Source organism: Micropterus salmoides, unplaced genomic scaffold (genome assembly GCF_014851395.1).
Source record: "Micropterus salmoides isolate LMB-PRFRI ecotype aquatic unplaced genomic scaffold, ASM1485139v1 Ms_hic_scaffold_19, whole genome shotgun sequence".
Lineage (NCBI taxonomy): Eukaryota > Metazoa > Chordata > Actinopteri > Centrarchiformes > Centrarchidae > Micropterus > Micropterus salmoides.
Genome location: NW_024041039.1, coordinates 19,301,427 through 19,408,578, shown reverse-complemented (window position 1 = coordinate 19,408,578; position 107,152 = coordinate 19,301,427). Strand labels below are relative to the sequence as shown.

Below are 107,152 nucleotides of genomic sequence, written 5' to 3'. Positions count from 1 at the left end.
ATGTCAAATGTGATAGTTGGACATACATGAAATGATCCGGTTGGGGGATGTTAAAAATAATTGTAATTAAATTGAAGGAGGGGAATTCTTCAGAAAACACAGCTCCGGAGGTTCGGATTGAGACTGGACAGGAAACATGTTGAAACAAATGTCCTTCAGTTTGGAGACACAAAACTCAAGGCTGCTCTGACATACACTAAATGTATTAAATGGTTTAAATAAAGGTACAGCCACTGACTGATGTTCATTATCACGTTGCGTTTTGAATTCTTAAAGGAAAAAGTCTTCACACTACATGTGCACAACAGTTGTATGTAATATTTTATATGTTATTATAATAAAAAAATTTTCAGAAGGGCCAGCGCAATATTGCTTCCCAGAATTTATACCTATACACAGTTCCTTAGGACAGAGATCCAACAAGAAAGCTTTACAGAATCAGCGGGTGGACCGGCTTGAGCCTGGGGGCTTGCAGAGCACTGGGAGGCCTGTGATGTTGCACGCAAGCCGGAAACCAGTGGACTGTGATGTGGTGGACTCGGAGTCAGACCCAAAGAGTAGCTTTAGCAACGTCCCACTGCTGTGATGGTGAGCTCCCTTACCAGGCTTAAACATCTTCTCCTACTGCAGCAGATCCTGTGAAGTAACCTCAAGATGCTGCTTTTCTTTGTCCAAATCAAACCTACCCTTTTCCCTTACACTGTCTCCCCCTCCTCCACTCCAGCAAGAGCTGTGTGTTTGGCGTGTGTGTTGAGTGGTCATTAGTCTCTGTTTACAGTGAAGAGACCCTTGGCCAGCTGGCGTGTGACGTGTGATGTGCCGCGCTGTGGTCTACCACTGTGAGACCCCCGTGGCAGAGTCGTGGAGGCCCAGCAACCCCCTTCCCCAGGCGGGCTGCGTAGACCGCAGCAAGCCCTCGGCAGATGGAGCCTCCAGCGTTTCCAGCCTCTCCTCTACAAGCAAAGGAGAGGTGGAGCGAGCGCTGGAGGTGGGACTGGCCCTGGCTCCCCATCACAGATGCCAGGAGAAGGCTGAGACTCTGGCGAGGCCCTGCTGGGAGGGTGCTGGGCCGGAACAGGTGCAATCTCAGCCCCTCGATCCCCTCTGTCAGCACCTCAGTGGTGGAGCCCACGCTCTCTTCCTGTCCTCGCTCCTTCTCATTCACACACTCGAGAGGTGTTGTGGGGCTACATCCACCCCCTCCTTCCACCCAGCAACAAATCCAGACACCCAAAAGTCTGACCAGACACAGTTCTCTTGCTGCCCCGAGTCTTCCCCCCGAAAGGAACAAACATTAAAAGTACCAAGTTCAAATTACAGTAGCAGAAGTGAGTGTTTGTGACCCTCAGAGGGCAAACAGTGGAGTTGTGTTGACTCAGGCGTTTTCCTCCGCTGGACATGTTCAGCTCCTCGGCTGACCTCGCCACTGCCGGGGGGGCCACCACAACCACTCTCTATCAGTCCTTGCTTTATCGCCAGTGGCTACAAGACAAAGGGGTTCTGCCATATACCTGGCTGCAGACGGCATCCTGCATGATGGAAAGAGTTTATGACAGAGGGGGGAGGGGGGAGAGGCTCAACAGGCCACCTTGACCTGCCCCTGCTCAGAGGACCTTGGTGAACCCTGTCCCATTGCCCGCAGCCCCACACAAGGGACCTGGCCACTCCAACCACTACTGAGTTATTATCATAATTTCCCGGAGAGGCATTGCAGGGCCTCCACGACCAGAGAGGCGTCCGTGTTTTACAGAATGTTTTGTGTTTTATTGCCTTTAAGTCACTCATAGGGCAGCGGAGAGGGCCCACAATGATAAGAAAACCAGTCATGTGAAAAATGAAGGACCTTGCGTACAGGACTGAGAGGTGAAGAAGGGAAATAATAAAATACATGACAAATGTGGAGCTTGACTGTATTTCATGTTCAAACCCCTGTCTCGCCTTCCAAACCTCTGCTGCACTTAAAACATATGAGGGGAAAGCGGGAAATAATAATAATGAATTCAGCCAATCTCACTTACAAAAAGAACAGAAGCTTTCCCCCCCCTACATCTCATGGTTTATACTCGGGGAAAAAAACTCTCGGCCCTCTCACTCCCCCTCCTGGGTACTTTGACAACATGACGGCCGCAAGATGCCCAGGGGCATTCTAAGCTGCCACGGTCCCAGCCATTTTATGTCCGAGCCCACCTGGGGTAAACAAAAAAGGACTTGGAGCGATAGAATATTAAATAAAGAAGAGAGGGGAAAATAACACTGACAAAACTGAAAATACTTTTCAACCTGTCAAACTTTGGGTCTTAAAAAATACCTCTTTCATTGTCTCTTTTGTGGAATAATTCCCCCTCCTCTCCCACAACCCCCTGTGGGTGTTTAAAGGTGCAGTATGTCTAATGAAAAAGAAAACATCTGTTTAATCTAGCTATTTCAAAAGAAAATCCCCTTTTGATCAAAAAAATGATATTGATCTGACTGCCTTAGTTGTGTGGTGAGGATTTCTCCTTTAAACTTGAAATATCATGGAGTCTTTGTGGCAAATCAATACTGCGGCTGCTTTTTGAGGCTTGTTTCAAAGGGCACAAGGGCCATTTGAATGTGGTTGATACAGTTAGGATAGTTATGTTATAAATTAATGTGTAAAACATGATATCGTCCCGATTTAAAAGGGGGGGTGTCTTTATATTCTTGCCTTTTTAAACTGCTAATAATCCTCTGTTCACGGCACCTGACTGATGCAGTGACGGCCGGGTCAGCGACAGGGAACCTGTGACAGGCACGTGGCCCCTGGTGGAATTAACTGGTCCTAATATTCCTTAAGCTTTATCGTGTCTTTCCTCACCCCTCACTCTGTGTCTGCCGGGGCCAGGCATAGGGCCCCAGCTATCTCCACATCTCCCCATTTTCTTTAATTACACCTCAGCATATTGCTTTTGGGCCATATGGAAGGCAGATATTGAGACCAGATAAGATGTATAAACTTCTGTCAACACCACAGCATATTAGGTAGAGCTGGAAGCATATTATCTCTATTCTATCCTTTCAATTAGCGCCCAATATCAAAATACATTAAGACCAGCCTGTCGACGAGGAGCAGGAAAAAACACTACATTAATGGGGCCTTCATCCGTTTTTTAAAAATTAAAATTGTATTACTTCCTGGTGTTTGTTTTCTTTGCCACAAAAGGAAAAGTATTTCCACCAAGGGACCCAGTAAAAATACAGATAAACAACCCATTTAAACGCAGTGGCCCGAGAACTCCCTGTGTTCAGCAGGTCCATACTGGCTTCAAGGTTTTACAGTGGGTCTTCACTAGCAAACTGCTTTAAAAATAAATAGCGTTAGATTCACATGAGAGAAGTTCTTTTCCTACATAAACTCGGAGATGTGGTGCGCCATGGTGTTCCATGTGTCCCCTCAAATCAAAGAATTCAAAACACTGTGTCATGGAACATTTTGAGTGAAATATCGGTTTACAGAAGCATGCATTAGGGGAAGCTTGTGGACTTTCACAGCAGTAATGGCTCCATTATTTTAATAGAAAAATGTCAAGGAAAAACAAATGACACCCTAAACCCACGTGAGGCCTGTATCGTCTGATCTGATATACACAGCGTCAATGTGGCCTCAGACTCAGCTCACCTCCCAGTGACACTACGTTCATCTGAAAGCAGCTGCCATAACGAAAAAGCTCCCTGAGAAGTGTCTTTTTCACTATCTATATATTGTGGCTGTTTTGACGTGATTGAATTCACTGCACCTGGAAAGTGAGAGGTCATTCTGAGCCTCGCTGCCGCATCAGGACATACTGTATACACTGAGAGACATGGAGAGAATAAAGCAGAAGAGAGCGGCAGGATGAGGCAGTAGAGAGAGGTCACTTTGAGAAGCTGGATGCAAGCACATGCCAAACAGCATCTCTGGATCTCTCTCTCTTTCTCTAATCCCCTCTCTGATCCACCGATGCTCGGGCCAATCATTTGAGGCAGGCCACAACCCGTGATCACTGGGCCCTAATCTGAGTCCTCGGCCCATACGCAGTCCACCTCAGACAGCACCGGCCGGCTGCCAGCAGAGGAGTGGCAGGCTTAGCCTTCTCCAGAGAGACAGCTAGAGGTTGTCTCTACATGGATGGGCACTTCGCAGCTCTGCGGGGGCGGGAGGAAGGGGCAACATAGCAGCTGCTCAGGGCATATGGGCAGAATTCATTAAGTCTGGCTAAATAAGCCAATTGTGGAGGCGGTAAAAAAAAAAAGTGTGTGCTTGTATGTCTGATAAGAGAAACAAACAGAGATCACTCACTACGTTTGAGCACTGAGCTCAAATATTCTGTCACACACAATTATTCTGAGCACAAATATCCCGTGATAGCTTCGTCCAGAGGTATTACACTTGATGAAGTTGATTCAAGGCCCACCAAATGAAAAAAGCTGGACCTATTTGTGATGGGCAGTGATTGAGCTGTTAGATGCATAGATTATGTGTCCTTGAGGACTTTGCTGTGCATCCCCAAATGTCATGAGACTGCTCTCGGCCTCAGAAATAAACCTAATCACAATCTGTAAATGTTACAGCTGTTTCCCTAATAGACCTGGCCTGACTTTGGAGGCCTGCATTTATATTCACACACATGAACCAAAGACAAAACTGAATGCTGATACATGCGACCAGCGCGTGTTGAAGCCACAGTATTCAACGCATTCCTCTTTATCCAGTAAAAGGTATAATGTATGCTAATCCCCCAGGTGTCAATAGGAACTCTGTTCAATGCATTTGAGATAATAGTGAAGAAGGGGTTGCTCCTATCGAAGACCTGGAAGATAAAGTCAATGGCACAGTCAATAACAATAAGGTTGTGGGCTTTAATGAGGAATGTTAATTTGAACACAATCAACTGGATTTCAGCTTAGCTGATTATCAACCTTGGACTTGTATGAGGGTGTTGATAATGCTGGCAGTACAGGGAGGGCATTTTTATCTGTGACAGCTTTTTTTCAGGGGAGCTTTTCAAACAAAATCAGTTTGCCTTTTGGCTGTTAAAAACTAACAAACAAAAAAGGGGTGAAATTCCAAAAACCTAAACAAAGAAAGGGTAGGACAACACTGCTCTGTTTACTGTTCACAGTGAACTTTATTTCAAAACTACAAAAAAACACTGTATATACACTTTACAAAATATAAATTCTGGATAACAAACAGTAATTAAAGTTACTATAACCAAAGTCACTGGCCCTTCTGTGTAGTGGACATTCACCCAGTTCCCACTGGAGCTATTTAAAGTCCCATTCCAAACCTCCTCCTCATGTTACAGGCAACACGGCCTGCTCCTCACTCTCTCCTTGATCCCATTCCATCAGCAGCTCTGAGGACACCTCTGTAAACAGATGATCCCAGTCCCAGCTCACATCATCCTGCAGAACAAAAGAGAGACATAACAGGTAGAAAAGAAGAATTAGAGAGTTAGAGGGAGACATAACCAAGAAAGGGAGCGTGGGGAACAGAGGGAGCAAAGAGAGGAGAATGAGGAAGGAGAGCAGAGGGTGTTAATGTACACATCATAAATCTTGATTACCTGGGAGACAGAGCGGCAACCTCCCCTGGTGCTCTAGAAACAGCTGGACGGGCCTTCGCTGGGAGCTCACAAGCTATATTTACTAAAAACTCACTCACCTCTTTCACCTCCTGCTCTGGCGCTAAAACCTTGGTGAGGAGCTTCAAGTCAATCTCTCCATCCTGAAGAAAGAACATGGTAAAATTCACGTAGCTTGCACGAACAGAGGTGATGTTGGCTGCAAAATTAAATGGACCACCTTGGCGAGAAGAGAGGTAGGAATATCAAAGAGATATAAAATATATATATATATATATATATATATATATATAAATAATGTCCTTGACTTACTAGTGTCTGGAACGCAGAATAATGCTTAAGATCATTGTCCAGATCTCTGTAGGTGATCACACGGTTCACCTGGATGCTAACAGGGTGACAGAAAATGAGAATAAGCATTGGATACACAAACAGACCTGTAGTTCAATAAGGACAACATGTCAAAGAAACATAGTAGCCAGCCTGACTGCAGTGCTTTCACACTGCCTGCAAACCAAGACTGAGAAGTGGCTTTGTAGAAGTTTAAAGTTTGTGCACAATAAAGCTCCAAGACTTCAAGCAAAGACCACAGAGAGCAAGAGATGGTTGCCAAGTGGTAAACGCTTCAAATTGAAACCCAGCTGCTTATCTGTGGGTTGGAATTAAGTGGGGGGGCTCTGAAAGTGGCCGGGGCCTAGCAGTGCATGCCAGTCCTACTTACTGCACATTACACGCTACATTGCCCTCGCAATGAGTTCAATGTGGATATTATCTCGCACAGAGAGCAAGCCCCAGCCTAATAACCTCCACCGCTGTCATAGCCTTGCTACATATTCGACACATGTCGGCGTGTCTCTCACTGCCCTGTAAATCAAAGGGCCCGGTTAGTCGGGACCCTGGTAACAGAGTTGCATAAATCACACCCAACTGTTATTTCTCCATTTCAGCCCGATAAAGTAAGACACTTAGCAATGGCACGTGTGGAGGACAGGTAACCATCAAAGTCACCAGAGCAGGCTACTGATGTACTGTCCTGTGCACGGGCAGAGGTTAACTGTCAGACATGGGTCTGGGGAAACACTCTGTGCACGTGTGTGTGTGTGTGTGTGTGTGTGTGTGTGTGTGTGTGTGTGAAAATCCTGAGTGATACTGAGTTTCAGTTTAAGGCATTCGCTACTGTACCTTGGTGGAGCTGCAATTTGCATGGTGAGATCTTCTTCCTGTACTTCATCAAGGTCTGGAATCACTGGAATATCTGAAAATCGAAAAACAGAGAACACAGCATTTTACAGACCGATTTTTAATAATTTCAGGAAATCAGATTGGCAGCCAAATAAATCACTTATGAAGAATACAGTAAATCCCGTGTATGGCTGCTAGAAGTGCACATTTTTGTGTAATTATGTGTATGTGTGACCATGTCTGTGTGGCACTTCCTCCCCTCCCTCTCTCGCTACATCCTCATAAGAGCTGCCCTGTCACAATAGCCATGCGGCCATGAATATTCAGGAGGCGAGGCGGCAGCTCTTCCTGCTGTGAGAGGGGCGCTGGCCAGGGGCTCCCCAGAAAGCACCCCCTGCTACCTTAGCATTTGGGCCCTGTCAGCGCCGCCCACCCCCAGGACCCGCAGTGGCCGGTAGGCCGACCTCCATGTCCACTCTGCCACTCCGACTGGGGCGGCATCCAGCCATGTGCAAGAGTATTTGCTTGCGGGCCCATCTGTGTGGGGTCGGAAGTCACAGTGCGGCCTGGCAGGGGCTGCAGTGCCAGGAGCCGCCAACCCGCTGCTCAAACAGTGGGAACCCACTTTAATTGGCAAAACGCAACAGGACAGAGGATGGCTCCACTCCCAAGAAGGACAGGGCAAACTTTCACAGCATTTTTCAGATGGACATTTGTTGGAGCATGATAATAAGAGGCATAAAAAGGAATATATAACGATGGCATGAAAATAAGACAAATAGTTTATAATGAATAAAGAGACTGATTGAAATGAGTACCCTATTAATTGATGACATTTATCATCAAAAGGTTACCAGATAAAGAAGAACATCGAGGAAAATGGTCTCAGTTTTATCATGTAAACAGTAAACACTTGATACGGGTGATACGTGATATGGCTTTCCTGAACATTATTTTGTATTTTGTATTTTGTTTGTTTGTGTGTGTGTGTGGGGGGGGGGGGGGGGCAGACTGCACATCCTTATTAGCCGAGTGTTGACAGTGAGAGAGATAGAGAGAGAGGAACAGACAGCTACTGAGAGAAAAACAGAGAACTGGACTGCACGAAGAGGGGTGTCAGTAATCTCTAACCACAGTACTCCACCCTGAGGGGAAAGTCAATAGAGGAGCTAAATGGAGGCGAGATGGAAGTCTGCATCTGATGTGAGGAAATGTCTTGGCATCTGTGTCACCATTCCTTCAAAATAACTCCTGAAAATAAAGTGGAGATGAGGAAACATCGATCCTTGACGGTACACAAAATTCCATTTCTACATAAAAGTTATGGGCTGTTGAGATGAAGAGAAATTATTTTGATTTAGAAAACATTACTCAGATGGATGAAAAATTCTGAAGACAACTTGTTCAAAACCTAAACCATCAACTTTCAGTATATAACAAAAGCTCACCCTCTGTTGGTAAGATACTTCTTTCTCTTTTTTAATTAAACCAAATTAAAAATGCCACACTCGTTTAGCCGCTGACAAGATTCATCTGTGTTTCTGATATCCAAATAAATGCAGGCGCAGGTATTTCATATTCATGAGGCCCTGGTGACACTTTGTCCTCTCATTTACAAAGCACAGCGTTCAGCAGAATTCGTCCCCCCTGGACCCCCAATCAAATTTAATGGTCTTAGTGCAATGACATCAAAAAGCCTTGTCGTCCGGCTCTTTGCAAACAGCTTCCTGGGTTGTCTATCTGTCCACATCACACTCTTTTTCATTTCAGCCAGTAACGGACTATTAACACAAACTCCATGAGAGTTCAGTGTGAAGCACAGAGGCATATGTTGTCTATATGCAAAGTCTATTATGAAGAGAAAAAAGGAACAACAGTTTTAAATAAGCTTTAAATTCAATCCATTACTGGAGGTCAAGCAGGGCATCAAAGCAGCTGAAAACAGACCAGTGTTTTCTTCTGGTGCAAAGGGCAGCTCCATCAGGAGGAGCTGTCTCCTCAGCGCAGCACACACTACCCACGCTGACTTCCTTCCCTCAGCTGGACATGTGTCAAGGTGGCTTTTGTCTGGCAGCGGGCAGGCCACGCATATCCTTATTACACGGTCGCGTCCGGCTTCCTCGCTGAAGCATGTAAATATCAAAAGGGGATAATTTGCTGTGAATGTAGACATACTCCCGGCAGGCACACGCCAGTTAGTGACTTTGGAGAGGAGGACGTCTCCCCACATTACTTGGGCTCCTATAATCTACACAGGGGTCCAGTCAAATGATTACCTTGGCACAGAATCTATTTATGGGACAATATTCAACACATCTCCGGCTAAGACAGTGAGACATGAAACAGATGAGCGTGTTTGCGATATTGGTGCTATTTTAAGTGACCAGTGGAGGCTGTGGGGGCATCTGATGGGGAGATGGGAGCAGGGGACTGGGCTAGCTTTCTCTCTCTCTCTCTTTCCCTCTCTGTGCTTGTAGCCAGTGGACATAAAGGATAAGGGTAGGGGACATAATCAAGATCGCAGGGGCTATCTCACTAACCCTCAGCACTGTAATTTCCAATGCCCCTGCCTCCGGCTCTGTATTAAGAGGTCTCCCTCCACAGAGTAATAATCTTTCCGGCGGCATTAACTGCAAGAGAACCAAACCTCTGGACTCTTCATACAACTGGCCATATGAGCCAGTGCACACTCGACAGTGACAGACAATGTGTGTACATAATAGATAGAAACGTACAGTGTTGTAAGAATTTCAGAAAAGAACAGTATCTGAACTTCATGTGTATATGCATACATTTTAATTTTAATCTCTATCATAGTTCAGTTCTCATGAGAAAATTGACAATAAAAAGTTTAATATTTGAATAAAACACACAAGAAAACATTTGACACAAAGGGATAAAAATGATCCTCCCTAATATTTGGTAATTTATCACATATTCATAGCCTCGTTTTGACTTGTATAAATTATTTTTTATTCTTCTTCCTATTCTAATTATTATTAATAGTCATAGTGATGGACATTTTTTAAACAGAGGTAAGCTTACTGTAGCTAAAAGGGTTTGATCAATATGTCATTTGTTTATTTGTTCATGAATGGCACCTACCTGAGGTGCTGATGTGTCTAAGTCTTTCAGTGTTGTCAACTGAGCATTTCATGCTTTTAACCTACCTTTATTAAGGCAATTTGACCCTATTTCCCCAGCTGCCTAGTGCCGCATAATAGAACAATTTTTCTAGGCAGGGTTTAGCTGAATTTCCCCCCCTCAGTCCTGACATTGTTTGAGGTGCGCAGAGTTGGGCCCTCAGGTGACTCAGTTACCGCTTGATCTGTATTCAACAGCACTTGCCTGACGCTGTGTGTGTACATGTGTGTGTTTGTGACTAACTGAGTCGCTCTGGGTGGTGAGGGGAACACTTAAATCCTGCCACTACATTCTCCATCGATTATAGATCCAACCTTATTTAATGAGCATATTCACTTGTCATTTTCATCAAAAGGGCATTGCTCAGATGGTGTCACACGCTGGTCAAAAAAAGGAACACTGGTCAAAGGCAGAGTTCGAACACATGAATCCATGCTGCATTCAAGGAGAAATATGGTGTGAGCATCAGTGAAAAGCGATGATCTGACTGGCTGCTTATCTGCTCTACTTCCCGAGGATGAATGTGCTGCAGAGGGGCTGGAGGGCTTCTCTTTGCCCGTGAGGAGAGACACAGAGTAGGGGATAGTGAGGGTGCTCTTACCTCCTTCATCATCTGAGCCCTGGGGAGTTTGTGGTCGCAGACGGCGGCTGCGGAAACAGGAAGTGTGAGAGTATGAATAATTTAATTCTTTCAAAACGCAGCCCGACGGTGAGGTCATCATAGGAAGTGAGTGAGTCGGCTCCTGGGCTACTTTGCTTTGATGACAGGCCTGTTTTTTGTCTCGTCTTCCTCTCATGGTAGTTAGGACACTGAACAGTAGCCTCTGCCAAAAGGCACTGACGGTGCTATGAGACGCTGTTGTGCTGTCTGGGTGACAGCAGCCTTAGACAAGATCACCTCTAGGATTTTTTTTTAAAAACAAACCCAGCCGGAGCAGCAGTCTGCGTAAGTATCACTAAGACAAGACAGTTGTGACAGGAGCATAACATATGGGATTTTCTGCAGGGTAACAACTTTACACACAAAGCCTCTGTCTTGCTACAGCCATTCAGGCACCAGGCTCCAACTGCGATGATGAGTAAAACATGGACGACTGCATCCTCTACCTGGCTCTCCTTGTGATGTCTATTCTATTCACAGAATGATATGAGGGGGGTGAGAGGGAAAAAACTAGAATAACAAGAAAACTTGGCTCCTAACAGCAATAAAAGTGATGACAACTCAGTCACGCTGTTTTTTAATCATGTTAAGTGATTGTTCTTAGAAGGCAAGGATTAGTTGCAACCAAGGACAATGTGAAAGTACAGCACTATTTCCACTTTACTGCAAAGGGAACATACATTTTACCTGACCTATTTTTATTCATGCACACAAAAATGTAACTGGCATTGACTACAAGAGTACAATAAAATGTGGATGTGGTGGGAACTTACTCTTCCAGGTCTTCAGCTGCAGGTCTTCTTGAAGGTCTGTAAAGCAGCAGAAACAACAAGTTAGACAAATGAAATAAAATATATATATATATGCCCTGCGATGGACTGGCGACGTGTCCAGGGTGTACCCCGCCTTTCGCCCAATGTTGGCTGGGATTGGCTCAGCCCCCCGCGACCCTGTACACAGGATAAGCGGTTGACTATATCTATATCTATATCTATATATATATATACATACACACATATATATATACACACACACACGTGAGAGAGATATATATAGAGATAGATATAGTTATATAGTTATATATTTCTCTCTCTCTCTCTCTAGACACACACACACAGTATATAGATATAGATATACAGTGTATAGATATAGATTTAGATATACACATGCCAATTTCTGCCACAGTCCTTGGAGGAATCTTGTTGGCTACATCCTCTTCATCTGTATCTAATGATAGTAACTGTGCTACATCAGACACAGTTGTCTTCTTCTCTCCTCTCTGTTTTCTCAGCCTCGTCTCCTGCTTCATCATGCTGCTATTTTCAGACTTCTTTCCATTTACACAGCTCAGCTTGAACAGAGCATGCCAGACCCCAAAACACTGTGTTTTGACACTTCCCTGACTCAACACAGTATTTTTAGCATTCAATATGTGTTTTAAGAAAGCAGCAATCACAGAAAAACAAATATGAACTCATTATTATTACCCAAGATGTATTTGACTATACAATAGAAGAAAGGAATCAAAGCAGAGTATGTTTCAGTATGTTTTCATTAGTTGCCTAAAAATGTGAAGAATTTTCTTGAAGCAAAATGCTTTTGCTAGTACTCCTGGTTGATTAGTGCCCCCTTCTGGATTTACAAGTAGTACATCTAGTATTGAAACAGTATTTTCCTTGCTGTCATTTATATCCTTTCATACTAAAAAAAGGGATTTCAGAAGTGCAGTATTAATTGATTGCTGAACAGTTTGCTGTAGGGACAGCATTTAACACAAATTTGATTTGGGACTTTGGGCTATAAAGATTACTCTAACTTGACAACTTGACAAACTGAGCAGTTCAGGCAAACAAACTCATCAACTCAAAAAAATAAAGCTTGTACAAAAATCAAGATATCAAGAGTTTACAGGAGAATCTGAATACTTCATACATCACCTGCCATAAATCTGAATATATATGGACAATTAAATTATGATATGTTTGCTGTGTATTGGAAAAGATGGAACCATATTAGGCTAATTAATGTGTTTTTTGTTCATGGTATGGAAAGATTCACATAAAATCATCAATGATTTTGAACCTTCCCTAGCTAAAAATGTTGACTCCTGTTTTGTCTGTCTTATCCATGTTGTCTGAGTATAGACCAACATCTTTGAAGGTACTGGAGTCCAACCAGGCAGTGCAGAGAGGAGCTGAGGGAGCCTACCTGCCTGCCCTTGGACTGTGTCCTGTCTGGAGGGCGGGGGTGGAGACACTTAAGACACATTACAGGCCCCTTGATTAAGACTCATGTAAGGCAAAGCGATAGACATGGTAAAACTGTCTGGAAAAAGTTGTTAGGGATAAAATATATTGTGACAACCTGGTTTCAAAGGTTCATCAATAAACTGACAGATCATTTAGTGTCAATTAGAAGTGATAGATCGACAAATCCCGGGATTTCTGCGCTGGGATTAGTGGGAGGAGGGCGGCGGTGATTGAGCATGAGGGGTGACATTGAAGGGAAAAGTCCTTGCCAGTTCCAGGGGGGACCATTACTTACTTTGTTTCAGAGAGGATCAATGCGCGTGCAAACCCCTTTTACACCTCCTGTATTTCAATCGCTTTGAGACTGGGAATCAAGCTGGGTTACGCAAAAGCAGAGAAGCGACACGCTGACCTTCTGTGAGAAAGGAAAGATCTATTGAGTTTGCTGTTTTCCCTGCTTGCACTAACGGTGCAGTAAACTACACAAATAAGCACAATTGACTCAGCCTGTTCACTTCAATGCATCTCCTATTCTCTCAACTCTACTGAGACTGAAAAAAAGGAAGCACAGAGGCAGGTGGAAGAGAAAACTAGAGACGTAGTTTCACAGTACAATAAAAAAGTCTCATGTTGACTCAGTCATGTACAGTATTTAGATTTAGATTTGTTAGTTGTAGACAAAAGCCTGTGGCAAACACCTTCCATCTGTTCCAAATATTTCATGAATTCTCCATGTTGTGCTCCCCGTGTAAAGAGCAGACTGCAATGGTAAGGGGTGATTAAGTGGCTTGAACCCTGTGATGAAGTGGCTAGCTGACTAACAGTGCCCTCCTGTGGCTGATGCATTAACCATGTCAATTACCGCCTTGCTCACAGATGAAGACGAATGGAGAGTCGCCTGCTCAGACAGGCTCCCTCTAACCTTGTTGATTCACAGCCTGAGTCCCAAATATGCACTGATAAATAAGCTCATTCAACAGCATGAGAGTTCATTAATAACACATAACCCAACACCACAGCGTAGCCGCGGGAGATGGAGGAAAGGGTGAAAATACATACTTGGCAGAACCAGACCCAGAGCTTTCTTCTGCCCAGCCGCCCTGCCGCCGGGCCGGTTTAGGAGGGGGCCCCTGGAAGACAAGAGAACATTAATAGCAAACAGCTTCACTGAATGTTTACTAACTCAGCAACTTAGAAGATAAATAAACCATAGTTGGAAGCATTTCAACTGTTGTTAGGCTTTAATTTTGGGCAAGAAAAGCAAATAAAAAAATCATGTTTTTATATAGCTTTAGGTTTTGTAACAATTACAGGGCATATGTGTTACATCAATACCTATTTGACATAGTGGTGAATAGGTTATATATTGTGCTTTATACAAGTGCAAAATCCATGAACAACAGACCTATAAAAAACATGCCACCAAAAGTTTTTAATGTGGAAATGTGCCAGTAGTTGGCCCTCTTGTCCAAAAATACAGACCCCTAAACTTAGTATAAATATAAAGGATTTGTTTTAAAGTAAGTTTAATTGTCTTGTAAAAGTATGGGGACAATTTAAACCAAAGTTCACCTCTAATCCTGAAAGCTGCAAACTACCAAACAGCACAATGTGCTTGGTATGTGCGGTACAGAATAATCTATATGTACTGCATTGATTTGTATAGTTTTCAGTACTGTCCATTTCCAGCACCAGAACATATAGAGCAGAGTGTGGGAACTGCCAGGGCCTGTAAATCTGACTCGAAAATAGATTCGGGGGGGGGGGAGTGACCCTCTCCCTCTCATTCTTTGCTTCTGAAAATAGTAAACAGAGTATGCATCTCGATCCTGAGACCGGGACCCTGAGACCAGCACTTGAATGAATGAATACCTCAGAGCGCACGAGGGTGGGCACTAGAGAAATGAATTAGAGGGAAAACAGGCACAACATTTCTCATTACTAAATTGGGTCTGCAGAGGACAAAGTGCTTGTGAAGAATTTCTTTCGTTTATGATGAAAGAGGAAATAATCTTTCATGGCTGGTTCCTTCACTAAAGCCATGTATAAATCTGAATGTCACCATTAAGCAGGGCAGAGGGAGGGGGAGCCACTCGGCTCTGCTGTATATTACCATTAAACAAGAGAGCTGAGGCTGAACAAGCTCCCTCAACTTTGTGTAATTAGTAAATGTCTCTTTATTAAGAACAAAACGTATTACAATAATGACAACTGAGTCATTTTAAGCAACATTACAAAAAACCTTTCGAGTGATGTGAAATCCCTCTGATGTTTAATGTTTGGTGTTTTTGACAATCAACAATTTTCAGACAGAGACAAGATAACACGGTCTTTGAGTGTAATAAATTCCTCCTCTGACAGTTATTTCACACTACAAAAATGGAGAGGACCGCAAGTGTCCTGAGAAACAAAACAAATATGTGCTTCCAATTCCTCATGACCAAATATGAACCTCACAGTTGTAGTAAAATAGTTATGGCTGCTAAGGCAATTAGCTTAGCCCTCATGGTTTCTAATTTAGGATTCTCTGATGGTCTCTGGGGCAAGGCAGTTTTGGTGGCCAAACCTTATGAGCCCATAAAAGCAAATGAATCTTTGTTTAAAAGGATGTCAGGAATGTGACCAATCAGTTGGGTATTTTAGGCAGAAGAGGCCAGGGTTGATAAACGAAGACTGCAAATAAAACCACCCAGTCGCACGGCACTCTGGAAAAATGTATTGCATGTGCACAGCAGGTCAGAGAGGGCGCGAGAATACTGGTTCATACATTAGGGAAGTTGGCCTAATTTGGGAAGATTAGCCTAAAGCAAAAGCATTGCTGGAATTTTTTTGCTTTGGGAATGTTGGCTGGTTTACAGTTCACCAGGAGATGTGACTTATTCCATAAATGTCAACAACGGTGAAGTGAAATTATTTGTTATATTTCAACTTTTCATTTATTTTTGCCCTATAATCAGTCTTAATTTTGCAACATTAACGCCAATATGTTTGAAGAGGCAGAGAACACGGAGAAAATGTTACAGCGATTCTGCTTTGAGACTTGAAGTGATTCATGTAACACTAGGCAGTATAAGGAGAGCATTTATGAAAATTGTAGCTAGAGTAAAGGGGACTTCAGTGATGTAATCTGCTTGTTTTTCAGTTAGACAATTTACAAGAGGACAATTACAATGTTTTCTTCTAACTAAAGTTTAAAAAGGGGTTTAGAGCTTCTATGAAGTAACACTTCAGAACATTTCATGCAAGCACACCAGATCCAATACACACAGGACATTAAATGAAGAGCAGCTACAGTTTGGGAACAGTGATTTAAAACCTGCTCAAGTACAAAAATGGCAATTCAAACGTCTCTACATAAACACTGTACTCCATTAAAACGTTACACCATATGTGTGTCAAGATGGTGTTATTGTGTGAGCTGTAGTGTGAGAGGTGGTGAAACTCAACAGGCCTGGATATCCAATCCAACCGGCGGAACGGAAGAAAACAATTATAGCAACTCTTGACTAGACCAATGTTTATGAAGTTTTATGTCTGGAGCACTTGAAGCAGAAGCCATGCAAAGTCACAGCTTTTTTCATGCCACCTACCTCATCGTCATCCTGTGATTCGTGTATGAGACAAAAGCAAAATGCATATTTATGACTGTGAAGCTTTTTGTGAGGTGAAATTATAACATGCAACTAACTGTCCATTGGCACATGATTACATACTTCTCCCAATAAAGCAGAGGTGGAGGACTTCCTTACGTAACGAGAATCTTCAAATGATGATTGGTCTGCTGCAAGACGGGCTCTTCGTCCAGACTTTGCAACCTTTGAAATGGACATCATTTTAAAATGGAAAACAGATTTTGATGTTAGAAAAAAATAGATAGAGTGGTCTTAAGCAGACATTCTGGTGTTAGTGTTCTCTCAAGTACTGTAAACTTAAACTGTCATACCCCATAAGGTCTAGGAATCATGATTTATCTTATACCTGAATGACAGATCTGAATTTACCTTTAAGATAAGTGAAGATGTTCCTTTGCGGTAAGTGGAATTAAGTTTAATTCAAATATTTTTAAAGTTATGGTTTTGTTGTCATTGCAAATACTTCAACACAATAAAACTGAACTTTAACAAGGAGCTCCCCCCACCCCCAAACACCAAAAATCAGCGGTAAACGCACCCCTCCATGGATCCTATCTAGCTGCAGTAAACGAATGTCCAGGCCAGGTGAGGGCTATGTCACCCAGTTCAAAGATAAGAAAGTGTCGGTTATGGAAAAAGGATGTCACAGAAACTGAGTTACAGAATATGTGCACCAGAATATCGTCGTTTCGTGTACGCTTTTCGACAGAGTAATTATAGACTTCCAGTCAGGTCAGAGTGGGGAAAGAAAACAAAGCACTAAGCTGTGCATGTCGGGAAATTTCGGCTAGCCGGGCTAACCACTTTGAACCACTTGGTAGCCATTAAGCTAACGTTAGTTAGATTATATACTTAGAGTTTAGTCTTCCTGCTGGCGTCAGTACAAGTAACGTTAAACGCTAATGTCTCTTTGTAAGAGGTTAAATAGCTGTCTGGCTAATACTGACGTTTACATTAAGTTAGCTTAATAGCTAAGTAGCTAGCAATAGCCTCGCTACACCATTACAATATTACACTAAATAAATGTTACCTCTGCTCCTATTCCCTCACTTCATTATCTGCGTTGCAAACCAGTCACTCACGTTTTTTGCCCCTCCAGCATCTCCGTGCTGAAAGTTTTCGTCCATTTCTCTCCTCTTTGCGTCTTCCTGAATGTCAACAAGCGTCACGTAGCAACGCCAATCAGATGAAATGTGGGCGTCCCAATCCATCACCGTGAAGCCGAGTGACAAATTGATGTTAATGTTGCTGCTGCTGTTACTGAATATGATGATAATCATTATAAATGCCTCTTAAAAATCTTGCATCCCTTGTCTGACAGTAGCTCCCTGTGTTTCCCTACTGCAGGGTCAAAAGCCCAGGAAGGTTTTGGGACACCGATCTGTTTGTGGTTCATCACAGGGCCTTAGTGGCTCATCATGTCACCAAAATCCAATGTCGAGTGTCACCATAAAACAAACTGAAGGATGACCTGCGCACTTTAGAAAGCTTAGCACACTGAAGAATGCAGTTGCAGTGAAAGGTCAAGGATAAATCATTGACTCAGTGTCGGGTCATTAAAATATAAGGGCCAGCCTTAAGGGACAGTTAAACATTATGTCATTTAAACAATCAGAGTTTGCCTTCCACAATCTCAGAAAGGAAGTAGAGAAATGGGACCTGAGGTTCTGCCTGATGTCCGCTAGATGTCGCTGTTGCGCATGTTTTATGTTAGAGAAACTGAACGGTAGCCACATCTAGCCAGTAGGCTGGGGCCCCGTGGGCACCTTCAAGATCACTTTTGTTAACTTTGGCTGCATTTTATTTTCCTCTAAAACTTTATTTTAGATGTGGTCAATATTGTCCAAAGACTATTGTCCAAGATCCACCATAAAATTCCACTCACCCCAGTCAGGCTTAGGGTCCTTAATTGATGGATTTATGAGCACACAGTAAAACATTCACTTCGGTCTTATTCATTAAGTACAAATTGTTTTTTGTCCTCTCCCTCCGTAGAAAGGACAGAAAACAAAAAATTTGGCTTGACAAATCAGTGCAATCAGTGGGGCTTCCGTATTTTTTCGAGAACAAGTTCTTGCGAAACCCCTCATTGCCCAATATTATGCACGTGTTGTAAAGTTTGACAACACAACATTTTAAGCCTTAAATCAATGCATTTCAGATGAGGACAGATCTCATTGTGTTACAACTGGCTGCCCCTCCCTCGGAAACGTCACAGCTTGTGGCTATAAAGTATGAGTGAGAGTGGAAAGCGCTCGTGTGTGTTAGAGGCTGGACTGCAGGGAGACAGCAGAGAGGCTCACTGACTCCACAAGCACAAGTGGATGGAAAGAGCTCAATGCAATGGAGAAAGTGACCCGCGGTGCAGAGATCGGTGCCCGGTAAACTCGGGAAGAAGAGAAGAGATGCTTGCATGAGACAAGGGGGGATGAAGAGTAGGATAAAGAGTTATAAGGAAGAGTTGAGATTATTTTCCAAAATGGCACGGATTTGCTCCCATGCAAATGCGCATTTTGCAAAGATGACATAGCACTTGAGAAAATGGGATTCCTCCAGGAACAGAACTCACTCACGACCTGAATGAAAAGAGAAAAGGGATTCTTTTCCTAATCGGAATTTAGTTGTGTTTTGTCTTTTTTTTACTTGACAAGCCGCGGTTGTGAGTGAAAGGAGAGTAAAATATGAATCTAGGGAAAGCACTTCTGTTTTTCCTCCTCTCAAATTGTGTGACAATGACTTTGTCGCTATCCACTTGCACTACGGTGGACATCGACCACATAAAGAAAAAGAGAGTAGAGGCGGTCCGGGGACAGATTCTAAGTAAACTCCGGCTGACCAGTCCGCCTCAAACAACAGGTCCAAGTCAAGTACCGTTTCAGGTTCTGGCCCTTTATAACAGCACCAAGGAGCTCATTGAGGAGCTGGGAAGAGACAGGCATCAGAGTTGTGGACAGGATAACACGGAGACTGAGTACTATGCCAAAGAGATATACAAGTTCAACATGATCAATGGTCCGCCAGAAAACAGTAAGTGTATTGTCTTTTGATTATTTTTTTTGCAACTTCCCACACTCACCTAATAAACTACAAACATATTATGTATAATATGTGGGTGATTAAAAGTATATAGGGTGGAGTTATTATTTATGATTGGCAGCCAACACTTTCAGAAGTAGGCTAGATGCTCAAACGTGATCCAAATGCCTTTGGAAACTCACTTGTGCAAATCTATTTATGCTCATAAAACTAAAAACTTTATGGCCTCGATACAACATTTTTATAGGTGAGGTAACGATGTCAAAAACAGGCACCTCATTTTTCCAGCTGGCGTTAAGTCCACTCGTGTCTGTGCAGCTTTTACGCTCAGACGCGCCTGTGCGCAGTGGAGCGGTGCGCAAAGGAGAGGGCAAAGTAAGCAGTCTAATTGGAATGAGCACCATTCCTCATACATACCTCACACCAAAGCTATGGGAACTCCAGCCTAACTCTGACACATTCCTAAGCGAGGAAAATTCTCAGGCAGTTAGTCTAGTAAATTTTGCCAACTCCAATACCTCATTTCCATTTTCTGGCCGTCAGATTCCCAATATTTTTCATCCACTGTTACGACTCTCACTTCTATTCCCCCCACTATTTCTCTTTAGTAGCGAAGAGCTGAGTAGCTCCGTGTAATTCCCTTGTTCATCCATATTGGTATTTCCTGTATAAACTATGGTTCATTGATTGTTCCAGAAATCAGAAACAGAAGCTCACTGAGCAGCAGATTCTCCAGAGAAAGTCGGTTTTTAAGTAGAAGAGTTTGATTTGTGCCTGTTCATGGTCAGAGGCCGGTTAGTGTATGGTGTAGCCATTTTGAAATCAACAGGTGTTTATGCTGTGCTGTGACACTAAGCAGAGCCTCTGCCGGTTCCAGCATTAGCCCTGAATCAAATCCATTTCACAGGTCCCACAAAGTGCTTCTGACATTCAAAATACACAGCTCGGGGTTTATCCACTGGTCAGAGGTAGCCAGAGCTCCCAAAACAAACAGAGGTCTAAGGAGTGGAATCAGTGATGGCCAGGTGCCCAGGACACATCACGCTGGTCTCATGCTGTAGGCCATACATTAGGCGATAATACAAGACATGAACTTGACTTATTACTGGCAAGACGTTAACTTTTATTAACAGAAGGTGCCAACATACATTAATTAGCACTTTTCTCACCCTTTCCATTATGTAATCGTAAAGAGAGCAGGGCATGTTGCACTATGCAGGAACATAACGTCTGTCACCTTGATCATTTTGCAGTGTAGTTCATTTTCATTCCTACTGGATATAATGAGTTTTACATTCACTGTTTTTTGGAAGGTGGGAGTGTTTGGGAATGTTGTCAAGTTTTGCTTTTTTCCTGCCCAGTTAAAAAGTTAAACAGAAACTTTTCTCTCATACTTGAATGCGCCACTTGCTCCAGACTACTTTGCTAGACACTACTAGTAATTCAAATCAAGTTATTTCCCATTTATGACTAAATGAAACATAATGAAGACTGGGCAGCAATAGATCTTCATTTTGTAATGCATCAGAAGACCAGTGCAGCTCATTATATCATCATAAATCAAATACTGTTGAAGAAATTAGATTAAGACATTATTGAACTGAAGGATGACCTTTGGCACAATACCATTTTAAGAAACCATTGAAGATCATGTCTTGCACACTGAAGCATGTAGCTTCAGTGAAATTTCAAGCCAATCATTGACTCAGTGTTGGGTCAGTAAAAAATGAGGACTAGCGCTGAGGACAGCAGGGTATCTGATATATGGGATAGTAGAAAGATGATGTCATCTGAACAAACAGAGACAGAGGTCTCTGGCCTGTTCCCAAAGAAACAGCATCTACCCCCACCACCAAACTCCCACGCCTTTGCCATTTTTGCTTCCTCATCCTTAATCAACTGGAATTTTCTTTTGTTTTTCTTCAGAACAGAGCTGCATAACATCATCTCATGTCTTGCCCCAGTAGGGAGTAGAGAAATGACACTCTTTTCTGATACAAAAGCAGCATTTTAAATCTGTTTTAATAAAATTAAATGTCCATTTCTGGGTAATGGGTAAGTGAAAATCAGACCATAGCATAATTCAAACAAATATTAATTTCAGATACTGCTATTTAACACGATAATAGAGCACTCAAACTACTATATTGTCAAAGGAGTATCTGTTGTTGAGATCTAGACACCTCAGGAGCTGGCTAACACCTGCCGCCTAATGCTTCCTATTCCCTTTGTTTACCTCCACAAAGCTCTGGAGAGACTGATATCACAGACAATCCTCCGGGAAAGGGGAAATGAGAGTTGATTCCTGAGAGTTTTTACCAGTGAGCCTCTGTGTCAGGAGAGGATCCCAGACACAGGAGGGTGAGCGTGTGTCAGGGTGCGAGGTTTGGTCAATAGCGTCTGTATGAGGCACTTTATGTTAAGCTTTGCAACTGGGCCATTCAAATGTCAGTCCCCGGGCCTTCCTGCCTTACCTATAAATCCCTCATTTAAAGCCAATCTATGTTCAAATGTATTGAGTGTTACTATCAGAATGAGATCAGCTGGGCATCATTTTGTTATCTAGGCTTTTATATGTGACTATAAATACACCTTTGCAAATGTGTTAATGTCCTGGATTAAAACTAAATTCTGTAATCAGATTCTTAACTAGGAACAGTGTGTAATTTATCTAAATCAGCAGATCTAATTTGTTTATTTCCATGTTTAAAATACAGAATATCAGAGTATGTTTTTTGATTATATATAACACTGGAAAAAAAAAAAAATTAGGCGAACCTTGTATCAGCATCCTGACAATCGGTCTTAAGCGCTATCATCTAAAATGGTGGTGTCAGTAAATTGGTGAATGTATTTCATTTTAATTATACAAGCAAACCCCTCCACTTACCAACATGGAACAAATTACCTTTCAGACCCTTGGCAAAAATAAGCCATAATGTGAAATCCACCTAAAACCATTGCAATGGGGAAAATGAGGTCATCCAAAAGGAAACCAAAGACTTGATTAGAATTTCAAATCTCCTCTAGAAGTGGGGCTTTCCACCTTCTGTGGGGGAGGCAGAGGGGGTGAGACAGAGCAGTGAGTGAGGGGAGGAAAAGGCTACTGAGGTTTCCTCCTTATAGATTGTGTGGAAACACTGGACAGATATCTGGCTTGGGATGAATGCTGAAAAGGTCACCTATAAATAGGAAAAGTTGAAAAAAAACTTTGTGGAAATATCAGATAATGACTGGGAGGACGCTCAAATAGGATTATGGGTCAAATGAAGTACAGATACTCGGAGATGTGCGAGTTCCTTTTGCATGACACAGGAACAACTGAACTTCTGAGTTTCCATTTGTTCCGAAACAGCTCGAGGTGCAAATCAGCTAAAGGTGCAGTGCCCTTTTCAACCACCAACAAATCTGAGGCTTTGTAATAAAGTGTAAGCTTAGAGTAATAAATTAGCCATGGTTTGGCTGTAAATGACTGTTTCCACTTGGCCCATAAAAAGTTTGCTATGTGCTTGTTTTGCCCAACACTGCATGTGCTTGGCCTGTTAAATTAATAAACTGTTCAATGATATTATGGTATAAAAAGGACAAAAGCTTCAGTAAAACAGGAAGCTTTTCAGATAGAATCACAATGTGGCCATTTCTTTAGCAGAATCTGCTAAAGGTCAGTGTATTATCACATACAGCAAAGTTATTGCTGCTCAAGCATGCACTTAGCTGGGTTATTGTCAGGATGGAGTTGCCCTCCTCGATGGTTTCTCAGGTATTGTTCTGCTCCAGCTTCTGAGCCTACATGTTCCCAGCTAAACCTCATGGTTCCAGGGAATACTTGGCTGCTGTCCGAGCCCTCGGAACACCTGTTGGGCTCCAGAGCTGGTGGGAGGAGGAGCACACTGCCGTCCCACTGCAAGCCTGCTCCTCCGCCACACATGGGACATTTGGTTTTCATTTCATGACTTCAACTTGTTGCTAACTCGGACCGCACAAAGCACAAGCAGATGGTTCGCGGTAATGGCCCACGTCTCTCTGGAATGGACAAGAAATAGTAAAAACAAAAAGAGCGAAACTTGTAGAGGGAAATCCTCTGCAAAAAAACGTATCAATAATCAGAAGGTAAACATGTCCACCCCTGTGAGGATGTCAGTGGAAAATAGGCTTTGATAACATGTACACAATGAGGTAACAGATGGATAAGAGCTTAGAGGGATTCTGACAAAAGAAACAATAAGTTCCAATATGATCTTTTTTTGTAAGGAGATATTTAATAACATCTTTAAAGCCACTGTTGAGTCATCATTTCCACTTTACCCGCAGATGACCTCCCCTACTGCCCTAAGGGTATCACCTCCAAGGTATTCCGCTTCAACGTCTCGGCCATGGAGAAGAACTCCACCAACTTGTTCCGGGCCGAGTTTCGAGCCCTGCGGATCCCCAACCCCGGCGCCAAAAAAAACGAGCAGAGGATTGAGCTCTACCAGGTGTGTGAACTGACCGTTCGTTTCCACTGTTAGCAGAGCGCAGGGGGGGTAATGTGCTCTATTTCTCTCAGAAGGCCTGTGTAGGTCAGTGAGAAAGATGAAAACATTTATATTAGGGTGTCCAACTCCCTCTCTCCTCTTTTCATGCGCTGATCATTATTCCATGTGCGTACAGTCAAATGGATTCTACATTAGGGCAAATTTAAGAGCTTGCACAGCCGTCTTTAAGAAACCCTAGATTACCATTCTTCTTTCTTAGCTGTCAATCTCAAAGCAGTTGTCCATCCTTGTTAGATCAAGTAAGGTGTTATTTTTTCATCAGGGGGTTTATAGATCTGCACCTGCATTTATGTGTTTATGAGTATTTTTTTGTGAACTGTGTTAAAGCATACATACAGACATCTGTTCGATGTCTGTATGTATGTGTGGGGTTGGGGGGTGGGGGTGGTGGTGTCAGGAATGGATTTTATTTTGTTCGGTTTCCTCATTAATCTCCCGTGAGAGACTAGGAGTAATGATCAGGTTCCAACATTTCCTGCCAGGGAGACAAGCGTCTCCGGACTGCATACCACCTCTGAGGCAAGGCTCTGGCCAGCGCTGAATACAGACTGTCAGGCCCTCAGATTGTTTCCAGGGGCCTAGGAGGAGATAGAGGCAGGGTCACCCACCGAGGGAGTAAATGGAGCTGCTCGCTCGCCCCCACACTTTTCAGACTGGAGCTGATTGGCAGACGGCTGACACTGGCAGTCCTCTGGCCCCCCGTTCCCACAGGAAGACAGATTAGATGCTGACAATGTTCAGGAACCCGGTTATCCACAGCACTGCTGTGGGGCTAAAGGCTCATACACACCACCCAAACACATACATTTCTCACTACTAAACACATTTGTTCAGGGAGGTGCTGATGCAGATAGGAATGTCTGAACCACATTGTTGCGTTTTCCCCCATTGTCAGTTTTGTACACTTTGGGTTTTGGAGACTCGATAACACAGTTTGGACCTGAATGCCCGCACTTCTTTTTTTTTTCTGAACTGCATGACACTGCATCTGGGAGCCCAGCTAAAGTCAAAGTTTGAACCGCTGATGTGAAGGACAGCCAGGTTCTCATTGGCTGAGGGGTAACGCACAGGCATTAACTTGCAAAATGGGGATATCAACACAGGGAGTCACTTTTTCCATGAGGAGTAGACATTTGGCCCAAGGCATCCTGGAGAATCTGGCTCAGACAGACAGCTCTAGTTCTGTGTGTGTGTAAAAGAAAGAGAGTTTATGCAGCTGGGTCGCATTTTCATCTTTCCTCACAGATCCTCCAGAAAGACGACCCCAAAGCCAAACAGCGCTACGTTGGGGGCAAGAACGTCCTGACCAAGGGAACGCCTGAGTGGGTCTCCTTTGATGTTACAGAGACCGTGAGGGAGTGGCTGATGTACCGACGTGAGTGGGACACCTCACATTTTCTTTGCATCTCACCTTATTACATATCCCGCCAAAGAGCACCGGTTCATTTAACATGCAGGATAATGGCCTCAGGGAAAAATGTCACCTCCTTACATCCTTACCGTCTGCTCTTGTTTCCCCCTCAGAGACCAATCTTGGCCTGGAGATCAATGTGCATTGTCCCTGCCATACTTTCAGGCCTAATGGTGACATTATTGAGAATGCCAATGAGGTGCTGGAAGTCAAGTTCAAAGGTGAGACTACATTTATTACATCAGTGATGTGACAGAAATTAAGATGGTCTGGATTTGTATCAGCCGTTGTTTTCCTAAAGCTTGTTATGTATTTGCCTTACTCAGTTAAAATTCCATTTTAACAAGGTTAACAAATATTGCCATGCTTTCACACTGACAGACACATTTATATAATGCCAATATGATGAATATTATAATTGGGTGAGAGAAAAAATGGTCGGTTAATGGTTAGTGTTGGTTAGATAGTGATAGGTGAGTCAAGATTCTTAGCTGTCAAATTCAGTGGGATGTTATCACTGTCTGCTCCTCAGTTTATGGCACGCAACTACATAATATGAAGTTATAAAATTTGCTTATGGGAAATACACTTATTAGTTTTCTTGCCGATAGCTGCTTCAGATTTAGCGTACAGTGGTATCAATCTTCTGATCTCACTTGCAGTAAGAAAAAAAAATAAACATATTTCTAAAACTGTCTAATTATTCCTTTGATTCTTGCACATCTCTCTCCTAGATTAATCAAATGTTTTCTGCTTTGAATAAGTTTTGTAAAAATTGGGAATTAATAGCTCCTGTCGTTTTCAAGTATTGTACTCAATTTGCTATGTTTTGAGAGCAAATCTCAGTCTCAGTCTGGCCTGTTGTCCACGTTTCCCGATTTTTTGTCCTGTCTCTATGGCCAAACTGTGGTCGCTAAGTCTGTATTTTGTCTGGATTTCTATGCTTTTGAACCCACACCGTGAAAAAATGTTCAGCCAGTTTGTATTCATGATCAAAAGCCAGATAACATATACATCTGTTTGATTTGTGTTTGATTTGTCTAATGTTCCAGATAGGCATCTCATGTTTGTTGAAACATTTGGCTTATTCTGATTAGTGCTATTGAGGGAGTGCTGTTTTTAGGATGATCTGCATTAGTGGGTCTTAAGACAAATTTATGCTAGGAGTTTGTTTTGTTTTTTTTTGGGGGGGGGGGGGGGTCTAGTTTATAGGGACTGTTTCAGATGTTTCTAAAATTTCATGAATACTTTTGGATTGTTAGTTATATTAATAGTGGATACTGCTTAGTGTTCTTCTCTTTATTTTAAATATGGCCCAAAAAAACTCTATACAGGCCCTTTATAGGACACCCCATCTGGTATTTGCATCTTGGCAGAGTGAACTCTATCATTTACTTCTACAAATGTCAGAGGAATCGATGAAAGCCCAAATAGTTGTCTGTCTTTTTCTTAATTTGCATGAAAGGCTCAGCAGGCAGTTTGTTTCTGTGTATTCACTGCCAAATTGAAGATGCCTTGATTTTGTCTCTTTGTGCTGGGCATGTTCTAGTGCAAGCATGAATGACAATCCGGTTATAAAACACTCACAATACTCTCGTTATTAGAAGACTGGTTTAATCCAGTCATCAACATGTTCCTGCAGCAGCAATAATACCTACTGAGGCCTTTTTGGTAAGATAATGGGTTTCCTCTCTAAGAGGAAGAGAGAGACACAGAGCATGGGAATACAATTGATCTGGTATCTCACTTAGCACTGGGGCCCCCGGGCCCTCAGTCCTGGGAACACTCCCGACTGGCTTGGCCACAAGGAATGTGCTGCCACGGTGCTCAGACGCTTGGCCCTGAATTAAAGACAGGCGTACATATCCACCAGCAGCATCTCTCCTGAGATATCCACTGCTTTAACTATCAGGGGTAGATTGGATGAGCAGACACAGGCCCAGGGGGGAGAACAGAGGAAAGAAGGAAGTTAGGGACCAGAGTTGAATAAGAAGAAGGATGAAAATTGTGCCCGGGTATTACAGGATCCTCCTGCAAATGTTACAGTTGACTACACTGATTAGAGTGAAGCTGTGGTTCCATTGAAGTCGGCTCTTGAACTTGATCTTTACAATTCTCAACAAATCTTCTGTATTTTTGGGCAGTTATTTTTGGTATCCTCCAGACTAACTGAGTCACTCCTGCAGGTATGGATCCGGACTATGACGTGAAAAAACCCAAGGAGCAGCTCTACCCTCACCTCATCCTCATGATGCTCCCACCCCACAGGCTGGATGCCCAATCCTCCTCCCGCAGGCGCAAGCGGGCACTTGACACCAATTACTGCTTCAAGTAAGACACATTTCATCATCCTGGGAAATGTAATGCACTGCTTGAACTATTGTTCAGTGTCTTTTGTAAAATAATTTCTCTCGCTACACCTGCACTCAGTTTTGGAGAGATTTGAACACTGGGTATTGCAAAGGAAAAAACGCCACTATTACACTTGTACAGACAGGGGGTATGTTTGCAAGTAGTACTTCAGCCAAGGCAACATGAAATGGAAATATCAGCTGTCACGTCTCAAAAAGATGGCAGGGAAGAGGAATACGTGGGCACAGAATACATACAATGAGCTTGTTAATCACCTAGATGAGCATGACAGAGGTATTAGCTGATACAAGTCTGGATCTGTCCCGGTACTAGCAAACACTACCTCCTCTTACACGACGTCTCCTTAGTTCTGAATTCAGGCTGACAGGCAGCACTAAAGACACCTGGGCTGACTCCAAGGGGGAAAATAAGGGCACACCTAAGAGTGGAATTTCTCAACGTCTCTCTCACCTCTGGCTGTGGGGCCATAGGGAGGAAAATGTATACAACTCTGAAATGTAATCCTCTCCGTCCTCTATTGTCTCTTCAGCAATTACGAGGAGAACTGCTGTGTGCGACCACTATATATTAATTTCCGTCAGGATTTAGGCTGGAGGTGGATCCATCAGCCTGAGGGGTACTATGCTAACTTCTGCTCTGGACCCTGTCCTTACCTACGCAGCGCTGACACCACCCACAGCTCGGTGAGACAAAGTGCCACAGCACACTGAAATCATGAATCTGTTTGTGGTAAAGTGTTTGCTGATTTCTATCTCCTCCTACTCTTCTTTCCTTAGCTGCTGAGCCTGTACAACACCCTGAACCCCGAAGCATCCGCCTCACCCTGCTGTGTTCCTCAGGACTTGGAGCCACTCACCATCCTCTACTATGTGGGTCGCTCCCCTAAAGTCGAGCAGCTCTCCAACATGGTCGTCAAGTCCTGCAAGTGCAGCTAGACTTCAGGGCTTCAGGGCCCGGCGAGAGACATGGGATGTGATTGCTCCCAGCACTACTCAGGAGCGGGTATAAGGGGTCAGAGGGGGCGCGGTACAATTTGTCCTCCACGAGTGCCTCCAACCCCTGTGTCGGCCTTGCCCGAGCTCTCTCACGAAAAAACAAAGATGCAGTCCACCACTCTGCTCACAACCATTGGCAGCATTTACCTAGAAGACTTGTCAAACACCACTTTACTAACGGCGCTCTCAGACCCATCAGACCTCTTCCACAATCGCCTTGTTTCTCATGTTTGTTTTTTCGCATATCCCAGCATTTTGAGTAGCCTGTACCTCAGTGTTACATAACGTTGGTATTCGAAGCCCATTTTCAATGAAAGAGGAACAGAACAATAATATTAAAATGACCACTGCTTTCTTAAGGACATACAATAATTGCAGTCAAAAAATGACTGAGAGTGCAGACTGAACTCAGTATGATAGGAATACGTCAAAGAGGGGGGAAACAAAATGATGTTTCCCTCGGCCCTGACACACAGGACACCTTCGAATGTCCGAGCTGGAAACTGACGCAGTGCACGCCACAGCTCCCTACACTGTTTAGGATTAAATGCTGTTGATTAAAAATGACCTTAGGAAAAAAGAAAACATGCTGGAAACCAACCTTTATTTCAAAGTAGTATTTCCATGGTTATGTTTACCTCTGTAATACAACAGGATGGTGATTCCAGGGATCGTTCTGTTTTAAAGTGAAGCCTTTCTGTTGTATGAGACGATGTATGTCACTAAGTGAACACTTAACTAGATCACAAACTGTAAATGTCTTTCTTATTACTCTTGGAAACACCGTTTTTTTAATTAAAAAATGGACAGTTTGATAGAATTGTTCTATTTTCATTATTGTTAGTTTGTCTGTTTGCATTAAATATTTTAGAGCACTTTATTTTAAAGGGTAATCGGGTAAATTTAGATGACCCAAAGTGAAGAAATCAAAGTCCAGTGATTGACAACTTCCAGTGTACGGTGAACAAATACATTTACTGACATAAGCAGCATGTTTTAATGTTTTCTAGGTATTCATTTCAATGTTGTTTGACACAGACTGCCTGGATGATTCTAAAAACATTACATTTCCATGCATGTGTGTTGTAAACAAACAGCAAAACAGATTAAATGATAAGACTGTAAACAACTTTGTATCACCACAGGAGAATATACACATTGAATTGGAGCCTACAGTTGGATTCTTGTAATATAGCATGTGCTTGTTTAACAGCAGTAAATCCACAACATGAAGTTTAACATCGATTACTACACAAAAACACAATCAAGTGTATTAAAATCATTTCTGTTGTACTGCATCAAAAACTATGATCTGTGCAAAATCACTCTGATGATAATCAGTTGACGTGACAAAGACATGCATGAAATTCAAGTATTTCTGACAAAGTCATCATAAACATAGGCTCAATCTATTGATATATAACAGAGATGCTTTATTGTATGAACACGCCCTGAGAGAACTCACTAAATGGTCCCAAGCAACAGAATATCCCTAAGGATATTGGTCTGCTGGTGCAGCATTAACCTTCATTGTAGGAATGTTCATGCATAACCATTATTCCTCTTTATGTTATGCTTTGAGCTACATAAATGGCCAAAAAGGCCAATAGTGGACAATGTACAGTAAATAAAAACTACTGATGCAATAACAATAATTTACTTCATAATAATATTAAATTTGGTCCATCCAAGAAACTCAACATCAACAAGTCAACAGTTTATAGGAATAATCAGAAGCTTACTAAATTCTTGATATAAAACCCGGCAACAGTGTTACATTGTCCTTGTAAACAGGGAACAAGGCAGCAACCAATCATATTTAAGCTCACACCTACAAGCAAAGAATTCTATACTTTAACACATCCTTAGGCGATGACCATAGAGTCTGTTTTGGCAGCAAGTTGTCTTGCCATAAGGGCCGGGGGTTGGACTGTCTTAATGCTCGAAGCTACACATGAAAGGAACGTCTCTGCATGCTCACCATTCATTGCAGCAAGATATGAAGCTGCTCATACAACCTATACAATACTGTTCAAACAATCAAATTAAATCAAACAAATTTTTTTTCTAAAGTCCCATCACCTCACCTCACCTCGCCTGTTTGTATAACTTTTTAGGAAGAAAAAATGTACATGAATGGTTAGCAGTGCACATGCCACTGCATGAACAAAACGTTGAATCCTGTAGTTAAAATGCCACTGGGGCTTGAAGAACCATCTGCTGAAAGCTATCTGTCAGTGAAATCTTTCTGTGGCATCAGTACCATGGCAAGAATGAGGGCGGACAACTGTTGGGATATAGACTGAATGTAGCCAAGGGGGATAAAGGGGAGGTGGGGGGAGCTGAAAAGGCCAACTGATGTTGAGCTGCGCAACAAAATCCCAACCTGCGTCAAAGCTGGGCATTCCTGGACTCACAGACTATCCTCTTGCATGTCTGTGGCTGTATCACAGAGAAGTTAATAGGGCCCTGTTCGATGTCTGGCATGCTTTCATCTGTTGCCGTTGTCCCTTCCCAGAATACACCTCTGTGAGGATGTAGTTACATGCAGAGACACCTGTCAGGCTGACAGAGGGGCAGGATGTGCCTCTGGGTGCCTTCATGTCATCTGTGACCGGGCTCCTGACCCTGGAACAGCTTGTGGTATACAGAAAGACCTGGGAAGAAACAGATGAAAGACTAATTAATAAAAAGAGGGCGGCACAAGGTGTTTATGCTTGTTTAGGTCAAGCATATGCATCAAAAACTTATACTAAAACCCTCCTGGTCAATGTTTTGTTGATCTTAATTTATAGTCATGGTGGTTACTAGCGAATCTGCTCATTCATCTCGGTGAACAGCCTTTTGTCTGGCTGTCCCCTCGTTCTAAGCCCCCTTGCTCCCCATCCTTTCGGCTGGCACACGGCCAGGCAACCAGTAGAAAAGGCATTCCCAGTTCAGTTAGAGCTGCCGTGTTTGTGCTCCCAAACAGTATTCCCTTTCATTCCCTCTCTGCACACTCTGTTTATTTTGGTGCTCTTTTACACCGTGGGGCCTGACTGAGCTGGAGAACGAAAACATCTCCCCTACTTCCAATCTGATGACATGACCGCTGGAAGCAGCTTCCTCTAGCTCAGCAAAAGAAAGTTAATGGGACAATATCCCGCTCCACATGACACTTAGAACAAAAAATGATAGGAGAAATAAAGTCAATAGCTTGATCAATGGCAAACTAACCCCAAAGGTCAGACAGAATAACAGAATAATCAGTTATCAACCATAATTATTTTAAGTTTGGGTCTTTTTATACTCCAATACAAAGGAATCTAAACTTATGTACTGTTGTTAGTATATACATCTGACATTATCTACAAGTACCAAGATACCAAATAAAATACATTATTTAAGAAAAGTAATCTAGCATGAAAAAGGTGTATTATTGACTGCCTAAAATTAAACATCCAATAACTTATGTAATACATCTGAAAACACTATGACAGCCAATAACTACCTTCCTTTCCCAACAAGGCATCAAACTGTTTTATTTTGATAGAAAGGCCTAAGCTACCCGTCCCAACATGATCGGACTCCCATTAAAATGGCACAAGTGCAGCATTCATTGCCTTCTCAAACTGAAAGCAATAAATCTTCTCACAGTCACCAGCTGTGGAGACCCAAGAATCTCAAGAAAGCTTCAAGGGAAGCATTGTAAAACACATGTGGTCGATATAATCTAGGTTTGTAAGCTTTGATCGGCCCTCATCAGAACCCCTCCCCTCCTCTCATGTCAAACACTAACACACAAGAAGTAGGGAAGGAAAGGGGGAAATGGGGTGAGTGAGCAGGAAAAGTTATCCAGAGGATAAAGGGGGAGTTGTATGAGCAAAGGGAGGAAGAGATTAAGAGAGTGCACAAGAGAGAGATAAAGGGAGAGTGTGATTAATGGTGGTTGACAGCTGATCATAGAGAATGCTCTCCATTTGGACCCACTCTAACTCCCTGTCAGAGTCGATCAGGGGAACTCAGTCATCTCGCTACAAAGGTACACTGGGCAGGCAGAAAGACCTGATGCACTCCTAAGCTCCACAAAGACTGTGCCCCTTCTAATAACACCCCCCTCCCTCCAAAACACCACAGTGAGTCTCTGTTCAGCTCCCAGTCCCACTCTCAATACATGGTTAACTGGTTTTGGTACTGGGATTTATTTTATCTTTGATTCAGACATTTTTTTAAAGTCAAGAGCGAAGCATCTCCCCCACCCTTTGCGCCCTGAACGATGGAAAAAATGCATTCATGAAATTCAGAAGCTTCTCCCAACGGATCCAGTTACAGTAATTGATGAGTTTATAAGATGTTTGTTAACCTATGCCAGCCTTCATAGTTTTGGGGGGGAAGAGGGAGAATGAAATGAAATGTTCTGGTCACAGACACACATACCCTTTTTTTTCTTGGGGGAGGGGGGGGGGGGTGTTTTTCCAACAAGCTGATCTCTGGGTCGGCTCGACTGTGACACCCACGTGATGTGATGAATAGTGTGATTTGCTAATGCTAATGTATAGTGGGTCTATGGAAAAAAAGGCCTTGATTGGGCAAACAGATGTGTGCATCAGCGTCAACTGCTTAATATCACTGTTACTGCAATAAGCTCAACACTTCGCTCAGGATGGAAAGAGTTGTGGAAATAGGGCAGGATGACAGGGCACACGTGAGTGCGTGCACCCACAATTGCAGTGCATTACCCATAATAAACTTTGCAAAGACTGAGCTACACATTTCGTTCTCTTAAGTGTAATTTCTGGGGTACAACTGGACAGCCTTTTTGGCGGAAGGAAAGTAATTACGACTACTTACGAATGACCGACAGATGGGAATGCCCAAACTGTTCCCATCACTGGATCTCATTACAAAATGTCATCACTGTTATGCTTCTTTACCCTTCAGCAGTAATCTGACCTCTAGTCTTGGATACATACAGACTGTATGATCAAACAGAAAATTACCGCACTGGAAAGTTTGTTTATTTTATAATAATATACCCATTAAGATCTGGCTGCTTTAACTTCACTTGGCATTAACTCTAAAGAGGGTCGTGGCACAAGTCATTGTAATATAATAACCAATAAAACCTCACTTGTACTACTTTAACAAGGTTGTAATTAAAGTGTGTACACTCTTTATTATTATGACAATGTAGTTATCTTTTACAGTGTGTAAAATACATTTACACATCCTGCACACCACCGAGCATGCTGGAGCTGGCTAAAAATATCCAGCGGTGTTTATCAGTCCTCCATGGGGAATGTCCACTATGCCTGGCTGTAATCACTGACACTGGCATAGAGAGGGTATAACGTCCCCCCTGCACAAGGACTACAGCACCAACAGGCCAAGTTATAGCACGGTACTAAGCGTGTGTAGAATTGCAGCATCAGACCCACCTGTTGGCCGGATGGCTTCATGGACCGTATGCTGGCCGCTGGATACACTCCCACTGGCTGAACTCTCTGTGGACGCCTGCCTGTTAATCAGACACAAGATAACTGTCACTTAAGACCAAAAATATAATTCCCAGAGGGGTTATACAGTGACAAAAGTGTATCTGAAAAGCAATACATCGGGTCCAAGCTGTTTGAACACCTCGCTATGGATTTGCCCCAGTGTACTGTTCTACTCAGAGCTAAATTAATATGCGAACATAACGGTTTTTACAACTTGTGATTATTTGAGCATATGTGTGTGTGTGTGTGTGTGTGTGTGTGTGCATGGTGTCTGATGAGTCATCTTCTGACCGGAGAAAAGTTCAAATATTTCAAATAGCGTCTCTGTGTGTGCAGTCAGTGCAGGCTAGTGGGGGTTAAGTGTTTACTGAGAGCCTCTCACGCGCTATTGTGACAAGAAGGGGGCAAATTCCTGATCCTTGTCCTGGGTGATGTGATTTTCTCATTGGCAAGATTATTGTGGTGATTACTATATGGACCTGTGGGCAATGACTACAGACAATTTAAGTCACATACATAGTCTTTCTTATGTGGTGCATAATCAGAACAGCAGTATTTACTTTGTATATTTATCTGAAGGGTTTCATACCGAAGTCTGGAGATCATAGACAAGGAATCACAAAGTCCTTTTCACATAATCATACAACAAATACAGTGCTTTCACAGAGTAAACCATTATAAGAACTGGTGAGGCGTAGAGCAGGAGCAGACACGTCTGTAACCTTATACATTAAATCTGTTAAGCATTTTTTAGGGGGAACAATAAATAAAGCTTAGCTGGCATTAACCTCTCGCCCCATAACAGCAGCTTGCCAAAGGAGCATTAACAAGGTAATGAGGGTACACACTACCTCCTTGTAAGGGGCTGCACAGTTGTTCTTTCATACCATTACACAACCACAAATAGAACTGGCCCACTTTAAGCGTGGCATACCTCGACAGGAAGCAACCCCTTTCATATTGAAAGGGAAAAAAACTTGACCTCTTGGTTCTTCACATCACTTTCTTTGTCAACAGTCTCTCACTCTGTCAAGAGTCAGGCAGCAGCCAGAAACACTGAAGGTGAGAACAAAATCTGAACTTGTAGTATGCCCAGATAAAAGCCTAAAGATGACAATTTTAGTCCTGACATAAATATAGCTGTTTTGATTTTTTTGTGTATTCAGGTAGCTAGTCTTAATGTTATTCAGGCTGACCAACAGTGATAAAGTTTAACCATAAACACACGTTTGGCACCTTCTGTGTGTATACAGTATCCTGTGAAAATAACTACTGTTGTGGCTGATTAATAGGGAGTGAAAGCAGCAGCGAGGCTGACATTAATGGTGCTGCTGTAATTGTCACCCTATTAGTAATGCCACACGACAGCCCGGGTTTCCGTAGTTACAGCTGCGTCTCGCCAAACCTTGCAAACAAAATACCAAACAGGCTCATTTATTTGTGTTACAAATTGCTCCTTTCAAAGCCTTCACTGAAGTCATACTACTCTGAGTCCTTGCAGCCCCTCGAGTTGGCAGCTGTGGTATGTTGATAGACCAGAGAGCCCTGCCCTGCTGAGTAGATACCAACATGAAGCACATTTGCTTCAAGCAAGTGTACCACATGTTAGTTGAGCTTAAAAGAAAGTTTGCCAAGGTCTTTTCTAGCTTCTTTTAACCTTTAATTACAACTGAATGCTGACTAGTCACTCAGTCCAATCACTGGACACAAGTCAGCAGTTTCAGATAAAGCTGATTGGCTAGCACTCTTGTGGGATTTTGTCATGCAGGCCTTCAAACAGAGGAAATCATATGCCTGTGTCAACAGAAATCGTCACTTCATTTTCTTTCTTAAAGAAGACCAAAAACCAAATGTCATACCAATAAACAGATTCAACTAACAACTGTCAATGATCACCAGTGGTGTACTACTCATGGGAGGACCAGGTGAGGCCAGTGCTGGTAAATCTGTATCAAACAACAGCTTACAGTTCAACAGCTGGCTAGAGGAAGGTGTTTGGAGAGCTGGATAACCTTGAACTGTTTGAGTACACCCAGCACAGTGATTCTATTATAAGCTGGAGGAGCTTAGGCCTACACTGGGATGCATTTCAGATGTGCCTCAATAACAGAGGTATTGAGTTGCCCCTAAAATGAGCGCTGGAAATAAAGGGAAGCAACCTATTATCCCACCATTCTCTGCAAACAATCATCTCCTTTCTCCTGGGCTTGGGTTTACTTTTCTCTGTCATTCTTTCTTTTCCCCTCTCTGTATTCTTTCTTTTCATTGTTTCCATCGGTGCATTTTTGGTCCTGAAGCTTCCGTTTTTCCCACACTCTCCCCTGTCACACTGGTCGACCACAAAAATGCAGGACAGAGGAGAGTGTGAGGGGGCTCTGGAATTCCACATGCAGAGGGTAAACACAGCCACTGCCAGGAAGACACACACACAGGAGCAAACACAGCACCTACCCGGCTGCCTAACCTAGTCTACAACCCCTGGGCTGCACCACTGCCCCTTTAACTCTTCTCTTGCCAGGTCCAGTTTGTCCAGTCAAGTAAGATGACTGAATGTTAACACGTCAGCAGAGCGAGGGCTTTGCTCAGTGCTACCTGAGTGCTACTGTTCAGAATGTCTGCAAATTAATGAATTAAGTCACACAGAGATGGACAGTCAGATAGTTGATACTGCATACAGTATGGGTTTCAGTCATATACAATATAAACTGTCTTTATTCCAATCTAGTCATGCCCTTCCCACTTATGCATTAGAGGGCTGTGAAGAGTCCTTCACCACTGCAACAGCATGCTTTAAACAAACAATCCGCCCTGATCACAAAGGTTTGCTGTTGTTGTGTAATTTGGCCAGATCTTGCAGTAATAAAGTCATAAAGTAATTGAAGGAAATAGCTGGCAGTTCAGCCCTGTTTCACTCCTTTCCTTTTATTTTCCCTTCTGTGCTCTTCAGCTTATCTCCAAACCAAACAGGATTTAAACGGCGCTCAGAGCCCGGGCCCTTCCACTGAACCACGTTCTGTTTACGGTTCAGGCAGAAATCAGGCCTGTGATGAGGTTGTTTACTGAACAGGCAGATACACCCTGAGGCCAAAAGACTGGGAGCACTCCACTACACACAAATTCTAACTCCATTAGCATTGGCCATGTCCTCTTGAACTCACCGATCCCATGCACTTTATCACGATCCACAAGCAGCGGCCGATCAATGCCACCCCACTGCAATCACTTAATGTTCTATGAATTTTCTTGTGACTGTGTTAAACTCTCAGCTATACTGGATTTAAGTAGCATCAGGCATCAAAAAGAAGTAAATCAGGAGTAAATGCATTCAGCAGCAAGGCTGGTCTTACTTGATGAAGCGCTTTGTTGCCGTTTTTCTGATCTGTCCTTCTCTGGCATTGCTGGGCGGCTTTGGGGCGAGAACAGGACTAACACAGGTTTGGATGTGGCTGTGGCCATGACTGTGGTTAGGCCGAACATGAAAGGGCAGTGGGCAGCTGGATGAGTTTGTGGGATCAGGAAATTGAGCCTAAGAAACAAGAAAGACAACTGTTATGTTATATGTTATATGCTAAGGTAAAAATCATTGAGGCAACCAAACTACTTTTGACACTTTTATCACCTTAGTTTGCAATGATAACTTTGATTGTAGTTAAACCTTTATGGACAGGCAGTATAGGTCAGTCCCATAAGAGACGCTACTAATGATGACTACTCACTGATCAACCATTCGTAATCAATTCTGATCCAAGAAAACATGTACTTACTGAACCCATGTGACATTCATTGTAATTGTAAATGTAAATGCTCTGTATTTGTATAGCGCCTTTCTACTCTTTGCGACCACTCAAAGCGCTTTTACACTGCATCACATTCACATTCATACACTGAGCCTAAGTGCTCAAATGAAAGCTGACATTCACACACATTCATACACTGGTTGAATAGCGACCAGGGGCAATTCGGGGTTCAGTATCTTGCCCAAGGACACTTTAACGTGCAGCCAATCTTCCGATTAACGGTCAACCTGCTCTACCTCCTGAACCACAGCGGCCAACTGTTGTCTACACTACTGCGACAAGACTGCAAAAGATCTACAATCAGGTATTCAAACAGCATATCAAGGAAGACGCCTTACCAAAGGAGTTGTTCACAATTTGTACACCGGTAAATTAAGCCTACCAAATAAGAAATTTCAATCACGATGGGACAAAGCATTGCGTAGATTAGTTAACTTTCCGCTTATGCATCTTTGCTCTCAGCTTCATTGAAATGTGATAAACAAACAATTTGGAGTATTATCAGATGTAGTATCAGATGTCAACATTGCAATAGTAGAAGATGGAAGATCCTTGGACCATACTCCTAATACATGGAAAAAATATGAAATCTGAGGTTCATTGTAAGCTGTGCTATAATCTGATGACAGGTTTGATACATACCTTGGAATCTACTTGGTCAAGAAATGTTGAAATTTAATACATGACTTGCTGACTTTCATTACATCTATGTAAGACTGAATCTACTGTTTGCCTCAAATAGTAAACCTGCTCACAACCAAACTTCTTAAAATCACCTGTAATAGGGTCTTGATTAAAGGGCAGGTGTCAGATGTAAGAAAAGATTATGATGAAACAAATAATGATTCAATCTATAATTAACACAGTTACGTATGTAGCAACAATACATCTTTTTAGAATTTTAAATGGTCAAGCAACAGAATACTTTTTATGAGTAAAATCATATGGTTGTTTTGAAAAAGGATATTCTTAGTGTATAGGTGCTGGGAGTTTGACCCTACTCTGCCCTTAAGCATATACAGTATATATATGTTTGTATGTGTGTGTGTGTGTGTGTGTGTGTGTGTGTGTGTGTGTGTGTGTGTGTGTGTGTGTGTGGCCTATGTATTTTCAGAAGTATGTAAAATTAATCTTAATTCCAAAAGAGGAATAAGGAAGTGCAATCGCATTTGGAATGGGTTAGTCATGAGAAGAAATTTTGGTCTCTGGTCATTAGGGTTAAATATCAAAGTGCTTGACATGAATTAGTGCAGATATTAATGAAATGCCATCCACTATCAAAACAAGCTCAACATTTTTTGCAGTTGGCTGCACTGAGAAGCAAATTCTTCACATTATTTATTTGTTTGTACAAGATCTCATCAAAGGCTTGGGATGGGGTAAAATACCGTTTTCTTTCTGACATAATATTTTAGAGCCACATTTCATTCTGTCCTTGCAGTGCTCGGGAATGCTTTTCATACATTCCTTCCACATGTCATGCCTACGCTATTTTCTCTGCAGCTTTATACGGCTATCTAACAACCTAATGGTTTTCCAGCTTCACAGTGCAGCCGTTCAAAGGGCCGGCAGTGTGACAGGGAATATCTGATGTAATTTGTGTGTTGATAAATGAGAAGCTGGGTTTCCAGGTTGCAAGGCCTATGGCCGCAATTCAGTTTGAGCGGGACCAGTAAGGGCACCTTTCTTTGGCTGCCAGGTGGCCCAGTGCCAAGACTGTGGAGGAGCCGAAGAGTCTGCACCCAGTAACTGGAACGTGGATTGGAGCGCCGGAACAGCCCTGTCTCTTTCTCTCTCACAGAAGTACACACTCATACACATATATGTACATGAGCACTCACGCTGAATGAAGCACTTCCTTTTGTGTTTTCAGTTAAACCAAAATGATCAATTAATTTTCCCATGAGGCAAGTTCAGGAATATGAAGTACAACTGCAAAGAAAGTGGGTAAAATAGCAAAACATATATCGTCTGAAGGATGGAAGACATCAGTTTCAATAAAGATACACATTGCTAGGACCGGCTACCAGAAAGCCCAATGTGGGTGGAACAAACTCGAAGGGATGACAAGGATTTTAGGGAGGGATCTCTGATTTGATGGTGAGACAACCGTATCCAAAGTCAGCCTTCCTATGACCTCAGTTTGTGAGGGCTGAACAACAAGATGGCTCTGTTGTAAACTCCATATGTAGTCCTTCATGCCACAAACCTTTTCAGATTGTTCAAGACATTCTTGCCTCCATATGCTTGGAGTATGTAAAGAAACTTGGTCAACTGTGCTCAGACTGTGAGACGAAATGAGAAGGGGAATGGAACAGAGGAAAGGCACGGGATCACTTTCATAAAGTGCCTTGCGTAAGGCTACCAGACCAAGCCAAGAGAAATATCACCTCAATTGCATTAATTAAGGCCCAACCAAGATGATGAGAAAACAATGACGTGAGAGTAACTGCATTACTCATGACAGATCGGAAAAAAGTGGGTGCATCCAATCATCCCACCCTGTAAGCTGTCCCATGGCATTCTCCTGTCTCCATTTCTATCCATCCATAGATGGACTCCACAAAATCCTCTGGAAAATGAACAAGCACACTCGCCCTGGTAAGATCCTCTTTCAAAGCAACCGTACAGAAAGACGGAGAGAAATCTTTTTTCTCTAAACATCAAAATGATGCTGTGCTAAATGACGAGACATCCTTACCTTTATAAATGTCCTCTAAAAACCAAAGTCAAATCACATCTGTCACGGCTAGTCAGGCATGACTAAAAGGTTTTCTGTCACTACATTATTACTGCTGAGAAAATCATATCCCAAAATTTTATTTGTGTTGCAATCATAGACTGTAGGTTGCAATGGGAACTCAAATGGAGCTCAAATCTGATATGAACTGTAATGGGAAGACTTCAAACTTATAATGGACTCTGTACTGGGGCCTCTCCATTATGGACAGCATTCCTTGATTACTCATCTTCCAATATAAGCCTAGCCGAGTCACTAAACAATGTAATCTTCGGGTAAGGAGTCATGTTTGGCTCTCCAGGAATGAGCTTCTGTTGAGAAGAATATTCCCACTGAACACCATTTTGTTAAGTGGTCTGGAAAGGAATTCTCAGAATAGCTTTGTAAATGCTAACATGAAAGATTTCCCCTTGATGTGGGTGTATTTTTGACTATTTTGGACAGTACTGTGCTTAGGTAAGCGAATATTCTGTGCACACAAATGAGGGTTTTCCTGAGTTATAGCTCAATAGTTCTCATACACAGTCTTCATCCATGTGGTGCTGGCATTAAAGTAAGAACAAAAAAACAAAAAAATAATTGAAAGACACATTTCTCTTAAATATTTTACCAAATCCCAATTAAACAAAACAAAAAAGGTCGTGTTTTAAAAGGAACATACCATGAGGAATTCAAATTGCATCAAAAATAAATCCCAGCAACATAATGCTGGAATTTGCTGAAACACAGCTTCTAAACACCCAGGGCAGTGAGCAGTGAGCAGGGAAACCAAAGGTTCAAGCCGATGTGTCTGAAATTAACTACCCAGCTATCATGTACTTGAGGATGAAAGTTGGTCTTTACCAGCTCCCTGTGCTCTGTGGATAGGATACATGTGGGGAGTTTGGCTAATAAATGTAGTCATTAAACAATCATATTCTTAATGTAATAACGCGGGGGAAACAAACAAAATTGTCTTCTATACCTGGTGTCGGCAATGGCTCTGGTCCAGAAATTGTCGAGACTGAAGTCTTTGCTGTTGCAGCTTCTGGATAGCAAACTGAAGTTGGTAGCTTCCTTGGGTGGGCTGGTAGCACTGCTGGGGGTTCACCCCTGTTACCAAGCTATAGGCACTCTGCATCTGCCCATTCCAAAGACCCTCCTCGTCCTTCAGCGTCCTGTGGCTTGGAGAGCAGAAATGAAGAGAAGAAAGTGAAAAGATAGAATTAAAAACAAAACACATACCAACTTTCTCTAATGAATAATACAAACTGCTTTGCAGTTAATACCATCTTTGTACATGTGTCCGCTCAGTATTTTCTTATCTGCACTCTAAGAGAATCTGAATATCTATGAATGTTTTACCCCATGTTGTAAAGCCCTCAATAACTCAGCCTGAAGAAATATGCTCATTTGCTTTCTAGCTTAGAGTTAGATGACAGGATAGACACCACTTTAAATTCGCTCTATTAAATGTGAAACAGCTAGCATGGCTCTTGAGGTGCTTTTAGGTGGATTTTTGTTATCTTTGGGCTGAGCCAAACTAGCTGCTACCCCCTGTTTCCAAAAAGCGAATAAGGGTATTTCCCAAAATTCAAGTTGTGTGAACATGAGATGTTCTATTATAACTCTGAAGGATTCTTTGTTTCTATTACTACTACTGGTAGTTTAATACATTTGGTTAGGATGAATCCTACTTTAGACATAGAGCATAGACAAACATAGCATAATGTTAAAATGGTACAAAAGTCCTTCTTTCTAATATTGTCAATGGGTAAGTGGGATTTGTGCTCTCCTTTGCTTAAATCTATGTACTCTCAAATGAAGCTACTACTGACTTACTACTATCTCAATAGCTTTTAATTAGCTGGAATATTGCATGATGGTGCAAGCTTCAGTGGATCAACAGTGAGCCATAATAGTATCTTTTCCATGTCAATTATTTTACAACCCAACCAAGGCAGAGATGTGGCAGTGGCTAATTAACTTCCCCCACACCACTGGCAAAACATAAAAAAGACAAGACAGCTCACAGCTTCCCAGTCGGGGCCCACAGAAGCCTCAAGTCAAAGTGTGCAAATCAGAGTCAAAGTAGAGGGCAAGCCTGTGGCAAGCATAGGCTGAACTAAAAACCTTTCCTCCTTGCTTCAGTGCTCCCCAAGCTTCACGTTCCATTCACATCACAAAGCCACAACCCGAAAAGCAAACCTTTTGACGAGCTCCACGAGTTTGTAACTGGATTATCTGTCATTAGAATTAAGCCCGTTTCAGCCTTTTTTTTTCCTTTTTGGCCCCTGCTAAAGCAATGAGGTGACCAGCCTCCCTTTCAGACACGCTTAAATTGAGTCTATGTAGAGTTTGGTGTGTAGCACTTCTGTATATGTGCCATCTCAGCCAAAAATAATGCCATAAAGAACACTATTGAGAACTGCGAGGAAAAATATAAAAGAGAAAAAAAAGGAGAGAGAGATACAAGTGCAGTAGAAGAAATGGGATCCCTGGGGGTCATAATGACAAAAAAAGTTCTTGGAAATTCCTCCCATTACAAGCAATAACATTTGTCCATTGGTCTAGGGTAAAAGAAAACACTGTGTCTTGAAATCACAATAGCTGCTATATTTTTAGAACCAAGCTATGATAAGCTCTAAAATTAGAATTCAATTAATCTTGAACAATACACACTGTGGGATAATAAAAAAAATCCTGCCCTGTGTGGCCTAACAAAGACACAAGGGATCTTAAACTCATGTGAACATGCTATCCACCCATGCATTTCTCAGTTCACATAATGGCACATATATTGTAAAAACAACTGGTGTGACCGCGGGTCAATTCAATCTTTTTAGCTTCTGGAAACAAAGGTTTGTCTGTGAACCTTGCAAGGCCAGAAATCCTACAACGCCAGGAGACAAAACAAGAACTCGTTCTTTGTTTACAGCAGTCATTTCCTTTAGCTTGGCTGCAGTTTGCACATTGGACCACAGGGACCTTCAGTGCTACTATTTTATTAGCATATGGTCTAAAACGGACTTCTTCTCCGGTCAAGAGCATATGCTTTCCGTGAGTACAATGTCGCAGTAGGACCCCAAGGAGAAGTCTTTTCAGACAGGGCTTGTCAGCACAAAACCACGCAAAAAATACTACAGATCCCCATGAATTTAAAACCTGTATGAGTTCTTAGTCCAACACAGTGACCAGTGAAATAGGAAAAACTGTTTTACATCTGAGTTTCTCATCACTAGTGCAGCACATGTGTGGAGCTCCAACTATCTGGGACTTCCCTTCCTGACGGACTTCTGCTCGTGGGTGTCAGCTTACTCCCCGCTGTGCTCGCCATCCTTTAATATGCTGATATGACTTACTGTAGAACAGCACAGCACGTGCGGCATCAATCTAACCTAGTGTGAATGTGGGAAAGTGGACCGTCTGAGATGACATCATGCAACAGTATCTTAAAGCCCTCCCTGGAGAGTGTAAACATCAGCCGCCTGAAAAGCGCAAGGGTATTTCTAGCCATTACTCAGTTGTTTGTTTACCCTGTTTTATTGCAACAACATGACACTCAATAGAGCTGTCCTTAAAATACAAAAAAAAAATTTGTTTGTAGGAGCAGTCTAGACAGGGATGCTGATGCTTTAGTTAGTGCAGTGATGAGCAACATCCTGATCCTGGTCTAAGAAACAGATTTACTGAGTTATCTGGATAACTTCTCTTGGCCCCTAAAAACTGTTATATTTGGAAATGATGTTACAGCTTGTGATGCTGCAGTGACTTCCTGTTGTTTACATAGCTGTTTGCTTTTGACTGGATGGCACTAGAGATGTATCCTCGCAACCAGTTTACACATTACTAATGTCTTTACTAGTTAAGACATTTATCAAGTTTAATGGTGCAACGTGTAGTAAATCACTAGTTTAAACTAGTTGGTAGCTACTAAGAAGTTATAGACAAGCTGATTCATAGGCGACTTGAGCGTCACACATTTGGCACACTAATACTGCTCACTGTGGGACGTGTGTAGCAGCAAAGGTGTGTGTATCCGCTTAAAAACTTAAATCCATTCTCTGGAATTTCCCTCATTCTTACCTTAAGGGTTCTCCTTCCTATTACCACATCTGGCTCCAATCAATGTGAATAAAAACTTCTCTCCTTTTAAATTCAAAGGAAGAGAGACATCAAACCAGTTTTGTGGGGACTTTGTCCCCCATGAAAGACGTTTTAAATTTTCACCAGAGATTTTTCTGATTAGTTGGGTTGTTGGTTCAGCAAATTGGCGGTCATAAAATCCTTTGGAATGGTATGTCCTTAAAAAATTCGACCAAGTCAAACAGCAATCTAACAAAGTATTGAACGGAACTAAAAATACCCTGCATAAACAGGGTTGTGATATTTCTCACTTCTAGTTGTGTTGGAGTGAACACTGTACTGCTGAGACAATAGTTTCCGGTCATTTGTGTGTACTGAGAGAAGAAAATGGGGAGCTAGTTTTGTGGCCAGGGTGCTAATGCAGCCTAAGACATATTAATGAGTGTTCACTTGACTAATACAAGACAAACTTAGAACTGTAGAAACAAAGAAAATTATTAAAAACTAAGAAAAAACCCTGCTTTGTAAAATTACAAAATTATTATAATGATAAGATCCTTTCTGTTTGATAATATATAGAAGTTACCAAACACAACAAACTGGTTGTTGTTTATGATGTTGGCTCCTTGACTGTATTCTAAATGTCTGACTGTCTTTTGTGATTTAAACGTCTCACACTATTTCACTAGTAATTTTAATGGAACTCAACTTAAATGCATCAGGAGGTCCGACGTCAGAAATTATCCCAAAGTTAACCGTGGGTGTACAAAGACATGCAGTGGAGTGAAGCAGAAGCTCTCAGAGTGCTGATGCAGCATACCTGGTAGATCCTGGCAGCGGCACTTCAAAGAGCCGTGCTACTCTTTGAAAACCATCATACTTCACCCCTGTGGTTGCTTAAAGAGCCAGTGTGCTTAACAGTTTCAGTATGTTTGGCACAAACCATCAGCCTCAGTGCGGGGGGGGACTCAGGAAATTCTGTGTTATAAGAAACAGAGCCGAGGTGAAATCAAGGCAATTTATCCTAATATCTTATTAAAGATATGTCACTGCAATAAGAGGTGAATGCCAAACCAAGGGCTGGGAGTAGTAGGGTACAAGAGAGCCTTTTGTACTGCAAGCCAGTGACAAATGGGAAGATAAAGGGAGCTATGTATTTTCTGGAGAGATTTAGAATATACTTTCTAACAAAAGCTACTGTATATCCCTTCTCTGAATTATTAACCTGAAATGTGAAGCTGTACTAAAAATTTATTTTCCATTGAATGAAGTGCCAAAACAATATATCGAAAGGCAGAAATATATAAAGGGAATGACTAAATTCAAAGCATAAATCCGTCAAAGCACTAGAGCTCTAAACTTAAATGGGAGATCAAAAGGTGACTTGTATTTCGTAAGTATATATTAAAGCTACGTGAGGCTATCTGTAAAATTATAAATTGTATTAAATCTCTCTTCTTGGTTTGTGGAAAAAAACATTTTTAAAAAGGGAAAAGGCCAGACATTCCTGTAATTCTCTGACAGCTTGATACTTAAGGAAAGGCTGAACTGGAAAAGCAGTCTAAGATCAAGGCCAAGCTGTCTGAGACATTGTCACTCACATACCAAGACAAAAATAAAAGCGGAGTGACCATAGATGCTTACCCCTCAATGAATTACACCTTCAATAGCCGATAGGTTTGTTATCACGGCCTGGTACCATAGAGCATAACCGTGTGATCATTTCTTGTCCTTCTGTTTCCTTCCTTCTCTCCTCAGAGCAACGTGAAAGGGGTGAGGAATGGGGTGAGCAAGGGGGGGATTTTAATGGCTGCAGAGGCGAGAGCCTGGAGCAGACAGACTATGTGGGTGTTGACACTGCCCCCACATCACCGCCTCCGCTCCTCCAACGCAATGTTTGAAGCTGCCAGCATGCTTCACACACTCTCAGCACTCAGCAGCCAATTCTACTCTTACTTACCTCCACAAAGCACAATTAAAAAGGGAACAAAATGCCCATTTCCAGACACGTATTGAACTAGCCTGCCCGGAGGAGTGTTGGCACTCCGCAATCCTTTTCCCAACACTAACAATCCTCAATCTAAAAATTTGGCAGAGACCATTAAAAAGCCTTTAGATTCTATTGAGTGTGACCAAACAGGCTACCACAATCCACAAGTATCTACAGTAAAGATTTGTGTTAAGTTGATTACACATAAAATCCTCAAGACATTAATTTGGCCAAAGCGAATAAAACATGATACATGAACAGCTTTTCTGAATCTTTCAAACACATCAATCTCAAGAATGAAAAAAGCAGCTTCCCTAAGTGCAGTATTCCTTCTCTGCTGCCTCAAGAGAGGGTGAATAAATGGTACACATGAGCACAATGGTGAAATTTGACCAAAAGGAGCAGTGGAGCACTTAGAAGGGGGCAGAGGTGTGCTGTGTGCTAATTGCAAAAGCGGAGTAATAGAGAAGGAACTGTAACAATATCCACAGAAAAAATATATATTACATATAGTCTAGCTGAAATCACAATTTGTCATCCCTTTTTGTAGTCAAACATGTCAAAGTAAGTGTTTTTTATTATTAAAAAGACGAAATGGAAATATCAAAAAAATATAAATTTCACTCTTTTCTCTTTTGCAGTTTTAATGATTTATACAAAAGAAATCCCAACTTTTCTTTAAAGAGCAAACTATTTAGAATTTTCAAATGTATTCTATAAACTCTTTTAAATCCCTTGTTAAAACATACTTTTATCATAGAGCATTCCCTGATTTTACCTGATTTTATTTGAAGTATATTTTGAAGTGACTTTTGTTTCTTATATTGTTTTATATATGTTTTTATGTCATAACTGCTTTATGTAAAGCACTTTGTAACGTTGGATTTAAAAGTGCTCTATAAATAAAGATTATTATTATTATTATTATTATTATTATTATTATTATTCTGTGTCTATGTATTCTGATTTTCAAATGTATTCTGTGTCCCAATGCTGTTTCATGCAGCAGAAAGACTTTTCAGTTTACTGTAAACAAGGTCCTCCAAATCTACAATGGCTGTAAGTAGAAACCATTCAAACATTTTTTCTCCTGATACCAATTCCAATACTTCAACTCGATACAAAGTACCAATCTGATACAAGTGCTCTCACTTTCCCGGCTCAAAGATCTGTGTACCACACTATGCAAAACCCATTGGAATAATACTTGACGATGAAACAAAAAATATATAATATAATATAATAATAATAATATAAACTGTATAAATATTATATAATAAGAAATCAATATCGGATTGGTGCAAATGCCATTTTCATCCAGAGTTAGGTATTACAGACTTGTCTAAATCAAAATATGCTACATCTCTTTGGACTCACCCAGTGCTGCTACATAGATCTGTTCCAGAGTGAACAGCTTTCACTGGCCCTTGGGTTGTAGCAGCAGTATGCCGCACTTTAGGGTTCAGTGTGAAGCTTTCTCTGCTCAGCATCCTGTTCGCCAGGTTCAGGTTGGTCAACTGTGGGCAGAGGAGAAAACTTCAACAGATGATTCAACTCAAATTCAAACATTAAGTCACTTAACCCAAACACTTCACTACTAGTCATCCCAGTGTCTAAAGCAATGGAAATGTTTGATGAATAAGCATTCATATTGTGTTCCTCCCTTCATCGACCACGTCATTCTCTTGTATCTGGGGGCCATGCGAAATGTACACACAGCACATGGCAGAGCTAGTCTCCGCTCAGCACTAAATCCAGGTGGTCCCCCCCCTCCTCCTCCGTCTCTAGCAGAATCACCTATCATGACTCGCCAGTTAAAATCTGTTTACAGCCACATCAGGAATAATGTAGCAACTGCACCTCAGCACTGCCCTGGGAATTATGTTAACTGAAATCTAATGGGAGAATTAATTATACTGCTGTGATGTTTTATTTACTTTATTTCCTCCTGTGCACTAAATGTCCAATGGGAAAATTGTAATGCTGCCAAGCCTTGTACCATGTGAAAAATGTGTCAGCATGGTGCTACACAGCTACAGCTCTAAGTAACTTATTAAGGTATACTGGACGTATTCATACAAACTGTTTGATTTATGGAGGAAATGAAAACACACATGTGGGTGCCAATATTGCTGGACATTCGTAATATAAAATATATATGTCAAACATATATCATATGTCATATCAAGAGATCAACATTTTACATAACTACCATAATGAATTGTTCTTTACCACATAAGGCTGTATCCATCCTCCAGTGTATATAATATATAAGGTAATGTACACTGGCTTATCTAATTGAGACAGAGTGCTGTAGGGATGTCTTATAATAAAGTATTGGACATAAACATATGCACATACACACATGCTGAAGGGATTCACCGTCATATCTATGCATCATAGCGCAGGAGTATATTCACTTTATTGAAGGTGGCCATGCCTGGCTTTGCTCAATTTAAGTTTCTGTTACATATACTGTTGTATACATGTGGCCTTGCATGAGAGTGAGTAATTACTTAAATCTTAGAGGTCAACTAGTGCAACAGGGTGTTGTTCGTGTTTAAAAAGTTCTCCATTTAGTCCAGCAAGTGATTTAATGACTTTCAAATCTGAGCCCTAAAAATAAAAAATAAAAAAACACAAAATGTGCTCTGAGCCTTTAAGTGCAAAACACTGGACTATTATACGCTGCAAAATAAACTGCTGCCAAGCCCAGGATGAACTATTCATACGAAATACAGCAACACATTTCAGATAGACAGAATAATGTACAGTCAAAAGGAAGCCATAAAATCTGCAGTCTGTGTGGTCTGGTGCCATCACAAAAAACTTTGACAGAAAAAATCCAGTGAGGCAGAGGAGGAGGGGGAGGAGAGAGGAAAGGTTGAGGGGCTCCCCACACCGAATGACAAACCTTTGGAGGAATATAGGAGAAGGTGGTGATGGAGCCAACAGAGCTGCCGCTCCCCTGCTCAGTGCCAATTTGCCACATTCCTCTATTTATAAGCATCAATTACCACAAAAAGTGGCTGCTTGTTAAGTATCAACAGAAATCACTCCCCCATGGTGCATCTGATAATGAGACCTCACACAGAGCTGAGGCTTGATGCGGCTCACCACTGTTTAGGCCATCCAGCTTCAAACCCCAGCTCCAGACCTACCCCCGCACCAACCCCAGCCCACAGACTGCAGGCGAGCTGAGGGCTGAAGGAGGAAGGTGCACGGTACGAGGCAGCAGACCCTCCGGCTCCAACAGGTCTGGTGAATGAATGAGCAGCTAGGTGCCGCCAATCAGCATGGGGTCAGAGCCAGGATTACGCATCAACAAAGAGAAATATCAGAGACCTCACAGCAAGAGACTGCAGAGGGGCCAGATTCTTCTTCCTTACACGAAACATCACACAGATCAGTTTACAGTTGCTTAATAACTCAGTGTAGCTTCTCATTCGAGCACAGGGAAACTTCCGGCTCCAGGTGGGAGTAGCTGTTGGCGCAGTGGGCTATAGAGGTTAAAAACATAATGAACTCACGTGTTGTGTCAGCAGGTTGATGTGACTGGAACTGGCATAGTGGCAAGCAACCTGCTTGTCAGCCAGCTTTTGCAGGGCTGAGATGAAGGCCTGCTGGTTAGACTGGGCTTGCGCAGACAGGGAGTTTAACTCCTTGAATGTCTCCACTGAGTTTGACTTCAGCTTACTGGAGCTGCTCCTCCTGGTCACTGACACACAGAATAACAAAACACATCCGTGAGAACATGGGAGTGAATTTGAACAACAGAATGCAGAATAGTGAGTATACCTTGGCCTGCAGAGGTGGGTCTAGAGAGCTTCTGGCTGTAGATGTGCGTGGCACTCGGGATGGAAGAGGGTGCTCCAGAGCTGGGCGTCGACAAGGTAAAGGACTGAATCCTCCTGAGCACCTGGGATGGTTGTCCAGTACAGACTGTGTTAGAGCCGGTGGACACAGCTGTCCACGTTGCTCTCAGGGGCTGTGTGACCACGACGGCAGAGGTGTATGCAGGAGGGTCAGAATGAGTCTCAGAATGGCCGAACTGAGACTTTGCCAGGGACTGTGCGTAGGACGGTGGCTGAGGAGGTGGCGGCGGTGGCGGACAATGGAGAGGCAGGGACGTCGGTCCGGTAGAGCAGTGCTGCAGATGAATGTGTGTGCAGTCTAAAGTTACAGGAAAGCTGGAGCAGTGCTGGGAGGCCTGGACCTCCGGCTGGGTTTTACCAGTTCTAACTGCTGCCTGTTGGTCTTCAGGCAAAGCACGGACAGAAGGCTGACTCTCAGTGGCCTCAATGTCTGGGTCACTGCTGACTTTCCCTGTGGAGAGTGAAGACTCTGAAGCGCTGGAATCGTTTTTGGCCACAGGCAGAGCTGTTCAAAGGAGGAAAGAAGCCAGAGCTCCTTTATCATCCGTTAGCCATTCCTCGGCTCTGACACACATTTGTTTTCTCCCAATGAGTGCTAATCATTTAAAGCTGACCTTTTCTTCACCCCAGATGACTCAATCTTTTTCCCTTTACTTTTTTGGGGTTTACAAATCTAAACAATTCATGTTTACTGTGCTTGAATGATAAAATATTAAACATAAACCAGACCTACAGTGACAAGAATATCGGGGGGGAAAACACAGGAGGAACTCACTTTTGGAATTATCACAGTTGCCTGAATCTCCTGAGGCATTTACTTCATGGACGTCTTTCTTAACACTCCTGACTTTTGTTCCCAGGAAGACGGTGGCTGATTTATTTTTCTGTGTGTAGAACGTCAGTACTTCTTCCAGATCGTTTTCACTGTTGAAAAGGGGGAAAAAAGACGGAAGATGAATGTGTATAGCAGATTGGGATCACTCTTCAGACAGTAGCATATATAACTGGAACAGTAAAGAGCCAAGCACTAAACAATGGTAAGTGGGCGAGCCAATTCACTAACCTCGCCGCAGTGATGTACTCCTGAAACACACTGGGGTTAACACAATGCTCGTCTTTGCTATTCTCCTGTTTTTTCACCATATGTTCGGTTTCCTGAGAAGATAAGAAAGAATAAGACCGCAGGTATACTCAGTATGCACAAAGTTTCCCATGTTTGCATCACATCTTAGAATTGTGATTCTGTGGTAAAGAGTCTGGGAGTCTGGGAATGGGTACCTTGTTGTAACAGCGGATAAACTCCCCTAGCTGCTGGGACAGGATGCGCCTGCGGTCTTGGAGTGGTAGCTGGCGACTGGGCAAGACCACCTTTATGTCTTGCTGAAGGTTACTGGCTGCTCTTCTCAGGAAGCGAATCACCAGCTCCTGTGCAGACAAAAAACATCTTTTATTATCTCTGCCCTGAATCACTGATTCATCCTGCTCCACATACTCAAGCTTCTCCTTTGAGGGTTCAACGCCATTGCAATGGCCTGGAGGTCGACTTCACATTGATTTTCCCTAAAGGTTTGAGGTCACTGATGATGATGATGATGATGATGTTTGCCATTACAATACAGACTTTCCAATCAGGGTAACTTTTACAGAGACCACGTTTTCCTTCTATGTGGCCACAAATGCCTCGTACACATTCCAGCTACAGCCAGGGTACATATGAGTAACAGAATGATAATAAGGGGAAACAATGCCCAGAGGTATTCCACCCATGTCAATTTATTAGGAAAAGGAGGTTAAAAATGGTTATCATTGTACCATTTGGTCGTCGTCCTTGTCTGGCCAAGCTGGGATGGTGTTAGTCCTGCTCTCTGCCACCAGTCTTTGCTGGACTCGCTGCAAGTATGAGGAAAAGGCCATCCTGGCCTGCACTTTACTGTAGAGGAAAGGAAGAGGCAGTAGAGAAATAGGAAAATCTTCAAGAACTGCAAAGGTAAAGCAGATGATAAACTTTATCCATTAGGTAAACTGCTATTTCACTCTAAACTGGCTGTAAAGGCTATTTAGTTGCACTGGATTCTGTGATACATCTGTTACAACAGAAGGAACAAGCAGTTACACTCATTCCATTTGCTGATATATCATCCAGAAAAAGAGAGAAAGCAAAAACAGGTATGTATCACTTTTCAGCCAAAAGTTGTTGAAACACAGTGTATCTTGTCTAACCCTAACCGCTATCAAAAAGATAAACTGTCTTTGTGGCCCAGGTGAACCTGGAAAGAGTACTGTCAGAACATTGTAGTTGGGTAAAAAAAAAGAAAGAAATGTTTTGGAAAAAGCTGTCAAACACAAACAATGATATGCTGTCCCATAATCTCCCTGCATCATGCACAGTCCTGGCAAGCACTGAGGAATTTCTACAAAGTCAGACTTGTTATTGTAATTCCTCCTCAAATTATAATTTCAGCCACACTTTGAAAAATCAACATCAAACCGCAGTCGTTGTTGCACATTGATATAGTATCTATATAGTACTTACATATGTCTGTCATATGTGTTGACAGTATATAGTATATTTATTAAAAGAATATTATGTGTAAGTGAAGATGTTTTTTTAATTCAGTCAATTGGGAGCATGTATGCTTATAACATCTTACCACAATTCCCTTCACTTAGCTACCACAGAATAATTTTCTTAAAAATGAAAGATCTAGCCTTCTTACAGACTACTCTGGCAGATCCCAGACGTCTAACCAAACTCTTAATTATGGTTTATTCATCTACACTTGCTCCAGACTTACTCCCTTTAGATGGAGGAACCAGCAGGTTTAAAGCTTTCAGTGAGATTAGTTAACATACAGTAGTGTTACTACAAAAAGTTAGAAATGGTCCCAAAAAAGTATTTTCTATACATGTAAGTTGTGGGCGACTTTTAGACTCTCTGATACAGAAAGTAAACAAAGAAATTACATATGTTGACCTCAGTAATTAGAAAGCAAATACCAGGCAGTGGATCAACCTGCGATGAGGCTTTAAACATGTAGAACTAGTATTCTGACTCCTGGTTTTCCATGTGGTGCTACACAAGGGTAATGTTCAAAAATTTATCAAAACATAGCCTATGTAAAGAGTGGCTCCATTTCTTCTCATCCTTTTTGGAAGGTGCATTAGTGCACTTCATATTTCTCTTTATAAAACAGGAAAGGAGGGGAAAAGAGTGAGTGAGAAGAAAATACAGTAAGGGAGGAAGACAGGAGCAGCAGCCAACCTGAGCAGCAGCCCAGAATACAAACTGACCTGAGGTCCCACCCCTGCTGAAGGATGTTCATGAGCAGGTTGACTCCGGGCCTGGCATCCTGCATGGCCGCCTCTGAACTGGACAGAGCCTCACTGTGGCAGCGCTCCAATGGTGTGGCCACTTGTTTTCTTTGCTCTACTACCAAAGCCTTGTGTGAGACTGGCTCAAGAACTTGTTTCGCCTCCTTGCTTTCCTCCTGAGCGCACTCCTCTCCCTCCTGATGGCTGTTTGCAGTCAAGGAGGACTTGGATTCCTTCCCTAAGGTATGCAACATTGCAAGGAAAGACAAATGTCAGTTGCATCACTGGCATTTTGGATAAAATACATACACTCGAAATAGGGTTTTTATTGTTGCTGCAATGAAATGAACTCATTCAGAGTCATATTTGGCCAACCTTACAGTGACACAGGGGAGTTATTTATTGGAAACAAAAGTGCATTAGTGTGTGATATTGTCCCATTTAGCTACACTCGCGTCAGTTTAAGAAAAAAAGCATGAATTGAGGCAGAACACATCGGGCCTACCCAGCTTCTTCTTCCCTGCAGCAGAGCGATGAGTCAGGTGGCGCTGTCTCCGCTTACGTGCCTCCAGAGACAGCAGCTTCCTCTCATACTGGACAATGTGACAGCTGTGGACGGCGTCCACCTGCAGCTGCACATTCCCGTTCGCATTCCTGAGAGACAGAACAAGACACGTCAACACAATGGTAATAACAACAACTATGATGATTTATGTGTGTATCATCAACAATTACAAAGCAGAGCAATAGTTATGAGTTTCAACTTTAACTGAAGCCAGTTCTGAGAAAGATTAGTGTGGTTGAGTAGCTTGTCCAGAAGTTGATGTGAGAGACAATGATGAAACCTGATTCAAATAATGTAAATGTTTTACAATAACAAAAAAGTGGTTCATCTATAACTGTCTTTCCTTTCCTGCCCCTAAATCAACGCTGCAATGCCACATAGACATTGGGCGCGCGCTGGAAAAAATGACTGTGCAACATCTCTTCAGCTGTTCCTCTCACCTATCCAATCAAAAGACAAACGCCACGTTAGAATGCAACCGTTTCCACAAACTGATGGAGAGATTTATTCCCCAATCCCAACCACAATGGAAATGCTTACCTTCCATGGAAAAGTCTGCTTGCCAGCATATAGTTCATTGATGTCTTGGACTCCAGATATCCACTGAGAGAAGAAGATAATAAGCAAATTACAATAATCATAAAGGCAGGAGCCCCAGTGAGCCTCGACCTCATTATTTGCGGCAAATGTGTTAAAATGGGGCTTCTGTGATATAGCCACTCTGGAGGCAGCCACTATTAAATGCACCAATCATTTCCCAGACCGCTCAATAATACGCTTTTAAAAATGCCACAAAAAGAGAGCCACAGATCTAATCAAGCAACAAATCCTCATTTAGGAATATGAATTGTAAGCATAAAAATGGATTTCCTCTCTAACAGGACCTCACTGCCATCTCAACATACAGCCTCCGTGGGATGTAAGCCTTTCTTGGAACCTAATACAAAGAGTTCAACAAATACCAACTCTGTAGCTACACCTACAGTCTGGTGGTTCAATTAGAGAGTCAAGAGGAGTCGTGTGGTCTGGCTTTAGGCACTGATTGCATTAAATTAGCCTAAATGCCCCTCTCATTTGCAGACAACAATAATAATAATAATAAGTAACATGATAGACAAACAACCCTTGGGGATTACAAGCTATATGTCTGTTCATGGCTCAGTTTACCCATAGAGCTCCCATGTTTCTGCGGTTGGGAAGATCCTAATGAAGCCTCCTCGTCTGTCATGCTCCTCCTTTATCCTCCTCAGCACTTTGATCTATATTAGTGGAAGAAAACAAAAGCCATGTTCTGAAATGGACACAGTTGTAAAGAGTTACTGTGCATTCAGGTTCCCATAATGTCTTCATTCAGCAAAATCACACACATTATGTCACATGCTACCATTATTAAGGCCTTACCTCCTCAGCAGTCAAGCTCAGGGTGCTGTCTCCTTGAGCTTGTTTAGATCCTAGCTTGTCTTTCGACGCCTCTGTTTCTGAGTTACTGGCTGATGCGGGTCTCTGGCGCTACAGGGTAGAAGAGTAGAGACAATATCACTCTAAACTTATACCAACCATGTACTGTCGTTCCTCTTTCCTACATAAATTCTTGCTGATGTTAGAGTTCCTCACATGTAGTATGCTCAAAGGTTGTAAGGATAGTTGCAATAAAAAAAAAATGATTAAGAAGTCAAAGAACATGCAGATCTGAAACATAATTCTCATTTATAAATATACAATGTGAAAACTACTACTAAAACACCCTCTCTTCTTTTCTCCCTGACACATAAATAGAACATTTTTATTGTGCATCGGCATTCCTGGCTGCCTCCCCGCTGCATGCACTACCAGGCTGTGATTGACAACTTTGGCATGCAGGTTGGAATTTGTCTCAGACAACGGGGCACAACCCCCCAGGATCACATACAGAATTTGTCATCTAAATAGGAGGGGATTACATTTAATTTGTCTGATGTGGCTGGGGGGATTCAAAGGCAGCCAAAAAGTGACAAGGCCTAATCCTTCAGAAAAAGACCCAACTGTTGCCCCTAATCAGAGTAAAGGATGAGGACAGGTTCTCTGAAGGCCCCTGGAGTTCTTCAACAGTCTCCGTGACAGCCCTGGTTTAGTGTTGGGCTTGTTTTAGGTACGTCACTGAGACTGTGTTCAACAAAGTTTCAAAGTTTTGGGTCAAGTGGTGCACTGCGGCATTTAAAGCACTTGCTTACTAAGGCCACTTTGCTAATGAGATTTGTATTAAATACAGCATTAGGAATCAATACACGCAATCTGTCTGTCACTATGAAAAATAGTAAAGTCACATAATCAAATAAGCAAGAAGCAGTAAGCAATTTCTTACCGGTAATGTAACAGCCATCAAAGCATTGCAAAAACGGGACAAAGCAGAAGAAGATTAATATGTCTGGGTCAGAGGAAAACTCACCACTCTGCTGTGTGCTGGGGCTGTCGGTACAGAAAGAGGTTTCTAAGAGGCAATGGGTGAAGACAGTGAGTTGTGAGTGAGCATCTGCATTACCGTTTAACCTTTAGCAAGCCGCATACAGACACAGCATGCATGCTATGTCTACATGCAACAATAAAACCTTGTTCCTATATGTCCAAACATGACTTTTACACAACATAAGGTGGAGCCGAAATCTGTCTGATTTAGTAATCTCGCTCCAGCAGATCCTGCGCCAAATCTGGGTGCAGTAGTTGAGTGGAGGGAGCCAAGTGCATTAGCTGTTGTGGCATCATTAGGCAACAAGGCCTAGAGATTAGTCATTAGAGCATTAGTCACTTGATTAGAAATGATAAAACAATAAGCCACAGAGAGTGTAGCACTTACAAACTGATGTCACTCAAACATTGTAATTACATTAGCAGTTGTTTTGCATTACACTGAATTTTCCATGAGGGTAAGAGAAGAGCTCAATGGCAGTGGCAGGAATGTACTGTAAGCACAAGAGAGATGAAGAAAAGAATGGGAATGTTTCACAAGGAAGGGTGAATGAGTGCAACACTTGGCTTGGCTCTTTGCTGTGTGTGTTTGTGTGCGTGTGAGCATCCAGTACCTGTGTTCTTTGGGCTGCTGGGGGCTTGAGGCTGGGGTCCAGGGTGACTCGGTCAGAGCGGGCCTGTCTCGCTAGGGGGTCCTGACATACAAAGCCTGCGGGGACACAGAGGAGCCATAAAGGGGTATATTAATGACATCACATCTTAAATATGTTCCTTGTTCCCATGACCTTCATACATTGCATCAGACCTTATGTTAGTGCAAGGAGCCAAAGTAGAGCGAGGGACACAGAGGCAATAAATTACATATAAATCAATGACATCTTTAACAATATCATGCTAATTCAAAGACATTATATATGTATATGTTATATATGTATATGATGTATATGTTTTCATAACTTTTTTGTCAGAAAAGGAAGGCATGTTTTGATATAGTGACACACTGGTGTAAAATACAACCACAGCCCCCTGATGTGATCCACAGACTTTGTTTAAAGGAATAGTTTAACATTATGGGAAATACGCTTATTTGCTTTCTTGACAAGCGTTAGATGATAAGATTGATATCACTCTTAACATCTGTCTGTTAAATATAAAGCTGCAGCCAGCAGCTGGTCAGCTTAGCTTAGCATCAAGACTGGAAACAGTGTGGAAACAGCTACCCGAACCTCACTGAAGCTCACTAATCAACATGTCTTGTTTGTTTGTTGAGTAAAAAAAACAATTATAAACCAAGTATAAAAACAACAATTCTCCTTTATAAGGGGTTATGCATCGGATGACTCTGAGCAGTAGCCAGACAACTAGCAGATACTCTAGGAAGTTACAGCTCATACAACTCATAAAACAGCAAATTATTATTTTTAAACATATATTTTTGTGCATATTTTAAAAAAATAAATAAATAAATAAAAGATAAAATGTGTTTATTTGGGAGCTTTAGATGTGGTGGTAGGTGGATTTTGTTACGGTCAGACAGAGCCAGGCTAGCTGTTTCCCCTTGTTTTCAATCTTTATGCTAACTGACTGCTGGATGTAGCCTCTTATATTAATGACAGACATGAAAGTGATATCCATCTTGTGATCAAAGCCAGAAAGTAAATACACATATTTCCCAAAATGTCAAACTGTTCCTTTAACTTTTAGTCAGGGAAAGAATGTTCTTATCCTCTACTTTGGTTTTGTACAGCTCCACACATTTACATTTTAGTACATCTCAGTGGTAGTTGATAACACACTCCCTCAAAGCTAGCTAGTGGCAAAAGTGAAATGTTAAAGAAATATGTTTATGTTGTATCTTGCTGTCACACTTGAGTCTATTGACAGCTTGGAGCTCGAGGCTATTTGTGCTACCTCCTCCAAGCCGTCAGGTAAGAACCAGGCCCTGCCATGCTCTTGCCTAAACACAGCAATTATTACAAACATGGGCGACACGGAGCAGACAGCTACAAACAGGCGGAAAATAAATGCTAATGGAATGCTATCATTATTTACAGGTCTGGGATGCAGCCCAAGTGTTATCAGCCAACAGCGACTTAGTTTGTTTGGTACATAATAGATGTGCTATGTTTTACATGCCACTGCTCATTTTCCCCAGACCCGCAATAACGTCTCAGTCCAAAGATAACTGGCAATTTATGATTCTACTCTTTCATTTAATGAGCCAGAGGGGAGGGTTTCAAGCCACAGCATGGCCTAGGCTGAGACACACATGCATATGTGCACTCAAACGTACACACACATATGCACACACACACAACAGCAATTCCTGTAATATCATTAGGCCACAGATAGACTTAATGGGTCAGTGCCAGTTTAGATGGACGCCTGCTAATCAGCAGGCTCCCTGTATAATGTGAATCGTAATAAGGATAAATTAGAGGATTAAGTGAAGTTAAGCAATCTACAAGGAGATGTACAAGGATAAAGACAAGCTCTCAGACTGCATGTGTGCACCTCTGTGGTAGTGGTCAGGGAATGAGAGTCTCCTTGGGTTACATATCACAAAATATTAATAGCTGCATGAGAATTCAGTAATTAAGAGGGAGGCGACATAGCAGAGACGCATCTCATGCTACAAACACTGTTGTGTAAACAGTGTTTATCTCTGCCTTGGGCCAGGCATTTTAAATGTCTTGACTCTAAAGGTTGCTTTAGTTTGACATGTCAGATCCAGTTTCTCAAGAACGCTTAATGACTACAAAACAACAAAGGCCTTTTGTCCGCAAGTCATTAACTGTTAATTAATGAAGGCTGCGGTTTATTCTCTCAACACTGGAGCCCCCATTATGAAGCCATACAGCTATTTTCGGCAGTTTGCACAACCTCTACGAGTGGAATGTAGGAAAACATTAAGCATTAAACAATAGATGGCTGTCTCCACCTGCTTGAAACCTGCTGGTTTCAAAGCACTACTAGCATCCATGCCTTTGGAGTGAGGCTAGCAAAGAAAAATACTGCATAATTACAGCACTTTTCATTTTATATTAGCTTCTCCAAAATGAACATCTTTATCCCAATTATATCATTTTGCAACAGATAATGTCTGAATGTACCTGAAGCAAAATATTATATATTTCACCTATTATTTATTTCTTTTTTTCATTCAAAAGTATGATTAATCCAAATTATCTAAGAACATCTTGATAGTCAGTATAGATTTGTTTTCAAGCTCTGAATATGACTGACCCTCTGTTACCAAAAAAGGACTGACTCCTGTTGAAAACCAGACATTCCAGCTAAATTCTGCATTTTTAATTGTTGTTGATGGAATATTTTAAATGTTCTTAGTAATCCTCAGTAATACAAATCTGTTATCCTAATATTTTTATATGACTTTTAATGTGCTGTATTTACGTTTTTCCTCCTCTGTTACTTATGTGTTGTTTAATAACATAACTTAAACTATGGAAGGCTTCTGTTCTTAGATCTTTAAGGTTTCTACTTATTTGGTGTACTTTATTTCACCAGCATTTAATATACGAGTATTATGGATTTAAATACCTAGCTGTAATTAGTGAATTTATACAAACTGAATGTCTATGAAGTGCAATCACTGGTGGAAAAGCTTTGGAATCAAATGGAAGTTGCATTTAATCATTGTTTCAGCATGCACTCACCCACAAGTGAAAACATGTCCGCAATCATGCTGGCCTTTATCTTCAGATCCAAGGGCGCATCACTGTAAATTAGTCGATTTGAGAAAAAAAAAGAACAAATAACAAAGATTACAAAATACACATGCACAGGGGCAGAGCTAAATAAGGCAGCTGTCATAAAAAGATACATAGTTTCAGTAAGAGATTCTCCTGAAACAACAAAATAAAGAATCAAACGATCAACACAGTGTCACTCACCAGGCCAGGGAGGGAGAAAGGTTCACCTCTAACAACCAGGGTTTGAGGTTGGAGTCAATGAGCACATCAAAACCATACAGTTCTACAGAGGGAAACACAACATAAATCAAGCGGTTTTCACCACAGACTGGGAAGTCAGCAGAGAGGAGCAGAATTAGAAACTTTGCTCACCAAAAATAAAGGATGAAGGCTATCAAAGTCACAAGAGTTTTATCATAGCCCCCATTTTGTGGCATTTGGCAACATGGCCTCTGCTTTTCTGCTACTGATTACACGCATGTTATATACCCAATCACTCAAGAGAGAAACATTCACCAAAGCCTGCTACTGAGGGATTGGCTCAATTGCATTAACTAAGTACATACACATTTCATCTGTCATGAAGTTGCTTACGTAAGACGGTAGATCAAAATCACGCTGTGGCTGTGAATATTTTCATAAATACAGTAGATAATTTTCTCATGACAGGAAATGTTAAGCAGTCTACATATTGTCACTACTTATTAGCAAGAAGAACGGCTTCTAATTGGTAGCAGAATAAGCTTCAGCCCCATTCTACAGTTAGTATCTTGTCCAACTCGGCAATAAAATATGAACAAGAAGTACAAAGCTGGAAATTTGACAGTGTGTCCCAAGTGGCAGAAACCGGGGAATTAGAGAGCTTTAAGCTATATACTGTATATATTTCATTCCAGTAACAGCTTAGCACTGAGTGACAGAATAAAAGCTTTTTACAAAATGGTCAGAAAGTTCCCCTGATCAAAAATTCATCTATTCTGGCCAAAGTTTCCCTCTTGTTTCACTGAGTGATATATTGCTCACTGCGACAGAGGTTGGCCTATGTGCCCCATGACAGCCCTCACTCTGCTCTGGGGAGTGTCACCCTATAAGCCAAGGACCCGCCGGCCCCAGCGGCAGCGTGCAGGGAAAACCACAGTATTTTACAGGGATAGGGCAAAGCCTAGCCATAGAGAAAGGGGAAAAATCCTTCTAATGGCACTTCAAAAGAAAAGACTGTGTTGAGAATAGGCCAGGGGGATGGGGGTTTCAAAGCTGCCATAACCAGCACTGTTTGTTCAGGCATCTTAGGTCAGTGCCAGTGTTAAGCATACAAAAGCCAGTGTGACAGCAAGCAATTGCTTGATATTGCACTTGGCTGAATAATGGTAGGCCGGGCAATTCTAGTTTAACATGATCAGTTACGTTTATTAGGCTGTGCATTATTTATTGTAGTTATCTGTAAAACTAATCTCCAGCTGGGACATACAGAATGTAGAGACAATGTCTGACAAAGACATCTGTTAGATCTTTGGTGGTGTGTACTTTTTGAGATGTATGCCTTTGAACTGTTTGACTTTTTTGACTAATTTCCTTGTTATCTCTGGCTAATGTATGCACATGTGTTCTTATGTACTGTGTTTTTATTTATTGTATAGTGTATTTATTATTTTTGATTTAATACAGCAATCCCCTTAATTCAAGACAATCTTAACTTAACCTTAAAACTTTGCAATCTTTAAATTAATTTATCATCAGTACAGAGTGTGGATCCAGCGTCTAACTAGTCCCAGGTTGTATGCATTTGGTCTTTCAATTAAAGGAGTCCTGATTTTACACAACAAGCTCAGGAGTACTACTCAGCTTATGAAAATGGCTAATTGGGGATTTTCTCAGCTTGGCCTTGGAGACTTACAGATAGCCTGTGTTACAAAATGGGAGCACGGAGTTTGAAATACATAGGCATTTACCAGACGTGGAGACGCTAACGAAATACGCTATCGAATTGCACTATAAGAAATGTAGGATCCAGGGTTTTTCCAGACTGCTTCCATTTTGACTTTTCTTTTTTTGATCTGTCTCTTGTGAGTCCCCCAGTTTCATGGAAGTGAAAACATTCATTGTATGTTTTTTTTCTCTACTTGTGTTTTCATTCCTGTATTAAGACAAGTTGGAGAAAATGCACACTGGATTTTGTTCACTGGGCTATATTACACGGGTCAGGAGCTCAACATATGCTAGCATCATGAGGTCCAAATTGGTGTAAGTGAAAACTGTACTTTCATGATGGAACTGAACAAAGTTTGCCATACATCTCTGAGCCAAGACCTGCAACTGAAGCTGCCACTGCCATATTTAACTTCTTTAACTTCTGAGGATGGACTGGACCCCCACTGCTAAGCAGTACTCGCTTAAGCAGAGCACGAAGATTTTATTTTCCACTCGCAGGCTTATCCCACTCTATCCACTTTTGTATAAAAACACACACATATGATTGAGCCTAAAAATGAGATGGAGAGAGTGAGTATGTCATAAAACATTATGCCTTAGTCTCAGGGAATAAATGGGTTTGGGCCGGCAGTGCCTCACCAGTGGCACCACAACAACAGGGGAAAATGGGGAGGTGTTACACCACCTCACCAACCCCCGACAAGCCGACTCCATGTGCCGTGCATTTTCCCCCAATTAGGAGCAGACGCCGCTGCTGCCCCATGAGCCTGCAGAGCCGCTCGCTGCTAGACACGTTTGTTGTATGGCTTGACTGCTGCCGGGTGCTGTTAAATGTGCCCGCAGAGAGCCCACAACAAGCATCACAGACAAGGAGAGGAGAGGCAGCGTACATCCACATCACACCCGTTAAAGAGGGAGGGGGAGAAAAATGTGACACAGAAAAGGGATGATGAAGAGCACTTTTTTTTATTACTGGATGGGCGCTGCTGGAAGCTTTACCACAAGAGACAAACGCCCAAAAACAATAATCTACCCACCCTGGCCATACAGCCTGTTGGCCCATAACAACAACAGCAACATAAAGTATTTCCTTTATGTGTGTTTTCTTCATAGGCGAGGACAATTGAATTACTCTTGCATCATTCTGAGACAAATTATTGCCGCTGAACTGTTCCACTGCTGTCACAGGGAGCACAGTGGAGCAGCTTGGAGCCACAACCATGAAAACATTCTGAGGACAACAAATTAAAGTTACAGTTAACACTCTATAGCCTTATTATGATAGCGGGGCCCAACCCATTAATCACTCTTAAAAAGATTTTGAATTATACAGCAGCCACACTGTCATCACAGGCATACCAACACTGTGCTGCAGTGTGGGAGTATCTGACAAATGTAAAACAGGGAGAGTGGTTCACAGACGGGGGATCCAACCACACTCAGCACTTAATGAGGGACGTTCAGTGGAACACAGGACCAGTAAGTGGAATGTTTTGTGTGTAATAAAATAGGCCTTTGGCTTGGCTAATCAGATCTTAGTCAAAACATCTCGTAATCAGCATCCCTCAGCAAAAAGCCTGTCCATTAATCACACAGCAGCGGTAAGGAGCTGCATGGGTGGCATTTTCTCCCCACAGACACACACACACACACACACACACACACACTTCTTACCAATGTACTGTAAAATGAAAAATCTGTTGTTTTTATTTCTTCCAACGTGAAATATTACGGAGCTATAAAAAGATTTTGTTACAGTGTGCCCATTAAGATACGGATGTGCAATTTGAGCAAAGAGAAGAAATCCCATTTGAAAACAATAAACATTGTATTAAAAGTCATTAATAGGCATTAAAATGGCAGGGAACAATTTGCAGTAAATTAAGATTATAATGTGCTTCATGATCTTGCATGGCTCCCTTCCAGACAAGCCAGAGACCGTATAAAAACTCTAAACAATGGCTGCTTTTATCAGCACATTCACTGCCCTAACACGCATGTATTCGCTGCCCTGCATTCTGATGCTGTACCTGTTTACTATTACAGGCAGCTGCCGAGGACCAGGATGAATGCATGGTGTAATGTAGGTTGCAGAAGGAGTGGGAAAGTAGTAAGTGCAAGAAGAGACGAAAGCCAACTGCTGACTGAATATGACTCCTTGGTGGTTTGGGTGGGTTTTATGTAAGAGACAAGAAATACTAGACAGGGCTCCCTGAAGCTTAGACAGACCTGTGTGTTTGTAAAACTCACACTTTACACTGGTTCCTACATGTCTCTGTACATACATACTCACACACGCACAGGGAGTTTGCATGCAACATGACCACACTGTGAGAGACAGATCAACAGAGAGAGGAGGAGGGTGGTCCTCTGGAATCATCAGTGTCTCTCTTCAGAAACTTAATCCTGTAGACAGACTATGAATGCTGCAATTTACTCGCTCGGGGCCATCTGAAGACAACAAAATTACACTAAATTCAATAGTAAACTGATACAGCTGAAGTAGGGTAATGGGCATGTTCACATCAGACCACAGTGTATTATGTATCTCAGTACAAGGTGTAGAACTTAATTGCTTTTGTACTACACAATGACATCGCTGTAGTATCTATGTCTATACAGGTCTCTATAGGCTTATGTATAATATTTCAATATACTATACCAAAAAAATATCAGGTGATCTTTTTATGCAGGAGCAGAGTTTTCTTTATATATGCAAAGGAATGTAAATAAAGTATAGTGCAATGTAGTATGTAAATTTGCATCACTTCCATAAAGCATTTATCATCATTGGGATATGGGGATGTATATAAACAAATATTCCTGGCTCACCGACTGAATAAATGAATGAGAATAAGAGCAAACTTGTTTTTCCATTCCTGATTGTCCCTCTCACACCAAAGATATGTCATTTCTTCATGTCTATCAAGTGTGTATGAGAGCCAGGTTGAGTCTTGGTAAGCCACACTTCCCTGTAAATACCTGCATGGTCACCATTCACACCCTGGGCAAATGTGCTTTTTCAACCTAGCAGCGATGCTCAGGGAGCAGATAGCATCTTTATGCAGGCGACTATCTGTCCATGATGCTACACGCCCAATAACAGCCCAAACAACCACCAATCAGAGGGGCTATTATGTCTACAGAAGCCTGTCACAACTGCAAAGCCCTTTATTTTTCTAGCATCTGTGAGGTGAAAAAGAGTGTGAGCAGGAGAGGGGGAATAATAAACAAACAGAAACAGAGAGAGAAGAAGAAAAAGAGAGTGAAAAAGAGACAGCAGTGCTGAGGGAGGCTTGGCCAATGTGCTCGCTTTCAAACCCCAAATCTCAGAGAGACTGCCAGACAGAGGGAGAGTGCGCAGACAATTAGTGCCAACACTAACATGGGTAATGGCTCCAAAATGGAGTTCACACGAGCCCGCTGCTAGGCAGGAGCAGCCAAGAAAACAGTCAGCCTAAATCAGTTAGACCTGAATGGCAACAGAGAGGAGGAAGCAAATTCCTGCTTCAGTCAATAGGCCCTCCACGAACCGGCAGCCTGTCAGAGGGACAGCAATAGGCAGGAGGGGCTCAGTGGAGAAATATCATAGAGGAACTGCTGCACAATGAATATGAAACTGAAAGGAAATGTTAGGGGTGTGGTCGTAAGTGCGTGTGAATGCATCTGCACTGTGAGCAAAAAAGGGAATTTGTTCAGATTTCATTCTAAAGGAAATTCTTGTGACGCTGCAATATCCAAACTTTTGTTTTCCCTGGACAGCTTGTTTCACTGTTGATGTACTTCACCTTCAAACTAGCCACCAACATTAAGATCAGTGCAGGTGTAAAGCTGTTAAACTTTGGTGGACTAGATTGATTTACTTACAGTATGGTCAAAACCGTTTTTAAGAAGAATATGAAACGATTACCAAAGCAATTTGTCTTGTGCGGAACAAACATCTTGCAGGCGGTGGCTATCTGTAGTTCAGCACTCAGTACAGCTTTGATGATGAGGTCCTCCACCTGTCTCATCAGCACTGGAATAGACAAAATTAAGCAATTATTTTTCTGCAGCACTCAAGAGTTATTTTGTTTTGGTTACTTGATAAGACAGTTTTTGTTAGAATCCGATGGAAACAAATTGAACAGGGGTTCAGAAATGCAACTGCAAACCGGGCATATTTTACTCAAACAAAAAGGAAAAGATGAAAAGGAGGAGAAAGGGAAGAAAACAAAGGTTCAACTCACATGTGGTGTCCTTCCCCTCCTGCTTCAAATACCTCAACACTGCGCTCATACTCCACTTGTTCCCATAATCCTCAACTTCAGGGTCATCGCAACTGAAAAGGAAGAAATGCTCTTCAAACACTCAAGTTATAATAAATGGATGAGTACGTCGGGCTTCGCATAACAGCTCCCCATTCAATGTATGTTCATCGCTGATGAAAGTTACCTGACATAATCGCTGCTCTTTTTGTTCACGCTGTAGTTAGTGAGATGCATGAACGTGTTCTTTATGTTCTTTGAAGTCAGGTCGTACTTGACTGTGGCAAATCTGTAGACAGAGAGACGGCGTTTATTTGTACAAGGGAAAAAATAACACGACTTGTCATCCAACAGTTTCACTACCTATCTATCTGTGATAATGACCACATTCATAAGGCTGACACTTGACTGAATGATAGGGGCACTCTGGAGAGAGATTAGTTTCTGGCAGTGTTTGAGAGGATTGGATGCCGCATGTGCAATAATGAGAATTCCTTGGAACGCACTGTGTACCTGAATACCAGCACAACCCAAAGGAATGTCAAGAGGTAAAAGTGGGATTCAGAATTTGGCCATGATTTATTGCTCACGTTTGATAATCAAGCCAGCAAACAAGAGGGCGGTGGCACTCTCTTTTTCCAGCATGCAACCCTATAAGACCAGTGCGAAGAGCCAGTGGCTCCATAAATCATCTACTCTCTCCTGACCTACGTGTGCCTGACAATTGCCGCTTCTTGGGTTCATAAATTATCCGTGCTATATAAAATATAAGATAATATCAGCAACTTTTGATGATGCACATTCTTCAACTGGAACAATAGAGTGCTTTGTTTCAGAGTTGCCACCACAACACACACTACGCAGCAGTTAGTCTGAAAAGTTAAGGCTGCCCTCTTCTGGGCATTGAGTGAGTACCAGTGTGCCTCCAGAGCATGAACCTGGCGGTGTCTACACCACACCACTGAAAATCTACTGCAAGCCTTAAGGACGGACAGCATGTTTACTGATGATAAACAACAGTATATTTTATTAACTATTCATGTGTAAAAAAATAAATAAATAAACAAAAACATATGCAGTCAATTGGTGAATGCTTTTCTCAATAAGAGCTGAAAATTTTAGAAAAAATATCTATATTATAATATAATATAATATATATTTTTTGACTGAAATTGCAATTGCGATACAATTTGCAATATTAGAGGGAATGGTCCTGTTCACATAATTATTCTAATTTTTATTGAAAAACATATTTAAATGATTATAGTGTGATTTTGCAAGGATCTGTACCAAACAAAGATGATTTCTTAAGCCTGTAGATTATGATGTGTAGGCCAGAACATCTCTGCAGCACGGCAATATTTAATTTTAAATGGTATTTTGACAAACATTTCACTTTTAACAAATATTACACCTCCTGCGATTTGAAAATTGCAGTAGGCTGATTGCGATTTTGATTAATTGTTCAGCCCTATTCTAATACTGAACTTAATTACTCTTCACACTCTTCACATGTTATTTATATCTTATTTTGTCAGAAGTCGAACCTGATTAAACCATTATGGAGGCAACAGCTTTAAACATTGTAACACTCTGCAGTGGCAGAAGTACATACTATATTGAGTGCTAGTTTGTAGCGTGTAAAAGTTGTTAAGCCCCCAAGAAGATCGGTGATCGCTGTAGTGTCAGGTGCTCATTATCCCAACAATGTCACAAACAATGCAAAAGAAAAACCAAACACACACATGGCTCACCTGGCCAGGCCCTCCTCATACACATAGATGAGGAGTGGATCGTATGAAGTGACCAACACGTACAGCCGCACATCAAACTTGAACTCTGTAAACAAAAAAAAAAGAAATAAGGTAATTCACACAGATTACTCAGAGAGCCAAAGCAATGCTTACAAATGAAGCTGTGTCTGTAGCAATTAGGTGTCAAAAAGGAACTCACCATCAATCAGTAGTGGGTTATTAATATAACGTGACACCAAGATGTTTTCATCCATTGAAATCTGATTTGGCTGCAGATGACACACAAAAAAGGAAATATGTATGACTAGCATTTCAATGGCAAATGCATCATTTCTTTGTGTTTCGCAGCACTTCACCATATATTAATTCATGCGCAACAGCATTAGATACTGAATTCCAAATAGATGACGTGACACTGCTGTTAACCATTAACATCAAAGAATCATTGGAGCAAGAAATGTTGGAGGCTGCAATGACACCGGCCATAGCAGGTCAGCGTTAAATAACAGCCTATAAAAACCCAATCTGGTGGTGGGAGATGGGTCATTTATGAGGTTGAAATGTGTTGCAGGTGGCGAAGTTGAGAGGAGATGGGACGGGGGAGGGTGGGGGCAAGCAGGGGTAACCTCAGCGCTGGCTCCAGTTCAGAGAAAACCTGAACCAAAAAAGTGAACGTATTTCTTTCTTCTCTCCAAATATCGCTCCGACATTCTTTCCACTGTTTCATAAAAATGCCTGAGAAGAAGAAGGATGGTGCATATGTTTTCCAACAGTGAGAACCTTGTTGAGCTCCTCCAAACGCCCAAGCCTTTGGAAGAGTGTGATTTACTCCACAAAGCTTATTAATGTCTGAAACACTGGTTGATACTTACAGTATTTCAGAGACAGCTGTATCTGTACACACGCCCCCAGCCCACACCCCCACTGACATACAACATCAGGCCAAGTGACTGTTTCAGTTCACACACAGTTCTTTTTAAGTCAGTATGCTTACACTTATCTCCCACTAGGTTTGCTGTTAATGTGAATCTGTGTTAACGCGTAAATCAGGAGGAACTTAGAAAATGTTCACACAAACAGAAAAGGCTGATTGACGCTGTCGTTAATATTTGGTTAGATTAGCTTAGCATAAAGATTATGCTACAGAGTTAGCGGTGGTCCCGATCTTCTCACCTCTCAGCAAGAAAGCAAGTACTGCAAGCTATTCCTTTAACACAAAGCTTTGCTCATACAGATCCCATGCCTCTGTGCTGTTTTACCTGCTATAAACACAGTAAGAAACGAAAAGCATACAAGAAACACAATTTTTAAGTGAACCAATTTCCCTTTCTATTCAAACATATGTTGGCCTATTCACTTCCCCCTAGACAGAAAGGTGGTAATAGAGCAGTTGTTCCCAACGGCAAGATTTAAGGCATACGATTTAAGCGATAAGAAAAAAAAGTCAGGAATAAAATAACAAAATATCTCAGAATATCTTGTGTTTAGACTGTTCTGGAACATGAATATAATAAGGTGCAGCTCTCCTCTTCAGGTCACTAAAAATCCTCCAAATCAGGAGGTGAAACTGCTCACAACCCGTATCTACACCGAGGACATGAAGTGTGCCGAGGTGTCACGGGTGGACATTGCTTCAGTTTACGGAGTCACAAACCAAAAGGGTTGGGAACCACTGTATTAGAAAGTAAAAGCTCGCAGAGTGGGCGAACATCACTCACATTGCTGACCAAGTAGATGCCTCGGCCTCTTGAAGACGCTACTGGTTTAATAATCCATGGGCCCTTGTCCTTGGCAAAACAATCTGAGATTGAGGCAGACGGAAAGAAAAATGTATATTTACAAAGATTGTAAACAAACATCATAAAGAGAGGTATACTTTGACAAACAGGGCGAGGGGAGAGGTGTCTTACTGCAGAATTCCTGGAACTCAGACGGAAGCACAAAGGTCTGAGGAACGATATGGAAGTTTTTGAAGCCATGAGTCTGCTGCATTCGCTGGATGTTTTTATACAGGCGGTCTTTGCGCGTCAATTCATATGACCTGGAAATGAGCAGTACCTCCAGTTTTAAAACCCACTCCACAGCTTTCACACTGACAGAACCAAAATACATGCATGCATTACAGCAATAGATCGCCCTCTGCCTGACAGTATGATTCATTTCATGTTTCAGAGAGGTACCGGGCCAAACTAAATGCACTTTACAGTGGAAGCCAAGAACAAACACGTTGCCTGAACTGACGGGCTCTGTGGCGATATTTATAACACAGAAAAATACTTTCATGCATTTGAGCACTCTATTATACCTGGGAAAGTGGTTGACCTTCTGGAAGTCTTGAAGACTCCGCAGTACGTAAGGCTTGAGGTGAGATCCTGTCCACATGAGGTTAAAGTCAACACTATTTGGGTGAACCTGAAAAACAGACAGAAGGCCTGACTTCAACTGACAACCTGTTTCAAATATTTTAGATTCAGAACACACAGAGCAAACAACCTCTGTGACGGGATCATTGAAAAAAAAAGCGGTAAATCCAAGTACAGCCATTGCTGCTCATACTGAATATGCTCAGTCACCAACAGCAGTATTATATTCTGATGTCCATCACATATGACAGCTCGGTTAAATTGAATCTAAGAAGCAGATCGGACACTCTGTCACTAACCTGGAGAAACACAGCCTGCTCTTTAGAAATTATCTCAAAATGAAGGCCAGCAGATTTTCGTCACTCTCATATTATTTTATCTGTTTTGTTTTGTTTTACTCCAACAATTCGTTAGGAGGCAGGATTCACATGGCCGCTCAGTGTCTAGGGGAGAGCCAGATGTTTGCAATAAAGTCTTATTAAAGTCTGGCTCTGTCGCAGCTGTGGTAGACACTCGTCTGCCTTTGATGATGGGTTAGCGGGAGTCAAGAAGCATTGAAATGAAATAAAAAGGGAATTAATTGTAACTGCTTGGAGAGAGCAATAATGGGAATTGTGTGCCCTCATGAAACAGGATTAATGCTCTTGAGGTCATTTGTTTTGTGGGTTTTTTCCATCAGTGCATTCCCGGGCTTTGTCATTATCGGCATTATTAGTCAAAGGAAATAAAGACAGCCCTACTATCCCTTATCCTACACATCAGAGAGGTACATAAATAGCATGTGTGGCTTTAAAAAATATGCATATTTGCAAGATTTAGGCTAATCTTTTAAATTTGCACGATGCAGTGGAGAACATTACCTCATGGAATCCGTGATTGGTGAGTATTCCTCGTACCAGGCGGCTCTCTGTGCGCACAATCTTGAAGGCCAATTTATATCGTTCTGAGCAAATGAAACACACAGGACAAGAAAATATACTCAGTATCCAACTTATTGGGAGCTGCAAATTTGTAGTCATTTTGTAGCTTCAGCAAATTGTAGTGTACCTCCAATACAGCAGATATTCCCATCTTTTGAAACAGCAGCTTCGGGGAAAAACAAGAGAACTGGGATGGTCTTGCTAAGGCCGCTCCAGGCAATGCAGGGATGGTCTCTAGTGGAAAAACAATTAGATGACACACTGTCACAGTTAATATTTCACCCCAAGGAAAACTTTGTAACAATATCACAGAGATTCACAGCCCAAAATCTTTGGCGTTCACTCCCAGATGATATGGGTAGTTTACCTAATGCTGAGGGAATGTATCCTGACATGGTGTTTGTTTCAGTCAGGCAGATAGAGACAGAACCACACACAGTTTCAGGAGGTGCTGGGCAATAACAAACCCATGTATTATACTAACAAACACACTTGTAAAACTGCAGACTATCTGATAGTACCAGACACAGCCTGCTTATCATCTCAAAATAAGATAAGGCAGCATGATGATGGAGTACAACTCAATCAGGCATGGTTGGTCTAGATAAGGAGGAGAGGCATGTAAACAATTGGCTGCCCTTAGCTTAAGTATCCAGGTATGTCGGACAATACGGCAGATATCTTTCCCGCTGTGAAATGGCTTTGTTGCAAACCCTTATACAAGGTAGTGTCATAATATTTAAACCTGTTGTTTCTTTTGAAAATAAACCACCATCAAGACTACTGCGCTACCATACACACAAGGTGTGAAAGGTTTTCTTCCATCACAGTAATATTTTAGCAAAGTATAGCCATTTAAGTTGCAAATATTTGTTAGTTGTTGTTATTAGTTTATAAAGTACACAAAGGCTCTGGTACTCTCATGCTATCAGAATTCAGAAGAAAACTACATGTAGGCACTTCTGAACTGCTGACTGCATATTACCAAAAACTCTTTTAGCCAATCGTCCTTTTCTTTCAGAGCATCACGTGACTAGAATCTACTTCTGACTGATGTGAGAGACTTAACAACATACGGCGCTTTTGCTAGAAATTATGTTTAGTCATGTGTGCTACCTCCCCTTAGTCTCCATGCATGCTTTATACATACATAAGTGTACATACACTTACATGTGTATGTCTTTGTGTGCTATGCGATTCCTGTATTTACCTGTAATGCTATATTTTGTTTGTTTCCTTTGTATTATTTAGGGTTGTCTGTTGACATAAACTTCTACACCATGTAAATGTCAACTAATTCAAGTAAGACTAGAGCAAAAGGAATGTAATAGGCTGAAATCAAATGTGCAGGCGATGCTTGTTTGGAAATCAAAATGTTTTACTGTAGTAGTGCAAGTGTGTGAGTAGACAGGGTTTTTTGATACTCTTATGTCTTCACTGCTCTGGTATAATCTCAGTGTATAAAAGCCCCATTGGTAACAGCACGGGTCACCTGGAGGTTAAACCCTAACAGTAAGCAATCAAAACTAATTCAGGAGATGGAAATTAGCCTAAAAGCAAGCCAGTGGCTCTCAGTAAGGTATGACTAAGTTAAGTATAGCTTAAGAGGGAATTAGTTGGCAGAGACAAGATAGCATAGACCAACTGTTGCAGCTATGATCCAGAGCTAGATGCCCTTCTCTCTCATGCAGTTAAAATTTCATCAAGTATGCAAAATGAACCTGAAGGCTTAATTTTCTCTAAATGTTTCTTGGCATGAATGATTAAACAGGGCTCAGGACTTCTTCAGTAAACCTGCATAGATTGCTTTACACATTCAATAAACTATGGCAAGTTCCAAAGAGAAAGACTTTGTTGGAGCCGAAAAAAAATTAACAATGCTTTTCGTCAAATCGGTGTCACATTAATACTGTATTTAGAGGGCGATCTTGTGAGGTATTCCCAGAAGGACTAGTAAGCTTAGGACCTATCCGGCCCTAAAAGAGACCTGCTAAATTCAGACAGCCACAAGCTGCAGGGACTGTGAGAAATAGCTTCTGTCCAGTTTATAACTGTTTTGAAAGAGAAAATACTCTCACAAAACTGAATGTGAAAAAAATAAAACAAAACTGATAAAGTATAAAAAAATAGGCATAAATAAATAAATAGGTAATGTAAAGCACAAGAATGAACAAATCTGGTTAAGGATGTCATTTATGGGTTCGCGCTTTGCACAGGCATGTTATTAACATTGAGGTGATTTTGCATTTGGGTGAGTAAAGTGTTAAAGGTTATCAGAATTACTGGTCTATGGACAGACTCAGATTTGTGATTTCTGATATACTGGGCTAAATTAAACTGACTTGACTTGAACAAAGGCAACATAAACATCCCAACAACAAAAAGAAATGGAGATTAGAGATGGGGCTTTCCTTAGTTAACTTCAAGATTAGGGGACAATGATTATATTAATGGTAGTGAGTGTAGGATGATGTGTTTTATTCCTTTGTTTCTGATGCTGGCGGTAGTAGACCACAGTCACCATGATGTGATGTAGACAGAGCATTTTGAGCAATACTTACTCTTGCTCGTCATCTGAGGAGGATTCAGAGTCCTCCTTATCCCGGATGACAGCTGGCATCTTACAGTAAAAGGGGACGAGCTGCCCGGCGAAATCTTCCTGGGATCAGGTGTCTAGGTTTTACCATGGCACCTACCAAAAAAAAACAGATGAGTAGCTCAGCTCATCTCCAATCAACGCCAGTCCATTTAACGTTATATAGAATAGTATATTAATAACCACGTTACTAAGACTCGATAACAAATTATGTAACTTAACATTCGTACAGTCTTGAAGCAGTGCTTTACATTTAACGTTAGCCCACAGTTAGCCGAGAACAGCTGCTTTGTAGCTCTAAGTTCCCTGTAGTGGACGCTATATTTCTATTTACGTTAGACAGAAGACGTCAAGATCAAACTAAAGACAGACAGAACAACAAGCGTTAGCTAAATAAGGCTTACTGACATGTTACTTTAGGTATGGGAAGCTAGCCAGGTGAAATCTGAAATCTGAGACCCCTTAAGTTGACGTTTTTATAACGCCATACAAACACACACCAACATAAACTTGCCTTTATTTCTGAGAGCCTGCTAACGGCTAGCTGGTATCACCAGGGCCAGTTGATCATCGCGGTTAATCTTCCTGGTAACTACAACAACTGAGTAGCAACAGATTAAAGAGCATGCGCAATCGCGGACAATAGTTATTTGTTCCCGTGACCATATTTTTTCGCCTGCATCCACTGGTGGGTTTTTATACAGTCTAGACGACGGTGGCGGCGAGACGAGCGGCGGGTGTTACAGTCAAACGAGTTCTCAGTCTAAAATGGCAGTTGTTCCCAAATAGCACTGCAGTCGTAGAATAATGAAGATATGCAATCCATTCAATTAGGGCTAAAAGTAACGGAGCAGTCTAACGTTAATGCATAGCTCACAAAACATAACTGCATGTGTGTGTTTTTCGACTGCATAGGGTGTTTATACGACAACGTATGAGACATAGAAATGTTGCTAAAATAAAATTGCATTGACAACCTTCCTGAATTGTACCCGTGTAATAACTTAGAGCTCATTGTACGGATTGGACAAAATATTTTAGCCGAAAATGTTCCTTCGCGTCCACTCCTCCTACTGCAGCAGATTAAACAAAGACACAAGTCACCGCAGAGTGTTCTCTCGCTCTACATCTACTCTTTGTGTGAACGCAGCCTAGCCTACATCTACAGGTGACTGGATTTGTCAATGGCTATTGGCTCACGATGAAAGTAGGCAGAACCTTTACGCTCGTATGGACCAATCATATGAATGGTATGATTGGATGGAGCCATTTCTTAAACTCTGTTATTGGTCAACTCCACAGCCCAAGATTGACAGACTTGCCATTGTAAATATAACACCATACTAGGTTGACTTAAGTCTCACTTTATTGATTCATATGGAGTCCTCTCTTTTTTACTCTCAATAACATGTTCACACTGTAGTTTGACAGACGCTGACAGGTAAATATGTTTTTTTTTTTAAATCATAATAGGCTTATTAATTGTGTCAACCAGGTTACAGCAACGTTAGCCTGTTATGTCACGTTAGTTATTGCAGAATATCACTTGCTAGGTAATAGACTGCAGTCTCCCTGTAATGTGTTAGTCAGGAAAGATAGAGCATACATCTGTTATTCTGTATTTAACAGAATCAGCTAGCTGCACTTGCACTGGCCTTCAGTTTGAAGTTGTTTATCCTGCACAGAACAGACTTTCCCTCTCTTACAGGTGCGTCCAACAGCCGGAGAAGATGAGTCGCTTCCTGAACGTCCTGCGGAGCTGGCTGGTGATGGTGTCTGTCATCGCGATGGGAAACACCGTGCAGAGTTTCAGAGATCATAGTTTTTTGTCGGAGAAGCTCTACACGGGCACACCAGAGTTTGGTGAGCAAGCTAGGTCTGACTGACAAAGCGTAATGGCAATACAGTTTGACAACTCAAGTGAGCATGATGTTGGTGTTGCCAGGTGTTACATGTGTGATATGATTCCTATTTACATTTATGAAATGATTGAATAGAAAAATGTATCTGACATTTGTATCTACTATAATCACACACAGCAATCATACTATGAGGACAATTTAAACTCCAAACAAACGTAGACAGCTTGGCAAAAAGCAACCCCATGGTCTCGTTTTTATGTAAACAATCAATACCAACTGTTAACAGGCTTCAATATTAGAGCCACACTGATACTGGATTTTTTGGGTCAGTACTAGTATTTGTGACTAAACACTAAACTAGACTAATAAAGGTAATCAATAGTGGCTGATGAGCACAGATAAGAATACATTCAATATTGATTAAACAGGACATTCTACAGTTAAGAAAATAAACATGTCAGTGCTGGACAACATAGGTGACACTGTATCTAAATTACCCCAAACATAACATGTTTGAAATTTCAGCACTTACATTTCTTATTACTTATCAGCCGACATATAAACTGATATCTGTATAGTGTGTGAGTGTGATAAGCCTAGCCTATTTATCAGTCAGAGCTCTTATCGAAACTTTGTAAATAAACTGAGTTTAGGCAGATTTACACTGTTCTGGTTCTCTATTGATAACAGACATGGGTGATACAGATGGCTCTATCATATTTTTTTCCCCCTGTATTCCAGATTTTTCCATTTCTTCCTGTTTCCTTAGTGAACGGTCTCCAAGCTCGAACATTTGGTATTTGGACGCTACTATCTTCGATCATCCGCTGCGCCTGTGCCATTGATATCCAGAACAGAACGTAAGACAGCCTCTCACTTCCTGCGCCTTGTTTCTATGGGCAGTCTTCATATGTTCTTACTGTGTGTCATTATGGCTCCTGCAGGCTGTATCACATCACCTTGTGGACATTTGTGCTGGCGTTGGGCCACTTTCTTTCTGAAGCCTTCATCTACAAAACTGCACCTCTGACTATCGGGGTCATGGCACCTCTCATTGTGGCAAGTGAGTGTGGACTAAAGCTAAAGGAGTGGTGGGAAATATATTTACATTTCCCCTTAAGTGATTAAGGTATTAAAACTTTGTTTAAAACATCATGATAACATTTCCATGTGTGTTGCTAGGTTTTTCTATCATGGGAATGCTGATTGGATTCCAGTGTATTCCAGAGACACAAGAGGAAGTCGGAGCACGACAGAAGAAGCGTAACTGAATCCCGGCAGTTAAGATTTTCTTTCAGTCCACTGAACCCACCTCCTCAGTGACCACCAGACACACAAGAAACTGGTCCCAGTGTGCTTCTTCTTGCCTTGGAAGAACATGAGATCTAGATTTAAATTAATTTCCTACTGAAACACCTCATATGTGGTATATGTGGGCTGTATTTCATGTTTTTAAACTGAAATTTTACAGTTGAAAGTGCAATCAAAAAAAGGTTTGAACAGTGATCAACATGTGCTGGTTCATAGTTCATTTTCAAGTTAATAATGCATGGAGGTTTCATTTTGTTAATTTTGTAGTAACTGCTGTGATCCCAGTAAAAGGTGAAACTGCTGAATTCAAATGCTGAAAACATGAGCACATTGTTCTACGTGAGATTTGTTAAGGTACACAGAAAAATAAATTCTCTTGCTCCTTATTTTATCCAAACACACATACAGTAACACTGTTATTCAATTAGATAGCGAACAAAACATACTCCTTTGAGTCCACTCATGTTTTTAATTGATTAATTCTCGTATTTCTTAAGTGTCATAGAAAGCGCTACTTTTCACAGCACTGTTAAGTGTCCTGAAAGTTCCAACTGAAAGGAAAGAAATAGCAGCTCTCAAAATCACATAACAATCATACAATAGGAAAAGAAAACTAGTCACATCAAGCAAAACATGGTAATTACAGGCTGTATAAACACTGGTTACACAGCTTGTACTACATTTCTCAGTAACACATCTACAAGTTAAGAGTATTATACATAAAACATTGTCTTGTGCAAACTGCAGTAGATAGATTAGCCTCATCCTTCATGTTTCATGTGCTGACATTCTTAATGTTTCAGATGCTCTCACTGACCCAGATATTTATAAGTTATTAATGTCTTGCAGATATCATTTACAGTAAAACAAGGACATAACTGAACTTCAAGAGTGTACTCACCAATCAGCAGTATTCAGAATTAACACTTCCATGTGATCCTGAATGGCAGGCAGAGAGGATCTAACCTGACTGCCATGACAGGAAAACATGTCTCAGTTATTTGTCTGCATTTAACATGTATACTCTAAAAACAGAACATTAAAATGAATGTCTTCAGCTTGAGATGATTGAGACAGCTTTGGTCCAATTTTAGGAAACACATATTGCTCATTAGATGCATAGAACACTACATTAACACCTACCAGAGGGGGACCTAGGAAACTACTCAGTTAAAAGTTGAATTTAGTTAGAGATGTCACTAAAGTGGCAGTTGCATTGCAATAACGAGACATGGAAAATGCATACAATGGATAAAATGTATGTTTTCAAAAGACACTATAAAAACTATTGACTTTCCAGGTGTGTTCCCGTTGTGCATGACTGACTTGTGCTTGCTTTGGGATGAGCTAAGTTGCACTTGGGATATCAGTGTGAATCTCTGGTGTTCAAGCCAGAGTCCATACAGTACATAGTTTTGTACAGTGCAAAAATATACAGCAGGTCTGCTGGTTATTACTTCACCAATCATAAAGCCTCAAAGAGGGCTGCTCAGTACGATTCACTCTCCATGTGATCACTCTTCACTGCAGGTTCTCTTCCTCCATGGTCATGTGTGCTTGTTTATGCATGTTGACGAGTCTGTCCGAGTTTGTCTGTCCTCCTTAAAGCTTCCTCTCTTTAAGGATTTCAGGCAGAGCGGCGCCTTCAAGATCAGCGGTCACTTCCTGTAAAGGATGAGGACAGAGAACAATTGTCCAACAAATGAGTAAAAAGTTTTTTTTAATGAAAAGACACCTGTTCACGCACCTGTTCATTGCATTCAGAAAGAGAACAGAACAAACATAAACCAAAATTATTCCATACATTACGTTAGTATTAGACATAAAACTTATCTTCCATTGAAATCCAGTACTGTCGGTTAATCACGCATGTAATTAACTCTTTACATTTTCTTTAAAACATTGATTTGATTAAAGCAAAAAACAAGTGAATGCACAGTGAAAACAAAAAACACTATGGCTAGAAATGAGTTTTCCTTAATTTCATCTTCATAATGCCTTTTATATAAGGTTGAAATCCCAGTATACATCGTTTCCTTCCGCAGTACCAGACAGTGAACCTTTTTAATTTAAGAGCCGACTGTGAAGCAGTAGTAGTAGAATGCACTGCAGTTCTGGTGTTGAAACTTCAGAAAGTGTGTGTGTCCCTACCTTGGCAGGTGTGTGTTTTGGTTTTAGTGAGGTTGTGGGTTTATGTCAAGACAGCTGTTGCCAAGGGCTGCTGCACTCTGTGGTTCCGTAGTCCTGCATCGATGACACGGAGCCTGTAGGCTGGAACCATAGCTTGGGTGTCACACGTCTGAGGGGCGCCAATGGACCACCTCATCCTCCACTGTCTCCTCGATTCAACACCACCACCAGACTGCGCCCCACCAAACCCTGTACACCCAACTAATTCTACCTACTACCTACTACCTGCTACCTGCTACCTGGCTCCAGTAGCCATATATCCTTTAGTGAGAAGAATATGGTGAGCAGTTTAAAGTCATCTTGCAGTAAATCTTAATGATTAATACAAACATTGAACATACCACCACAGGATTACCGGAACTTTTGATTTTTGCTGCATTAGTTAGGATTGGCATATTATGAACAGAGAAAGGACAAGGAAAGTTAGCAAAAGCCGTCTAAAGCTTGTCTTAAACAAGGCAACAAGTGAGCAGTGATAGACATGCCACATGAAGTAAGATTTAGTTTCAAATGGAACATGTTTAAATGTGTTACATGTGAACTATTGACCAATAAAATGTAATCCTGTCAGATTAACTAAATCTGAAATTTTTTTTATTAACAGTGAATTTGTAAAACTGATCACTACAAGTTACTGGTCTGTTTGACAGATGTCAACTGCACCCAAATGAAAGCGTCACAAAGCACGGCTTTGACAAAGTTGGAACAAAATTTTGCTTTTACAGCAAAAAGTTTGAGAGCTGTCAGACAAAGCAGAATTGTGCTTTCTGCAAACATCATTTGAGAGTACAGGATTTTTTTAGTCAGTTTAGAGAGAAAGTTTCCACCAGTGCACCAGTACTGTGCGCTGCAGTGTGAGGACACTGCATTCAGCACAGAGCCAGGGGGCATCTAACACATCCCTCCTCCACAGGGATGTGAATATCCAAGCTCTGACTGCATGTAGCACACACACATGTACTTACATTCGCTATCCGCACCTCAGCCTGTAGGTTGGCCTTCTGTCTTCTGAGGTCAGACTTGATGAATGCTGTGATGAACACGGAGGAGGGGGGAAATTTAGCTTAAAGAAGTTAGGATCCATAACCATTTCAGTTTAAAACAAGACAAAATAAAAAATACAGGGGTTTTAAAAGCAGTGATTTGCATTTGTTTTATGTCAGAGAATATCAGAGAAATTAGCCATTGGTATATGTTTTTAATGCACACCCAATAGATGGCACTAGGTAACCTTTAAAAGGTACGGAGTTTTAACACAAAAGGAGCATAATTTTTAGGGGAATAATAAACAGGTGTTTGATATGAAGCATTAACAAAAATTATTATTGTTTTATGCCTTCAATAAATAGAGATTCTTCATTTAACCACTAGAGGGCGACCTTATCCTATGAAAGATATGGCTGTGTAACTCTAGGATTTTAAACACACAATTTAAACATACCCTACTTCTAAAACACACAATGTTCCCTTCACGTGCCTGCATGCTGCTGACATGGATTTGTTTGATGTTTTGACAGTTGCTCTGTCTTGTTACAGGAGAGGTATGCTGAGGCGACAGAGGAGAGGTTAATATCTTACCTGTCATTACTGCTCCTATTAGGAGAAAAATACTCAGGAAGATGTTTCCGGCCAAAGTGCCCCATTGATCGATGATCTTCCCCTGGGAGATGGTGAAAATGATTCCAAAGATCTGAAATGAGATTCAAAAAAATTTTTTGTTTTGTCTTATATGTTTTTGTCATCTTATATGTTTAGCCTTTGTCTACAGAGTTATCCGTGCTAAAGTAACTTACCTGGGCTGAACAGTTAAGCAGTCCAGATGAGGTTCCCTCTGATTCTGGGTAGGTGAGCTCTACTGCAAACTCAAAGCCCAGAGGTAGATATCCTGTCATGAAGAAGCTGCCCACAGACAGACAGACACCGAAGATCAAATAACAGAAAACATAAGCGAGGTGGATCTGCAGTAGTTTTCATCCCAATGAAGAAATACAAAAACTGCTCCACAAATTTAAAAGTAGGGCAAGTATATATTTCTGTATAATACATCCTGTCTGGGTTTTGGGATTGAAAAACCAGACAAAGGAATTGCTATGGAAACCAGCTATGTGCATAATCAGCTTACCACAAATAGCAATAATTGTAAGGACAAAGCATGTGGACCAGGGAATCGTTAATTTAGCTTTGACAAAGCAGCACTAATGCCAGATGAGATAAATGCAAATAAATATTACACTTACTACATACAATTCCACCATAACGTTTTAAGCGATTTAGCAAAACCTGACACATGTGGACATCAAACGTGACAGACATGAAGGTTAAAATTAGTCTAAAGACTGTGTCATCAGCGGACGTGTCACAATAAAATTCTCTTTTGCCACCATTTTTTAAAGCAGTCTTACTGAACCCCTAAAGATACCAATGACGAGATATTATTAGGTTTATAGCTTAAATGTCTAGGTCGGGGTTCCCAGTCTTACTTGAGATTTAATTTAATGACCTTAATGACTTCACAATTAGATTTGGAGATATTTATGGATTTGAGATTGGCATTGTTCAAACTGAAACATTTTTAGCTTTGATCATCTTGTCAATTCAAAATATTCCTGGTATGAATGGAGAATTATATCATAGGGTTTTCTGGTCTGGAGGTCTGTTGCATAGTTATGAATTGGCAAAACAAATATAACAAAGACTTCAAGCCCTGCAGTGATAAGGTCTCTCTGTATTTTCTTAAATTAAACCAAATTGTGAGAAACTGCACATTTCCAAAAATTTGCAGAATTAAAAATGCACAGTGTTATCACATTTTGGCTGGTAACCTGACAATGTTACATGCCTCAGTTAATTTATACCCACATTTTTAATATTTCAGGCCCTGGCTCTGATGTTTATGACCTCTGCTGCCTTTACATTCTGTAATGGTTACCTACCCTAAAACTCCAGCTGTGACAAACACCACCCACAAGTAACCCAGGTTGAGGGTGAAGGCGTAGACCAGCATCCCCGTCAGAGAGAGGAGATAGACGACCAAGGTGGTTTGTCTGAGGAGACAGGAGATGAATATTAACAATATAATTTAGAAAGTGAGGTGACACTACAATCAACCGCCCTATGCATTTACACACAGCACTGAGGACATTGTCAATGCAGGCTTGTCGGATGGTGTTCAAATAGGTGAGTAACTTTACAAGTGCTTTTTCAGTGGATTCGGTGTGGCTCCCGTGCCTCAGTTTTAAAGGCTGATATAATTTCGGGGACAGGTCGCTGCTGAGTAGGCCTACCTGTTTAATTGTGTGGATGTGCTTGTGGGTATTACACTGTGTGTGCGCCTTAGCTGGCCTGTTTTCAGAACATGGAGGTGTTATGAGTAGGCCACTTTTCCGTCTGAGAGCACTGGCCAAGCTCTTTATAACTTTCTCTTTGCCTTCTGTACTTTGCAAATACAAAAGTCTCTCGACTCTAAAATCCATCACAGCACAGCCGCAGCAGCGTGTGTGTTGGAGAGAGACGTACACAAAAAGAACTGTTTAATTTAATATGTTAATATGGAAAGAAATCAATTTAAGGAGCTTTAAATTAGGTATTTACTGCATCTAATCTTATCAGTTGTTAAACTATGCAAAACTAGGAAACAAGGCACATAAATTTTCCAATATAGGGTTCTCTTCTAGACAGCAGTGTGTGCGTGTGCTTCGTAACGGTGTAGCCCAAGGGCCCATCATAACAGCCTGCACTGGGGCCCGTTGTTATTACGTTAAGCCATTGCATGCCACCTTTACATACTGTAGATCCGAAAGAGCCAGTAGCTCTTCTCCTCCACATAAACATGCTTCATTTCATACCCATACATTAATTGTGTATACTGCATATTATGACACACAAATACCCTCAGTATTTACCGCTGCAAGAGATAAAAACATAAAATAGGATTTTTTAAAATAATAATCTTAAAGAGTAATACTTTTGTTTTTTGTGACATAGCAGGCAACTTTTTCTAGACTTTATCATTATAATTATAAATTTTTATAAATATAAATATTATATAATTAAATTTCTCACTTGAAAATTCCTCAGCATAAACAGTATTCCTGATTCACTGAAGATCCCATGTCATAACCCAGGCCCTCTACTCAAACTGGCTTACTCTGGTTAAGCAGTCTCTCATACAACCATGCGTAAAATATTGCTGCAAAACATTTTTGTTAATATAACATAGTCCTTTGACTCTCTCCCACATGGGACAATAGGAGTGTGCGGGTCAACAATATAACTCCAGGCCTGACTGCTTTGACAGCGAAGCATCCTAATGGCATGAAAGGAATCTGAGGATTTTTCCCCATCATAATAGTTTGCATGCCAGATCACTGAAGCTAGTGAACCAAACATCTAACAGAAACCTACTGAAAATAAGAGGTTACTTTGTGAGAAAGTACTGATACAAATGACAGCATCAATAATAAGATACCAATTTTGTAATTTTTAGTATATTCCATGTTTAATGTAGTGGCACAAGGCCTGAGAAGCGACCTGGGAGGACCAGCAAAGTACAGCCCGTCAGTTCAGATAAGCAGAGAGGGACGTCAGATATACGACTCAGTTCCGCTGGATTCCCATTCGTGAGCACTTTGAACAAAACCTTTAATTCACAGGGACATCTCCCTGTGAATGGATGATTGAAAAGACATTCATGCAAGGAGCCCATGTTTTAAAGCACAGCTAACACTGCCGCAAACAAGACTGACTGTTGACCCTGAAGACTGAAAATTACATTGGAGCACTTTCTTTCAGTCACCATGAGTTTCTGGTATCACATGAAGCTAAAATATTACCAGCGGGCAATGGAGGGCACTGCCTTGGATGGATTACACTTTCATGGTCCCCAGAGGACGAAAAGTCCAAAGTTGTAATTAGTCCAATACTTTTATGGTTCATGACCATATATTGCAAAACTAACACATTTCCAACAACTTCCGCTGTTCCGTACTTTGTGCTAGCAAATTAGCAAATGTCAGCATGCATGGTAAACATTTTCACCTGCTGCTACACATCAGCAAGTTAGCAATGTCATTGTGAGCATGTTAGCGTGCTGACATTAGCATTTAGCTCACCTTACAAAGCTGCTAGCATGAGTGTAGACTGTAGACTAGTAAAAGAACACAACTAACTTTAAATTATTTTAATGTCCATGAGGCAGGGGAAGGTCAACAGACTTGTCTGAAGACTGCAGCAGACTGATTACCGGGAATGCTACAGGGAATTTGGTTTCTTCTTGATGCATTTGGCATTGTTTTCGGTCCTTTTATAGAAATATCTTACTTGTAGGTTTTGGTCTTGTCCAGCCAAACGCCACATATGAGGGACCCCACCATACCAGCAACGACAATGGTCAGACCAATTCTCCCAGCATTCACCTCTTCACCCTGAAAAACATTGACATTTCTACTTTCTGCACTGTACAAGACATCTCTGACATTTTTTATCCTGCAGTTATCTTTTCCTGGAAGTTCTGGACCACAATAATCAGCACTGACACAAGTATACGGCAAGAAAGAATGATAGAGGAGGTAAGGAAGGAAGGAAGGAAGGAAGGACGGAACTGAGTACAAATAAAGAAACACAACGTTAAATAAAAACTCATCTGGTTGGAGATAAACATAACAGACACACTGGGACTTACAGGATAGTGTTCAATGACCATCCGATTCAGCAGTGTGGAAACAGCATAGAAGCAGCCAACGTTGAGCCCTGCAGACAACAAACTGAAATCACTGTCTGTCTATTCTGAGAAGACCCGTAGGGAAAGGAGAAGGTCCAAATGGGACCTCATGCTTCCCCGTTAAAAGCACTGCTGACAACGTCACACATCAAGTCCACAGCAGCCTCCAGACTTTGTCATTAGTTAAAAGCATTTAAGTATATACTGGAGAACATGTTAGTCAGTATGCAAAAATCTTTCTAGACACCAAAGGACCATAAAATCCCATTGGTGAGACATGTTAATGGTGCCCATTGTAGTATACTTCACACTGTCAATCATTAACATTGTCGTTATTAAAAAGTGACCTTTGAGCAAAAATGTGACCTCAAAAAGACCCTATATCAATGCTGCACATAATTAGTGCGCTGGAGGTCCATGTGTCACGCTAACACACCATCATATCTGCACACCAGCTGATAAAGGTGGAGTTTCCACAAATGTGACTGTGGCAGCTTCAACTGCAGATATCTATATTTTGAGGCTACCTTTCACCTTGATATTGCAACATCCTAGCCCTGGACAGGTGATAAAGATGGTGGTAAGATGTTAGAATGAGGGGTGACCTGCATGTCACAAAATTATAATCACATCATTATGAGACTTCCTCCTCTGCTATCTTTATGATATAATTTGCCACAGACCTTGTTGTAATAGCAAAAGTTGTGCTGAAACTTGGCAACTGAAAGAAATGAATGAACAATAATTCTGGTATTTGATAGTTCTACTTTCTCATCGTGTATCTCTGGATTGTTGGTTGGACAAAACAATTTGTTTAGAGACATTATCTTGGGCTCTCAGAACTTGTGAGAAGCATTTTGACATTTTTTGTGACATTATATTTATTTCATATATTATAGTTTTTTAAACAAACTAATAAACAGTATTATTGGCAGGTAGCCTTACATAAACGTCAGTGGAGAGCCGAGAAGTTTAAGCTGTAAATACGACACCTAAAGGCCTGTTCCTCCAGGCATTGTGTCATTATTACACGAAAGCCCATCAGTCCACCAGTTTGTGGAAATACAAACAGATTAAGTCAGCAGGAAGACACCCACCATAGCTGACCACCAGGAGCATGAAGGGCTTGTTGCGCAGCAGCCTCAAGACAGAAGCTGTGTAAGAGTACTCGTCAGGGGGGATGTTCCTGGCCTGAGCCTGGGCCTGAGTGGGAGGAATTTCTGGTCTCTCCTGAAACACTGGAAAAAACAAGTACACAATATTAAGGATTTTATTTGTGTGCTTAGGACATAAGACATTTTTACTCTGAGAACAGAAAACCGGGAGGGGGTTAAAAGCAAATCCAAAATGTTTGCACTATTGTAGGCGTATCGTTTTCCAGCCAGCTAGTTATCATCCGTGTCACACACCTAAGCCAACAGACTGAACCAGTTTAATAAACTCTAATCATTAAACAGTGTTTTGAAGACGTTTATTGGCTTTAGTCAAATTGATTGTGCGTTTTTTTTATTTCTCATTCCTGTCACCCTAGCTTAATTTAACTATCTTTGTATAAATTCCTTGTCTTTACAAATCGATGGAAAAAAGAATATGTTTTTTGCTATTTCGGCAGGGACAGATCCAAAATTGCACGGGCAGGGGATAGACTAGTGCCACATTCTACATATTAATTTGTGATGCTTGTAACTTGATTGGCATCAATATCTAATCTGATATAATTCATATTTTCAAACACACCCTTAATACACAAACTCAGTATCCAATAGAGTGGCCACACAGAAACCTGACCCAGACTGGATGAAGAACCAAACCTTTGCACATACGGTTCTGCGCTCTCTGTTGATGCCTTTAACAGTTGAAGACTCTTTTATTAAAGCTGGCCTTTGTCACACTATGTGCTATCTACAGAATGCAAACGTGTGTGTTTTAAGGTCCGTTGTTACCAATGTTTTATTGAGTGACTATTATTTATTATAGCTATTTTACGATGCTGTTGTTGTCTATATATATATATATATATATATATATACATATATATGACTTTATTATTTTACTCTTGTAAAGAATTTATGGCTTTGTTCTGTGAAAGGTGCTTAGAACACTAGTTTAGAACAAACTAAACATTTCTTATTCCTGCTTTTCTTTATTCTTTATCTGCTGTGTTGAATGAATGAATACAGCTGCATAACATAATCACATGATCACAACTGAGCAAGATACATCCTACATAGAAGACCGTGAGATGAAATTCGAAACCCTGGAAATGGACCTTGAGTTAAGTGTTTTTCATCTCCTCTACATCTCCTCATTCACATATGTAAGTGAAAACATAACATAAACAATCACTTTAAACTATTATAACACTTATGTAGGAATTTTTTTATATGAACATGAAACCATGTTAAAGGGGTTGGGCAATAGCCATGTATGGTTGTGTATGAATAAAATGAAACTATTTCTTTTTATATTATTTTGTTGACTTTAATAATGTTTCATGTTAGTGAATTGTATTTTCTGGAAAGGCAGTCAGCTAATAAAGTAGAAATAATGAGCAATAAGTGCAGCGTCAGTATAATAGTGGTTATTATTGTAATCATGTTTTTTCCTGTTAACATAGTAATTATTACGTTCTCGAGTTATAGCATTTTCACTTCTGTATGTACACATTTCCAATCTCTCTGATTGAGGTAACAAGACATTCTGGATAGTTACCACATTAAATGGTCGACTACTAGGTTTAGCAAGTTGCAAAATATGGCCCAGAAGTCCCACCTTTACAAGCAACGGGTAAAATACAGTATGTACGACAGGAGGCATAAGCTTCTTAGAAATATTAGATTTCTTATATATTTCTTTAATTTCTTCCCCATATAATTCATCCAAATAGAATTAGAAAGGGTAAAATCCACTGCACAGCCAAAGTCCACCCAAACATGTCTTTTCATTATGTTGCCATATGTATGCAAATGGTCCAATTTCTGATCAACCTGCCTCCGCGCCAGTTAACATTGAGGTAAAATGCAACCTGTGGCGAAGCTTCACCGTGTTTCTCTGACAGTCAGTGAAGTTTAGTCCTTTGTGGAGGTGAAATGAGGATTTAACAAAGCTAAGGGGGAAGATGACTTCATAAAACCCCTTCCATCCTTGCTTGTATTTCATATCGTGTCTGAACACATCTCATCAAAAGGCGGACAATTAGAGCAATTACTGCAGCTGCTCTTCTAGTGGATGGCGATGCTGTTTAGTTTTCGGTAGAGAGCACATCTCAGGGAGACTCAGCTTTCCAGCAGTGCCGCCTGAGGATCCCAACAACCAGATAAGAGGCCCTACCATATAAAAATGAATGAAATTTTATGTCAAACAATGAAGCCTATGAACCTCTCTTTTTTGTTCTCATCTAAAAATATTACAATGCCAACTACAAAAGGTCAAATCCCATTGGCACTGACTGTGAGGGATAAAGGAGGTGAGGGGAGGTAACAGCTTTGTCACACTCTCTATCACTGGAAAGCACAAACTGTCAAGATGACTCCTTGCTTTATACGTTTTCACAATCATGGCTGTGGGAGTTAGATGACATTGAAAGGGGACTTGCAGTCGGCTATTACTGCATGTATGAGCAAGGAGCCCTGACAGCGCTTACCCTCTCTATGAGCATGTGGATGTGAATAGTCATCTTTCCTTGCAGACTTACCAATGACAACGAGGATAAAGATGAAGGTGGCCACTCCCGCGCTGATGTAGAACATGATTCTGATGTAGTGCTCCAGCTCATTTATATCGTCCACATTTGGAACAAGGATGGGTGGGATCAGGAACCCAATGGCAATACCCATCTGTAGGTGAAATTAAAATATGACTCTTGGCCTGTCTAGACCTCTAGCTGATGAAACACACGCACACAGCTACAGTCAGTACACATTATTAAAGAGGGAAAGTGAAAAGATATGTTCCTTAAGGAGGAGCACACCTGTGGCGTGCAAGCACAGAAATCCATCAGGCCCCTTCAGTGACTTAGCAATGTTACAGCCACCATGATTTATAGATCTCCAGCATACAAACAAACCTGAAACTTTGCTATATTTATGTGACATATAGAACACGAGGCTACTTGAACAATCGTTAACTTACCATGTGGTCATTTTGCTAGTGAAAGCTTTATATTTTATATTTATTTATATTTAACATATTCACCGGAGCCTATAATAAATCCCTATAACACAATAACTGGAGAATCATCTCTGTTTAATCACCGTCACATATCTGAAGCAACGAAAAGACGTTGCATCCCTATTGTGCGTGCATTTTGGATAAGTAGAGCAAGTCTTGTCAAAAAATGCAAAACAAGCATTTTTTCAACTGGTGCAAAGCAAGGATGGCCTCTCTTCTGAAGTTACTTTTGGCACACAAACTGTTGATCTGTTTGATCTTCAAAGCATCACAAGGCTTTGTGGAAATCCTACCTACTTTTTGTTAATGTGAACTATTTCTAAATGTCCAAAGGGATACATAAACAACTTCTGCCGGAAAACTTGGAAACGTCAGGGTTAGGGACTGGAGCCAAAGGAATAAAGCCGTGGTGAGCAAGTAAACATCAACAACAATGTGTCCTTTTATCTTCAGCGGCGGGGTGCACAAAACAAGTACATGTGTGACAATGGCCGGTGTGCAGTGTTTGGTCTAACATAGTTGAGAGCGGACAAAACAGTTACACTTCAGGGGTTAAAGAACATGAGAGGGGTCACATATCGTTTGGTGGTCTATGTTTACATACAGTGATAAAGATCATGTTGTGATCACAAGGCATTCATTTAAAAACTGTTACATGTGCAGTGTATTTTGACTGTTTTTATTGGCTTTTAAACAAAGAATAATTTAGAGCTAAATTGAATTATGAAGCCAGATTCTTCCCTTTGGAAATGACTCAAGATTGGATCCAAACTTTTAAAATTGTGTCACTCCCAGTTTGTCTTCTCTGTGACACATTTGTGTTTGTCTTCTAAGGTGAAAGAGACATGAACCATGACATGCGACCACACACATCCTCCCCAGCAGCCTTCACTAGCTTGACTTGGACACAACATTCTCAACATAATTTCAATGTACAGTTCATTTACTCCTAGCCTGGGAGCTTGTTCAGTAGCAGATGGTTCAAGTGGTGGATGTCACCCTGCAAACTGTGCACCCACACAAACATAATTTGATGATACCGGCATCTCCCCCTTTTTTTTTAGTGAGACATAGCCACAATCGGTCATATCTGCTTCCTCTACCTTCAGCATCCTCCCACTTTGGGAAAGTCATGAGCTTGATTTTAGCATGTCTTTCTGGATTTTGCTCATTTGAGCTTGTTTGCATAGGGTAAAACTGAGGAATATATATTTTCAAAATAGTAACCCTAGACTCTTGGTACGTTTAGAGAAAGCAATTAAGCTCTCCCAAAAGAAAACTTAATAAAGCCCTAACCATGTAGAAAATCTTCATTGGGCATTTGGAAAATAATTTTAAAGTAAACTATGACCTAAGGGGCGGCCTCCAGGCCCCTGGTGGCTGTTCTGCCAGGGTATGAATGTGTATGAATGTTAGTTTCTTTTGAATGAATGGTGAATGCAGATGTAGTGTAAAAGTGCTTTGAGTGGTCGAAAAGACTAGAAAGCTATACAGAGCTAATACTTTTATAGATGATATTAAAAAAAACACTACATTCTTCAACAAACCAAACTGTTGGCATGTGAGAAAACAAAAACTCAAGACTCATACATTCACGATGGCAGACGCTGTCATGACATAACATGTACCTGGCTGTTTTTAACACACTACCATTCAGATAAAATTAGATGATAGAGTTTTCTTTCACTTTTTTCTTGCCAACCAACACACACAAAGTTCTCTTAACACCAATTTGAGAAGTTTATAACACCATACGCACACTGTTAAAGACGTTTTGAGCCCAACAGGTAAACAGAGACACACCTGGTTTCCCAGAACGCCAATGGAACAGGCGGTGGACACTTCCTGCTGCCCAAACCACAGGGACGCAAGTCTGGATGGGATGCCCAGGATAAAAACAGCAGCCATCGAACACACAAACTGGCCGAAGAAGGTCATGGCAAACATGCTGGGCTGGGCCGTGCTCGTCTTGATCCACGCCCCGATGCAGTTGAAGGCTGAGCCCACAACCATAACGTCCCTCATGCCTCGGTTATCAAGCACCCACATGACGGGAAGGATGAGGGGGATGTAGGTGAGGAAATAGATCATGGAGAGCCAGTCGATGGCCTGGGTGTCGATTTTGTAGAAGCGCATGAAGATGTTGTTGATGATGCTGTACTGCAGCCACATGAAGGCGTTGCTCGTGGAGAGGGCGCTGAAGACGAATAGCATGACCCACCGCCGCATGTACAACCTGGTCTCCATCAACCGGAGCAGCTGTTCTGTGTCCATGGCTGAATGCTCAAAGGGATCACTGCTGTCTCCCAGAAGTATGTGGTGGTTGTATTCTCCCAGACTGATTCTCTCTTGTCTTGTTGGAGACCAAATATTGTCCAACTCATTACAGCATTCAGTCTGAGAGCTAATGTTGCTCCTGTTGAAACGCTTCCCTTCTCCTTCAGGCTTACAGCTGGAGGGAAGAGCATACATTTCTCCTTGTGTGTGTGTGCTCCCTAAACAATGTGACAGTTTACGTGCCTAGCCCTTCTTGCCCAGCAGGTTTTTTCATCATGCTGATCATAAATGAGCTCTCCTGCTTTGTTTAAAGTGTAGATTACTGCTTATTACTCCTTCTGATTTAGCAGAGGTGGATTTGCGGTGCAGTTTTAACAAGGTGATTGTTGTTGGGAAGCTCTGATCTCAGCCAACTGTTACACACCTGACTCTGGTGTTTAACACCTCTTTAGTCATGTGATGTGTTTCTTTTGTGAGTTTTACTTCTCATTTTAAATTCCTCCTTCCAGCTCATGTCATAGCACCCAACTACCACTTGACAAAAAGTTCTGAGTGTGAACTTAAGGTAACTTGATTTTATTCCTAAACTAAGGCACGACACACATATAGATGTGTGCAGACTCATAGTAGCAAAGGTCCATTCACTCAGACCTTTTAATTTAGAGACGTATTACTCAGTGGAGGATTATTACTGCGGTAGGAATTAGGACATAGGGCCTACACCTTCAGTCACAATCAATCATTTTCAAACTTATGTTGTTCAAGGTTTACAATCAGAATGATTAATTTAATTGTTGGGTCAAATGTATTCTATCATGCTGCAAAGGAGTGTTCCTGACAACATTTTTTATGAGAATTAGAGCTGCAGCAATTTGTTGATTAATTGGTTACTAGATTGACAGAAAATTAACATTCAACTATTTATGTAGTTTTGTTTTTTTTAAATGTAAGCAAAATTGGCTGGTTCCATCTTCTTACTGTTAGTCAGACAAAACAAGGTATTTTATGATGTCACCTTTACCACTGGAAATATGTGATGGGCAATTTAACTTTTGGCTTGTTTGAAAAATAAAAAAACACAGACAGAACTATTAGTAATAAAGTAAACGTTATAGTTTATATTTTTTTTAAACCTCAAAGCACCACTGTGGCTCTTTTTCATGTATCATAATGAGCTAAAAAATATTCAACATATCATATCATCATATTGAAGAATGCTATATGTTTACAGTATGAGTAAACAAGTTTGCTCTGCTGTTGTTGTTTTGACTGTGTCGCCTGCCTGCATGAAGCAGTCCACGTGAAGGTGAGTGTAGGGGAGAAAAGGAGAAGCAAACGACTCTTACTTCATGATCACTACTCCACTCCAGCGTCTTTAAGGAAATACCCTGACACATCAATATGAAATCAAATATTGGTACAGTGTCAGTGTTTTGATAGGCTATCAAGTGGAAGTAGTTGCTTACCCGAGATTACTTTGTTGGCTGCGCATTCACCTTATTTTCACAGAAACAGCGCAATAAAAACAAAAAACAAAAAAGATAAACGCACTGTAAAACAATTTCAGGGTCATAAAGCTGCCCGTATGAAACGCTTTCGGTAACATTTGCCTGTTCGGGCTAAACTGTCTCTGCGTCATATTTATGCTTCCTGAAAGTGAAGAGATATAAACATGAGCTGTAAATGTAGGCAACACAAAACCTTACAGCCTATTAGGAGGAACACACAAAAATAAAAGGACCGTCAGTTTACCATACCTGGAGAACGGCAGCACTGATGTAGACTGGGCTACTACTAGACTACAATTATAAGCCTACCAGCAGACTTTGCAGAAATTGCACACGTCACCTCTCAGTTGCCACTTTTGGTTGCCACCCTCAAAACAACTTACTTTCATGAGTAGCCGAAGGAATGTTTAGCCTGTATTCAAAGTTAGCTTTTGACAAATTAACATAATAAATGTGTAACTAGTCTGTATGAAATCATTTTAGTGATGGACACAAAGCTGCACCCTCCAGGCTGAAAAATGGAGCCAACGTGGAAGTACTGAAAAGTTAACTGAATGACCATGTAAACCATATTAATATTAATGTGTGTGTGTGTGTGTGTGTGTGTGTGTGTGTGTGTGTGTGTGTGTGAAATGCAGTTAGATACCTTTTATATTACAATTTACACAAAAAAATATAGCTACATGATGCAATATTTTGCTGCAGATCAGACTAGCGTCAGCCAAACGTTTAGGCTTGTGACTCCTTACAAAAAGTCAATGTTCCTCATCTGCCCCTCAGATTAATCTTTTGACCCTTTGGAGGGGCTTGACCTCTAGGCCACTGAACTATACCTAACTTTAACTTAACTATTAAGTCCTTCAAACTAGCTCCATCTTGACCAGCTACAACCAGAAAATGCTTTTTAAGCAAAGATTATTGCTTAATACTACTGTATACTTTTACTTCAGTAAGGTTTCTGAATGTAGGACTTGCACTTGTAGTGTAATTATATTGTAATTAAAGTATTATAAGTTAGGGTCTGAGTACCTTTTTCAACACTGAAGAGTAGTTTCTGAAGAGGGTTTCCATCTCTATTTGCTCGTTAAAAAAATATTTTTTCCTAAAGGTTATCTTTTCCGAGCGGCAATTTATAAACAACATTGTATTTCACTGAGAGTTGTATTTCACCCTCACTTTTGTCAGGCACTATAAATCACAAAACAGGCTCTGCTAATGGCCGGCAGATTGTGAGAAGTGCTGGTGAAAAAGGTATGCCAAAGAGTAAAACGTAGAAGTGCCATTACTGCATTCCAGTGAGTAGCCAACTTCAATCCAATCTAATCCAACTTTATTTCTAAAGCACATTTAAAAACAGCCAGGTTGACCAAAGTGCTGTACACTGACATAAATCAATAAATAGACAAATAAGCCTACAACATCAACAAAACAGCAACATACATCTCTCATCCCGGATTAAAAGCCAAGGAGCAAAAATTAGTTTTAAGTCGCGATTTAAAAACTGGAAGGCTGGGGGCCAGTCTGACATGAAGAGGCAATTCATTCCACAGTCTCGGGGCTGCAACTGAGAAAGCTCGATCCCTCCTGTTCTTGAGCCATGACTGGTTCGCGGACCTTACTGACCTTCAAGCACTTGATAATTTGCAGCAACACTGTAGGCTTATATAAACTCTTTTATAAATTTTGCCATTGCTGTGAAATTATTGTAGTTAATTCAATCTAGCTTTATTGGCATGAATGTAAAACAACAATATTGCCAAAGCTACAAATAAATTACAAAAGACCAATTCATTTTATACAGTTCATTAATAACTATTAAAAATAATAATAATAAAATAATTATATATATATATAAATGAAGTAAATAAAACAGTAAATGTGTGTGTATATTAATAGACAAAACAAAATCAGTATCACATGTGAGATTAAAAATAAATAACAGACAATGAAAATAATAATTTTAAAACTTTTCAGAACAATTATTATATTTATGAGTCTATTCTGAGTTCATACTGTTGTGCTCAGTTCGTGACATGAGGAGACATATTTTGCTGCAATTATTTGACATTTGGGAATTTCTCCCAGTAAACAGGGGAGTTTCTGTGTGTCTGATAGAAATTCAAATTTGGGGTATATTTGGGAAATGTTTGCAAAGTATTTTTTTCTTAATGTTTTATATTTAGGGCATGAGGTTAGAAAGTGCAGCTCTGTCTCTACCTGTCCTCTGTCACACTGGGAGGAGAGTCTCTCCTTTATTAATCAAATTCATCTGTGCTATTGTTAGTATACTGGTTGGTTCTGTCTGGACATGGGTGAAAGGTTGAGGGCTGCTGGGGCCCATCAGCAAATATTTGCCCATGGCCACCTAAGAAGTTAATCCAGCCATGGGTTCAGGTCCACTTCAAGCTACTAATTAAAATGTCTGTGAAGATTCTTTGTCATCCAGGTCATAGTTATGCAATAAAGGTTAAAACGTTCAAATTCAAGGTTCATTTTTAAACTTCCTTGGATACTAATTAAACACAACAAAACAACAAAATGGGACACAAATCAAACAGATTACAGAGGTCTATTAAAATTACAGTTTCCTTGAAGTCACGAGAGATCAACTCACCTGATTCCCAAAAACTCCAATGGAGCAGGCGGTGGAAACCTCATCCGCCCCGAACCAGACCGACGCCAGGCGGGAGGGCATCCCGAGGATGAAGACCTGGGCAAGGGAGCTTGCAAGCTGTCCGACCATGGTGGCCCAGAACAGGTTGGGTTTCGCACTGGCAACCTTGATCCATGTCCCAGCGCAGTTGAGCGCGGTGGCCAACAGCGCTGTGACCCGCAGCCCTTTCTTATCCAGGAGCCAGGTGACCGGGAAGATGAAAGGGATATAGGTGAGCATGTAGATCATGGACAACCAGTCTACAGTGAACGCATCCACGTTGTAGAACTTCATTATTATGTTGCTGATGATCCCATACTGGATCCATTGGTACGCGTTGCTCAGGGAGTATGAGCTGAACAGGAAAACAATCACCCAGCGCTTCTTGTATGAGCGCGTAGTGGCCGCAGAGCCGCTGTCACCGTTCGGGATGCTGCTGCATTCAGTTTGTTCCTTCGCTCCCAAATGTAGACCATTCTCCTCCGCGCCATGTGCACTCCTGTCCTGTGACCGCGGATTATTTCCCATTTTCTGCTTCAGTTCAAACGAGCGCAATTGGAAGTTAGAGCAGAAAAGATTGGAAATTTTCCAACACAGCAGCACAGTAAAAACAGTCCTTCAATTCTCAAGAATATTGTCCTTACAAAAGAACTGAGATTACCTAAATTCATCCAATGCCAGCTTCATTCCAAAGGACTGGCCTGCTCTCCAGAAGTTCATTTAGGCTACTTGAGCTGAGCTGTCTGAGACATCCTTTATTACAGACGAGCTGACCCGACTTTTACTCCACCCAGCAACTGAGATAAGAAGTGACAGTGACTGTTAAGTGGAGCTATAGGGTATATAGATCCACCAGTCAGACATCACAGACCACAGTGCTATGATTTAGCTATACTCTCCCAAAAGTTTTCTCAAGTTTATCTTGCCTCAGTAATCCCCATTTTAATCTGCAACCTCCTGGCAAGAACAATGACTGCCTTGTGCTTGCTATTAGTTAGTAAATGCTGGTACTTTTTAATGTTAGATTAGATCACTCAACAAAAATTTGATTACATCACTCTTTTGGTCCCAATTGATTAAAAAGGACAGGTATGTGTGTAGTTTGATGACTTAATGCAGAATTACACAATGAGATGAGGAGAATAAGGTTAAATATAAAAATGAATAAAATATAATTTCACTTCAGGAGACTTGCAGTCAGCTGACATAATTTTGTGTGGAGCTGAAACAAAGCTTTCCCTCTGCAGGATCACGACATCACACGTAGAAATTAGCCAAACCTTGTGGGGAAAGTGGGATGCTGGAGAGGTACAAATGCTAAATGTGCAACAGTTAAGACATTTTAAACAGTTCCTGCATAAAAAGGAACAAAAAATGTGTGGAAACTCATCTAAAATGTATGTGTACTGTGTTAATCAGGTTGGCCGCTAGATGGAGTCGTAGACCACAAATGTTAGTCATGAAAATTGTAGGCTACCCAATAGGACTCAAAAATATTCCAGTAAAAAACAAAGTAAACATTTATTTTTTATGGAAATACAAAATGGGATTTTGTGATAGCTTATATGCTTATATAACATCATATACAAAAGTATTAAAAAAAACATAAACATAATTGGTAGTAACAATATGGATAACAGAAATAAAGTAATACAATGTACAATGTAAACAGTCCATATATAAATGTGCATACATGACGCCTGCGTCAAAACTTAAGAATAATGGGTCTGGGGATCCACCAAATTAATGAAATTACTCAAATGACCAGAAAATCAGGAAGGTTATTATAAAGCAAAAGGTCTTCTGACTGTGTGTGAGTGCAAGTGTTGCATTAGAAAAATAAGAAATTTACTATTATTAGGAGAAAATGTGATGGTTAATGCATTCCAGTTGTTATTTTCCTAAATACCCATTTTCCCACAACTGCCCTCTTCAAATTCTAGTTCAGTTAAAATTCCTATGATTCCCAGAATGCATTTTAAGAAGGGACAATCCAGGTCTTTTGGGGCATTCATTTTTCAGAGGTATTGCAACCACTCATTAAAACAAGATGTCTATTTGTATATAGATACAACTGTGTTCAGTTCAGTTCAGTTTTGGCTTAGATTTGCTTTAAAAATTGCCAATCAACAAATAAAAATCATTCATTTGTAAATCACCAAATACATTACTGAAATTACTAAGATGACATTAACTACTGATGATTTTTTGCAACAAAACTCCATTCTGGCTGCTGGGAATATGTTGAAAAGCAGCTGTGAGGTAATTTGTCAATATTTTTGTTTAACTTCATGCTAGTGACCAAAATGACAAATAATGTGAAAGCAAGAGACAGAAAGAAAAAGAAGTCTGAAGTATCTGTTGATGATCTAAAACAATGTCCAATCTCATTGGATCCACATTCTGTGGTGTGACGCTCCGTGACTTAAGGTAGGAAGACTTGGCTGGTTCTCCTCCATGACCGAGGCCCAAAGCTAAGTGCTGCTAGTCGGCTGCTTCTTCTCAACTGTAGAAACTGTAGAAAGCCGTCGGACTTTCACTTAGCCTCCAGCTGCTGCAGCAGGGGGTTCACCTCACTCTCCGGGGTTTTGACACTATCTGTCCTGACAATACATGTGGGGCGATGGCGGTTAAGCATGAGAATCAGTTGCTGTCGTTCGAGCTTCAGCTCCTCAATCTGGGCTTTAAGGTCAGAATTTAACATCTCTAGTCTCTCTGATTCCTGTGAGGATGGAGGGAAAAGGAAGTAATTGGGGGGGGGGGGGGCAGCGATTAAACCAGATTACAGGAGATAAGATCAATATGTGAGAGTTTGAAATAATGACAAAGGGATTACCAAGGTATGTCTCACCTTTTGTAGATAATCTGTCCTTTCTTTCTTTTTGTTTCGACATCGAGCTGCAGCCACTTTGTTTTTCTCTCGCCTCCGTTTCCTCCGCTCTTCCTCTTCATCTCTCTAAACAACAGTGCAGGTAAAAAGGTTTGAGGTTAAGTTGTGATGGAATTGCTGTATCTTACTTAACTTATTAAGTAAGTTATTTAATTTGCCTTTTGACTGTATTAGCACTGTGCTTCGACTACGCCTCCTTCTATATCATTACCAATTAGCACAATGTATGTTGAATTAAATAAATAACCAATTTAACTACCTTAACTACTTTTTTTATTTCCCTAATAACTTTGTGTGCATGTAGACCCGTCTCAGTCCCAGTATGCATGAGAGCACAAACAGGTTGTCTGTTAAGTTACATCTCACAATTTACTTTATGTATTGTTAAACATTTATTCAATGAAGTGAACGTGACAAGATTTAATTTAAGAATTTTACAGATTTCAAAACATCTTGCCAAAGGTCTGCAGTTAAAAATTAGCTAGTTGGCTAACACTGGCACATTTACAGCAATGTTGATTAATCTGTGTTGCACTCAGAAATAAATAAATGAAATGAAATAAGAAAAATGATTTGAATTCCTCAAAATTAAAGCAGAGAATTACCAATAAAAAAACATCTGTGCATTGCCTGTTTGTATGCAAGCATTTCATTCCAGAAGTGACACCGTGTGTAACTTTAACCAGACATGACTAAGACCATGTTTGCAATGTTTACCTATCATAAATACACATCTCACAACTCACCAAACTTTGCACACATGTCAGAAGTGGTGAAAAATTTCGTATTTTATGGGTTTCGCCCATGTGCGTGGCAAAATGACTCGCTAGCGCCACCTAGAAAATTGAAAAACATTAACCCCTCGTCCTCGTTCAACCTACATGCACGAAATTTTCTGGGGACATGTGTCATGTCCAGACGCACAAAAAAGCCTCAAGAACCCATATCCTAAAGTCAACAGGAAGTCGGCCATTTTGAATTTTACGGCCATTTTTGGATGATTTACACACTCCGTACTTTAACAAATTCCTCCTAGGGATTTATTTGGATCGATTTCAAATTTCAGCTGTGCCTCCTGAGTTTTTGTCAATGGGCGTGTCGGTGGCGTGGCGTCAAAGATCAACTCTTCACCATGACACAGGAAGTTGTTGTAACTTCAGTGTACATGCTCACATCTGAACAAACCTGTACACGTAGGATGAGATTCCCGCCCTGAACACATGTACACGCCAATACCGATTTATATTCATAGCGGCAAGTGCTATGTAGCTCCACATAGGGGACACAGGAAGTGAACACCTTCATGCAGCGTCGGAACCGTGTAGCAAATTCACAGCCGCAGCGGCAGAGCTCCAGAATATGCAACGCGGCCGGCTCACACCTGGATGCGCTACAAGTGCGAGCGCCCGCCCAACGCTGCTTGCAGCTTTAATTTTTCCTTGACACCCAAAAGTAACACACTACCTCCACTAGGTGGACCTGTTGATTAACGTGCGACACAACATTGTAATTGCTATGGTGCTTTCAGTTCCAGCAAACCTCTTCATGACACATTATTATATATAGTTAAGCTAGAATCTGTATGATTTATTTGAACTACTGATTTTTTTTCACTATGGCTAACTCCCATTAAAAGAACACATCGATGCTTAATGTTTAGAAAAAGCATGTAAATGGAGTAAAAACTCAAAATGCACTGTTCACATTTACATGATCTAGTTATTGATTATCAGGTACTCAGTGTTTCCTGTACCTCTGTTTTGATCACTAGGGGCCTCTTCCCTAGACTGTCCAGGAAGTGCAGCGGCGACAGCATTGTACCGAACTCCTGGAAGTCACCGAATTTGAGCTTGTCAGTGAGCGTGGTGGCTGAGATCCCAGCCAGTGGGCCCAGGCTGGGCAGGGAGCCTGCTGTCACAGAGGGGTCTGGGATTTGTCCTGGCATCGTGTCAGACTCGGTCGTGACCACAGCTAGGAGGCAGAAGGAGAAAATGGGAGACATACTCAGACTGCAACTAAACCAGATCAATGAAAAATACAAAAAACATGTCTGCTCTCATTGTTATAGTACATACTGGGGCATACTTTTAAAAAGCCATTTTAACATTAAAAAGTTAGAGGCAAATTGATGTGTTACTACTTTATTTGACCTCAAGTTTGTTACAGGGCTTCAAGAAAGCATTAGCCTGAGGTGCACTGCTCCTTTCTAGCGGTCAGATTTGCCTTGCTGTGATGAATTGCTGGTCTGTTATAGAAGCAGGATGCTGCTCTCATTAGGCTATTTTATTATTTTGCTTGTTTTGTTCTGGAATGAATATACAACCACTTACAGAGCTCTTGGCAAGAATTTACCTCATTTAATCCCCAGAGGCCAAAAGAGAGATGAACAACAGTGCACAAAGCAGATTCATACAAATTCCCCTTTATTTAAAGGAGGGCTAAAGCCAGCAATTGCCAAGAAATACCCATACACGGTGGTTTCCTCCTTATGACACTTAATGCCAGGGGAGCAGAATGCAGCGGCCAAATTTCAGCAAAATGTGGTCAAGTTTGAACCCAGACTTAACTTGTTTTGTTCAGCCAAGTGAAAAATTGAAGATGTCACTGCTTGCTATGTTTTGTAGTCTACCACTGGCAAATGGCTCAATTTAAAAAATGCTGACCATGAACATTTAAATATATCCAAAGACAATGAGAGAGGAGTGTGTGAGCAAAGCCAGCCAAAGACACAGGAAATTAGTACAACAGCTCAGCGGAATTCCAAGCCACATGATGCTGCCAAAAACTACTATCTAAGGTCAGCTACTCAGAGACCTTTAGCACACACTACAGGAATAAACAAGCATTATCTGATATACATATCACTATAGTAAAACAGCCACCTGGCCTTGTTATCATCTGTGGAGACAGATCTATGGGAATATTAAGGGAAGAGACAATTATGCATCTACTAAATAGCTATGCAAGTGTGAACTTACATGAGAAATGCACATGGGAATAACTTTCACTTTTTTCACTTCCCCAAACTATTGGAACTCTGCAGGCCAGGTTTTTGGCACATGATGGCCAGAGGCAAAGTAAGTCTTACAAAAGGTGCAGAACGTACAGTTAAATTGAGGTAATGTATAGCCTAAACATGCATTAGAAATTTGAAAAAATAATAACAAAGCAAAACACCATACCATGGTTCTTAAACATTTTAAGAAAGAGGACTCCAAAGCATTCTACAATATTGACCAATGAGTGCAATTTGAATACATCATGGCCCACAGTGTAGGTATTATTAAAACAGGTACACATTATCTTCTAATGATAAGTGTCTCTTAAGGTCCAAGAAGCCAATTAACTTGATCAGTCTGTACTATTATTAGGCTATTAGTTTTTAACTCTGTGCACTTTTTTTACATGAGAAAGCCCCAAATGATAATTTATGGACATGCATTTGCAGTACTTTGGGAATAGTAGCCTAGTAGTCATCCTAAGTCGACTACATTGTGTTGCAGCATGCATACTGAAGCCACTGGTCAACTTGAAAGCGGAAGTTTTTCTTCAGTGCGGCATTTATCTTACGTAACTTTGTCTTCCCATCAGAGAGCTGCAGTGATAAAATGTTACAGCTTTGCGCTCGGGACGGTTTTCGCTTGCGATCCACCACATTTTAAGAACAAATGCACAACGCCAATGTAAAGGACAGACAACACTAAATAGGAACATTTTGTTCTGAATTGTGCACGCTGCGATTTCATGTAAGAGGAGCATGCAAACAAAAGAAAATGATCTTTCTGTAGCATTCTCCATAATATGTCAGATCAACTTTGAACGCCAAAGGCACGTCAAACTCAGAGAATGCAGCGAATAGCACGTTATAACCGAACACATCACAGACATGCTCGCTGCCTGTTCACTTACTATGCTCGTTATGACCTATGCGTGGCGCGTTAGTAGGCTATACGTAAAAAATGAATTCAGTCCTCGACTTATTAAGTTTTGTATACTGACCTGACTTTGATCCCAGGTGCAACAAATGTCCTTTCTTCTGGTCAGCCGATGGTCGAGAGTAGATTTTAAAAAGTGGAAATCGTTGCATCAGCCCGATTTTAAACGTGATCCCAATCTGGGAGGATTTGGGAATGCGGAACTTGGGCTATGCCAGCCAAACGTAAGCAGGGATGTAAAAAAGTAGCCTACATAGTGGGGGCAGAAGTGGGGAAGTCGCACCGCTCCTCCCATAAAGAAACACTGAGGCTGCAAACTGCAAAGACAGAATGTGGCTCAGGCGGAGGCCTGCACTGGAAATACAGTGCGACCACTCATCTCCTGTGAGCCCCAAAGCAAATGCCGAATGGATTATAAGCTAAATCAATTTAAATGTTGTGTGCAAAACTTGAAAAGCACTTTTACTTTAACTCTGCCTTACACAGCATATGCATGCTATACATTACTGTGTGTCATTTAAATAATGAATAAAGTTAACATCCCAGCTGATCATTTTAATGTTTTTTCTCTTGATTAAGGAATAGATTTTTTAGCGAGGGGTTGCAAACAGCAGCACCAAACACCACTCTGAATGTAGGTTTATTGTAATTACTCAGCAGCATAGATCAATCAATGCTTATTTTCACTTATTTTTTTAATTTAACAAATAAGTCAAAATCTGAAAGGTAAAAAAATAAACCATAAGTTACATCTTGATAAGATATATAGTATATAGCACTGGATGTTTTCATGGAAAACTTTCAATGAGGTCAAACCACAGTTGATGACATTGAGGTATGCAGGTACTTGACATGGATGAATATGTAAATACAACATTTACAGCAATCAATACACTATTGACTCCAAAACACAAAACCATACTGTAACATTAAAACCCACATTACATCTTAGATCTAGTAACAGATCATATATATATATATATGCTTTGAAAATAATTTGGCATTTCTCAGCATGCGTTTTAAAATCAAAACTTCCTTCAGTCCCTCCTTTAAAAGTAAGAGCCATGCTTTTAGCTACATCCCTCTGTTGGCTATGTATCTGGAGAAAGTTTACATGTTTGCTTAGTCAAACACAAGACATTTCATGAATGTATTCCTTGAAGTGTTACAGCATACTGTGGCATATGTTGTTTCGCATCATTTCAAAGTCAGGAACCAGATCAGACAGAGCACTTCCCTCTGTACGTTATAAGGCTAGGAGAGTTGGAGAGTTGAGGATGTCGACAGATTCTGCTTTGCCCCCTCCACCTTTATGGCTGTCTAGTCCCTCTGTGAGAGAGTCCAGCTCAGGACACGCAAACGTGAACACAGACAGGTAGCTGCTGCAGGTGGGGGTGGAGGTCACCACGGGAGTGCTGAGAGGCTCCAGGTCGCTGGAAACAGACTTATACAGGGTCTCCCAGTCCGAGACCCCGAGAGAGCTGCTCAGATCTATGTCTGGCACGGATCGAGCCGTCTCCATCGGGGTTTTGTCCTCCAAACTGGGTAACATATTTTCCAGTAGCCCCTCCTTCATGTCCAGAGAGGGCTCGAGATCGCAGATGTTTATTTCAGCACTGGCACACAGCAAGATATTGGAGTTCCCAGAGATGGCTGTGGACGGATCACTGGGGATGTCCATGTCCTGGAGCGAAGGAGCCTCCTGGGTGCCATCATCTGGAAGTCTGTCGTCGCCTGGACTGAGCGGTAGCTCTGGAGACCCCGTGGGCTCCTGGAAAATAGACTCCAGCTCTTCTGACATCTGGCACACTGGTTTATGTGTGGCAAGGATAAATTCAAGCCGTTCTTTCTCTTTGAGGAGGTTGGCTATTTCCGTCTCCAGGGCTGCTTTTTCCTCCTCCAGCTTGTCTGTCTCCTTCAGATAGATCGACATCCACAATCATCCACAGTGGAAAACACAGTGGGTGCAAATGACAGCTGAGTAAATGCATCACTGTTTACTTACAGCTTGCAGTGTGTCCGTGAGTTCCCTCCGTCTGTTGCGACACTTTGCTGCAGCCATTTTATTCCTCTCCCTCCTTATCCTCTTTTTCTCTTCCTCCTCTGGAGACAGCTGGGATGTAAAATATACAATTCAGTTATTACCTTGAAGGATCCACCCATTTCATCCCTTAATCCACCACATACTTTGCCAATTCACCCTCTGAAGAATGGTAAAAGCATGTTTCACTGCAATGCGTCTAAAAATAGACCATTGTTGCAGACTTGCTGTGACCTGAATTTAAATTGACTGCCTAAGGAAGGCACACAGCCAGCACACGGCACCAGAGGAGCATGCACAATAGCACTGTTGCACACAAGGAATTCAGATTGACATATGTAAATTTACACTATTGACTATTCTGTCCAATAGCAGGTAGACTTCATCTGAGCAAACCTACCTGATCTGTTTTCCCTTTTCTGACAGCATTTTTTCCCTTATTCCCGCCCTCTTTGGGTGTTGCCTGGTGAGAGCTTTGTGGTTCATTGGCTTGCTTGCTACCCAGAGATGGGGAGACAGATGTAATAATTGTAGGCTGGACCATCCACTGGAAATCTGGGGTAGAGGAAATTGCAGTGACTGTTGGAACAAATGGAGTGTCTTGAATGCTCATTTCTTGGCAGAGCTCCTGAAAAAAATGGAAATAATTGACAATGAGGACTATAATAGAGACTAATGTTTTAATTAAATATATATATTCCATGCTATTAATAGTTAAGTGGATCTTACTGTGATGACAACCATCAATAAAACCTCATATGTTTAGAGTCTGAAACAGAGGATAGCCTGGATGTAGTATTTTTTCTCGAAATATACCCAACCAGAAATAGCCTTCTACAGATCAATATTTGACTTTATCATTGTTTCTGACGTCAACACTGACGCAGGGATGCTGTGGAGTCTCCTGAATGGATTTATTTTTCTCAATGAACCGCTGCATCGACACGCTCACATTTGGTCCCAGGACGTGGGAATCAAAACAAACCGAGCAAAGCTGCTATTTGCTCACACTTCCACCTGCATGGATCTTGGGTCCAAATATAAACGCTATACAAATGTATCAAAAATTATGTTGAAAAATTACGCGCACCCAGTTAATTAAAATCTTATCAATCAGTTCCACCTCCCCCTCCCCCCACCGCGAAGAAGCATCAGGGCAGTCCGTGGATCACCCATAAAAAAGGGATGTTAAATCTGCTTGTAAACGGAGTGCCTCTTGGGCGGCATGTTGAATATATGGTCAACAAAGCCATACCTTTGCATTGCTCTCTGAGGAGGAAGCCGGAGAGCTCGCCTCTTCTGGCGTCTTCTGGCACAGCGTCCCGACAGGAGACTCAGTCCGGCAGGTGGGAGAGACTGAATCCATGTCAGGCGTCAGGCTGGTATGATACATCACAAGGAAGAAAAAGAAAAAAAAACAAGTCCTGGTCAATGACAAATATAACTCTGGCCTTCCGCTGGGCAGAGCGTATCGGGTCTTTTCTCCAGGTATATACCTGGTAACTGGACGACTAGAATGCAAGCCCCTCCTTTTATGCTCTGCTAGAATTTTATGAATGAACTAAGACTGTACCATCCGCGCAGGGGGAGGGGGGTCAGGCTGACAGACACACAGTATACATTTCGGGGTAAATTAGTGATATTTTTACATTTACCCTCTTGTACATTTCCCCCATGAATAATATGTTAATATTTTGTTTGTCAGATTGGGTCACAACTTGGTACCGCACGAAAGCCAAATAGCAGTTTCACTCCCATTCACAAATATCGGCTTCATATGAACGCAATGGGGTGAGAAACGTGAGCCTATTTATACATACACATATAGGCATAACCATTTCTTAGCCAATGAAAACTTGATTTTCTGGTGCATTCATTGAATCAAGGGTAAAAGACACTTAAGCCATTAAGAGCAGGCTACATAAATAGTCCAATTTCATCCACTGGGTTTGTTTAAGCCTGATGTAAAAGCTCATTTTATTGCAAAGTCGACGCGACGCATTTTGCA

The 107,152-nt window shown here is 41.3% G+C and overlaps 7 protein-coding genes across 17 annotated transcripts; 2 read left to right on the top strand and 5 right to left on the bottom strand.

Moving 5' to 3' along the window:
* Window positions 1-5,102: 5,102 nt before the first annotated feature.
* LOC119910741 (intraflagellar transport protein 43 homolog A) lies at window positions 5,103-17,685 on the bottom strand. 2 transcript variants are annotated; one of them, XM_038729536.1, is made up of 9 exons: window positions 17,536-17,685; window positions 16,571-16,636; window positions 13,881-13,951; window positions 11,346-11,381; window positions 10,513-10,559; window positions 6,768-6,840; window positions 5,898-5,973; window positions 5,666-5,728; window positions 5,103-5,406 (listed from the first exon to the last, which is right to left on the bottom strand). In XM_038729536.1, exons 1-9 carry the CDS (start codon window positions 17,662-17,664, stop codon window positions 5,296-5,298), a joined length of 672 nt encoding a protein of 223 aa, XP_038585464.1. In that variant the 5' UTR covers window positions 17,665-17,685; the 3' UTR covers window positions 5,103-5,295. The 2 variants fall into 2 exon arrangements, with proteins under 2 accessions (XP_038585464.1, XP_038585463.1); XM_038729535.1 differs by having other exon boundaries at window positions 16,535-16,636; window positions 17,536-17,680.
* A 1,017-nt stretch (window positions 17,686-18,702) lies between these two features.
* tgfb3 (transforming growth factor, beta 3) lies at window positions 18,703-29,623 on the top strand. Its single transcript, XM_038729533.1, has 7 exons — window positions 18,703-19,480; window positions 23,801-23,964; window positions 25,270-25,399; window positions 25,549-25,656; window positions 27,622-27,766; window positions 28,338-28,491; window positions 28,585-29,623. The coding sequence occupies exons 1-7, from the start codon at window positions 19,135-19,137 to the stop codon at window positions 28,741-28,743; spliced, it is 1,206 nt and encodes a 401-aa protein (XP_038585461.1). The 5' UTR covers window positions 18,703-19,134; the 3' UTR covers window positions 28,744-29,623.
* A 158-nt stretch (window positions 29,624-29,781) lies between these two features.
* Window positions 29,782-75,765, bottom strand: ttll5 (tubulin tyrosine ligase-like family, member 5). Of its 6 annotated transcripts, none has more exons than XM_038729526.1 (32): window positions 75,103-75,763; window positions 74,554-74,684; window positions 72,120-72,226; window positions 71,933-72,015; window positions 71,015-71,121; window positions 70,620-70,750; window positions 70,428-70,510; window positions 68,909-68,978; window positions 68,710-68,794; window positions 67,143-67,244; window positions 66,938-67,029; window positions 66,619-66,726; window positions 60,981-61,062; window positions 60,744-60,805; window positions 57,681-57,775; window positions 57,050-57,091; window positions 56,026-56,133; window positions 55,792-55,883; window positions 55,165-55,227; window positions 54,565-54,713; window positions 54,039-54,297; window positions 52,560-52,677; window positions 52,026-52,172; window positions 51,811-51,902; window positions 51,523-51,671; window positions 50,671-51,198; window positions 50,403-50,590; window positions 48,250-48,389; window positions 41,782-41,980; window positions 37,628-37,806; window positions 34,221-34,300; window positions 29,782-31,460 (listed from the first exon to the last, which is right to left on the bottom strand). In XM_038729526.1, exons 2-32 carry the CDS (start codon window positions 74,610-74,612, stop codon window positions 31,408-31,410), a joined length of 3,852 nt encoding a protein of 1,283 aa, XP_038585454.1. In that variant the 5' UTR covers window positions 74,613-74,684; window positions 75,103-75,763; the 3' UTR covers window positions 29,782-31,407. The 6 variants fall into 6 exon arrangements, 5 of the variants coding, with proteins under 5 accessions (XP_038585454.1, XP_038585451.1, XP_038585455.1 ...); XM_038729523.1 differs by having other exon boundaries at window positions 50,671-51,252; window positions 75,103-75,762; XM_038729527.1 differs by lacking the exon at window positions 37,628-37,806 and having other exon boundaries at window positions 50,671-51,252; window positions 75,103-75,764.
* Window positions 75,766-75,871: 106 nt separating this feature from the next.
* erg28 (ergosterol biosynthesis 28 homolog) lies at window positions 75,872-78,162 on the top strand. Its single transcript, XM_038729538.1, has 5 exons — window positions 75,872-76,029; window positions 76,297-76,451; window positions 77,220-77,310; window positions 77,395-77,513; window positions 77,633-78,162. The coding sequence occupies exons 2-5, from the start codon at window positions 76,319-76,321 to the stop codon at window positions 77,719-77,721; spliced, it is 432 nt and encodes a 143-aa protein (XP_038585466.1). The 5' UTR covers window positions 75,872-76,029; window positions 76,297-76,318; the 3' UTR covers window positions 77,722-78,162.
* A 47-nt stretch (window positions 78,163-78,209) lies between these two features.
* On the bottom strand, window positions 78,210-97,086 carry flvcr2a (FLVCR heme transporter 2a). Of its 5 annotated transcripts, none has more exons than XM_038729529.1 (11): window positions 91,644-94,043; window positions 89,365-89,506; window positions 86,768-86,908; window positions 85,632-85,699; window positions 85,271-85,374; window positions 82,885-82,995; window positions 81,745-81,850; window positions 81,530-81,641; window positions 80,917-80,981; window positions 79,913-80,032; window positions 78,210-79,426 (listed from the first exon to the last, which is right to left on the bottom strand). In XM_038729529.1, the coding sequence occupies exons 1-10, from the start codon at window positions 92,310-92,312 to the stop codon at window positions 79,958-79,960; spliced, it is 1,593 nt and encodes a 530-aa protein (XP_038585457.1). In that variant the 5' UTR covers window positions 92,313-94,043; the 3' UTR covers window positions 78,210-79,426; window positions 79,913-79,957. The 5 variants fall into 5 exon arrangements, with proteins under 5 accessions (XP_038585457.1, XP_038585460.1, XP_038585459.1 ...); XM_038729532.1 differs by having other exon boundaries at window positions 78,210-80,032; window positions 91,644-92,292; window positions 93,875-93,957; XM_038729531.1 differs by lacking the exon at window positions 91,644-94,043 and adding an exon at window positions 96,240-97,086 and having other exon boundaries at window positions 78,210-80,032.
* Window positions 97,087-97,774: 688 nt separating this feature from the next.
* Window positions 97,775-103,370, bottom strand: jdp2a (Jun dimerization protein 2a). The gene is made up of 4 exons (XM_038729537.1): window positions 103,168-103,370; window positions 100,922-101,139; window positions 99,130-99,234; window positions 97,775-99,000 (listed from the first exon to the last, which is right to left on the bottom strand). Exons 1-4 carry the CDS (start codon window positions 103,253-103,255, stop codon window positions 98,815-98,817), a joined length of 597 nt encoding a protein of 198 aa, XP_038585465.1. The 5' UTR covers window positions 103,256-103,370; the 3' UTR covers window positions 97,775-98,814.
* A 344-nt stretch (window positions 103,371-103,714) lies between these two features.
* Window positions 103,715-106,634, bottom strand: fosaa (v-fos FBJ murine osteosarcoma viral oncogene homolog Aa). The gene is made up of 4 exons (XM_038727998.1): window positions 106,400-106,634; window positions 105,545-105,772; window positions 105,109-105,216; window positions 103,715-105,018 (listed from the first exon to the last, which is right to left on the bottom strand). Exons 1-4 carry the CDS (start codon window positions 106,535-106,537, stop codon window positions 104,350-104,352), a joined length of 1,143 nt encoding a protein of 380 aa, XP_038583926.1. The 5' UTR covers window positions 106,538-106,634; the 3' UTR covers window positions 103,715-104,349.
* Between the last annotated feature and the right edge of the window lie 518 nt (window positions 106,635-107,152).

What these genes read in the sequence shown, in the direction of transcription:
- LOC119910741 (XM_038729535.1), bottom strand. Translation starts at nt 17,664, where the DNA reads ATGGATTGGGACGCCCACATTTCATCTGATTGGCGTTGCTACGTGACG. An exon ending in TCTGGGTCTGGTTCTGCCAA is followed by an intron (nt 11,382 to 13,880) that starts GTATGTATTTTC and finishes GCTGCTTTACAG; the next exon opens with ACCTTCAAGAAGACCTGCAG. An exon ending in GCAGCTGAAGACCTGGAAGA is followed by an intron (nt 10,560 to 11,345) that starts GTAAGTTCCCAC and finishes CTGTTTCCGCAG; the next exon opens with CCGCCGTCTGCGACCACAAA.
- flvcr2a (XM_038729528.1), bottom strand. Translation starts at nt 92,312, where the DNA reads ATGTATGCTCTTCCCTCCAGCTGTAAGCCTGAAGGAGAAGGGAAGCGT. An exon ending in GTCACAGCTGGAGTTTTAGG is followed by an intron (nt 81,851 to 82,884) that starts GTAGGTAACCAT and finishes GTCTGTGGGCAG; the next exon opens with CTTCTTCATGACAGGATATC. An exon ending in TGCTTAACTGTTCAGCCCAG is followed by an intron (nt 81,642 to 81,744) that starts GTAAGTTACTTT and finishes ATCTCATTTCAG; the next exon opens with ATCTTTGGAATCATTTTCAC.
- fosaa (XM_038727998.1), bottom strand. Translation starts at nt 106,537, where the DNA reads ATGTATCATACCAGCCTGACGCCTGACATGGATTCAGTCTCTCCCACC. An exon ending in GAAAAGGGAAAACAGATCAG is followed by an intron (nt 105,217 to 105,544) that starts GTAGGTTTGCTC and finishes TTTACATCCCAG; the next exon opens with CTGTCTCCAGAGGAGGAAGA. An exon ending in TCACGGACACACTGCAAGCT is followed by an intron (nt 105,019 to 105,108) that starts GTAAGTAAACAG and finishes ATCTATCTGAAG; the next exon opens with GAGACAGACAAGCTGGAGGA.
- ttll5 (XM_038729523.1), bottom strand. Translation starts at nt 74,612, where the DNA reads ATGCCAGCTGTCATCCGGGATAAGGAGGACTCTGAATCCTCCTCAGAT. An exon ending in CAGCAGCCCAAAGAACACAG is followed by an intron (nt 57,092 to 57,680) that starts GTACTGGATGCT and finishes ATTGCCTCTTAG; the next exon opens with AAACCTCTTTCTGTACCGAC. An exon ending in ACAAGGACGACGACCAAATG is followed by an intron (nt 52,173 to 52,559) that starts GTACAATGATAA and finishes TTGTCTGCACAG; the next exon opens with GAGCTGGTGATTCGCTTCCT.
- tgfb3 (XM_038729533.1), top strand. Translation starts at nt 19,135, where the DNA reads ATGAATCTAGGGAAAGCACTTCTGTTTTTCCTCCTCTCAAATTGTGTG. An exon ending in AGAGGATTGAGCTCTACCAG is followed by an intron (nt 23,965 to 25,269) that starts GTGTGTGAACTG and finishes CTTTCCTCACAG; the next exon opens with ATCCTCCAGAAAGACGACCC. An exon ending in CTGACACCACCCACAGCTCG is followed by an intron (nt 28,492 to 28,584) that starts GTGAGACAAAGT and finishes TTCTTTCCTTAG; the next exon opens with CTGCTGAGCCTGTACAACAC.
- jdp2a (XM_038729537.1), bottom strand. Translation starts at nt 103,255, where the DNA reads ATGCAACGATTTCCACTTTTTAAAATCTACTCTCGACCATCGGCTGAC. An exon ending in GCACCTGGGATCAAAGTCAG is followed by an intron (nt 101,140 to 103,167) that starts GTCAGTATACAA and finishes TCTGCCTCCTAG; the next exon opens with CTGTGGTCACGACCGAGTCT. An exon ending in CCCTAGTGATCAAAACAGAG is followed by an intron (nt 99,235 to 100,921) that starts GTACAGGAAACA and finishes ACTGTTGTTTAG; the next exon opens with AGAGATGAAGAGGAAGAGCG.
- erg28 (XM_038729538.1), top strand. Translation starts at nt 76,319, where the DNA reads ATGAGTCGCTTCCTGAACGTCCTGCGGAGCTGGCTGGTGATGGTGTCT. An exon ending in CACGGGCACACCAGAGTTTG is followed by an intron (nt 76,452 to 77,219) that starts GTGAGCAAGCTA and finishes CTGTTTCCTTAG; the next exon opens with TGAACGGTCTCCAAGCTCGA. An exon ending in GGCACCTCTCATTGTGGCAA is followed by an intron (nt 77,514 to 77,632) that starts GTGAGTGTGGAC and finishes GTGTGTTGCTAG; the next exon opens with GTTTTTCTATCATGGGAATG.